Here is a 127,610-nt window from a genome sequence, read left to right on the forward strand (position 1 = left end):
AGAAGTCTGGCAAACGGACACCACCCGCCCTACCATCTGTTCTCCAGGGACAGAGACAGAGACATTGGCAATGGTGTTAGCTTCATAGCTGGTGTCTTGCAGGATGAGTTCTCCGTCCTCCTGTGAGTGGTAGCTGCCATGTTCCGACATGCAACAACGCTTCTGGCGTTTCGGTGAACGTTAGTGGAGGGATAAGGCGGGGTATTGAGGACACCATTGATATTAATTTAATTAATTAGCATATCAGTTTGGTATCAAAAGTGTCCTCATAGTCCTATTACCCCATTGCTACTTCACCATTCCCTGTGCCAAAGTTAGATTCTTTAAAGGATAATCCAGATCATTTTTCCTCCTTCTGTGGGACTTGTGAATATTTCTGCTATTCTCAAACTCATATGGATTATTGATAAGAAATTTCATAAGTCATTTGGCAATGAGACTGTGGTTCATATTATCAGGAGATTAAAGAGATACCTGCAGGATGTACAGTGAACTACAGACATAGTTCTTATTACTTTATTTTGTGCTATGAATACTTTTTTCCTAGGCGGGCAGTTGCTCAAGAATATTATCCCTTAAAGCCCCAAAGAGTGAAAATATATAACAAATGCTACCTTACTAACTTCTATAACCCCAAAGCTGTAAATACGTACGACAAAAGTAGCCAAACCAGTTTAAGTTTTCATCAGTATGCACTCTGAAGAACTTACAATTTTATACCCTGTTTCTTATTCTTGATGGTATACTATGTTATCGAGAATGAAACTAGCACGCTGGCTGTAGCCTGATGCTTTAACATATTAAAAGTATTTAGTTTCTTTGTCGAGTGATTAGAGGAACATTTTGGTACGTGTATTAGAATGATGAGGGTGATGATACACAAAAAACGTTACGATATGTTTGCGCAGGTTACTATTCCCTTCTACTACTCATACCATTCCGGTGGATGTTTTAATGTGTTTCTACTTGCAGTGTGAGTGTGCTCACCTTGTTTACGTCCTTTGGGCGACACTAATGTGGCGCCATAACGTGACTAGATCGTGGCGAATCCTTACCGAAAATCGACTCTTTTAGGCACTTTACTCGACCAAAAGCACTCGATCTCCAGCACTTTTTAATGTGCCATGACGCAGCACTGCTGACGTCCAAATTTACCAGTTTAGATTCACAGTCAGTTAATTATTGAAAGGTTACATATGAGTCACAATTTTATTGAGAGGTTAGTCACGTTATTATTGCGAGATTACGGAATGATATACTGTTGCGAGGTTACACTAAATGTGAATGTTGTAATTATTTTTACTGTTGGTAGGTTACACTGAATGTGAATGTTATAAATGAATTTTTTTCTGTTGGGAGGTCACAAGGAAGAGACATCATCATCATCCACTTTTCGATCGTAAGTAGCACGGTCTACGTGAAACATATACGACACTAAATGCAACAGGGTTCTTAGATACACTAAGCTACGACTCCACTTCTGCCATGCACACAGGAATGTAAGCAACGTTGAGTCTCACCACGTCAGACTGGGACTGTCGGCTGTATGCATATTTGAACTAGTCTTCGAACGCCCTGTGGTAGACGCCGTGGCGGCGCTCCGCACCTACAGTACAGCAGATGAACATGTGGCCGAATAGAAGGCCCAATTTAAGATGTATCCAGTCATCAATAGGAACTTTGTACCTCCTAATAAGAAGCTTCTGGGTCACAGTTATTTACGACAGACAGCCTAAAACGTGTTCCAGATGCGACAGGGAAGGTCACCTACATTACGAGTGTCTCCAACGTCGGATCAACAAATTCTACCGCACGACATGGCAACTCCTCCAACATCAACAATCCTTCCAGTAACTTAAGTGGCAGTGCTCACAACGTCTCCATTTGTCCAGACACAACAGACTGACGTTTCGGCACTGGAACCAAGCTCTGTAGACTGGAGCCTGGCCAGTCAGCGTGGCCAATTGCAGAACACCTTAGAACGCCATTGATACCACCAAGCACTACAGCCATCGCCAATAGCAAGATGGCGATGTTTTAGTCAATAGCATAATATGACACGGATACAAAAAAATTGGGTTAGTATTGGGGTAAATTAGGTACGAGGACACTTGCAATTGTGGAGTAAGGGTGAAGCCGATGCAGTTCGCTTTGTTGCCAATTCCCCCCCCCCCCCTCCCACTACCTCTCTGCGCGGCGTAGATGAGGCTATGTTTCACTGATGATGTCATTTGATGACATCATGGGCTTTTCATTCTTCCCCTCCCCCACTTGAAAATTGGCCGGAAAAATTGCTCAGTCTGTTCTAAGCTGTTGGTGTGGGAGGACATAGGATAGTTTATTTTCTTAATTATGTGTGCTATCCTGTTGGAAAATTTTCAGTGTTTCAGCATTTTTGAACATAATAATAAAAATAATAATATACTCATTATTTATAAAAATTCAATTTGCATATCGCTGGTGTAGAAGTATGTAGTGTACTGTCGTCATTTTTGGAATACTGAAGCAGTCTAACTATGACATCACGATCCAAGATGACCGACCTAGAATACTGGCACAGTCTAACTTCCCTCCTCCTATTGCCAGGAAATTCATAAATTGGGGAAATTAAATTTTTTCTTCTTCCTGTGAAAGATGGGAGTTGGAGATGGATAATTACCACTGATCAAGTGCTAGAGAGTAGCTCTAGACAGTCTCATCAATAACTGCTGGATGTAGAGGGATATTTTCGCTACTAGTGTAGCACTATAGATTTGCACCAGCCAGTCTAGTCAATAGCCTTATATGGGAAGGATGGGTAATAGTATTAATAGGACAGAAAACTATCACTGAAATGATCTACAAGTGAACAGCTGCGGGGAGGGACATAAGTATGGGTAATAATATTAGCACAGCTACCCACTCTCCTCCCCCCCCCCCCCCCCACTATAAATAGGATTACTACAACAATAGCATTGGGAAATGAAACACACTTATACCTATTTATGAGTTGCATGTCGCATCCTAGCCAACAGAAATATGGGAAATGTTTTGTACGATATTTTTTGTGATTGTAGTGTTCAATATCGTATTTGAACACAGCATCTCGAGACGCAAAAGTTGACCGGTCTCTTCCAGTTTAGTACAATGCCATCCACCACGTGTACTGTGTACCTGAAGAGCCGACAGGTCTGAACGTTTCTCCGCATCCCACAAGAGGATAGGCTGTGGCCTCTAGTCGGCCGAAGTCTAGTGACCACTCACGCCCCTGGCCGCGGCACACTGCGAGACAAGCAGGCACAGTCCGTCCCTGACAGAGACTCCCCAGCTTTTTTTTTTAAAAAAAAAAAAAAAAACAAAAACAAAACACATTACCCAAACCTAAATGGAGATGTTGTTGTTCGTATACCTCCAATTTCTCACGCAAAATGTAGATCCCCCCCTTTTATACGAATTATTTTTGAATACAGAAGAAATTTTGGCGTACATGCGTTTTACAACGTTAAAGTACTATTATTTGTTGTGAAAATCCTATACAACAGTATGGCATAGGGTATATTTCCTCTAAGTATTCTTTCATCTGGTGAAAACATCTGTTCTTATCAGCTTAATATCAGTTACGGCCTGCTGCGCAGAACAATGTTAATCTCAATTTTGGCCCATGATGGAATGCTACGAGCATGCTGTAACTCTGTCGCAGGATACCTCCTTACTTTCGAACTCTCTTAAGGAAGCTGATTGTCTCGTCACTTACGAAGTCTCACAAGGTAGCCAAGCATCAACGTACAGTAGACGTAAATATCATATTAATTCTATGTATCACTTTATAAATTCGGTGATACCGCTGATTTTGTTGCGATGGTCATCTCTCTCTGTGTAGGTGGGAGATTGAAATTTCATTAAAAAATTTCACTGCAACGAAAAAGCACTTGATTACTGATCCAACTCGTGAATCATGTCCATGATACTCGCACTCCCTTCCACCTACCTGGCCAGCATGTCATTGCTAGCAAAGTGATTGAATAATTAATGAAACTGGTCATGAGAGTCCCCTTGCAAAGTGAGCAACTTTTTTCCGGCAGTTGGACTAGAGTCACCAGGTATCCATTACAGATGCTTTTGTGCCACCACTGGGGGTTTCCCATAGTCTAGGCAGCAACTTCATCCATTTCCAAAATTGGTGGTAAGTGTCATCAGATAGCTGAATGTATCGAACGCTAATTACGTTTTGTTCGTTAGCCGCCTTGTCTTGCAGGTTGAAGTAAGTCACTTAGAACACCGGTATACTGCCGAGACTTGGTCTTCTCCCCACCAACGTCGCCTCTGCCTCTGTCCCCACTGCCGCCACTGTCACACGTGAACAGCTGCCACCGACATCACCAGGTCGCAGACCACCATCCATACTTTGGGGCCTAACTGCTCCCAGCTGAGAAGCAATTGCTCAGAGTGTTAGGAACGTGTTAATGATTTTAGACTGTCAAAACTTGTTCTACCCCTCTCAGAAGGAGTGCGCACTTAAATGTTCAAGGTGTTCAACAATATGCTTATCCTCTTGCCACCTGTGGACTCAATCATTCTGGGATGTGTTTTCGAAATATGCCAGAAACGCTGACACAGTGAAAAAATACCGAAATACGTATCTGGTGATCACCCCATTCCATACCTGTACGAGCCTGCAGACATGGGTTTCCCTGAGAATACAGAATAGTAGAAGCGTTCCTATTGGCTCCCACTAAATTAGTGTCAACTCAAATGGGAATCTATGGAGGGAAGACGAGGTTCTTTCAAGCAACATTACTGAGAAAATTTAGGGAACTGACATTCGAAGCTGCCCTCAGAAGGATTCTACTCAGCATACATTTTCTCCTTTATTATATTTCACGAAGATAAGATATTAGAAATTAGCACTGATATGCATACTTATAGATAGTGTTTTTTTTCCTCGCTCTATGTGTGAGTGAAATAGGAAAGGAAATAACTAGTAGTGGTAGAGGGTACCCTCCGCCACGCAATATATGATGGTTTGCGAAGTATGCACATACATGTAGATCTAAATTTAGAGTACATTCCATCCATTCCATCCATGTATAGGCTCACAAAAAGTATGTTGTCTTTTACTTAAAAAGTTGAAACTTCTGTTGGTGATTGTCTTTCTGTAAAATCCTTCGTATTAGCCCCTAAGTTTCTCATCTTAGAAGAAGCGGTATGGAGCTCACCTCCCTACACCCCTGTCGTCAGATTATCGCTTACCTGCCATATTCTAACGAATCTTACAGCCTTCGAAAAATATTATTTGAATCCACCTGATTTCGACCAGTAAGAGATGTCCACGGGCAAGTCACAGACCCTTGCCAATTCTCTCAAAATACCATCACATTCCAACAGCATTGTTCAATTAGTTAGAAGGCTGTCTATTCCTCCACCTGTCACGGACTAGGTAGAGAGCTATCACAACGAGAAAAATAGCACACTAACGTACAGCAGGTAAGTCACAGCCATGCAGAGTATGCGTGGATTGCACAATGAAATTCAGAAGTATAACACCTACCATTTATCCCCCTATATGCATTGTAATCCCCTTTATCGTATTCCTATACTTGACACGCTAGAAATGCGCCTTTTTAATAGTGTCAGAGACTTAGATGATATCACTGAATTGTTTACACTGGTGGAACAGGCTCACACCTCCACACATAATTCAGAACTACTGCAGGAGTATGGCGAGATTTGACACTTAATCACGGAATAGCTACATTTGTACTACCACCACCTGCTGTTTGATCGTGGACTAACAATGATACTGTATTCCTTCTAGAGCAGAATGTATCCGCATGGATATTAGATATGGCTTGCGCTCGTTATTTATTTGGATGTAAACTCGGTACGTACTCCCTTGTATTTTATGGTATTGTATTATGTTGACCTGGGGACCTAGAAACGACGGAGAGGCCTCGTCCCACTGTAGTCCCTAGTGGTTCACAAACCCACAACAGGCCACAGCAGTCCACCCACACTGTCACCTCCGATCTACACCGAAACCAGGGTTATTGTGCAGTTCGGCGATTCAGTGGGCCCGTCTCCCCCATCCCCCCCCCACCACCACCACCACCTCCCACCCCTAACGCCACGCCCCTGTAACGTCTTTCACCACATGAGTGTAATCCCAATGTTTGCATGGTAAACTAATTATGGTGTACACGTACGTGGTGACAGTGTTTGCACAGCAATCGCGGACACAGTGTAACAGAGGTGGAATTAGGGTAACCAGTCCGCATTCGCCAAGGCAGATGCAAAACCGCCCCAAAAACCTTCTACAGGCTGGCCGGCACACCGGACCTCGACATAAATCCGCCTGGCGGATTCGTGTTGGGGTCTACTTACTCACTTACTCAGCTATTGTGAGTCGATAGCCAATTAACAAAGTACAAGGTAGACCAAGTCAATGTCAACGATCCCTCCAGCAACAGCAATCATTTTAATACCTCCCACACCTTGATCCGAAATGAAAAAGATATACCTACCTGATTTTCGGTCACTCGCCAACTTGTTGTTGTGGTCTTCGCTCCTGAGACTGGTTTGATGCAGCTCTCCATGCTACTCTCTCCTGTGCAAACTTCTTCATCCCCAAGTACCTACTGCAACCTACATCCTTCTGAATCTGCTTAGCGTATTCATCTCTTGATCTCCCTCTTCGATTTTTACCCTCCACACTGCCCTCCAATACTAAATTGGTGATCACTTGATGCCACAGGACATGTCCTACCAACCGATCCCTTCGTCTAGTCAAGTCGTGCCACAAGCTCCTCTTCTCCCCAATTCTATTCAATACCTCTTCATTAGATGTGTGATCTACCCATCTAATCTTCAGCATTCTTCTGTAGCACCACATTTCGAAAGATTCTATTATCTTCTTGTCCAAACTATTTATCGTCCACGTTTCACTTCCATACATGGCTACACTCCATACAAATACTTTCAGAAATGACTTCCTGACATTTAAATCTATACTCGATGTTAACAAATGTCTCTTCTTCAGAAACGCTTTCCTTGCTATTGCCAGTTTACATTTTATATCTTCTCTACTTCCACCATCATCAGTTATTTTGCTCCCCAAATAGCAAAACTCCTTTACTGCTTTAAATGTCTCATTTCCTAATATAATGCTCTCAGCATCACCCGACTTAATTCGACTACATTCCAATATCCTCGTTTTGCTTTTGTTGATGTTCATCTTATACCCTCCTTTCAAGACTCTGTCCATTCCGTTAAACTGCTCTTCCAAGTCCTTTGCTGTCTCTAACAGAATTACAATGTCATCGGCGAACTTCAAAGTTTTGATTTCTTCTCCATGGATGTGAATACCTACTTCGAACTTTTCTTTTGTTTCCTTTACTGCTTGCTCAATATACAGATTGAATAACATCGGGGATAGGGAACAAACCTGTCTCACTCCTTTCCCAACCACTGCTTCCCTTTCATACCCCTCGACTCTTAAAACTGCAAACTGCTTTCTGTAAAAATTGTAAATAGCCTTTCGCTCCCTGTATTTTACCCCTTCCACTTTCAGAATTTGAAAGAGAGTATTCCAATCAACATTGTCAAAAGCTTTCTCTAAATCTACAAAAGCTAGAAACATAGGTTTGCCTTTCCTTAATCTTTCTCCTAAGATAAGTCGTAGGGTCAGTATCGCCACACGTGTTCCAACATTTCTACGGATTCCAAACTGATCTTCCCCAAGGTCGGCTTCTATCAGTATTTCCATTCGTCTGTAAAGAATTCGCGTTAGTATTTTGCAGCTGTGACTTATTAAACTGATAGTTCGGTGATTTTCACATCTGTCAACACCTGCTTTCTTTGGGATTGGAATTATTATATTCTTCTTGAGGTCCGAGGGTATTTCGCCTGTCTCATACATCTTCCTTACCAGATGGTAGAGTTTTGTCAGGACTGGCTCTCCCAAGGCTGTCAGTAGTTCCAATGGAATGTTGTCTACTCCGGGGGCCTTGTTTCGACTCAGGTCTTTCAGTGCTCTGTCAAACTCTTCACGCAGTGTCGTATCTCCCATTTCATCTTCATCTACATCCTCTTCCATTTCCATAATATTATCTTCAAACACAACGCCCTTGTATAGACCCTCTATATACTCCTTCCGCCTTTCTACTATTCCTTCTTTGCTTACAACTGGGTTTCCATCAAAGCTCTTGATACTCATGCAAGTTGTTCTCCTTTCTCCGAACGTCTGTTTAATGTGATTAGATGAATAGATCACATAACTAACGAGTAGGTATTGAATAGAATTGGGGGGAAGAAGAGTTTGTGGCACAACTTGACAAGAAGAAGGGACTAGTTGGTAGGACATGTTCTGAGGCATCAAGGGATCACAAATTTAGCATTGGAGGGTAACGTGGAGGCTAAAAATCGTAGAGGGAGACGAAGAGGTGAATACACTAAGCAGATTCAGAAGGATGTAGGTTGCAGTGAGATTGCGAGATGAAGAAGCTTGGACAGGATAGAGTAGCATGGAGAGCTGCATCAAACCAGTCTCAGGACTGAAGACAACAACAACAACAACGACAACAGGCACTATCTATCTTACCCCTAGTGAAATTACCCTCTACAACCTTACATTTGTCCTCTAGCCATCCCTGCTTACCATTTTGCACTTCCTGTCGATCTCATTTTTGAGACGTTTGTATTTCTTTTTACCTGCTTCATTTACTGCATTTTTATATTTACTCCTTCCATCAATTAAATTCAATATTTCTTCTCTTACCCAAGGGCTTCTACTAACCCTCGTCTTTTTACCTATTTTATCCTCTGCTACCTTCACTATTTCATCCCTCAAAGCTACCCATTCTTCTTCTACTGTATTTCGTTCCCCCATTCCTGTCAATTGTTCACTTACGTTCTCCCTGAAACTCTATTCAACCTCTGGTTCTTTCAGTTTATCCAGGTCCCATCTCCTTAAATTCACACCTTTTTGCAGTTTCTTCAGTTTTAATCTACAGTTTATAACCAATAGGATGTGGTCAGAGTCCACATCTGCCCCTCGAAATGTCTTACAATTTAAAACCTGGTTCCTAAGTATCTGTCTTACCATTATATAATCTATCTGATACCTTCTAGTATCTCCAGGGTTCTTCCATTAATACAACCTTCTTTCATGATTCTTGAAACAAGTGTTAGCTATGATTAAGTTATGCTCTGCGAAAAATTCTACCAGGCGGCTTCCTCTTTCATTTCTTAGCCCCAATTCATATTCACCTACTATGTTTCCTTCTCTCCCTTCTCCTACTCTCGAATTCCAGTCACCCATGACTATAATATTTTCATCTCTCTGCACTACCTCAATAATTTGTTTTATCTCATCATACATTTCATCAATTTCTTCGTCATCTGCACAGCTAGTTGGCATATAAACTTGTACTACTGTAGTAGGCGTGGACTTCGTGTCTATCTTGGCCATAATAATGCGTTAACAATGCTATTTGCAATAGCTTACCTGCACTCCTATTTTTTTATTCATTATTAAACCTATTCCTGCATTACCCCTATTTGATTTTGAATTTATAGCCCTGTATTCACCTGACCAAAAGTCTTGTTCCTCTTGCCACCGAACTTCACTAATTCCCGCTATATCTAACTTTAACCTATCCATTTCACTTTTTAAATTTTCTAACCTAGCTGCTCGAGTAAGGGATCTGACATTACACGCTCCAATCCGTAGAACGCTTGTTTTCTTTCCCCTGATAACGACGTCCTCTTGAGTAGTCCCAGCCTGGAGATTCTAATGGGGGACTTTTCTACCTCCGGAATATTTTACCCAAGAGGACGCCATCGTCATTTAAACATACAGTTAAGCTGCATGCCCTCGGGAAAAATTATGGCTGTTGTTTCCCCTTGTTTTCAGCCGTTTACAGTACCATAACAGCAAGGGCATTTTGGTTAGTGTTACAAGGCCCGATCGGTCAATCATCCAGACTGTTGCCCCTGCAACTACTGAAAAGGCTGCTGCCCCTCTCCAGGAACCACACGTTTGTCTGGCCTCTCAACAGATACCCCTCGGTTGTGGTTGCACCTACGGTACGGCTATCTGTGTCGTTGAGGCACGCAAGCCTCCCCACCAACGGCAAGGTGCATGGTTCATGGGGGGGACCTACACAGTCATTTCTTAGTGTGTGGATAACACCTCCTTAAAAATCCAGGCAGATGAATTTGAACCAGATATTTCCTCTTGCATACCTCATCGACATTTCAATTATTAGTGTTTGGATTGCTTCCCTTAAGATTCCAGCAAATTAATCTGACCTAACATGTGCATTCTACTTCATCTCGCTCCAGATGCTTACTTGTAGGCATTTCATGGCAGTTAACGCTTTCGCTGAAAGTGTATAGGATTTCTGGTCCTTTTAGGGAGAAATGGATTTAGTTATGTTTAAGACAAAAATGGTTCAAATGACTCTGAGCACTATGGGACTTAACATCTGAGGTCTCAGAACAACTTAAACCTAACTACCCTAAGGACATCACACACATCCATGCCCCAGGCAGGATTCGAACCTGCGACCATAGCGGTGGCGCGGTTCTAGACTGAAGCGCCTAGAACCGCTCGGCCACAAAGGCTGGCTGTTCGATACAACCACGAACTCTAGCACAGGTCTTTCAGCATGCTTACAGACAACTCCGTCACCTACAAACATCCCACACCTAAAACAAATACACTTTAAGCGGCCGTACAGTGCATGATGGAGGCTACATCACACCAGTATTATCGATTACTCTTCCGTAACAATCTCACAAGCTGATCGAGTAAAACAATATTATATACTCCGTTAACCACCCTAATCCACTACTACGTTGCCGAGAGAAATACGTCGCCTCTTAGAGAGATTTATTTTCCCATCACATATTGACTGTAGTATGCCACCCTACATGAGCCTAGCGGCATCCACATGGTTCATTCGCATAGCGGATCCGTCATGTAACACGAACAGATGTGGGCTCAGGGATTCACAAGAGCGTATCATATGGTCGCAGACTGGTCTATGTATGTTAATTTCGGGATAACGGCTGGCAATGGCCTAAAGTCTATAGTGGAAATTGAGAATGTATAGTGGGGCACAAGGGTGGAGCCCTGTGAGAAGCCCCCAGAGACATCATAGCAGCATCTGTAATGGTTACCTGACGAGTGTAGTCCGACTGCAAGAAAAAAAAGGTTTACTGACCACGCAAATGGACTCTCATGATTAATTTAAGTAATAAGTCAATCAATTTGACAGTAATGAAGTGCTGCCAGGTGGTTGGAAGCCAGGGTGTGAGTACCGAGGATATTATTCACGAGTTGTAGCGGTAATCAGGCGCTTCTATCTTGCAACAAGATCTTTCAACGAAATTTGAAGCTTCCACCTACACAGATAGAGATGCTCACCGTAATAAAATCAGCTTTATTTTCGAATTTATAAAGTGATTAGTAGTATTAACCTCGCATTTACAACTCCTCTGTGCTGCTATTTGACTACTTTAAGATACTTCGTAGGTGACGACTTCTTGGTGACCTTAAGAGGTTTCCAAAGAGAGGAGACATCTTGTGACAGAGGTACAGCATGCTTTTAGCTCTCTGTCATGAGCCAAAAATGAGTGTAATATTCTAGTCCTGTGTTACAGAACATAAAAATTATAAAGCTGATAAGAGCGGATTGTTTTTTATCTGATGAGAGCCTGCACCATTCTATTGTACAGGATTTTCGAAACAAGTAACGGGACTTTAGTGACGTGAAAATGGGTGTATGATCCAATTTCTTCTCTCTTCGAAAATAACTGGTATATAAGGGAGGAATGTGCATTTCGTGTGACGTTTTAGATTGGGTAAAGTGGATTTTTTCAACTGGGGACTCTATGTCAGTGGTGGAATTGCGATAGAGCAACCCGCACCCACTTGTCTCATGGTTGCCACGGCCAGCGGCGGGCTTGGTAATGAGGCTGCGGCTGACCAGAGGCCACTACTTAACCTCTAAAGACTGGCAGATACAAAGAAAGGCTCTGAACTGTCACTTCTTGAGGTGCACAATACACTCAATCGAGGGCGCTGCACTACACTGTCATTCTTTTCGTCTTGATGTGCTGTGTTCAAGTAAAATACAGGGCATTGCACTCACATAAAATATCGTACGATGCATTTCCCATGTGTCTGTAGGCTAGGATATGACTTGCGATTCATGAATAGGCATAAGCATTCGCCAACGCTGTTGCTACAGGAGTCCTATATATAGGAGCAAGGGTTTGAAGCCGCAATGGGACAGTGGGTAACTCTCTTGTAGATCAGCGGTAGGCTACTCGCCTGTGCTTCAGTGATAGTTTTCTGTCTTAGTAATATTAATACCCGTCCTTTCCACATATGACTATTGGCTAGATTGGCTGGTGAATTCTCTAGTGCTACTTTACTAGCGAACATATCCTCTCTACAACCAATAGCTATTGATGAGATTGGAAAGAAGTACATTCCAGCGCTTATCAATCGTAACTACGCCTCCCCAACTCCCGTGCTTGACAGCCAGAAAAAAAAATTATTTTACACCAATTGCTGGATTTTTTGCCAATAGGAGAGGGAAGTTAAAGTATCCCAGAATTGTAGGTCGGTCTTTTTTGATTATGATTTTCAACTATGAAAAATTCAGGCTGGAATGTAACAATATAATGAAAAGGATAGTTACTACTCACCATATGGCGGATAGGCAGAACAAAAAGACTGTCAGAAAATGATCTTTCAGCCAACAAGACTGTCATACAAACACAAGTGCAGCTCACACACACATTACTGCAATCTCTGGCTGCTGAGGCCACACTTCAAGCAGCAGTTGATAGGAGACGCAATCTGGTGGTGGGGGAAAGGAAGAGGCTGGGGTGGGGAAGTGGAGGGACAGCAGGGTAGGTGTGGGGGATTGTAAAGTTTTGCTTGTGGGAGCATACAGGGATGAGGTGGAGAGAGGGCAGGGCAGATAGGTGCATTCGAGAGGATAGACAGAGGGCAAAGGAGGGTTAGAGGAAAAGGAGAGAGATAAATACATGTGGGTGTGTTGGTAGAATAGAGGGGAGAGTTCCCACCTACGCAATTCAGATAAGATGGTGTTGGAAGTATTCAGATGGTTCAGGCTGTGGATCAGTCAATGAAATGAAGAGTGTTGTGTTAGGCATAATGCTCAGCGATGGGGGGGGGGGGGGGGTCCAGCTGTTTCTTGGCCACAGTTTGTCGACGGCTATTCAAGCGAACAGACAGCTTATATTGGTTGCCAAGCCCACATAACATGCAACACAATGGTTGCAGCTTTGCTTGTAGATCACATATATGGATCGAGGTGTGAGAGATACTAAGATGATATCTGTTGCTGGAGGAAACATTGACATTGACTATGTCTAGTTTGCACCTGGTTAACTGGCACTCGATGTACAATACCTGAATAATCGAGTATGTACTGGGCTTGCTTCTAAATAAATAACTAGCCCTACACTTATGTACACTACCTATGTGGACACATTCTGCTCTAAGAAGAGTACAGTATAATGGTTAGTCAACTACTGAACAGCATCTGGCAGTAAAAAAAATGAGCTATGTTGTAGTTTGCAGTAGCTCTGAATTATGTGTGGAGGTGTGAGTCTGTTGCATCAATGTAAATAGCTCAATGGATAGTGTGTTGGAAGCTCTGTGCTATGGTTAGAGTCGTATTATGGACGCATGTTTCGTTTGAAAAAAGGTGATATATTTCTCACGACACACAATGACATCATCGAAGTCTCTGATACCATTACACTGTCGTTTTTCTAGCGTAGCAATCATAGAAAAACGATAAAGGAGACTAGGATGCATATAGTGGGATAAATTGTAGCTGTTATATTTCTGAATTTCTTTGTGCAGTCCACATATACTCGCATGACTGTGACTTTCCCCTATCATCTTGATAACTCTCTACCTAGTCAGTGAGAGGTGGAGGACTAGACAGCGTTCTAACTTATTGAGCAGCGCTGTTGGCATATGATGAGTTTTCGAGACAATTAGCAAGGATCTGTGACTTGACGGTGGACACCTCTTACCGGTGGAAATCAGATGGGTTCAAATGATGTATCACGAGGTCTGAAAGATTAGTGAGAAAATGGTGTGTAAGCGATACTCTGATTAAAGGAGAGTTGAGAGGTGAGCTCTATAACACTTCTTCCAACTTTGGGGAACGTATAACTACCTGTCACATATGTCTTGCAAAGTGACTGCAATGTGAAAATTAAAGGCTAATACAATATTTTTACTGAGAGACAATCAGATACAGAAACTTCACCTTTTGTTTTCTAGATGAATAATAGAACATTCTTCTTTAAGTTTTGTGTGTCTATAAATGGATTGACTGTCATTCTAATGGGTGCACTAAATTTATATCTACATCTATATGCATACTTTGCAAGTCATCACAAGATGCGTGACGTAGGGAGTCCTGCCATCTTGAATAAATTTGGCAACAATGGACATTGCGCCATTACTCTATTAGTTGAAGTAGACAGCTATTTTTCTGAAAGTCTGCTTTTTCCTTACACATGTAAGGGACTGGTACGGTTTCTTCTCCCCCATTTAAATCCCTTGGCCGATGCTGCTAGACTCCATTGTAAAATAAATTCGTTATGCAGATCTGACACACACAGCGATTTCCACTCTTAGGTCTTTTCATAAATTGGATATGGACATCAACTATTAACTTTATCCCTTAGAGTTTTCTAGCTGTTGGAATGAAATGCGGTAAAAATCGTGTAATAATGTAGGACCTTACTGTACCAAGTTAATTAAATTGTACATCTATTCGATTGATGGTCACCACCCTATCGAGGCAAAGAAATGGTTCATTTTTAGAAAAGTAGAAGAAGTAAATCTGGCCTACTTTCCTGCTGTTCCCTAACATAACTTCACAAATAAATATAACTTTTGAGGATATGATTCTGAGACGGCCAAAGCAATCTTTTAGCTACTATACCCACATACTCATATAGCTTTGATCTAGAAAGGTGACAAATTTTTAATCATCACCATGTACTAAAAAATTTGACAAGGGGTCTTTTAAGTTTGCAATTTGTGTAACCAATAAATTAAATACTTAAATATTCTGACAGCATAACACACATTTAAATTTATTAAGTCACTTTGTTAAGAACATCAAATTCAACAGTCATCATCTGAGGCTCTGTGCAACAATTTTGAGGCAAGGTTTGCTTGAGTGTTGCCTCTTTTATTAATAACTTGAACAAACATATAAAATTACATATATAAACATTTTTCATTTCATGATCTGTGACAAAATATTATATAGTATATTATGCATTTCACATTTTTATTTACATAAGTTATGTACATACATTAGCAAAGCACTAATATCACATGTATCACACTTACCATATAGCCTTTGCATATCAAAACTATATTATGACACACTTTAAAGAAAAAATTATAAATTAGAAGACTGATTGAATAATAGCATTATATATGGTTCTGTTTCAATTAAGTGACCTAACAGGTAAGCATGACTAAAATATACATGAAAACTTTTGTTCATCAGTTCATTTACTTTCAAGCATTGTTACCATGACCTTTTCTAACTCTTATTCAAACTGTGTATATATTATACACCGAAACTCCATTATAAAATATATCATAAAATCACACTTTACCTAGAAAACTTTTACACAAATTATACTAAATTTATCATAGTATTAAAAAGTTGCTGACCCATATGGGTACTATGGCTGTTCTTTTGGTTCCTCCGCATATTGCATAAATTTCACTTTTTGGCTGCTTCTCAATAGGTTTATTAACAGTCCATTATCTGCTTTACTTAATTACACTCTGTGTAACTTTCTTTCTTGGCTACCTTTTTACCTTAACATATTTGGGCAGCCCTTTGGTGTCGAAATTATATGTTTACTATGCCCCTTAGGTTGCATTATTTAATTGAATAGTCCTCCAAGTGACACATTTGCTTCATTTATTTCACCATCGATATTATATAAACACATCTTCAGAATCCGAAACCTGACAGGTATTAGTGTAGGTATAACAATATTACATGTAACATACAGATTTGCCATGATTAAGAGTTGCTGTAATTTTTGCACTTTTCCAGCTACATATTTCTTTAGATCAATTTTATTCCTGATTCCTAATTGTTTTCTGGATTTATGATATACCAGGATATATACATTTAGGTGTCATATTCCTTGAATTTCTAGAGACAGTAGCAAATTATTTAAATTTGGATATCTCATGGTGTACCTCACTGGATTTTTCGTGAGCTTTCATAAGGACTAGTTCACCAATATTAATTTTTGTGAATTTTAATTTTTCGCCATTCCTTTTGACTCTTACTTCTACTTTTCTTCTACTTAGCTCTCCTACCAAGTCCTTTTGACTATTCAAGTCTACATCTTTGGTGGATGGGTATTCTGATATTTCATATATTAAACTCTTACTTTTTTAATCTAGCATAATTTCTTCAGGGGTGAAAACATTGGTTTCATGCTGTAATCAATTCATGATTACTTCAAATTTTGGAATGAATGTGTGCCAAGTTCTGTGATTTCGATGACAATATGTCCTACATAGTCTTCCTAACTCCCACAGGTAGTGTGCCACAGGATTACTAGATGGCTGGTAAGCTGAAATGTGTTACTTGTTCTCTCTATTCTTCCATACCTTCTAACTATAATTTAGCAATAATCTGTGGACTATTGTCAGACAGTGCTCTCTTTAGTATTTCCATTTCATTAAAGTACTCTAGTATTTTGTTGAATACTTCTTCAGCTACAGCTTTTCTGAGAAGATTACATTTAATAAATTACGAAAAATACGTCTAAAATTACTAGTATGTATGTAAAATTTGCTACAGTTCTTGGTAGGGGCCCATAATTACTTCGGTGCTAAGTTCTGAGATCTCCAGGGAATCATGTGTAGAAATACAACCTTTTACTATAAATTCTATAACAACTTCTGTCTTTTATTGGTTTACTGTTTCTCCTGCCACACTTCCATTTCTGTTTCCTTGCTCAGACATTACGACTGTACCTGGTTTGTGTTTTATGTGTTCGTAACGAGATTGAGATAAAGCACTAATCTAAGAGCCCGTGCCAAGTAATGCTGTAATTTTGTAGCCAGAACCTGTATCGGATTATGGTTTGTTTGGTTGCTTTCACCTCCCAATACTCTTGATCTTTCCACAGCAATTTTTTTATCTACGTTGCATCTGCTCATGAAGTGGCGTTCATTTCTTTAAATTCTGTGCCAGGTTGTTGTATTGGTATTATTCCTGCTTTTCATGCTTGTTCTTCTAGTGTTTTTCTTTCTTCTTGAACAACTTTTTCAAGTTTGATATATCGTTTCAGCAGCTTTTCACACGGAATGTTATCATATTCCGGCATTATTATTTCTATTAAACACAGGTTTTCAGTAAGATCAGTTTCTTATATTTCGGAATTACTTGATAGAATGATATCTTCGTTTTCAATTAAGTCAGTATCTTCAGTATCACTGTCGAGTTCCAATGTGAAAGCTCTTCTTAATTTATTTGTATTACAGGTCATTACTAGTCTCATAGTTCATGCACCTCTGATTTCATTCGATAGTAACGAGTCCCTCTTGATTATCTTCATTAGCAGTCAGACTATTTTCGTAAGTCTTAGTTTGACATCATCTTCCCTGACATAATCAGGATGCGCCTCATACATATTGTAATCTTCGTGGATTTCTGTCAATTGCAAAAGTTCATTTTCCTTTAACGCAGGCTTGTGAATGACAGAAACATTTTTCGCAGAATCGTTGTCACGTTATGACTTTTCAACAACGTGTACATTTTTACCTTCCATTTCGCGACCATTCACAACCTAATCGTTTAACCTAACATCAGCTACACGTGTCCTTTGCGTTGTGCTTTTGGATTCATTTACATTGGCCGACTGTTATTGATGTTCCCTACCATCTGTCGCAGTGGCCCTGCTGCCCAGCGTCACATTTATAGCGGTGCCTGTGTTAAGAATCCTTCTTGTGTTTGAGCCTGCTGTAACTTGTTCCCAGGTCATTCCGACCTTCCATCCTTCCGATCACTCAGTGGCACTTTTTGTGTTTTCTCACATACTCTGTTATTGATCCTGATAGTTTAAATCAAAAGGAAGTAACTTTGATTATATGTTTTAGATGAGTACTTGCTTCAGCAGTAAATGTACTAAAATTGGAGAGATACGGATATTTTTTTATGAATGACTATTTTGCTGTCGATATGTTATGATGCTACACTGTCTCATCTAGAAACATGACGTAGTTCCTCTTTTATATTCAAACTGTGTCGTTAAAAATAGTCTTTAGTTTTTACACATAGGTCAGCTTTCGATTTCCTGTTCGCCTTCGCGCGAGAATATGGTAATTAAATGAACGGGTACTTTAACCTCTTGGTAGGTTATGTGCGAGAATGCTAACCAACCAGTAACTCAGTAAGATAGTGAGTTCCAACTGTTGCACAGGTTGTTCTACGTATTGGAAGAAATAACTTGCCCATCCCCAACGTCAGACGCAGAACAACTAGCTAACAGAGTGAGAAGAAATATGTGGTGTGCTCCAGAAAAATAGTTACTCTTAGGACGAACAGTCTGAGTGATAAACTGTGATCTGATGGAAAAATGGGATAGCTGTAATGAAGTAGACAGACAAGCAATTTTTTTGCATGGCATAATTGCATTTTTGTGACACAGTTCTTACGTATTCGACGATGAAGAAAGGAATCGTTGTCATCTCAAGTGCGTACCTGGTTTCACAGGTTCACAAACAAGTTGAGAGGCACTGCAAATCGTCTTCTCGGAACCGAGAAGCACTTATGATGCGGTTTCAGGAAGCGTACTTGTAAGAGTACAGGTTACATACAATGACCAGTTTTATTGCTTTTCTCAGTAGCAGTTGGGTTACTCGTGATAACTCTGTTTTAGACAAATAAAAGAACAGAGTAGAAGTTCACAGAGCGTAGTGTCTCCCGTGTCCCCACATTTATTTTCGAAATTACTGTCATACTTTGCAAAAACAGACATAATGTCTGATGGGATACCGCAATCACTGGTTATACAATGTTACTTACAATCCGTCTTGATTGCATAAATATTTATTCACATGACCGGATAATAAGTAGCATTATTAAGGTCATAATATAATTCTTCCACGTTATGCAGAACGACTACGCTAAGCCAAATGGTTAACACAAATCCGTCAGTGTTAGCTAATCACTCTGACTTCAACCTCTAGAATTCAGTAATCTTAAGTCCTTTCGAAATTGCGAAATAAACCAGCAATAACAACTAGAATAAGACTTTGTATACCCTGAACTGTACTATTTACAATGAAATACATCGATTTGGTGTTTCAGTTCATTTAGGCTTTTTACAAAACTCCAGTTAAAGATTTTTCAGCTCTCACTAAAGAGAAATCCGTATAATGAACAGTCATGACTTTTGAACACTATTAAGGTAAATACATTGTTTATTTCTATTGAAATCTTTCATTTGCCAACTATGCCTATCAGTAGTTAGTGCCTTCAGTAGTTAGAATCTTTTACTTAGCTGGCAGTATTGGCGCTCGCTGTATTGCAGTAGTTCGAGTAACGAAGATTTTTTTTTTTTTTTTAGTCAGGCACATTCTTTTGTAGAGATTATTGAAAGTCAGATTGCGTTGCGCTAAAAATATTGTTTGTCAGTTTAGTATTGATCAGAATAAGTAAAGAGAGAAATGTAAGTGGTTTATCAGCACAGTAATTCATAAATTTTTCTAAGGGGCCGTTTCAAGTTGTTTACTCATCCTTTTCACAGCAGCGTCGCAAGCGTACAGGAGTTTATAGCTTCAGTGGTCTTTGTGCCTTTGTGTGCGTGACATCGTCGTTGCATCGTCTCATCCTTCGCTAGGTGTGTGTCTGACAGCGTCCTAGTCCTCTCCTGTTGTTTCTAATGGCGTCCGAGGCTGTTTCATGTAAACTTACTGTGAGTTTTTCATTCGATAAGTCGACGCATATGCCATTCTGGATCCCTGGAAAACCATGACTGGTTAGTTGATACTTTTCGTGTTACTTCGAACCAAATGAATACCGCCTAATTTGACAGCGAGATCTTTGCGTTCTTTGTGAAGCCCGTCTATCCTCTTCAAGTAGACAAGTTCCTATATAATCATGGTAATCAGGTTCCCTTCTGGTGCAGAGATGGTTAAAACCAGTATGGTGCTAATTCCCAATGCGGACATTGGATGTACCAATGTTCAAATATTCAGTCTTCCTACAGATGTAGAGTATATTTATCTTAAGGAAGTTTTGGAGCAATGTGATGACGTGGGACGCATTTGCCATGAATGCTGTTCGAGTCAATACAGGCTCCAATGTTATAGTGGCATACGTTCAGTGGAAATGTAAATAAAAAATAACATTTCATCTCGTTCGCAGGTTTGTGGATGTCATATTTATACTACGTACATTAGACAGGTGCACCATCTTCAAACCAACTGCCTGCAGAGAGTTTTTGCTGTATGGTCTTTCTTGGATCAGTACCATAAGTCAACAGCTGCTGTCCTTGTTCTCCCTGATAATGAACTTAGGTTCGCATGTTGTCTTGTTTCGAGTGATCCGACAGTCTTCCACAATCACTGCAGGTGATTATTCGCCAATGCAAGTTAACCGTGGCCCCGTTTCTGCTACTGCTTGGACAGCGGAGCACGCGATTCATAATAAGTGGCGCCGCCCTCAGGATGGTGATGGTTTAGTAGTTCCTTCCCTGAGCTGTATTTGTCTTTTATTCCTACAGTTAGCCCGTCACAACACAGCCCTGGCGAGGGGTAGATCGAGGAGCCAGTCGCTGGTGTTTCTACTGCTGCAGGGATGGGTCCTTGGGATCTGTTCCGGAGAGAGTGCATGTCGGAGTCGTGTCCTTTGCAGCCTCTACCACAAGTGCAATCGGTTGTACAGCAATGCCCTCCTGTCGCCTGTCCTCGACGATGGGGATCGTGATTTCCAGCCTATTGCGACTCCTGTTGTGGAAATCTGAGCCTCTGTCTTTCTCTATATATTTTACTCTCTAGAGCACCCCCCCCCCCCCCCCCCCCCAGTACCATATAAGCTCTTTCCAGATGGTTCAAAAATGGCTCTGAGCACTATGTGACTTAACATCTATGGTCATCATTCCCCTCGAACTTAGAACTATTTAAACCTAACTAACCTAAGGATATCACACAAGACCCAGTCATCGCGAGGCAGAGAAAATCCCTGACTCCGCCGGGAATCGAACCCGGGAACCCGGGCGCGGGAAGCGAGAACGCTACCGTACGGCTCTTTCCTGATGTTTTAAACATATCTTACCATCATGACTCTTCTTCTTGTCAGTGTTTTCCATATATTCCTTTCCTTTTCGATTCTGCTAAGAAACTTCTCATTCTTAATGCTATTAGTCCATCAGGCGTAAACAATGTGCACAGCTGGTCCGCACAGCGTCGTGCAAAACAAACAGGTGTAATCCAAAAAGACAAAGGCATACTGGACAGGAACAACAAAAGCAACCGAAATCACATCACGGTATTCAGCCACAGGGGTAAATAGGGCGACTAGAAAGACAGCCCTGATACTCGCCGACGGTAGCCCCAGCGAGGCAAACATCATACGACTAAAACCCCTCGCCACTGTCTTATAATTCAAATTCAGTGGTGTGAGAAAACTAAGGTGATCAACAGTATTACGACCAAAATGTTTAGGTATCAACACAATTTTCCCTCCCCTTATCGCCTCGTTGAACCTGGACGTAAATGTGGCGCCCAACAGGGACCAAAAGCGCACATAAAATTCCTTGGTAAGTCCATCCATACCTAGCGATTTGTGAGAAGAGAAAATAAGATCATAAAAACTGAGGTGGCAAAATTCTTGAGATAGCGATTTGCACATATGCAGTTTGGGGATGTGTCACATACTCAAGGAGCAAAACGACAATGGATTGCCTGAGCTGTCACTTGTACTCAGATGATTTATGTGAAACGGTTACCGACGTGGTTATGACTCCAGTACGGGAATTTATGTTATCTGAACGCGGAATGGTAGTTGCAGCTAGACGTTTCCGTTTCGGAAATCGTTAGGGAATTCAGTATTCCGAGACCCATGGTGTTAAGAGTGTGCCAAGAACATCGAATTTCAGGTATTAGGTCTCACCAAGGGCAACGCAGTGGCCGGCGGCGTTCACATAGCAACCGAGATCAGCAGCGTTTGCGGAGAGTTGTCAGAGCTAACAGACAAAAGAACACTTCCTCGTTGATCAATTATGGATCGTGGGATGACGGCTCGCATGAACTTCTCGATGCAATAATTTACCAACAGCCATACGATCTGTAGAAGTTTGTTTTATTTTATGAACTTTTATGTGCTACCAGTTTTGGCATTACATTGATGCCACCTTCAGGCCCCACTCGTCATAGTCGTAAAATCGCTATACACGCAAGTAGCCATATAACCGGATCCCTGAAGCAACCGTCCTGCAACAGTGATGCAAAAAGTGGCGAAGCTGAGCTTGACACCAAAGCCAGTGGTATAATGATGTCAATTCCTCCAACACTAGTGATCATGGTTCGAATCGCACCTGCAACCCTTCCGTCTTTTGTCGCTTCAAATGCAACAACTTTGCTTTTAATATTCTGCAATCCACAGCAGGCCGAGATCTGCACCATCATACAAGTCGCCCAAGAGACAATAATAAAATTCACGACCTAGATATTTTTCAAAAATTCTCAGATTTAAAGACCATGGTTTTGATTTTCTTGTTTACCCATTTAAAAAAAGTTTCTCAGTAGAAAACCAAGAATTTAGTTTTGTTTTTCCCAGAGTTAAAACTTTATCTATACATGAACGAAATTTCCATTTATTTAAAAAATATAAAACATAATAATTTTTTTCTTTGCGAATAAGTTCACTGAGAATATGTTTATCTCAACCAACAAACGATATTTGCACTTGCCAAAAAATCTAATATTTTTTTCCTTATAAAAAGCTATCCAGGATCATACTTATCTATGTCAGTAAACGAAAGTTTCATTTATTTAAAAAATAAAAATGTAATAAATTTTACTCTTTATAAATAAGATCTGCCAAACCTTGACTATCCATATCATAGTTTGAAATTTTCAAAGGTACATTTCAACTCTAAAAGTTTTTAGAAATTTAAAGTGAATATTTTTGTGTAAATAAAAAGCAAAAACACAATGTAGTCAAAAACTGAGCTATTTCGACACCTAAAAACTATTGTAAGGAAAATCGTCGATTGTTGGGTTATAAAGACTTAGAAAATTATTATATAGGCAAAGGTTATTCTAAAGTAACTAGACAAGATTTAGAGGAATAATTTGTTACTTTAATATGAAACAAAACGAAGAAGAGAGAATTAAGATAAAAGGATATAAAAGAACTATGATCAATTTGTAAAACAAAAAATTTGGAAGTTATTCTGTACTCAGTAAAGAAATATTTACAGATAATATTCTAAATCTTGTTGACAATTTTAATGATAATGTTAATGACATTGCTAAAATATTTTTAATGAGACTTCATAAAATCTGTAAAATGAAAAATTTAAAGACTTATCCAAAACCTAATAAACAACAATTAATCGATATAATCAAAAAATTCTGGGTCAAAATTAATAATAATGGTAACTAACTGAATAAGAAATCTTTAAAAGAACATCATAAAATCCTTAAAACAAAAATATTAAAATTTATTCTAGTATTAATAAACGAGAATTAATCGATCTTAGCAATAGATCTATGGGCAATGTTTGTAATATCGATAATGAGAATTATTTTGAAAAGACTATGGTAAATAAATATCAAGAAATTAAAAATTTATCAGAAAAAATTGTGAAGTTACATTTTTCTAGATGACAACATCTTTTGTTGAACTACTTCAACGCATTAATAGACAAGCTTCTGTTTTTGAATGTAGAACAGTAAGTTATGTAATCAATAAAAACGATAATATTGTTGAACAATTAAATTTTTTAATCAAATTAAAGAAGAAGTAATCACCAAATTAAAGAATATTTCTATACAAAGAAGGGCAATTATAACTAACATTAAATTTTGTTGCAATATTAAAAATAGACAGTAAAGACAAGAATTTAATTTTAACTCGTGGTAGCATTCTTGCTTCCCAAGCATGGGGTCCGGGGTTGCATTCCCGGCAAGGTCAGAGATTTTCCCAGCCACAAAATGATTGGGTGTTGTTGTGTTGACTTCATCATCAACATTCATCCCCATTATAATCGGTGGAAGGTAATGGCAAACCACTTCCACTAGGAACTTGATAAGAAGTCAAATACTGTAATTAATGTTTATGTATAAGAATAAAACTTTATTATATATCCCCTTAATAATAATAAAAATAAATAAGAAAAACACGTATCTCCTTTTAATATGAGAAAAAATAATTCTCATTATTGTTTGATAAAAAAATCTATATTAATCACTTCACAAACAAGTGAAGAATTTATCAGTTTGATAGGTATTTAAGATATTTTCATTCACAAGAAAAATTAAACAATGACGAAAACGATTGTAAATAACATAAAGGTATAAAAAAAGATATGTTTGTAGAATGTGAACAAATATAATTTGGAAAATATTAGCTTTCATTCGTTTAGTTATTATATCATATATCTAAAAGTCATTATGAAAAACCTATTATGAATACTTGTAAAAATGTATCAAAAAAGTTCCTTGATATCCTAAAAGAAGAATCTAGAGAAACGCTAAAATATATGCTTGAAGTATTCCAATATTACTGTCAAATGAAGATAAAATAAATTTAAAAAACTTAGAAACTTGTTTTATATCTGAAAAAGAATTTAATGTGGGTAAAAGAAAAGTAAGACTTCATTGTCATTTAACAGGAAATTATAGAGAAAGTGCTCATAAATGTTGAAATCTTAATTATGGAAACCCTTTTATTCCTGTTAATATTCATAATTTAATAAGTTAGAATGTTAATTTGTTTATTAAGGAATTAGCAATATATAATTGTGATATTGACACTACTGCAAATAATGAACAAAAGTATATTTATTTAGTAAGAGGGTTGGAGGTGGATTAACATTAAGATTTTTAGATACATTTGAATTTATGGTTTCAAGCATTGGTATTGCCTTCCAATCTTACAAAAGAACAATTTAGAGAAACAGTAAAACATTTTGTAGGTGGACTATTAGATTTAATAATAAATTATCCTTATGATTACATGGATTCTGAAGAAAATGTATGAGAAACTAAGTTTCCTAGAAACGAATGCTTTTATTTGACACTTAATAAAGTCAATATTTCTGAAGAAGTTCACAATTGTACAAAAACACTTTGTAAAAAATTCAGTATTAAAAAGGTAGATTTAATATACATGATTATATAATAAATCTGAAGGTTTAACAGCGGCAGATATTTTTGAAAATGTAGGAATACAGGCACTATGTCTTATAACTCTTCATCTTCTACAGATCCAGCTTTATCTTGTGAATATATGTTAAAAACGACAAAAATTCACTAAGATTTATTTCTCGAAAAAGGAATTTCAGATGAAATTTCTGAAAGTATTAAAATAAAAGGTAAATGCAATAATAAATACATGAAAAAGTTTAAGCCTGAAAAATGACAAACTACACTTCATATTTAGATGCAAATAATTTGTATGCTTGGGCAATGTCTCAACTTCTACAATTTAGTGATTTCAGTTGCTTACATTGAAAATCTTCTAATTCTAAAAAACCTAACAAATGGTAATATACGTAGTAACATTTTTTAAGTCAATTTAAAATACAAAAAAACCCACGATTTAAATACAGATATCCCATTAGCACTAGCATCTGGTACTTAATTATAGTTATTAAATAATAAATAAAAATATGCTGCATTTTATAGAAATGGTAACCAATATTTAAGTCTTGGGCTGAACTTCACAAAAATTCATAGAACCATATCATTTGTACAATAAGATTGGTTGAAAACATATATTGATTTTAAGACAGAAAAGAGAACTCATGGTCATTATGATTCTGAAAAAAATTTCTATAAATTGGTGAATAATTCAGTGTTTGAAAGAAAATGGTAAATATTTGAAACAGACAGAATATTAAAATTTTAACAGAAAATATATTTAAACGAAATTATGAATATACTACTGTATTTTCAGAAAATCTAGTTGCAATTCATATGAAAACAGCGATAATAACAATTAATGAACCGATTTATAGCGGCATTAGTATTCTATATAGTAAGAAAATAAACTGTATAATTTGTATTAAAATATTATGAAATCAAAGTATGGTGAATATATTGATTTATAATATATGGATAGAGATAAGAACTGAAGACTTTTACATACATATGAAATCTATGATGAACTAATTAGACACAAGTGATTATTAAAAGATGATATTTATGAATTTTCAAGAATCAGTAAGAATGTTTTAGGAAAAATGAAAGATGAAAGATATGGAAAAATATTTTAGAGCATGTTGACTTAAGATTGAAAATGTATTTTTATAAAGTCGGTGATAACGAAGTGGAAAAACCTATAAGAGTTATAAAATCTGTTGCAAAAAACGTAATTGGTTTTGATGATTTTAAAAATTTTTACATTTCAAAATAAAACACTATAAAAAATGAATATAAGTAGAAAATTTTAACATTAGTTGTATACTATTGAATGTAATAATATTGTTTTAATTTCTGATCGTGACAAACCTGTTATATTACATATAGTCGTTATAAACTAAAGCCATATAATAATACATAATAACAACGATTTCTTATGTGAATTAAACTATTGTATAATAGATATACAAAAAATAAGCAGAAAAAAATAAATGAAAAATAACTCATTTCTTACAATTTTTCGTGATATGACAATTTTTGTTGTTTTCATGTGCATTGTACAAACAAATATTCCACAAAAAGATTCAACTTTTTGATAACACCTTTCGTTACGTTTTTGATAACTGGGGATTATTTTCTCTTTTTTTGAACGATTACAGTCACAGTTATGAATATATTTAGACGAGTTTTTAAATAATTTTTTACAATTTTCACTATTAGACATTTTTATTCCAGTTATTAACAAGTTCTTTAATATAACCATATTTATTTTCCCTATGTTCTTTTTGTTTCCTTTTTATACAATGAATACTATGCATTTTGAAGATGTTTTCTAATGTGTTATTTTTATTTTTTCATGAATTGCTGTTTCTTGATTGCACAATGGAGAAATCATTTTATTTTCACTTGCTATTTATAAAGAACAATTTTGTTTTATAGCCCTTTAGATTTATGCAACTTCAATTATTGGAATGAAAATCAGTTTTCATGAAAATCAAGAATTACTTTAAAACTACTGAACAATTACTTTTGTTATAATGTATTTACAATAATATATACAGCATGTATACAATGAAAATACTACTATATCTATCAAAAAATAAATTTCTGTAAATATCTGTTTTACATAAAACCATAATCCAAATCTTCTGTCAAGGCACATTAATGCAGCTGTTCCCATAACAGCTTTTGCACATTGTTGGGCAGTGTAGGTCAGCCTTCACACATCTGCACTTTCTTCCACACCCTTGAGAGTCCGCATGAAATCAGTCGCAGTATTTTTTCTGGAGTAGGTTGTTGTTTCACATGAATCGGTGAGATGGATGAGTTTGATTCCCTCTAGTCCCAGTTTCTGGGAACCAAGTTGTTCCCCAGACATGGCTGCACTTGTACATTTGGTAAGAGTGGAGGCGTCCTGCATCAGTAGTGGGTGGCAATCAAGAGAGTATGACAGCACTGTCTGACCTACAAGTAGATTACAGCATTTGAATCGAATGGCATTTTAGTTGCCATCAGGATTCTCTACTGACTTTGGTTAGAAAGGCACTATGACTTTCTCTCCATCTTTTGCAGTGGTACCAGGACATGAAACAGGGTCGCTGAATACCTGTGGAATGTTATGAAGTTTGGGATAGTTGGTTGCAGTTTTCCTTCCCCAAACAAGGCTGAAGTGCTGTTGCAGCCACTTACTCCACGAAGAAATCATACTGAATTCTTGCATTCATGAACAAGTGAAGAGTTACGTTTATCTTTAGAGCTGTAACACCTTGTTCTCATGATACCTTTTCCTTCCTTCATCTGGATTATCTCTGTGTCGTATGGTGCAAGAGCAATAAGTAGCACAATAAGATTTACATCTTGACCCACTATAATCACTTGCTGGTTAAATTTTGTGGCATTTATTGCTTTTGCAACAATTTCAACATCTGCCTCGTCACCTGCAAACCTTGTTTCAATACCAAAACTCTCTAGGTTTTTGCACAAGCTGTGTAATAAACATTTCATTATTGCTGAGGTTAGTAAGAAAGGCAGACTGTGATTCAACTCATAATATCTCATCATTAAAGAAAATTTCACGTGAGGTCCGCTTCATCGTTCACCTTTGTTGTTCAATAGTTTTTATATTCAGAGTACTTTCTGGATATAGTCAAATACAGCAGGAAGATCATTTTTATGTCAATGAATATAGGCTATTAAGATTTTGTAAATGTCACGAAAAGTTCCATTCTTGGGTCATATGAAATGGTGGATAAGAAACGCTCTCTCTACAACAAAGATCTTCGATTCATCATTGTCAATATTTCTTACAGATACTTGACTGAAAAGACTGTACAGTGACGATTTTTTTTTGTTTTCTTCACCAAACAGAGATATTGGTACACTCGATAATTCACATGCGAATCAATCCCTTCAATCATCTGGTTAATGTAACGTGCAGTTCTTCTCTGAAATAACTGAGATATATCTACTTCAGTTACATTTTTTTCAAGCCTAACAGTTGTCTTAACCATGTTGAATCGCTTAGGTTCAGAGAACAAAATTTTGTTGACACAGTAACTATTATTCGAAGAGCTTCTTCACCAACAGACGCATATTTGTGGCAGTTTAGCTCCTGAGAAGCTACTAACCCAGAACTTAATGTGTACAATTGCTCCTTATAAGTAAATTGAGTGTGTTGTGGCACCCATAGCTGAAATCTTCTGCGAATTTTCTCGATAATTTCCATCCTCCCACTCCTTAGTTCAACATGTTGATCACTCAAAACCGAATGTAAATTGCAGACCTGTTCTGGGAATGTGATCAGCTGTTGACATTCAGCAAATACATCAGTTCAGCACACTATCGGTGAAACCAGTTCCATGTGAAACACCTCCAGCACTCTTAAGGTTCTCCATAAGTGTTTCTTCTATCGTCATGTTGGTTCATACTCCACACCAATACTTACCAGAGAGTCGAACTGTGAAAAAGCTGTCCGTGGCTAATTTATCAAACTCCGCAGGTTTCATGGTTCCTTTCACAGTTTCCATGTCCTGGAGGTACACATGACACGCCTTAGCATAAGGAAAGTGCCCAGTTGCATGGAATTTTGGGAGCATAGTTCTCACACACTCTATACAGAGCTCCCAATTCCCCATACACACTGCTTGGATGAAATTCAGTGCCAAGATAACAAGCTGAATATATTGTATCCAAAACTGGGACGTTTCCCTCTTTGCTTAATACAAATTTGTGTTGACAAATTTATTTTTCACCTTTTAAATTACTTGATCTTTTCCCAAATCGCCCAAAGATGCAACATTTCAATCATATCGGGAATACAGTCTTTAATATGTCGCTTTTCTCCTCCATGACTGCCATTTCCTCCAGTATTATGGTGGAAAGAGCACACTTGACTGCAGAGTGAGCTTGAATTGCCCTTGTGTATGCATGACCAGAAAGTATATGAGGAACAGAAGCTGCAGCATATACAGTCTCCAAAAGTTGAGAGAGTATATGCTCTCTCATTAAGAATCCTATTGCTCCTAGAAAACACATCATCAAGTGGAAGCCTCCTAATCGAATAACTGCATTAGTGAATAGCTCATGCCCTCCATTAGGATCCACTGCAACTATACCTTTAGCTTTCATACAGAGCAGTTTATCAAACGTCATGATAGATTTTTGCTGTGTGGTCTACGTACCCTCTGTGGTGGCTTAAGTTAAAGTAGTTAAAATAATGGTATAATGTGTGGGTAAGCTGTTGATGAAAAGAAACGCTACTACATTTGATTGCGTATAAGCTTCTCCAGTTGCGATTTCCTGTATAAAACTTTGCCATGCAGGAACAGAAAGCTGTAAAACTTTCCAATCATCCAAGTAAAAAAGTTATTGGTAGGCACTGTTGCTTTAGAGGATGATTGTTTGGAGTAGACATTTCGCAGAACAATTTCTTCAATTCCAACTCCATTCTGCCTTTGGAATGTTAGCTGACAAATTTTTTCGGCACTTGCTTTTTCAGTAGAGTTCGGCATGACAGAGTGTTTAGTTACTTTCTGATGTTCTATCATTGTCCCTCGAGTCACACACCTGATTCCACCCATAGCATGGAATGTATCTTTACCTGTCATAGTTGCAATACTGAAGTCTGCATTATCGAAAACAAACTGTGAGAACGAATCATGTGAAGTATTTGGTTTTCAGATCTGGATGGCAGAAGTCTCAAATAAAGCCACATTGCTATCTCAAGAGCAGAAACCCATATTCGACACAATTTCAACAAAGGTCTTTGATCCCACTTTACGAACCAAGTACACTGCTAGACCAAGTACAATGGGGACATAAATGAATAAGGTCTGGTAGCTGACACAATTGCATGGAATATTTCTGTACATTTTTTAAAAGGGGACTGTTCAGTACCTTTCTTTTTTGACAAAACCACACCTTCAAAAATTCGTGTAAAGTGGCAGAAACTGTAACTTCAACGATCTCTGTCAAGTTATTGGTATCTGGGTAATCGGTAATACTGTTAGGAGCCATTCTTATATCTTCATGGGTGACAGCTGCTGCTGCTTCTACTGTTCTCCTTCTCTCATCTTTTTCATTAACAGCTCGTTCATTGTAACACTGATTCAAAAGTTTATGGCCATTGCCACAAAAACATACAACTGCAAGATTTTTTGACATTGTGGCAAACAAGATCCCATCACTGAAGAGTTAAGTCAGTTTATTTTTCATAGTTTTTATAGTCATTGTCTCTCTTTCTGGGAGACATTCACAAACTTTCTAGAATAAATCGAGCAGTGAAAACTGACAATCCTCTGACCTATCTCAAAATTTGCATAATTCTTGAAAAGCGGCATCAGAGTTGGTATCTTGAGGGTGGCCTGTTTTATGGACATAGCAGTCTTGATGATAACGGGCTTCTGTATCTACTAAACACAAAACACTCTTGATGCGTTTGGCAACCTTTCTATCTAAATCATCATCACGTTTCTCAACTTTCTCAAGCAGCGTATGATTCACAGTTAAACACTCCACAGCGTTTGTGGAGAGGTTTTTTCCGTTTCCGCCTCTATATCACACTTTTCAGCACATATGAAAGAGTCTTTTTTTTTAAAAAAATTGAATGGCTAAGAGAAACAGGATCTCAAACTCCTATCTGCTTGTGCAGCATTCAGATCAATTAGTTTGATTATATTACGTTCCTTAATTGGCGACGACATACCTTATGGACTTTAATCAGTCCAGCGTTCTGTATAACATTATGAGCTCCATCCTTCCGTTCCTTGCAGACCCATATCAGAGTTTCCAAGCGCTTCATGTACTGTGATATCTCTTTTTCCAAAACATATTTATCACAAATAAAACAGGTAGTATAGTGCAGCTTTATTGTTTGCTCAGTCCTGACAAATGAAATGAAACTGAGAAGAATCACTTCATAACACCACAAACTGATACTGTCACAAAAACAGAACTCTCTGACACTACTTTGACAGTTAATAACATTATCTCAACTGAACTGGACAGTGGGTAGGAATAAACGGCAGCGACAATAGTGGTAGGGGAGTGCTGAGTGAACAGAAAGGGGAACTTTACGTTTCCATTGTTGACACCTACTTCTGATTTCAATAATACTGATAGGAAAAGAAATATCAACAAGTAGAATATATACGCCACGAAATTTTTCCATACACTTAATTACAATTTTCATTTAAATACTTTGCTAAGCAACAAAAACTGCGAACCATTACATTAACAGAATTCTGTTCCAATTCTTATGTCTGAAATACCATTCGTATAAATGAAAAGACGCACAAAAGGTTTTTCGTGTACAATTTTGCGAGGAATGTATTTACTAATAAGAGCCTTTTGGGGTATAAATTTAAAATATGGTACAAATTGACTTTTGGAGGGGATAGAGGGGGCACTGCACCGCGTCCGCCCGCCCCCCTCCCCCATGAAGAGTAACTTTTTTGTATTTTTCCAGAGTTTGAAAACTTTATAATTTTTTCCCCATCACCTGATTTTATTGGGGTAGATGGATATCTAGCAGGGCAGCTGGTTCCTCGAACCACGCCGGCTGCAGTGGTCTCGCGGTTCTAGGCGTGCAGTCCAGAACCGTGCGATTGCTACGGTCGCAGGTTCGAATCCTGCCTCGAGCATGGATGTGTGTGATGTCCTTAGGTTAGTAGGTTTAGGTAGTTTAAGTTCTAGTGGACTGATGACCACAGCAGTTGAGTCCCATAGTGCTCAGAGCCATTTGAACCATTTTGAACCTCGAACCACAAGAGGTTACCAAATGGGCAGTGTAATTTTGAAATCGTCACTGGCCTCTGAACAATGCCATCGGTCAAAATTCTCGTTAGTCTGATGGGAATATTATGCTGATTGGCAGAATATATAATTTCATTATCAACAAGAAAAAACTTTCTATCCATCATTTTACCATTTCAGAAGCTTTTCCACCAGGGCAAGTGATAAATATAACATTACATTACATTTTTTAAATAGCAGAAATACTATACACTACTGTTTTCGGTGACCGCCGAGATATCTACTTTTTCAGTCTGGAAGAAAAGCAAATAAAAAAGAAATACATTGGTTTCTTCTGTTGCACTTCCAATGTGAACGTGTATTGTATAAAATTCTGTGAACATTTTAGAATAACTGTCAACTGTCCCATACATAAGAACAGTTATATTTTCTCTACTTCTTCTAGACCATACACAAGAATTTTTTTGTCAGGAGTAGGCGCATCATCAGGTTTCGGAAAACATATCTTCAGCTGATTTCATGTCTTCACTGAGCTGAATCTCAGAAGTAGCACTAGGTCTCTAGTTTGTACCAATAGCTTCTCTTCATGCTTTACACAGAGAAGTATAGGCCTGTCTCTTTCACATCTTGAAATTTCTCGTTAGTTAGTTTCCTATGTCATGGGTGATAAATACGAGAAGTTGTTATGATGTGGAACGAATCAATTTATATTCACATAACAATAATTTGTAAATATTTGCTGATCATTTAATACAAGTTCTTTTTAAATGACATACCAATGTCAGTATTTCTTACCCACGACCTTTTACAAATACTGTAATAGATATCCAGGTATGGAGTAGTAGGAGCTGCCAAGAAGAAACTTTTTCATTTTATATTCAAATTTTAATTTGCTGTCTTTCAGAAATTTTCTATTACTGGGTAGCTCATCAAAATGTTTGGTTGCAGCATTGTGTTCTCCTTATTGTGATAATGTGGAAATCTGGTTGAACTAAGTTGCTTTAGGAATTCCATAACGTCCTTTTCCCAGTTTAAACTCTCATGAATAGTGACAACTAATGATTTGGAAGTTTCTACAGTATTTATTATTTCCTCACTATGTGTCACACTTATCAGTCGAGTGGTACATCTTCATGTGCAAGACTAATATGTTGTGCCCTTTTCAAATTGAAATTGCAGCCATTTGAAAAAACCCAGAACTTTGTGTACTATTTTTTTCTGTTATTGTATGTATGCTTAGAATGATTACAACGCTAGTGACATCAACAATAAACTAATCTCATTTGTTGTACATAAAACTTTAAAAATTGGGAAAACCATCACCATCTTTTCTTCATGGACTCTCTTCCTGCAGTTGTTATTAATCTGTACACCTGCTTCCTCAGGAGGTAAGAATTTTTTGTAGAGATATGATTCTGCTATTTGCAATTTTTAAATGACCTCAGCACTCCCTCTATTCGGAATTCATGAACAATTAGTTCACATACTCCATCACATTTTCTGTTCACATGCCAGCAATGACTGATCTTTGAGAAGACACAGATTTCTTTTCATTTTTGTAACTACTTCCATTACTCACAGTGTATAGAACTCTAGCAGCTCAGGTCTACGAAACTACACAGAAAATAAGGCTGTCGGCGGGGCACTGGCTGACTGATGGTGAGAACACATCCGCTGATTTCCAGGAGTAATCCTCTATATTAACAATATGATAATTAATAATTTGTCTTCCTTGTAGCTGTTCTGCAGATAATATCCTCTGTAGTTCAGGTGAGTACGTGATGAGCCAAGGTAGACGCAATGGGCCACAGCAGTGACCTGATGTTTGAGTAGATCCCCCTGGGGTCTGTGGCCTGATATTTCAGAGGAAGGCAAGGCGACCGCTAAGAGCAGGTACCAGACACCAACCTCGCTTTTGTCAGAGCTGGCGATTATCAATCGTCATGGCGATTTTTCTGGTAATAAATATGCAACCAATAGCTTCTTCAAGATTTATTCACCCATGAACATGTTTTCGAGCAACTGCAGGCTCATCATCAGATGGATATGTTACAAGAACCTTATGCTGAGGACCAAGTGTAGCTAGATACAGTGTTGGTGTTGCTGGAGGAAATGATGGAAACTAAGTAATCGGTGACAAAACATTTATGTAATTTTTTATGGTTTAGATACTTACAGTGCACTGTTTTTGTGGTCTTCATATCAGATCGCTTGCTAAAATGTACATTATTAAGCTTGATACTTACCCTTTTGTATGTAAGGAATGACAGTCCTGGAAGAACTCTTACATTATTTGATTTTAGAACAGCTGAGCAAAACTCAACGTACTCAGACAGTTTTCTTTATACTTATTCTGATCATCACTAAGTTTACACAATATTTTTAGCGCAACGCAATCTGATTCAAAAATCCCTACAGAAGAACAATAATCTATACCTTTCATGAATCACTTAGCTCACAAAAATCTTCGTTACTCGAACTACTGCAATACAGCGAGCACCAATACTAGCAGCTAAATAAAAGATTCCAACTACTGTAGGCACTAATTACTGATAGTCAAAGTTATCAAATGAAAGATTTTGATAGAGGACAAACAACATATTTACCTTAATAGTGTTCAAAAGTCATAACACATATATAATTTTGTGACATCCGATGAAACAAACTTTCTTTTTCTGACAGACACACGTCCAGATAGTGCTCCGATAGTAATCTCTCAAGACTCTGTCATCTCTCTCCCCACATCCACCACACCTGGCGGCTCACCTCCAGCTGCCCACTGGTATGCACTGTTCACTTCCAACTGTCCAACGGTATGCAAGCAAATATTCCAAAATGAGTCCAACCAGCCACTGACTACACACAATGCAGTCAGCGATTTTCATACAGAGCATTACGTGATGCTACCAACATAAAAACCTAAACAGCCTTCTTACATGGCCCCCATGCTCCCCACAAAAAATTTACAAATTGTTTTGGGCAGTGGCCAATACTTATATGCTAAAATGTTGTTTTTGTATTAATGATAACAAATATATCAAATGCACACACTTATTGATACAATGTTTGTCAAAAGCAAAAATTGTTCTTACAATCCATAAAGTTAGTCCTGATCATTTATAATGGTAGTAATTGCAGTTTTTACAAGAATGTGTGAGTAGTAAAAGAAAATGCACATGGAAGCAGTGGATTTCCATGCACTCTTGAAGAAATGGCGTTGTCCTTCCGACGGAAGGACAGTGCTGACTCTTGACAGGCAGACAGGTAAGGGGCCACAACACAGCAAACCACAGCAGAGTCAGTCGAAGTTTTGGATAATATTGGCAGGTACGTCATCACAGACCAGACACACAGTATTTCTTGTAGAGATGATAATACTGGTGGGCAACCAAAGGTGCAGATCCACTGTTGTCCTGGTAGAGATGGGCAGCAGCCATCTGTTGCGAGTGTGCGAGTGCACTATCACCATCGAAGAGTCTTGCAGATAATATAGCAAGTCTATGAACCACTACTTGTGCACTCACAAACTTTTGGAATGTCCTTAGAACCAGAAATGCTGTCAACCAGTCCCTTGCTAAATTATCAACACTCTTGTGACCACTAACAGTCTCTTTTTTTTAACTTCTCACATATTGTGAATATACTATGACCAACAGAAGTGTGTGCAGGGAAATGAAACCCAACGATATACTTAATTTGAAGAACTGGTGTCTATACAATTACAAATTTATGGCATAAGAATGGATTTATAAAGGTACAGAAAACATAATTAAAGAACATTATAATACAGATAACATTTGTAGTAATACAGGCTTTATAAAACAATAGAAGTAAACATATATATCAGTGTTACAGGAATTATGACATAAGTAAATAAATATAAAAAATGAGAATATCTTCTGAAAGATTAACGTCACACAATTGCATTAAAAACAGAACAGAATAAGTAATGTCTATACATCTTTACAAAGTAAAGAACATCATATTAATGCAAATTATATTTGAGGATAACAGTATTCCTCATCATAGTGAATGTAGCTTAGTATTAAAGAAATTCTGCAACATAACTCTTATCATCTAAACACATAAAGACAGGAAGAACACAAATACACACGGATACACAAAAACATAGCAGAATAACACAAAAGGAAAGGGCAGGGTTCGTTTTCAGTGTAACATTTGGTACTGCAGTCCAACCTAAAACTTCATTTTATAGATCTTTCCTCTTATTTCAACTTTTGTTCCTGCAAGAAAAATCCAATCTAAATACGCTTCCTGTATTTATATGTGCACACATTTCGTACCTCATTGTTTATTTTCCATTATCTTATCTCATCATTTGTTTCCAAGAAAATCCTATCTAAACCTGTTGTGCCTAAACCCTACTTCTTTGTGCATATCCTCTTTCAAAATAATTATTCTTCATTGTACAATACTATTTTGGCCAAACCTTTTTCTTATAGCTTCTCAATACATTTCTTCCCATTTATCACAACTCATTCTCTTATATAGCCTACCTCCTTTTAAGCTAACTTAAATCTACTGAGCTCATACACATAAAATAAGAGCCAAGGCAATGCTGCAGCACAAACATTAACACATGAACCAGAAAAAAATGCAATGTGACAAAGCAAGCCTCAGTATACTTAAATTAGCAAAGCAAATGCAACATTACAACTAATACGAGTCAATGTACAGCAAAGAATTCAGTAGTAAAACTGGCTTCGCAGGGCAATACAGAGTGAAATTCAGTAGAACTGTGCCTTGCAAACAGCAGTAACAACGTGACAAAGCTCAAGCAGAAAAAATATTACAGTAAAGATAGCCATTCCTAATACCTATGTCACATCTTAACACTAGAGTGATGCATCACGATACCTTACTTAACCAAAGCGTTATGAAGTCATTGAAAAGATTATGTATGCGATCCCAGTGAAGGGAAATGTCTATTTGAGCTCCCTTTTTTAAGAAAGTAGATCATAAAATTGTTATTTGATGCATCTATAGACAGAAAATATTTACATTAGTACATAAATTTTTCTTTAACCAATGCTGCAGCACATCTAGAAACTAGATATTAAACAAAATGAGCAAGTACATATGTAAAGCAACGGATGAAATACCATTCACTACTAATATGTCATCTCCTAAGGGAAAAAACCTCTCAACTAGAAAGAAACTAGTCATAATCAGATGTGTAGACGTAAAACATTTCTCATCATTTCATTAGACATTTCAGTAAATATCAGAAATGACGAGCTCCAAAGTGTACTCATATGTCTTCAAGTATGACCATGTCGTATTTGCGATTCTTTCTACAAAGAAATGTTAATAGCGAGGGTAATGGCGTCTTTTTTTCTCCACCTGTGCCTCTGAAAGGCACATTCTAATGGTTTTTTTTTCAGGCGACTGTTGCACAGCTGAGCGCCTGTAATGTATTACATCAAGATCACCTATCTTGTTTATTGAAACATTTATGACAGCAGTTTCCACTACAGTGACAGTCTCATAAAATAAAAAAAGTTCACAGGTTGGAAATTTTCGTTAGAAGAGTGTAGAAACAAAATCTCATATATAATAATGTCCAAAATTTCTGTTAGCATAGTGGTACTCGCATTCACGCATTCACACACATTTCATAACTCTTAAAGTACGATTCTTGGTTTCTAACACCCTTCTCAAAACCAGAGTCCCTAACCTCTACTCATTCTTCATATACATATGAACACGATCACATTCCTCATACAGCATCATCTTATTGATCATAAGCACACCTCAACAGCATAATACACATCGTCGTCGTAGTAACATCATCATAACAGATCAATCACATCTCAAAATCGTCATAGCTTCTTTCAGTAATTTCAAAACTTTAAAAAGAAAACTTTTCTGTTCGTTTCAATAGTGTCATCTACCTCAAACATACTTTAAAAGTCATTATCCCACACCAAATACATCATTCAAAGCTCTCATAGTATCACAATGGCTCCAAAACAATATTAACAGTTCACAAAGTACAGAAAAATACAATTTCATTAGTGTGAATTAATTTAACTGTGTAATTATGTAAATATGTGTCACTGACATAGAATAAAATGTTTGTCTCTCTGTCTTAAATGATCAGATTGCTGTGTAATTCTGTGATAGAGAAATATGGTACCGATGTGTAAAGTTGTACAAGCACATTACCATATTAGCTAGGGTTCCTAGCGCTTGCCACAAGCTTAGTGCACAAAGTAGGCGTGTACCCCCTGAGGATTAATGTAATTATACCTTCAGGTGTTACAGATAACAGCAATGGAATGAAATGTATCACCAAAAACCTTCTTTGTATCTTTGTAATTTAAAAATCTTTTAAAAAATGTTTTAAGTACAAAATTTAATGACTCCAATACGTGTCCTGTAGCGCTAAACTGTGTGTTTTGCTGTAAGATAATTTCTGTCATTACTTAACGGTAAAATGTGCCAAGTGTCATAGCTGTCGTCGTCCATAATCAAAGTTCTGCAAAGGTCAATGTACTTACCTCGTCTTAAACAAAGGTGAAAATGCTATGCGTATAGATATCGTAGCTATTACGCTCATTGCCATGATCAAGAAAGTACTGTAGTGTAATGTATTGTTGTGGTACAGAAAAGGCTGTCTCATAGTAGCTATACCACAAAAGTTACTACTAAAACATGTTTTACTTTACAGAAGAATACAGAAAAACTGTGCAGATATAAAACACATACAGCACAAAAGCAATAATATAAATTGTGTCACTCATTAATAGCGTCATGATATAATCGTGTAGCTGTCAAACAAACCAAATACTAAGTCATCTGTAATCCCTCAGAAAGTACTTTAAAAAAAGAATAGCTTTTCAAGTAAACCAAAATGTTGCATTAATGTTTGATCAACAGTATATGTTCTAAGTATGTAAGCCTTATAGTCGTTATGTAATCGTGCAACTAACAAGTAAGAACGTATACACAATAATACTGTGTCGCCTGTTCTCCATAACAATGCGTTTGTAATTACTGTCCAAATAAGTTTCCTAGTTAACTTCAAAACAAAGTTGCATATTAACAGTTTCCAAGTGTGACAAAGCATACTGGTAATGTGAAGTGAATTTTTTTTTAGCAAAGACTAAGTTAAAAAGCAGATTACCTCTCAATAAACAGCTTTAAGTGTGAAATGTGGTGTAATACTTTACTCTTCCTAGCATGTACAGTTGCAACTTCAGCGCAATTATCATATGGTATACGTCGGATTTTGCAAGGTCCATTGTAAGTCAGAAAGAATTTGTGACTCTAGTGTTTCTTCTTATGTGAGCTTTAACGAGAAATTTCTGACCAATATATAGTTTCTTTGGATTTGCTTTACTGTATAGTTTGCTCCTTTCTTCTGCAACAGAATTTATACTTTTAATAGCCAAATCAATTTATGTCTTTGTGTCGAAGTTTACGTGTATCTGGAAAAGGTACAAGCTCTCTGATCCTGTTCGGTGGTTCTTCATTCTTCAGTAGAAGAATAGGTGGTAAAGCAATGGAGTCATAAAGTATTTCATTCAGCACGTTTTGAAATAAGTGAAAATATCTATCCCAATATTGATGCTTTCGGTAACAATAAAGTCTGGAAAGCTTATTGACTTCTTTCATAATCTATTCAGATGGGTTACAATGTAGTCAGTATAATGAAATAAAAACGAGTTTGATTTTACGATGCCGAGGCATATGTGACCAAACAGCAGATCTGAATTGGGGTTTGTTATCTGAAATGATGTTAGCAACATGTCCAAGTTCACATAAGAAATATTTAACAAAGGCGTTGGATATAGACCGTCCAGTGGCTTTAAGCAACTGTGTGAAAGTAACAATTTTTGAAGTAAGTTCAACAGCGACTAAATATTACGAAAATCCGTTTGATGTTCTGACAAGGGGTCCCAAGAAATTAACAGCAGCAAATTCCTTTATTTTAGAAGGAATGATAGCAAACAATGGAGCACGATGTGAGTTGGTAGATGGTTCAGCTTTTTGACAAAGTTTACAAATAGACAAGACTCTTCGGATTGTCTTTTCCATATTGTTAAAATAATAAGTAGTCCTAAGAATATGATAACATTTTCGTGGAACAAAATGTGCATAGCTGAAATGAATGTACCAAATGAGCTTATTAATAAAATCGTCAGGATTGCAAAGTACCCATAGCTTGTCATCAGCAGTGCAACATTTAAAGAGCATGTTGTTTCTAACCAGAAAATAATGCTGTATCTGCGTGTTTGTCCTTTCATGCCATTTACATTTGATGGCTTTCCAAATCGGATCCTTATCTTGTTCATAAGCAATGTCTTTTAAGGATTTAGTGATGAAGTTTTCAAAGGCTACTTTCTGAAAGTAAAGAATACTGAAATTGTTTTCGAGGTTAGCTCCTCTGTTGTTTTTCTCAAGCCCAGGCGGTGCACCTGACAGTGCGTCCGCAACAATGTTCTTCTTGCCGGGAATGTAGGCTATTGTGAAGTGGAATTCTTGCATGATTTTATTTTGAAGACATAAGAAATCGTAGTGCACGATGATCACTGTATACTTTTACGTGCTTACCAGAAAGAAAGAAACGGAATTTGTTAAATGCTCAAACGATAGCTAAAGCTTCTAATTCAGTGACAGAATAATTCTTTTCAGATGTTGTTAGCACGTGGCTAGCAAAAGCAATGGCTTTCTGAACAAAGTGTCATTTTCTATGGCTTCTTGAAATAAGTGGGCACCAAGACCGACTTTAGAAGGATCCATGTTAAGGCAGAAATCTTGTGACAGATCTGGATGAGCTAGTATTGGCGCGTTAAGTAGCGCTTCTTTCAAAGAACTGAGTTCCAACTGTGCCTGTTCGTCCCAGTCCCAAATAGCATTGTTTCCAGTGAGAGAACAGAGTTTTGATGTAACTAGAATTTGCATATTCAGAAAACGACGGCAAAAATTCACGAGACCTGGAAAACAGCGAACTTGTGGTTTTGTGGGTGGAACTGGAATGGCTCTGATTGCTTCTAACTTTTCAGAATCCGGTTGAATGCCTTCAGAAGAAATAATGTGTCCCAAAAACTTCACCTTTGTCCTACCGAATTCAGGCTTTTCCAAGTTAACTGTAATTCCAGAGTCCGCAAAAATACGTAACACACTGTTGAGGATGCGATTATGTTGTTTCCATGAGACTTCTGCTATTAAAATATCTTCCACATATAAGGTGATGTGACGTTTTAAGAACTCAGGTTATATGGAATTTAGCCCACGAATAAATCTGCCCAAGAAATGTTCAAACCAAAAGAAAGTTTCCGAACTTGATAACAAACGCCGAAATCTGTGTATTTTCTACATTATGGATGGCGCTCGATCTGATAATAAAAGTTCGGTCTGAGATCAATAGAGGAAAACACTTTAACATCATTAAAATTTTGAAGAAATTCTTCCAACATTTGTGACCTATGTTTCAGGAATGATGATAGTGTTGATTTGTCTCAAACCTAAGACAAGCCTGACAAATCCATTTTATCTTCTCGACAACATGTAACGGATTAAATGTATGAGCTTGCTGTAGGTTCAATAATGCCCTCGTCAAGCATAGGTTGTATTTCTGTTCTAACACGGTCCATATAATGTGTCGGTCTAACACAAAATTTAGTACGCTCATCAACACGAAACTGGTATTGAAATCCCTTGATTGTTCCTGTTTTGTGAGTAAAAACTGTGTAATGTGCTTGTAAAATGTCAAAAAGGTCCTGCCTATCAGTGTCATAACAGTTTTCAATTGTTTGAATTTTATTCTGAATGAAGTCATTAGTATCAAATACGTCGTCGGTATCATCCCTGTCAATACTTGCAGAGTGATTGTTAGTGTCAAGTTGCGTCGAAAATTCCGAACTCTTGTCTAACATAAGGTAAAGCCGATTAATTTCCTCGTCATGATTTGAGAGCCAATCTTCAAATTTTAAAGCTATTGCCTTACTTTCTTTCCCTAAACTTATTTCAGTACCATGAAAGTTTATGATTGCTTTGCATTCATTCAAAAAGTCTACTCCCAACACAATTTCTGTCGACAATAATGGAGCAATAAGAAAGTTCATAGAGAATCTGTGGTTTTGACAAAAGAATTTAAAGTTGGTTTGTTTGCGTACAACTACACTTTTTCCAAAGATTGCACCTTGTAATTAAATCTTACGTAAAGGAAGTGTGGGGGAATCGTTCGATTTGTTGCATTTGCTAAAGGCTGTTTCACTAATTACTGAAATGGGTCTGCCAGAGTTAAGTACTGCTGTTAATTTTTACTTCATTTACTGTAATTTGAATTACAGGATATGCAATGTTGTTCTGTTTAACATCATGCTCCTGGAGTAAGATGTCCCTAATGTCTTCCGTTTTTACGTAATTAATAGCCACGGCAGCTACGTCGTCAGCTTCATAAGTACGTTTTGTGGCAGCCAACGTTGTGAGTCATTGTCGACTGTCTGGAGATCTAACCCTCTACAATTTCAACTTGTCGAGAGGGCCCTACTCTGTTTGAATCCCGCCAGTTCTGATTAAATTTTGGTCTATTGTTAAGATTATATCGTCTGTCGTCATGTTGGTAGTTCCTGTAATTTCCCTTGTCGGTAACTTCGTGGAGAATTACTTCCTGAGTCGTTACTGTGTGGTGGGCTGTTGCATCTGAAATTATTCTGTCTCCTTTGATAATAACAGTTCTGGTTCCCATATTGTCTGTTTCTATGACTGTCTCTGTGATAGTCATTACCACAGAGAGGTCATCTTTCCCTGTAATTATTATTACTTTGCCAACGGTTGTCATGTGGGTGGTGTCTGTTTTGGTCACGATTAACGTTGTAAGAATAGCCTTGTCGTGTCCAGTTATTTCTGTCGTCAAGGAATTGTGATGGATATGACCTCTAATTGTTGTTTTCCTGGTTTCGCTTCCCGCAATCGTTAGTGTCAATTTCCAGTTCTTGTAAAAGTTTCTAAAAAGCTTAGATGTCGTCTTTGCAACGTCCTGCCAAAATAATATGTCATAAATGTTCCGGCAACTTAATTAAGCAAATGCGAATAAGTTCTGAGGGCTGTATGGTTTTGCCAGATACTGATTCTTGTGGAACAGTCTTCAAAATATTTGACGAGACTGGAAAATTCAGATTGTTCAGTGCGTTTCATCATTATGACGCAATGTTTTATTTGGTCTTGAGTAGCTTGAGACCGATGTGCTGAGAGGAAGTCTTGATAAAATTCTCCTTCAGTGTGACAATCGCGAATGACCGATCCCATTCTTACAGCTAGTTCATTCTCTAAGTATCCACACACAAATTCTAATCTGTGCTCTAATTTCCAGTTGGGAGGAAACCAACGATGGAATTGATGAAGTCACGCTTGTGGATGAATGTCGTTGCCAGAATTCTTAAATATTTTGAATTTACGTGTAGTGATGAACAGCTTATTGTCAAAGTCATTATGACGGCGAGACGCATATCGGTCACTGTTACGTCGTGTTGGCGGTTCCATCTAAAAATTTGGTGCACCTTGCCAATTTCTTTCAAAATTTCCGAAATGCCCTGTGGTATTATTTTGTGGCTTTTCCGTATTTCTAAGTCCCTCTTCACGTATTGGAGCATGAGTGTCCTCTGAAATACGTAATTCTTGTATTACTTGTGCCAACTGATCATGTACTTCGAAGATTTCTCTTTTGTGTTGCATTCTAATTTGATTCTGATTTTGTTTGAATTTGCTAATTTGTTCGTACTCTTCTGTGTCAGTAAAGGCTACTGGTCTTTTGTCATTCAGATCATCGTCTACATTTGTAGATAAGTTAATGAACTGATCCGAAAGTTCGGCTACTTTCGCCGATAATGAACTCAGTGTGTTTTTCTGAACCAAGTTTCAGAGTGTTCATTTGTGTTGAAAGCGTATCTACCATGTCCTTTAAGTTTTCCTGAGTTTTTGCAAGTTGCGTAACCAACTCGGTAGATGCAACTGAGTCAGTTTTAGCTTCCAAGATGTCGTGATTTTCACGAAGAATAGTTTGCAGTTCTTTTATAGCTGCTTCGTGAGTCTGTAATGCATTTTCATGATGCGAAGAAATAGGTTGAAAATGCTCACAAATTTGTGTTTTTATGTCATTACAGACTTTTTGACATTTAGATTCTATGTTACGTAACTCAGCAGTTAAAACTTCACGTGTTTGTTCAAGCGTTGTGTCTAACTTTTGAGGCTGTCGTTCCATTTGTTGCATTAATTTTAATAATAATTTATATATTTAATCGTATGGCTGGGGCACCCATCAGGCTGGCCGTTCGCCGGGAGCCGGTCTTACAATGTGACGCTACTTCCGTGACCTGCAGTCTATGAGCATGTTAGGATGATGATGGCAGCACAACACCCAGTCCCCGGGCGTTGACAATTTCCCGACTCAGCCGGGAATCGAACCCTGGTTCAGAGAACTGACAATCCGTCACACTGACCATTCAGCTACCGGGGGCGGACATAATAACAATGCACTGATGTCTGAAACATGTTCCTCTGTACTTTTCGGTAGTGCATTTGCACCGGCAACATTCGCATTTTGAAAAGCAGGAAATGTGTCTTGACTTGATTGAGAGACGGGTAATGATACAAAACCTGAATCTACAGTATTTGCAAGATTGTGACCTGCCATTTTACATTCCTGGGGCGAGCTGCTGCCGACCAGTCGATCGACAATACTACACTGTTCACTAGCTGTTTCGCTATCTACACCATTATTTATTGCCTGGTCCATTTCCCTATGCACAATCATTAAATTACTATTCTGAATATTTGTTAATCCATTACATGGTGGTGCTAACACACTACTATCGTCTTCATTGTACTTTCTCAATTTACTTTGCTTCACACAATAACACAAAAAAGCACAATTTGAAGAGCAAAATAAGAAAATTCATTAAAATAGCCCTGAAAATAATATCCAATTAATTGCAAGCGCGGCTGCGATATATTTGGTGCAAATCTATATGCATGTCACAACTGTTTTACTGTACAACAATGAAGAACAACAAGTACAAAGGACATTGTCTCAACAACTGCGCACTAGCAATAAACAATAACTACACCAATTACACAAACTACAAGAAAAAGATCTGACGATTCCAGTGAGTTACCCTCGGCTAAGGGTCGATACATGAAACTTCCCGTTTTGTACGTAAGGAATGACAGTGCTGGAAGAACTCTTATATTATTTGATTTTCAAACAGCTGAGCAAAACTCAACGTACTCAGACTGTTTTCTCTTTACTTGTTCTGATCATCACTAAACCGACACACAATGTTTTAGCGCAATGCAATCTGACTTTCAACAATTCCTCCAAAAGAATGGCCCTGACTAATAATAACCTATACCTTGCATGAATCACTTACCTCACAAAAATCTTCGTTACTCGAACTACTGCAGTACAGCGAGCGCCAATACTGCCAGCTAAATAAAAGGTTCTGACTACTGAAGGCACTAATTAGTGATAGGCATAGTTAGTAAATGAAAGATTTTGATAGAGAACAAACAACGTATGTAGCTTAATAGCGTTCAAAAGTCATAATACATATATAATTTTGTGACATCCAATTAAACAAATTTTCTTTTTCTGACGGACACACGTCCAGATCGTGCTCTCATAGCAACCTCTCAAAACTCTGCCATCTCGCGCCACATCCACCAATCCTGGCGCCTCACCTCCAACTGCTCAACGCTATGCGCTGTGCACATCCAACTGCCCAACGGTACACTAGCGAATATTCCAACAATGAGTCCAACCAGCCACAGGCTGCACACAGCGCAGTCATCGATTTTCATACAGAGCACTACGTGGCGTTACCAACATAAAAACCTAAACAGCCTAGTTACAAGCTATGTGTATAGATATACACAATATTTAGCTACACTTGGTTTTACACTGATTCACAGAAATTAAACACTCCATGTTTTAGCAAAGGATGTGGATATGATAGATCTTACACTAAACTACATAATTGTCTTTCGCCAGAGATACGTTGCATTATGGTACACATATTACTGGCACAGATTTTACATTTCAATAAATGTTGCTAGCTACAGGAGTGTCTTCATATTAACAACAACATTTTTAATATGGATTAATAGTTAAACAGATGGTAAACAGATTGAGCGAAATTTTTAATACGTAACTAAAAGCTTTTTGTAAGTTACAGAATACCATGTTATGGAACATATTAAAAATTTTGTTACCAATATGACACTCCTGCAGCTAGCAACATTTATGGTAATCAGGTTACCTTCCATTCAGAAGGCTGTTGCAATTAGCGACTGTTATATTGACTTGTAAATCACAGGTTTCAGCTATCAGTCGTCCTTTTTAAGTTTCATTGTCAGATATAGATTTCAGCTAGAAATTAGCCATTCTCAATGCACAATCATTTTTGATCAATGCATGAAATGCCTGTTGGTCGGGCTTCATCCACAGTTCATTTATGGAAATGCAAAATCTGTACCAGTAATATTTGTACCATAGTATAACGTATCTCTTGCCAAAGACCATTATGTAGTAAAGTGTAATATCTACCACATCCACATTTCTTGCAAAGACATGTAGTGTTTACTTTCTGTGAATCAGTGTAAAACCCAGTGTAGCTAAGAACTGTGTATATTCGTGAACATAGCTAAATAAAGCACATTATAGGACGCGATCTGATATGAAGACGACAAGGCAGTGCACTGCAAGTATCTAAAACATAAAATACTTTCGTCACCGTTTACTAAATTTCCATTGTTTCCGCCAGCAGTACCAACACAGTATCTAGCTACATTTGGTCAACAGCATGATGTTCTTGTTACGACTCCATCTGATGATGAGCCTGCAATGGCTCGAAAACATGTTCATGGTTGAATAAATCGTAAAAAAAAGTGACTGGTTGCATATTTATTACCAGATAAATCGCCAATTTAAATCACAGTCGCAATTCGTCATCCACTATGGACATACTGAACTTCCCAATCGCCTTTATGCAGCTTTTGTATAGTTCTATACGCTTTTCTCAATTTGGGCCCGGGGCTACATTCGCAGAAATAGTTAATGTGGCGTGGCAAAGACCTTCGCTCACGGAGTCTCAGTTCCTACTAGCATGAACATTCGGGCAAAACAAACTTCAAAGGTACCCTTTCGCGCCAAGAAGTTACATTCTGGGAATGCTAGGCTTGGGACAGTCAGTAATAGATAAACGACGTTTTGTGAGTAGTGGCTGGCCTTCTTTATGAACATTAATTCGTTTCGCTTTGTCAAGCATTGAGTCGACTTTGTCACTGCTTTGCCTGAGGTGAATAATAACTGGCCTAAAACCTCGTAAGAGAGATCGTCATAAATGGTACAAATAGCACTAAGCACTATGGGACGTAACAGCTGAGGTCATCCGTCCCCTAGACTTAGAACTACTCAAACCTAACTAACCGAAGGACATCACACACATCCATACCCGAGGCAGGATTCGAACCTGCGACCGTAGCAGTAGCGCGGTTCCGGACTGAAGGGCCTAGAACCGGACTAAAGCACAGCAGAGAGATCGTCATGGGTTAACATAAACAGATAACGAGTACTGTAAATCTGGACAATAATTTCCGTGAACTGCGTGTGTGGAAGTGATCGCTTTGGCTAAAACATCGAGCTGGTTGAAGAGCAAGAGAGAAATTTACAGTAGTTTAAGATCACCTAGCACAGGCCAGTAAAGGATAGTAAATTTAGCAAAACTGTTGGATCGAGGGAAGATTATTGTCTAGCTAACAAATGGATAACTGGCCAGCAATTGTGTTTCCAATTTGGCAAGAAAGACATTTGTTCAAGGAATGACAGAAAGCACACTTTCATTGAGGTGGCAGAAGAGAACACTTGACTTAGAGAATTTATGTGGATGTCCGATTATGCTCACTTCGGATTCCAATACTGTCACGAGTGACTGAAGATTCATTTCGACTATCGGAAATGTTAGCCGCGCATGTAGTTCTTTCACTGATATGTCAAATTCAGGCAGTCACATTGCGATTACTGCGTAGTTACTTTCCGAGAATTGTTGTGTAGATAATCCTTGCTGAGGTGTTCACGTGTTCGATTAGTATTGTTAACAACTGATAACTGTCTCACTCTCTGCATTACTTCTGAACAAATTGATCCTGTAATAATTTGTAATTCGTGCATGTCAGGAGTGAATTTCGTAATAAACAGGGATCAATATGGAACACTGTTTCGTTTCATAGTTATATAAACTCTCTGTTATCTTATAAGGTACAGCACCTGTGTCTCATGTTTGCTTGGACCACACCTGTTCCGTCTGTTATCTGGTATTAATTGTATATGAGTCCAACAGAAGTACGTCATTCTAACATCTGCAAGAGTATCTCGAAGGCTCAGCCACATCACAGCACCACGATTTCCATATCCATTTTTCTCCATTCCCCATTTTACCTTGAGATCCATGTCTGTTAGCCACATCGTCGGAGGGTCATTAAAAACCTCTTCCCTTAACAATGTAAGCACCATCACTAAACAGTTTTTTCACCTTAATTCCTATCCTAAGAATGTCTTTTTTAATGTTGGAAATGACGTGGACAATTCTGAGAGTATATCATAATCTCTATAATTGACCATTGAGCTAATTCTGTTTTATTTCATTTAGCTATGGAAGTCTGGTGAGCAAAAATAAAACTTTTCGTTTCATTAATGAATAATAAACGTTTGCCATTCGCATAGATGGCAAGTTTTATTACAGCTACAAATGCTTATGATTTCTCCTGAATGAGAAGATGGTCTATTGATCAGCGGTAATTTTTGCTCAAATACTCATAAACTACATCCACAATGTAGTTATGTCAGGTGGCAGCGCCTACACTGTTTACACAGCACTGGCTTTCAGGTTATCACTTTCCCTTGAGCGGTGGGAACTGTGGAAAAAAAATTTGGAAATTTGTGGTAAATTCCTATGGGACCAAAGTGCTGAGGTAATCGGTCACTAGGTTTACGCACTACTTAATCTATGATAAACTAACGTAAACTAAAGACAACACAAACACACACACACACACACACACACACACACACACACACACACACACACACATGCTCGAGGGATAAGTCGAACCTCTAACGGGGGACAACAGAGCTACTTGGCGAGAAATCCTTAAGATCACCAATTGCCAGGCATTGCTTAGTATACGACTTGAGCTGTGAAACAAGATATATTTTAACGTGTTTGTTTATAAACTACGAGGAACCAGAAATACAATCTATAAATGATGATACAGTTTACTCCAATGATTCACACGGACAACAATAGGAATTTCAGTTTGTAAAGTAATCTTAAAACTCAGAGTGGTTTCAATGTTCAAAATCATTTTCTCTGTTTGAAAACACGTTCATAAATGCAACCACCAATCGATGAGAAAGGAAGCAAGAAGAGAATTTACGTTCTGATAAGGTAAAAAAAAACCTGTGTAAATTTTTAATAACTGTCGTAAATAAATAGCTTTTCTGATGGAAGAAGCTACAAAAACAACATCATAGCAATCCTGTTTTCCGTGATTTAAAAACTGAGTCTGCATAATTGGATTAAACACAGTTGTTTAAACTAATACGTAAAGAGGCTTGAGAAAGAAGGATAACTTAGTTATGTTGCTGTGTAGAATAGTATGTTGCGTCAGGTGATATAGCAATTGTTATTATTTATCAAGATTCTTCCTTTCAACGTGTGGTGTTTTGGTTGCCACTGATATTCTTGTTTTGCAGATATCAAAACCTTACGAGATTTTACTGTTCACAGAATGGATCTTATTAAAAAATACTCGAAATTCTTATTATCACAATCGGCTGTTCAGCCCCATTACGAATATGTAGATCACGTGACAAATGTATTTTAGTTTTCCTCCTTTAATGATACGTTGTTGTAAATGAAGTGTTTTCTAGACAGAAAACTACGACGAAGAAAAATTTAAGAATTAAATTAAAAATATCTTAAAGACGATGGTGAGAAATGGCACGAGAACAGATCCAGCTTTGACTTAAAATCTCTTAATGTGTAATATCGCTATTTTTATTGTATTAATGTGAACATTAGGGTTAGAGAGTTCATGTACTTCGTCTGGATGCATCCACTCGAATGGTGCATATGGCGATAGACCACAGTGATGTGTTGTGGATGTGGTTCGGTGTATGACAAGTAAGCGACGTTAAGGCCGAATGGTGTCGAGTATCCACGTGAGGAAGGAGGAGACACGGGTGTAGACGTCAGGGTGGCCCACCACGCCGCAATCGCGGCGACCGTACGAGTCGACCCCGATGAGATAGGCCCTGGGCGGCTGGCCCTCTAAGGCCATGAGCGCGCTGCCGCTGTTGCTAGCGCAGGAGTCATCGCCGCCCCTGCCGCCGGCGCAGATCTGCGACGACACGATGTGCCGGTCCCAGCGCGCGTACCGCTGCTGGCAGGTCTGCTCGTCCACCACCGGCACCTCAATGTACAGCTTCACTGGGGTGGAGCCACCTGCAAACCCCAAACAGGAGTTTGTTAATCAAAGCAAGTGCACGTACTAAATCTCCTTGAGACAGAGAAACTTCTTTTGACATATCCGCACGGATTTAGTAAGCATTGCTCATGGAGAAAACAGCCTGCCATTTTTTCGCATGGTATCCTGCGAACTATGGATGGAGGGCAACAGGCAGATTCCATATTCCTCAAATACAGGAAAATATTTGACAGAGTGCCCTACTGCAGACTATTAACGAGCATCTGAGCGAAATGAATAGGTTCCCAGACATATGAGTGGCTCTAAGACTTAAGTAATACAACCGAACATGTTGTCCTGGATGCGAATGTAAATCAGAGACAAGGGCACCGTCAAGAGATCAAAAATGGTTCAAATGGCTCTGAGCACTATGGGACTTAACATCTGAGGTCATCAGTCCCCTAGAACTTAGAATTACTTAAACCTAACTAACCTAAGGACATCACACACATCCACGCCCGAGGCAGGATTCGAAACTGCGACCAGACTGAAGCCCCTAGAACCGCTCGGCCACAACGGGCGCCCCCTCAAGAGCGTACCAGGGAAATATTATAGGACAGGTCTGAATGAGAGGTGAGCTGCAATATGGGACTGTTCCCAGAAGATGTAGAAGAGTAAGGAAAAGCGCTTGTATCAAGTGGCTAGGAGGTTACAGCCTGATTTAAACAAATTTCTATTTTGTGTATTGAATGGCAACTTGTTCTAAATGTTTAAAAATGTAACTTAATGTGGATGAATCGAATAAAAAATCCTGTAATGTTCGAGCGCAGTATTTTTGGTGTGCTCCTTGATACAGTTATGTCGATTAAAGTTCGAGGCGTAACGTTGCAAAGCGATATAAAATGGAAACAGCACGTAAGGTCTGTAGGTGATGTATTCAGTGAACCCTACGAAATTTTAATTCGTCTACAAAGGAGACCGGATGTAGCACATTAGTGTCACCCATTATTAAAAACTGCTGTAGTGTTTAGGATCTACACCAGGTCAAATTAAAGCAAGACATTACAGTAATTCAGAAGCGTGCTGCTAGGTTTGTTACTGGTAGGTTCGATCAACACGCGACTGTTACGTAAAAAAACCTGTCATCTCAAATGAGAATCCCTGGACGGAAGTCGATGTTCCTTTCACGAAACATTACTGAGAAAATTTAGAGTACCGGTATTTGCTGATGACTTCAGTACCATTCTACCGTCGTCAACGTACATTTCGTATAGGGACCGCGAAATGAGAATAAGAGAAATCTGGGCACGTACGAAGGCATATATATACAGCTTTTCCACTCTCTCCATTTGCGACTGGAACACGAAAGGGAATGACTTACTAGTGTCACAAGACACCCTGCACTGCATGGAGTCTTGCTGAGTACCGGAGTATGTCGTAGACGTATATTTAGATATGAGGTACAAACGAAATCTGTGACTAGACAGGTTTTCTTGGTGAAGACGACCCAGAATGTTATGTTGGATGACGAGTCATCAATAGATTAGACATAAGTTCAGAAGCTCCCGAGGCAAGTGTGCTGGGATACTTACTATACGTGTATTATTTATTTATTTATTGTTCCGTGGGACCACATTAAGGAGAAGTCTCCATGGTCATGGAACGAGTCAATACATGAAATTATAACACGATTGTAGAAACAGATAAAATGAAATATAAGAAACATATTCAGGCGACAAGTCGTTAGTTTAAATAAAGAAAATGAAGAATGTAACACTGGAATTTGCTTAATTTTTTAGCTCTTCCAGGAGCTCCTCGACAGAATAGGAGTGAGCCACGAGGAAACTCTTTAGTTTAGACTTGAAAGTGTTTGAGCTACTGCTAAGATTTTTGAGTTCTTGTGGTAGCTTATTGAAAATGGATGCAGCAGAATACTGCACTCCTTTATGCACAAGAGCCAAGGAAGTGCATTCCACATGCAGATTTGATTTCTGCCTAGTATTAACTGAGTGAAAACTGCTAACTCTTGGGAATAAGCTAATATTGCTAACAACAAACGACATTAAAGAAAATATATACTGTGAGGGCAATGTCAAAATTCCCAGACTATTGAATAGGGGTCGACAAGAGGTTTTCGAAATTACACCACACATAGCTCCAACAGCCCGTTTTTGAGCCAAAAATATCCTTTTTGAATCAGAAGAATTACCCCAAAAAATAATACCATATGACAGAAGTGTATGTAAATATGCGAAGAAGACTACTTTATGTGTTGAAATGTCACTTATTTCAGATACTGTTCCAATGGTAAATAAAGCAGGATTTTGTTTCTGAACAAGGTCCTGAACATGGGCTTTCCACAACAACTTACTATCTATCCGTACGCCTAGGAACTTGAACTGTTCCGTCTCCCTTATAATATGCCCATTCTGTCTGATTAAAATATCAGTTCTTGTTCAATTGTGAGTTAGAAACTGTAAAAACTGAGTCTTACTGTGATTTAGCATCAAATTATTTTTCCACAAGCCATGAACTTATTTCATGAACTACATTATTTGATAATGTTTCATTATTACACACAAGATCCTTCACTACCAACCTGATGTCATCAGCAAACAGAAATATTTTTGAATCACCTGTAATACTGGAAGGCATATCACTTATGTAAATAAGAAACAGCAGTGGCCCCAGCACCGACCCCTGGGGAACGCCCCACTTAACAGTGCCCCATTGAAACTGAACATCACTACCACTCTCCATATTGCGGAGAATTACCTTCTGCTTTCTGTTCTTAAAGTAAGAGGCGAACCAATTGTAAGCTACTCCCCTTATTCCATAATGGTCCAATTTCTGCAGTAATATTTTGTGGTCAACACAGTCAAAAGCCTTCGTTAGATCAAAGAAAACACCTAACGCTCGCAACCTTTTATTTAATCCGTCCAAAACCTCACAGAGAAAAGAGAATACAGCATTTTCAGTTGTTAAGCCATTTCTAAAACCAAACTGCACATTTGACAGCAAATTATGTGAATTTAAATACTCCAGTAACCTTGTATATACAACCTTCTCGATAACTTTACCAAACACCGATGGCATAGAAATAGGTCTATAATTGTCAATATTATCCCTGTTTCCCGTTTTATAAAGTGGCTTCACTACGGAGTACTTTAATCAGCCAGGAAACCGACCACTCCTAAAGGAAAAGTTACAGATATGGCTAAGTACTGGGCTAACATACATGGAACAAAACTTCAGTATTCTGCTAGATACCCCGTCATATCCATGAGAGTTCTTGGTCTTTAGTGATTTAATTATTAATTCAATCTCCCTCTTGTCAGCATCATAGAGGAGCATTTCAGGTAACAGTCTCGGAACACTTTTTTCTACGAGAGCTATATGAGTCCCTGTTGGGACTACGTTTCTATTTAGTTCACCTGCTATATTCAGAAAGTGATTATTAAATACTGTACATATATGCGACTTATCAGTAACACGGACATTCCCACTGCGCACTGATTCTATATCCTCTACTTGTCACTGCAGACCAGCCACTTCCTTTACGACTGACCATATGGTTTTAATTTTATCGTGAGACTTAGCTATTCTATCTGCATACCACATACTTTTTGCCTTCCTAATAACTTTTTTTAAGCATCTTACAATACTGTTTGTAATGGGCTGCTGCATTTAGATTGTGGCTGTTTCTAACGTTTTGATATAATTGCCACTTTGTTCTACAAGATATTCTTATCCCTCTAGTCAGCCACCAAGACTGCCTGTTTGTGCTAGTACCCTGTTTTGAAAGTTCTAACGGAAAGCAACTTTCAAAGAGCATGAGAAAAGTCTTGAGAAAAGCATTGTATTTATCGTCTACTGTATCAGCGCTATAAACATCTTGCCACTCGTGTTCCTTGATGAGGTTTACAAATGTCTCTACAGCAACTGAATCTACTTTCCTAAACAGCTGATGACTATATTTAACACGTGATGTAGCACAAAAATCTTTTAGAGTTAAAATTTGTGCATCATGATCTGAAAGGCCATTCACCTTTTTGCTAACAGACTGCCCTTCTAGTAATGAGGAATGAGCAAAAATATTGTCTATGGTTGTTCTACTGTTCCCTTGCACTCTCGTTGGAAAGAATACGGTTTGCATAATATTATATGAATTAAGGAGTTCTACCAGCATCCTCTTCCTTGCTCAATCACTTATACAATCAATATTGAAGTCCCCACATATAGCTAACTTTTTATATTTCCTATAAAGTGAACCAAGAACCTCCTCTAGCTTTAGCAAAAATGTTGTGAACTCAGAATCTGGGGATCTACAAATAACAACAGGAAGAAGTTTAGCTCCACTAAATTTAACGACACCTGCACAACATTCAAACACCTTTTCAGTGCAGTACTATGAAACATCAATTGACTCAAATGGGATACCGTTTTTCACATACATGGTTACTCCCCCACACCGCAAAGAGCTCCTAGAAAAGCTGCCAGCCAACCTGTATCCTGGTAAAGGAAGCCTCTGAATTATCTCCTTATTTAAGAAGTGCTCAGATATACCAATAATTTCAGAGTCAACATCTATAAGCAGTTCACTGACTTTATCTCTAATACCCTGCATATTTTGATGAAATATACTGATTCCCTCATTAATCGGATACCTAAGCTTTGTCGAAAGTGGTTTCTTTGTTAAAGAGACTTCCCTTAAGCACGAACACCTATCAGCTGACTTCAATCTAAAAAAGGCACAGCTCTAACTCCCACAACTACCGGAATTTTCCCATGAGTGATCCCACCACCCTCACCTATGCTGTCACCTATAAGCTTTGCCAATCTCCCCTTTCCATACCTGTTGAGGTGCAGGCCATGTCTAGTGAAACCCGTCCTGCTGATAGACTCCACCGACACCACTGAAATGTGACTCATGCCTTCTGTCATCAGCGCACCTCCAAGTCTCATGTTATTACGCCTGACGGCTGTATTAAGATGAGGCCGATCGTTCCACGAAATGCACATTCGTGTTGCCAGTCTGAGTGGCTATCTTTTCCAGGTCACCATCTATGTCATACTCCCCATCCCTATCAATACTATTACCAACCCCACTCACAATCACTATCTGATCCTCTTTAGTAAAATCCCTACATAACCCCCCTATGTTAACAGTCACCTGAGCCAATCCTGCATTAGGCTTCACAATGCTGGTGACCTGGTACTCACTCTCCAAAACTTCCTGCAACTGCTGGTCTACACCTCTACCATGAGAACTACCTAACAGCAGAACCTTCTTCTTTCTCTTAGACTTTGCTACTGTCCTAGCCACCGTAACTGCTGATGTCTGCTGCATACTTCCTACATCTACAGCTACTAGAGATTCCTCTCCACTAGACTCTGACAGTTGGTCATATTTATTACAAACACCAATAGTAAAACTATCTGAAAATCTCCTTCTCCTAGCAGATCTCTTGCCAACAGCCAGCTCCCATTAAATAACGTGGCGGACAATGCTGATAGTAACCTTAGAGAGATTTAGTCGATGACACTGTTATCTATAAAGAAATATTGTTTGTAAAAACATTACTAAACAGGCAGATATTCTGCTTGAGACTTTCCAAACCTAGTAACGGCTTGGAAGCTTATCGGGAAAAGCATCAGTTGGTGTTGTAGATACTGCACAACATTTGTTTGACGCGATACCTGATGATGACGAGCAGCTGTCTTGTAGCAATATTGTGCCTTTTCCACTAAATCATCCCATGTGCTGCAAAACAGCTTTTGATGCGCGCTTACAGATTCTTGATAAGATTTCAACGTCGTACAAAGATCAGCAACTTGTTTTAAGTCAACAAAAATGTAACATTGTGCTATGGAGGAAATGCAAAACGTTTTTATCTCTTCACAACAATATCAGTGAGTCACAAGTGCCATCAGTCAACTTATGCTTTAGTGTGATAGTTTGTGGGGACATGAAATGCATTGCACGAGCTCAGTCGTGCTTACGAAATTTGGCATACATGTGTAATGGAAATGTTGACAAATCAGAACTGGCAGATAATTTGACATAAACAACTATCCCGTCAAAGTTTACTAACGTAGTTTCAAGAACTACTATTAACTAAGGATACCGGGAATATGCTGAAAACTCCTATTTTGTGCTCCCTTAGGAACAGCAAAGACGATGTTACACGAATTACAACTCGTACATAGGCATGTAAGGAGTCATCCTTTCTGTCCTCCAAATGCGAATGGAGAGACAAGAAACACTAATAGGCGGCACAATAGGATATATGCTCTGTCATACACTTTTAAGTGTTCTCCAGCCTATAGATGTAGAAAGAGACATTACTACACTATCCAGAGATAACTTTGTCCTGTACCTGAGAGATTGCTTTTACAGTCTCGCTACTGACATTAAAGGTGAGACGTGCCATCAAAGACGCAGATATAGTTGTAATTGTGCTAGTGAAAATCTTCATTTCACTCAAGATTATGATTCAAAATGTGTAATAAATACCTCAAATTTGCTGTTCTGATCTGAGAAAAGAACATAAAGGGTGTAACAAAACGACACCAACCGACTTTGACGGGTTGTAGAGGCTGTCTTGAGAAATAAGAATAAGTACCCGAGCTCGGAACGTCTGATGCTGCCACAGAATGTACGAGTAGAAGTTTCAGAGCTGCAAGCTACCCATTATGCAGTTAAGGTGGTTTTTGTGCTGACAGACAATCGCAACTCCTCGCGAATGGGCTGCCAGTACTCAAATCGTTTGAGATCAGCGGACGTGTCCACGCCTGTCACAACACTGCAGAGTATGCAAACTCTCTTTAGTCGTCAAAAAGTGACTTTGGAGCACCCATTGGCCACTGTAGTTTGGATGCATTGTAGCGTCCTTAGATGACGTTTCAGACATGGGATTCTGTCCACAGTTTGGTTTTCAAAACACACTCAACAATCCCTCGAAGTTTGTCAGTGTCGTTATATTCCACTCTCTGCATAACTTTATATGATGTTTTAAACAGAAAAAAAAACTAAACGGAATGTGTAGCTGAAGCATTTACAAAAGATACAAGGACTACCGACAAGAGGACCAATAAGATTTGATTTGTTGTTGTTGTGGTCTTCAGTGCTGAGACTGGTTTGATGCAGCTCTCCATGCTACCCTATCCTGTGCAAGCTTCTTCATCTCCCAGTACTTACTGCAACCTACATCCTTCTGAATCTGCTTAGTTTATTCATCTCTTGGCCTGCCTCTACGATTTTTACCCTCCACGCTGCCCTCCAATGCTAAATTTGTGATCCCTTGATGCCTCAGAACATGTCCTATCAACCGGCCCCTTCTTTTTGTCAAGTTGTGCCACAAACTCCTCTTCCCCCCTATTCTATTCAATACTTCATCATTAGTTATGTGATCTACCCATCTAATCTTCTGCATTCTTCTGTAGCACCACATTTCGAAAGCTTCTATTCTCTTCTTGTCCAAACTATTTATCGTCCATGTTTCACTTCCATACATGGCTACACTCCATACAAATACTTTCAGAAACGTCTTCCTGACACTTAAATCTACACTCGATGTTAAAAAATCTGATTTAGGAAATGAATTTGCAAATGCTTTATATGGAACGTAGTTAAAAAGGGCACAGGAAATTGAACAACACAGAAAGAAGACAAGAAATATCTTGAAAGCTTTGAAATCTGGCTGTGGAGAAGAATGGAGAAAATTAAATAGATAGGAAGAGAGTCTAATGAAGGATTAAATGTTAAAAAGAAAAGAGAGGAAAACAGAAATCAAAATGGGTCGGATATAATATTGTAAGGGAAAACTACCTTTTAAAAAAAATCTAATGCTTTGAAGGAAGAGAGAACTTATCAAGAACTGCAGAAAACTGCAAGGAACTGGATTTCGTGGAAGATCAATTCCAGCTTAAATCAGTCTTTTGGTAGATTAATGTATCATGATCATTTTCAGTAGTACTACATTAAAGTGTGAGACTGATAGCGTGTTGATTTGCTTTGACTACTGAACTGACCCCACGTTCTTGTGAACGTTCGGACGCGCGAAGAACATCTGTTCTTGAAATGCAGTTATGACAGTCCGTAAAACATACGGCATTTACCAAACTTTTACGCTACGAAGTAATTAGAATAAAGCGCGTATTAATGGTTTTGTCGGAAACAGCGTTGGGTGGGCAAGCTAGTTTCTGCAGGAGAAACGATGCTTCCGAGTTGACGCTTTATTGTATTAATTAAAGGGCGTCTACACAATCAAACTACCGCGTTATTGTTTCTAAGTGAGCAAGAAACGAATCACGAAAGGTTTTACGATTCGCGGATACGTTTTAGCGGGATTACCAGTGTTAGAAGAAAAGATTCTTGGCAACTTCATAAAATATAAAAATTCTATTTAGATTTCGTCACTGTTGCCTTTACAATTATTATTCACCCTTTCATTTCGACCTTGGGTTAAAGAACCATACAGTCAACAAAGATTATAAAGTTCCAAAGAAACATAATCGCAAAAAAGTAGAATAACACAATATTATGAACTTAGTAAACAAACATAATCTTAAAGTAAAATAAAAACGCAGTTAGACAAACATTACACAGCCGGCGGCAGTGGACTCTGGAGTGAAATTACAGAAAACAGCATCATTATGTTCAAAAATGTTTAAATGTGCGTGTGAAATCTTGTGGGACGTAACTGCTAAGGTCATCAGTCCCTAAGCTTACACATTACTTAGCCTAAATTATCCTACACCCATGCCCGAGGGAGGACTCGAACCTCCGCCGAGACCAGCCGAGCATCTTTATGACGAACATGCGTACGCTCTTATAATAAAAGACAAAACATGAAAGGTTAAACACAGTACATCACACAATAAGCACAACAATAGCCGAAGAACAATAATGCAGATAACATCATACAACCATGTGAGGAGTGTAGCATGCACACAGACCTATTTAAGATAAAAGAAAAACTCAAGATGACAAACACAATACAGGCAACCGTACGTACAAATTGCCAGTAGAACGATGACATAAAATGGACAAGAGAGTAATAATGAAAATTCAATGTACAAATAGAGGTTTGTACACAAATTAAAACACTAAATTATGCACCAGATTACGAACCAGGCTGATACCACGTGACAGACCTCTATTCGTACATTAAATCTCTATTACTGCTCTGTTGTGCATTATATGGCACTGTTCTACTGGCACTACTATACGTACCGTTGCTTGTATTGTGTTTCTCACTTTCGTGGGGAGGGGGTAACTTCTCGCAATCAGTTCCTTACAAAAACTTGATAGTGCCGTCTTGTGCTTGGAACATGCCAATATGATGCGGTTAAGATTCGCTACTGTCGTTGTGTCCTTATCGCAGTGTCCAGACGTGATAAACTTCAACCGTTGTAGGAGCGCGGGGTAACACCTGCGTCCCAGCCTCATGCGAGTGGTAGAAGTCACATGACGTCTACGAAGCTGCACCGAGGCGAACCACGGTCGACAAGAGGTGTTCAGTTCCATGACCGCCAGGTCGCCGCCCTTCGAGTGCGGAGAGACATGCCATTTACAGTTCCAAGTGTTGTAAAGGAACTGAAAATATTGTGATTTAATCGCAGAGGTGCTGAAAAATTGTTCCAGTGACACACCAGAGAAATATCTGGTAAACTTTTTATCTTTGAGAGACATAGGAACAATTTCGCCCTTCGTTTTTTTTTCTTGTATGAACGACTACCTTTTTGTTCTGATGGGCTGGTGGGATGTCGTACTGTCTAATTACTAGTGTGTGTGTTTGTGGTAAATTAATGAGTTAAAAGACGCAAGATGTGTTTTACATTATTTTCATCGCACAACAAGCCTTATTCCCATGCCTATGGAGTATTTATGTCAAGCAGAGAAGGCGAGTTTTAGATGGAACCGAAGATCTTCAAAACGGCGCTGCTCAACAATAGAGGTACGTGATTGTGCTCTCTACTTTCCTTTCGTGGCCGCTAAAATTACTTCCGATTCGTTTTGCCGAGACATTCAGAACCTGCAATCTTCTTTTTCTTATAAAAATACTAGTCCGATGCAAAATAAATACTCTTAGATTTAAATAATTGCCATTCTTTTACCCAGGCCACGGGGAATGATAGAACGTACGTGCCTCTACTCTGAATGTACGTTCGCAATCTCCGAGTGTGTTACGACGAAATTATTTCACAATGAAAAGTTCTCATCAGACCGCAACCACTCGCACGCGAATGTACGTACCCTCTGAATGTATCTAGTCAGTCACGCGCGTTGTTCAAAAGCTTTACTTTTAATATTCAGTGGATTACATTTCCGAAATTAATTTTTGTTTATGCTGCAAATCGTACTTCACGCGAAGTATTTATTACGTAAGTTTCAGGCTCAATTTAATAAAAAAAAAGATTCCCAATAATAGAAATAAAGAATAACAATCAAACAAATCAAACCTAAATAAACAGAAAGAGGGAACGTTACAGTGTGATAAGCAATCATTCGTATCGTCGATGTGAGATCCGTATAAGGGATCAGCATTGGGTGTAACTGGCCTTCTGTAATACTCCTCATGGCAAGGAAGTCAACCGTTTCATTGCGAAGAATACCATGATGTTCTTTAATCCAGATTTACTGAACGGCAGTGCTGAGATCTGTGCATCTCTTACGACTGCCAAGACGTCGAGATCATACCTCTTGGTCTGTTTATGAAACGAGGGGTGTTGCAATTTCTGCAACACACTTGAGTCCGTAACTATCAGGAAGAACTTGAATGTCCACATACCATAATGAATAGCTTCCCTGACGCCCAGTAGTTCCGCCGTATACATAGAAGATTCAGGTAGAAGCGCAAACATTTGGTAGGCGCCACTAGAAGGGCAAAGGAAGGCATGCCCCACACCGGCCTTAGATTTAGAACCGTCCGTGTAGACGTGAGCACTCTGCCCCCATTGCATGCTGAGAAAATGCTCCACGTCGCGAGTGACGATGTTCTCCGTTCGGAAGTCGGACGGCTGGTATGCCACTGGGGATGGAGTGAAGAACAGACTAAACGAAAAATGAAAACAAGGGAGTAATGTGTCCTGTAGAACGAGCGGAAAGAGATGGCGCCATTTCTCTTAGTTGAAAAAAAAAAAGTTCAAATGTTTGTGAACTCCTGAGGGACCAAACTGCTGAGGTCATCGATCCATAGACTGACACACTACTTAAACTAACTTATGCTAAGAACAACAAACATACCCATGCCCGAGGGAGGACTCGAACCTCAGGCGGGAAGGGCCACGCAATCCGTGACATGATGCCTCAAACCGAGCGGCCACGCGCGCGCTCGTAGTTGCAAACTAGTAAAGGAGTTCTTGTCATTTGCCGTTCATGGGGTGACTGTATGAGTCTCTAGAATCGAACCAACGCCTTAAGAGAGGCCCAATCGGATATCGAAGTTCGCCTGAGGAGAAAAACGTCAGACAACATCTGCCGTCGTATGGACAACGGCATGACGGATACTTCCACGAACGTTGATTTCATGGCTCCGAGGACAAAACGAATCGCTCTATAATGGACTACATCAAGGTTTGAGCGAAGCTAATTGTGTTGCTGTGCCGTAGACAATTTTTCAATAGTCCAAGATAGAACGGATGAAAACCTTTCAAGAGCTTAAACGGTTCCGCTCCCCACCAGAGTCGGGCAAGCATACGCAAGATAGTCATAGCGTTGTCCACCTTGTCGATGAGCTCCGCAGCATGAAGTAGATGACAAAGAACTTAGCTTGTGCCCGAACAGGAAATGTTTACGGGCCAAGACGAAGTTGGGATGAGAAGTTATTACTCTATTTCCTTGTCAACATCACAACAACTGATTTATCAGGTGACAAAGTGACCCCATTTTTTAACTCCCATTCGACCAGAATGCCGTATGCGTCGGTAAGCCATAGGCGTGTGACCCAAAAGCAGGACGAGTGAGAGTATATATAGACGTCATCCGCATACTGCAGAACTTTGAAGGTGGGGATGAACAAAGTCTCTAGGTCGACAACATGTAGGACATACAGTAAGGGACTCAGTATCGCGCCCTGCTGGAGGCCACAAGACACATGCGTGGTCCATGCACCACTTTGTCCTGATCGGGGATATGCACGTACAACAATAAAGCCAACTGTATATAACCCGTACAATCACCGCCGGGGGATGCAACAATTGCAATTTGTTGATAAGTTCAGGTATAAGGACATTGTCGTACGCTCTCGAAAAGTGAAGAAAAATGGCCGTTAAATACCCGCTAGCGTAGAACGTGTTTTCAGTGTCCATCGTAAGCGAGGTAATATTAGCATAACTATTTCTTCCCTTACGGAAGCTGTATTGCGTCCGCAGGAGTAAGTTTTCACGTTCCAACGACCATTCTAAACTTGAGGAGACGTTCGAAAGTGATACACACGCAGGGTAGTCGGGCGACACGATGCTCCTTGACCAGGGTCTTTGCCTGGCTTCAATATGGGCACCAATAAGTAAGTCTTCCAGTCATCAGGAACGTTCCTACCCCTCCAGATGTCATTAAAGATGTTCAGAAGAACACATTTTGCATCGTCAGACATACTGAGAACAATGCAGTAGTTTATCTGGTCATACCCAGGCGATGTGTCAGGGCCATATTGTTTTCCACGAGAGAGAATGGCGCGGTTATACCATCTCGGAGATCGATAGCGGCACCTGTAGCCGCGAGATCAATGGATTCTGGTATGGTAGTTGTGGGTGCCACAATAGCGGCAAACTCGTCTGTCCAGATCTGCAACCTCTTGGGAGGTACCGGTCTCCGTTTGAGCGAGTTCACCACCGACCAAATACTTTCAACAGGAGTGTGCACAGATAGTTGTTCGCAGAACTTGCTCTTGTGTTTTGTCTTGCGGGCCTTGAGAAAGCGCTTAGGTGGACGCATCAACCCGTTTCTAGGCAGAATAGTTCTCCGTTTAAGATCACTACAAGCCAGTCTCCGCGCGCCACCCGACTCTAACATTTTGGGTCCCTCTAGGGAATCGGGCATTGGCTGGTAGCAGTCATCATCCTCTTCTGTGGAGCAAAATGCGATATGCCACGTTGATATAATTCCTAAAGCTAATGTACCTTGCTTTCGGGGACACCACGGTGAGGAATGACGATAGTTGGGCGTCCATTATTGCTCCATACCGTGACCAATCTGCCTGCATAACGTTCCATTTTTGGGATGGCCTACAGGTCTTCGATATAAGAAGAGCGTAGTGGTTAGTAAGGAAGAGTAATCCATGTAGAAAATGGAGAAAGTGATGCCTAACGCAGACTCAGATCGACAGCTGCGGGAGTGTTTGGCAACCAGATGGTCATCAGCAACGATAAATTCGCAACATTGGGGCAGCATTCATGGGAACAGTAAAGACAACCAGCTTACTTACTTGGATTGTAACAATGGCGCCACGACTGGCAAAAGCTTTGCCCATTGTCTGACATTTTGTAAGTCTGCGAGCGTCCACAAATCCAAATACACTTATAATCACAAAAAAATCTCTTTCTACGCGACTTGACTAATGACGACAATAATGTAACATGCATAAAGAAAACGCGTATTTTGCCGTAACTGCGGAGCCGGCTCTCGATACGTCTCCTGGAACAGTGGAGCGTCCTCCTCCCTGCTGTCCCGCCAAGACGACAATGACATCGTGCTAGCATTTTTCATAATTGTAGACGTTTCTGATAGTACAATACCTTCCGTCGATAGCTCCACATGAGGTCCTTACAGAACGATATCTGCCCGAATTTTACCCCTCTCATTACAGTCCGTAACTTTATCAAGATCTATTTTGCCCCTGACATTTTATGTTAATATTGACTGATCCACATGCTAGAAAAGAAGAGGTAACCGCTGCTCCATACTACACAGTATGTTTGTTTAGGACTCTTTTCGTATCTATCCGCCAGTCTTGGAATCTTCTAGAAGCTATGGCTTCGCCCACGCCCCAATGAGTGCACTTATCGGTGAACATCGCCCCAATCCGCGACCCTGGCGGAGCCCGCCTGTTTCGGTCACTCATGAATTACGATCAGTCATCTTGAATTAAAACTCGTGATCCGTTACTCGTATCAAGTTGCGGCTTTCATCTCCTTTATTCTGATAAAATGTTCTTTACAGGTAAATATGCTTATACTAGCTCCATTCTTCTTTAATTACTCACATTTACCCAAATAGGGACGAGGAGTACTGGGAGTGTGGACAGAGGACGTAGATACCACTCCCACACCTCAGCTAGAAGGCCGGCCGTTGTGGCCGAACGGTTCTAGGCGCTTCGGTCCGGAACCGCGCTGCTGCTACTGTCGCAGGTTCGAATCCTGCCTGGGACATGGATGTGTGTGAAGTTCTTAGGTTAGTTAGGTTTAAGTAGTTGTACGTCTAGGGGACTCATGACCTCTGATGTTAAGTTCCATAGTGCTCAGAGCCATCTGACCCATCAACTAGAAGTGAGAACTTTGGTCTCTTCACAATCTATACATATGTTAGTTTCTCTCTGTATTTGATGCTTTTAGGTACTCTTCATGTGCGAGAATTAGCAGTGCATGAAAGCGACTTCTTGATTCATAGAAGAGCCAGGTATATTCGTCGTGATGTTTATGAAATGACAGGAACGGTAGTGCCACGATTCCAGACGTCGACACCGTCTGCGACAGCATGACGTAACTACCGACTAATCAGAAGCCGTGTTTCGGCTATATTAGGCCACCACAGCAGTAGGTTTTGCAGTGAGTTGCTTTTGACGAAGACGATGATGGAAATCGCCGAAAGCTCAAGATTTTATCCTGAACTGACAAGGCAAGAAGTCCGAGAATGTTTTATGCAACTACCACACTTCGTGTGGTTTGTGAATAGTTTCCACTTGCACAGTTATCAGAGTAGTCTCCTGAAACGATGTATAGCGAAGTGGAAAATTTGAAACCAGTTTGTCAGGACTTGTGCACATCCTTCAATTTCTTGGCATTTCAATTTAGCAGTTTTGTAACCCCAAATGCTAATCAACCGACTCGGCAAGTGATTAAGTTCAGAACATACTTAAGCAACAGACTGCTGTGTTATCCATCAACCTGCGTTTTTACTTACACTTTGAGAAAAATGTTTCGTTTACAACACCTGTCCCGTTGTAGTATCCCATTAAGGCGGCTCTTCAGTTGTCTTTAAACGGTTGAGTGCAATCTTTTCTACTTCAGTCAGCAAGAAAAATCCTTTACGGTACCAGGAAACAAACTTTGGCATCCCAGTTAAGTCTGCTAACTACTCAACTGACTCAAGTACCCCATTTAGAAATTTCCGTATTCCTTTGATTTGTTTCAACTTTCGTTAATATAGGACTTTTTTATCTTAATATTTGTCACACACATCAGCCATACACCTTGTCACGACAGGGTATCTTCCGAGCCTCAACGATACAGATAATTGTACCCTATGTGAAACCACAATGGAAGAGTATGTAAAAGCAACAGTGATGAAATCTAAATGGAATTTTTATATTTGATGAAGTTGCCAACACCGTTAATAGTTATAGTTAATTACTGACAACATGATGTAATATATTCAAATTTTTTTTTTTTTTTTTTGTTTATTCTTTAGTAGCAAAGATGTGATGATTCTGGGAGAGCTGCTAAGTAAAGTCGATAAAAGAGTCTTAAGCAGGCCAAATGGTGTGTGTTCTTGGTGATTTAAAATTAGACTAAATATCGTCAAGCAACATCTTTTGGGACCTGCCGCAAATATTACGTAACAGCAGTAATATAATAAAAAAATCACCCCGGGCAGTGGGTGCTAGCAGGACCCGCGTGGCAGGTACAGTTTCAAACATTAGAATGAGGGCAGATTTTTAATGTGCGTCCTAGTGGAAGTAACTTGTCTTGCATACCATTAGTGTCGACCCGAGGGTAAACGTTACTTTCGTGAGTGCAATGCGACTTTTAATCAGAGCAGCTGGAGCTTAGTGCCACCGCTGTAACGAATGTAGATTCATGAAATTGGAGGACAATGGGCCTCGTCAATGTATCAGGGTATTAACAGATTTGTCTGTGCTTTATTTACGAGGGTAACCACTCCACAGGAGTATTATTTTCGTAGTACTTTCGTACTCAGAACTCGCAGGCTGGTATGCAACATTCTTTGGGCTGACCTGTGGGCACATCAGGTAAGTCTGACAGGTGTGGAAGGTGTAATTGGACTTCAGACAGGCAAAATCACATAGGCAGATCTCCTAAGCACTTGATCCACCCAGTCTTGTTAGACAACAGCGTCCTGATGCAGACAATCTACAGCTTGTATGTTGTGGCCAGAGTCTGGTCCTTCATTATTTTCTCTTGTAGGATACCGATGTGTGTTATGTTATTTGAACTGACAAAGGTAACAAGTCAAATTTACGTATAATACGAGAGGGAAGACCGACTAGGTTACTGAATTGTGTCTTTCAAGTTATGAAAAACAAGAAATTTAACGGTAGCTCGAAAAATGGTCTTCAGCGACTTCGAGACAACTGACTTATGATTCAGAACACATCTCTGATCCTCAATCCATGAAAATATGAAACAAAATATTTTTAAAGGCCGATTAAATCTTCTAGGTATCTAATTTATAGCATATAAATTCCTTAACAGCAGTAATATTACCTATGAGAAAAGATATCCTATCTGAAAAGAGGCAGAATTTAATCATGCACTATTTTAAAATAATTTATTAAACTTTTGAAGAAGTGAGAGTTATCAGGCATTTGATGTTAATATGTATGGAACACTTGAAAACATCGGTCACAGATTATTTGCATCTATTTCACCACCATAAAGTCTGTTATGTCAAACAGTGGTCGTCATAATATAAGACTGCGTTTTAAGATGGCTGCACAATAGGATTTTTCAAACCCGGATCAATAAAATTGATCAGGAACGATGCTGAATGGATAAAAGTAAGAAAAAGAGTGTCAGTGAACAACCATCCACCATCACGGCAATCTACGATCAAGCTTTACATCTTTAACACAAAATAAACTAAGAAGTAGCTTGCTGTTTGCTGTACGTTGACATAATAGCTTAGGAATGTTTACAATGCCCATTTTATTTTTAATGGCTGTATCAATGGGGAAAAGAGAGAGAAGAGAAAAATGAGAATCGTTTTAAAATTTGTGACATTTGTTACCGATCATCAAATCGGCGACACACAGTATGTGGGTTTCTTTATTCTTACAATCAAGAAATTACGTTTGTGGGTGATGATTATCTTAGCTACCCGAAAATAAGAACGTCGAGGCTCACCCAACAGACTCTACACAATAATATTGTTTTAATATTGAGAATACATTTTTGAAAGCAGTTCACACGTGGAGAGGCTTACCTTTTTCGGTTCTACCCCACCCAGCCAAAACAAGATTCTTCCCGACGAATGTTGCTTGCCTCATCTCAGGCGTAATCGGCAAGCATATTGTTCTGATGAAAGCTGGAATTTAAACAGAGGGGTCTCTTATAAAATCGATTATAACAAGATTGAGAATAAATTATTAGCAAATATGACATCCTTAATTTATACAACAATTCTAAAATTTATCAATACAGCTTAGCAAACAAAAAAAGGTGTGAGGACTGAACATGACGGCCAATTTTTACAAATTCAAAAATAAAAAGAAAGATGGAAACGAAAGCTACTGAGGCTCAGTGGATTATCGACATCATAATCATTCTTCCAACCGTAAAGAAACAAAATTAAAAGCATAGCCAGCCTTGCAAACACAAAATTGCTCACAATGAACAGTTTTGGAACTTCCTTCGCGCAAGTAACCTTCAAGGCAAGTGTAGTTATGCCTCAATTCATCTGCTCTCTTCTTTAATGGTGTAGTGAAGGAAGAAGCCTTTTTAAAATGCTTTACTCACGTTGACTGATTTGGACTGGTAATGAATTGCGAAGAAAGAATTTTACGGCGCCACTGCATCCTTGTTTATTCATTTGAATGTATGTAACCGTAGAAACTATATAAATGTACAAGGGCTGGACAATAATAGGGGAATATCACGAGAAATGCATGCTTGAACACAGGAGCAGATGCTGACCAAGCCAGCTGTTGCTTTGTTCTATTTGACCATGACGTAGATGTACATCTGGACCTGTGCAATTTTCTCAATAAGCTACAAGTGTCATCCGTCGTCAGAATAGTGTTGAATGTAGTTCTGAGTGCATTAGGTTTGACCTAAGCGAATTAGAACGTGACATATTACTGGTTCTCGTACGGTGAGTGCTTCCATTACCAAGAGCGCGGAAGTGTTTTGAGTTTGAAATTGAAGATTTACACCGCATACAGAGATCGCTTAAAAACATCATCCGTTAACTTACAAGTCGGACTAAAGTTTGTGCCGAGTGATCGAGATGGACGGCCGTTGGAGAGGTTTGTGAAGAAAAATAAGAGTGCGACAGCTGAAAATGTCACTGCAGAACAGAATGCTGCGCTCACGAATCATGTCAACATCAAAAAACACGAAGGGAGTTGCATAAGCGAGAAATTGCAAGTCGAGTTGCCATTCAACAACTGGGAATGATCTATGCAAATGCCGTTAACAGGAAACCGTGGTGCCAAATCCATAGAACCTGGACTATGGAAGAACGTCATTTGGTCGGACGAGTCTTCTTACACATCGTTTCCAGCTTCTGGCTCAGTTTACATCCCAAGAGTGAAAGATGCTGTGATTTCGATGATGATTTGGGCAGCCATACTATGGCCCAACGGGAACTGTGAAGGTTCACACTGCCAAGGACTATGTGGCCATTTTGGGTGATCAGGTTAACGCTATGGTATAATGTTTGTTTCCCAACAGAGATGATGTTTTCCAGGACTATAGGCTGCTGTTCATAAAGCTCGCTTCAGCCAGATTTTTTTATGAATACAAAGACGAAAGTCTTAGCTCTCCTGGTCACCACAGTCATCAGATCTCAATACTACTCAGCCTTTATTTTCTGCTTTGGAGAGAAGATTGCATGATCGCTGTCCACCTCCACGCAGCTTGCCAGTTTTGCAGGAAGAGTGATATGAGGTTCTCCTGAAAACCATACAGTACCTGTACTTACGCATTCGGAGACAACTGGAACCTGTTTTTAAAACCAACAGTCTTCCTACCCTGTTTTGTCATGATAATGTATTTTTGATGTTTTCTTATTTTTCTTCAGCCCCTGTATTTGTTCCGGAGATATAGGTGACACTTGCATTATATTTTAGTATGTTCTGACACTGCAAAAGTAAAATTGTATTGATACAGTTGCATGTTCTGCACATTTTGAGGTCTGGCCAATACTGTTCCCAGTGACTCATCGTCAATAGTGTGATAACACAATAGAAATACATTGTTTTGGTTATTATTGCAAACATTGAGTGGTTTGAGACGTATGTGTATTAGGCCGGTCGACTGAGTATTCTAATTTGGCACGATAGTCACTTCAGGGTTTATCTGTTTTTGCAGAAACTACTGACAAAGGGCGTGGTGCAGCTTTTATCTCTGACACACTGTACTCGTGTGATACGAAACATTGTATTCTTCTGCTCGGCAGTACAGCTACACAATTGTGGCAAAGAGCAGCAGAGAGTGGCACACTCACGAGAATTGGGGACGTTGCGGTCGAGTCTGAGCAGCGCGATGTCGTTGGAGGCGCTTCTGGAGGACAGCGGCTCGTAGCGCGGGTGCGGGACGGCCTCCTCGATGCCGAAGTCCTCGGCCGGCGGCGCGCAGAAGTCGCCGTCGCAGTCCACGTCCGTGCGCTGGTCCCACTCGCCCAGCCGCACGCTCAGTCTGGCGCGCACAACAAAACATCAGTCGCTGCCACCATTCAGAGCGAAACACCACATACGAACGTCCTCCGTTTCGTTATCTTACTGCTAGATATCAAATTCGCTTGCTGTTAATGGTGACGCCTGTATACTATTTCTCAAAAGAAACGTATTATCTTTGAGTTCTTTTCAATGTTCTCTTGTTTCTTACGAATAGCGTTTTGGTTAAAAATTTACTTGTCATGGAGACTGATTTGCTCGTATGGCACGTGCTATATAACCTACGAATTTCTTAGCAATGCCACGTAATACCTCTGTGATTACTTTGGTCATAGGAACGTAGATACTCAAATCTGGATGACCATATTGGTTTCCGTTCCCTACGCTATATTTAAACAAATTTCTGTTAGGGAAATATGCACGACAATGCTTTTGTTTACTAAGTTAAATGACAGACAAAACATCTCTTTACAAACGGACACAAACAATATGCAGTAGTAATGTGTGTGCAAATGTTGCAACACAGCGATTGCAGAATTCCTTAAAACATGTCTAAAGTTTTGGCCTTATTTGTATGTTAACCCATTAGTGGCATCGCTGAAAAAAATCTTTGTGTATTCTCATGAAGTTGTTTTAAGAGTATCTTTGTAGCTACCTTCGTCATTGGTGGTGACAAAGTTCCTTTTTTTAATGATTTACTTACTAACTTTGATGTATAATACTCACAAATTTCAGATTTATGAATCAGCAAGTTTTTTTTAAGTGTTACAAGATGATATTAAGGAATCACCCTATCACTACATGAAAGGTAATAAATGAGATTTCAATATATTATAATTATATATAATTATATATATTATTATACACTATTACATATTATTATTACATATTATGTCTTCTAAGTAGCTTTTCCTAGTTGTGTTTTTTGGACCATGTTACATGCAACTTTTGTCCGTATGATGCCTCAGCTATCAAACAAAATTACACAGATGGATTGCATACTGTTACTAGGCACACGCCCAGGGCTGGCCCAAGACCGGCATCTTAATTTCGACTGAAACAGCTCTAGGTCTAATACTGGTAGAATTACATATGGACCGGCCAGACTTGTCCTGACAGACTGTGATGGAGGCTTCAAGAGCTATCACCAACAGATGACAACGTCACTAACGTTCCAAGAAAAAACTCACAGGCAGTGGGCAATGTTTTACAGGTAATTGACACAAGCACAATTTTTTTTAATAATTATTTATTCAGTAAGCTTACAATATTTACACCCAGGATACATAAGTGTGTATTTTGTCATGGATTGGCATTTCAAGCGTTTGCAACTGACCGCCGTTTTCTGAAACCCTCAGGTCACAGTCTTCAAAGTTCTTGAACATGACAAGAGCATTCGAAAAATGCAAAATAGTGGGCTACAACTTAGAGATTTTTGCATGTATAGCTTTATTCTGTCTAGCATTACGTAGAAGTTTTTACATTAATGTGAAGAGGGTTTCATCGTGCTTGTGGGGAAGTATGGCCGCTCCCTGCCCTTAAATTAACTTGTTGATCTTCAATCCTACTGGTTAGCGACTATTGCTGGATTTGTGTCGGCCATTTATATAAAATTGATAAACAGTCAGCTATTTCACCTGGAACTGTCTTGATTGTACTTCCCTCAGGTCCAACCCTCCCACTAGAAGAATACCCATCGTTTGAAGCAGTCAGAGAATCTATATGGTGCTTATCTGATGTGCTACCATAAAGCAGATCATCCATATGACGGCTAGTCAACCATCTATCGCATACGAGGCACCATAAACTAGATGTACATCATCATGGTTAACAGTGCAAGCCCTGTATAAGATGGAAAATTGCACTCTCTCTCTCTCTCTCTCTCTCTCTCTCTCTCTCTCTCTCTCTCTCTCGCTCTCTCTGTATCTCCGTACTTCAGATAACGACATGTTGCTGGGAGTCAGTATGGAGAGAGGTGTACTCACAGCTTGTAGGAGCCGAGCGTCCTGCCATTGACGCAGTGCGAGACGGTCAGCACGTAGCGTCTGGTGATGAGCGAGCCGCCACACCGGATAACCAGGTCACTGTCCCCTGCAAAAGTTAGGCCTCACAGTTCTAACCGAGCAAAACATCTAAAAATTATTTCACTAAGAGTTTTATCTGTTCCTTATTACTACTTTATCTTCTGCGTTGCCACATTGTTAGGAGTACATTGTTTTTGTCTTAGTAATGTTCCTTTAGTTGATCAGTTATAGCCAGTCCCATAAAGATTACAAATACACTGCTTGGGATAATCGGTTAGAACAGCATGGCTTTATTCTTCTTTCCATAAGCACAATTCATCCAAACCGAGATACCATAGTAACAAACAATACTGGATTGAGATTCCATCTCACCCATTCCCTCTTTAAAATCAGTGGGTCGAATTCGGTTCCAGTCTTAAGTGGAAAGTATATCACAAGTAACTATATTTACAATATAACAACATTGTTCTGCCTGAGATTGAATAATGTTTATTGGCACACAACTGGTCGTTCTCATCTATACAACCATAGGCGTCTGCAGGTTTTCATATCAGTAGGGCAAAACATTTTCGTCATTCATATGTTTAGAATTTTGTAGAAATTGTTGTCTGCTCATCATGACAGGTAAAATGCCCTTGACATATCATTGTACCATCAGACATGCCTCAATCACTATCAGCCATGAGGTGCATTCATACCCAACTCCTCTTAATATATGATGTCAGGAATAAAGCTGCTATGCCACTCCAAAAGTTGGAAGAATGAGACCTCTCCACAGTCACCACCATATATGCCAAAGAGTCGTCCAGGGTAATGCAGAAATGCGATTCATCGATGAAAACATTGCAATGATTTTTCGTCAGTAGTCCATGCTTCTAGATCACATCATCACTCCAAATGCAGCCTTTTGTATTCTGTTGCTAATGGCAGCCTACGCGTAGGAAAGTAACTGCTTAGTCCCTCTGTTATTCGTATTACTATCCGCCAATGGTATGTACGTGTACGAAGTTACATGGACATCACACCATGTCTTTTGGAAGCTACATTATTTGGTCAGGGAAAGTAACTGTTTTTCCACCATAAAAATTTTTCGTACTTTTTTCCCCCACCGTTTACTCGTTTGAACCACTATCAACGTTTCAACATCGATTTTAAAATCGATTTATGTGAAAGTGATCTCTCGATTATGTCTCATAAATGTTGAGCAGGACACACATAACCTGTATCATATTGTTCAACATACATTGAGATGACAAAAGTCATGCGAAGCCTCCTAATATCGTGTCAGATCTCCTTTTGCCTAATGTAGTGCAAAAACTCGATGTGGCACGGACAAATCGTTTCAAGTACCCTGTACATATAATGAGCCATGCTGTGAAGAGCCTCATAGTTCCTTGCCTTATCAGTCTGCTTAATTTTCAACATTCGACAGTAACATCATATCTGAAATGCAATCCTCTTCTGCTCTGGTGTTCCTCACAGTCCATGTTTCACTATCATACAACGCTAGTAGTAGGACAACATCGGCACCAGTGTATTTTGTTAATGCAGGTTGTCTACATAAGTGGCAGGTATGCACTTAGGGGAGAACATATTGTTCCCCTTTGATTGACAGGTGATTGACAGGTCATTAACCTATTGTTCTCCTTTGATCGACAGGTCATTAACCTGTTTTTCTGCAAAGTGGATCCTCTTAGAAGGACAATAGGTGAAAGACCTGGCAGTCAAAGGAAAACAATAGGTTAATCACTTGTCAATCATAGAAGAACAATAGGTTTGCCCCTGAGTGCCTAGCTTCCCCTGATGTAGGTACTAACAAAACACACTGGGGCACCTGTTGCCCTACTACTAATCATGTGCTCAAAACTTCCATTCTCCGAAATTTCTTTGTAAGGCCCATGTTTGCTACTTGTAGGCTTCTCTTGGCCAAGAGTGCCCTTTTTTGCCGGTGCTAGCCTGCTTTTGATGTCCTCCTTGCTCCATTCATCATTGGTTATTTTGCAGACTAGCTTTCAGATTTCGATAACTTCATCTGCTTCATTTCCATCAGCCCTGATGTTAAGTTTCTTGTGTTCTCATTCCTGCTACTTCTCATTACTTCTGTCTTTCTTCATTTTACTCTCAATCCATATTCTGTACTCATTATACCATTCATTCCATTCAGCCCATCATGTATTTCTTCTTCACTTTCACTGTGGATACCAATTTCATCAGCAAATCGTGTCATTGATATCCTTTCACCTTGAATTTTAATTCCACTCCTGAATATTTTATTTGTATCGTTGCATTTTCAACGTACAGATTGAATAGTAGGGGTTAAATACTGCATCCCTGTCTCACACCCTTTTTAATCTCAGCACTTCATTCTTGGTTGTCCACTCTTATTATTCCCTCTTGACTTTTGTATGTATTGCATGCTACCCATCTTGCCCTATAGCTTACCCCTATTTTTCTCAGAATTTCGAATATCTTTCAGTATTTTACATTGTCAAACGCTTTTTCCAGATCGACAAATCCTATGAACGTGTGTTTATTTTTCTTCGCCCTTGCTTCCATTATCAACTGCAATGTTAGAATTGCCTCTCTGGTGCCTTTGCCTTTTCTAAAGCCAATCTGATAGTCATGTAGTGTATCCTTAATTTTCTTTTCCATTCTTTTGTATTTTATTCTTGTCAACAACTTATAGGCATGAGCTGTTAAGCTGATTGTGCGATAATTCTCGCACTTGTCAGCTCTTTCAGTCTACTGAAGTGTGTGTATGTTATTGTCCTGAAAGTAAAGTGGTATGTTTCTAGTTGGGCGTCTATGATTCTGCTGTGTGCGTACAAAAACTCTGAGGCTGAGATATTATTTTCGTGAGTAGTAGCAAGTGAGCAGTTGTCGAGGGGAGTCGGAAGTTATTGGATGCAGGGTGTGGCGGAGAGAAGCCATGCTACATGAGAGGTGCAGCCTGCTGTGATCGTACTAGTAATGTCAGAGGAGATTATGATACTAATTGAGCATCTATGATACTTTGTCTTTCTGTTGTATATAGTTGTTGGTTGCTTGTGTACTGAAGGGATTTTGCCAGATTTGTGTATGGATACACTCAGAGTCTTATTCGTATCACTGTAGTGGACAGAAACGTGTTTACTGAGTGTGGACATGGTGGAATAATTGAAAGTCTGTGTAAACTCTGTCAGCATTAAAATTATCAATTTTCTGAATATAGTAAATTATAACATTTTTAAAAAATTAACGCTATCACATGACTTTGGTCACTTCTGTGTGAAATGAGCAAGGAAATAATCATTTTGTGGTCGAAACTCTACCATTGGACATGTTTGCCTCCTGATACATAATAAGGAAATGTCGTTCTGCTTTGAGAAAGTAGTTGTTCTTGTTTTAACATCGATAAATACATGGAAGAAGTGAACATCACACAAACATTGAAACAGTTTCACGCCGATGTCCTGAAGAAGCACGAAAACGAGAGATCTACAAAAAAAAATGACATACTGGAAGGCAATAATTGTAACTGTGCTGCAGATACCAGACAGACTTGTGAACACCACTATGTAGTAATAAAGTAATAAAATAAAACCCACTGAATTTGGGGGAACTTCTTCAGAATATGTATGGGTAGCGAAACAATAAAAATTGTTCAGTCAAGCTAGAATCACATCTCCTTATTACGAGTGCACTAGGAGGTTGGAACTGAAAGAATAAAAACGATAATTAATTCAAAATATCATTATCTGAACATGTACGAAGATCGTTGTATAGCCACCTTAGAACTATTACACTATATGACGGCATGTAGAGATTTTCTCAAGTGAGAGAAAGTGTGTTGTGGACAATACGTGCATCTAGTTAGAAAATATTTCAACATTTGCTGAAACAACTGGAATGTACACTTCGATTTTTCTTTTAGTTTCCAAAATGAGTCAAAAACTTCGACACAAAATATCGATATTTCACAAACTGACATTATGTTTGGCACAACATAGATATTTTTGTTTCAGTACCCATACACAGTACAAGTTAAAAACATTGACTTGACTATGACATGAAGCAGATAAACGTCAATATGTATTTTCAACAAGTAAGAATTCATTGTTGAGCAATGTAGTTGTGTTTTCCCTAGAGATAATGCATTGTTCGTTCTTCCCAACATTAAAAGATGGACTCTTTTGTTATAAATAGATGTTAAACACAAACATTTAAACAACTTTATAAACCTTAAAAATGCTTTCATCCTTTACGATTAATATAGCACAGTATCTATATGACGATAGTGCCAATTTAAATATACATCTCTATACAGCTAGAATATTCGGGATTTTAGTACTTGTGAATAATGTGCAGTTTATAAGAAAAGATATGATTGTCGGAAGGACAGACACAATACACAGGAAAGTCAAAACAGCCTTAGGTGACATTAAAAGCAAGGGTGGTAACATTGGGAATGTAGCTGGAATTCCACTGTTAAATGCAGAGGAGAGAGCGAATAGGTGGAAAGAATACACCGAAAGCCTCTGTGAGGGGAGAGATTGGTCTGTGATAGAAGTGGCAACGAAATGACTATTCACTATGAGTCCGGCGACATACCTGATACTTTAGGAAAAGCATCATCCCCACGGTTCCGAAGACAGCAAGAGCTGACAAGTGTGAGCATTATCGCAGAATCTACTTAAGAGATCATGGATCCAAGATGCTTACACGAATAATATACAGAAGAATGGAAAAGAAAATTGAGAATGTGCTAGGTGACGATGAGTTTGGCTTTAGGAAAGGTAAAGGCACCATGTGGGGCGGTGTATGGAAATATTTGTTATTAATAAATGTTTTGTGGAATGTCTTTCCCAATGATGCACCATATGTGGAGTGGCATATGGAAATATTTGTTATTAAAATGTGTTCCTATGTTTTATTTAATGCTGTTGTTTGCCGTTCTCAACACTGGCTCCCTAACTACAATATTGGCAACCAGAAAGTGATTAGCAAAACGTGAAGCCTGTAATTAGAATTCCTAGTGCCCACTTCAACTGAGAAATACACTTATAGCTACAGCTTATAGCTCTGAGGAATTATGAGATTGTCTGGGATTCATAATCAAAAACGATTCTTTCAAAAATATTCACTACATTCTGAAAGTCACAAAAAATGGTTCAAATGGCTCTGAGCACTATCGGACTTAACATCTATGGTCATCAGTCCCCTAGAACTTAGAACTACTTAAACCTAACTAACCTAAGGACATCACACACATCCATGCCCGAGGCAGGATTCGAACCTGCGACCGTAGCAGTTACGCAGTGAAAGTCACAGACCAAAAAGAATCCACACAATCCAACTACCAGAGCAGTTCAGAGTCTAATGCGCTGATGCAACTATAACTGTTCAAATTAAATGCTTAATTGAATGCTCGCCATAATTTGATGATAATGTTCATCAAACGCCACGCTAAATATTGGTAGAATATCTGTCCCGCGGCGGCACGTGAAAATACGACATACGCGAACTGAAGATAGATCATCAAAGTCATCCCAGAATTGACACTTCACTCGATAACGATTTCATGGTTACGCGTATCCCGAGTAACTTATTACGGCATCCGAGGCCGTTTATAGCATTGATACCGACGCGACGCGACTCCCGCCACAGATGGTGCGCTTATCAGCGTCTGAAGAGAACTGGGGCCTTCTTTTCCTCACGCAGCGTTCTTATATAGAAAGCCGCGGTGCGGACGGCCAAGAGAACGCTTCATTAAATTCGCTGTCCCGTCTAGCCGCTGGGCTAGTAATGCATCACTTTAATTTATCAAATAAATCATTGCTTCCTTTGCCGATGGCCAATGAAGCTCTCAATTTAAATGTGCAATCAGCACACAGGTAAGAAATCATAATAAAAGTCTGACGTGGCTAAGTCAAATATTTTGGGCGAGAGAATTAATTTAATTACACTATACGCAGTAGACGAGCTCGGAACTTGCCCTTTGGAGATACACTATCGCTATAGTTTTATAGTTATTCAGTTGAAACTTCTCCTATCTTTATGATTGTAGGGTATCTCCCTTCTACTTACATTTAAACATCCTAGCTTCATTCATTCACGTACTTAATCTATCTTGCTTCCTTAATTTTTAAGACAAAAACCAGGAAATTATGAATTTCAACTAAAATTTTAATTTGTGGGATCCAGAACACTGTTTCTACTAAATTATTATGCAAACGGAATCTAAATATGAATTTTTAAGTTTCTAGCTCTTTTCTGTTGCGGCAATGATTTTTACAGAAAAACGTCCAAATTTCGAAAATGGTTAAAGTTATTGAACTGATATTCAACACATATTGATTTAGTATTACTCCTGACATTCTAGAAACGTTTCAGGTTATTTACTTGATTTTTAAAGTATTGCGCAACATTTATGATGTCAGATCTAGTCACAGCGGACTGGCTGGCACACAATGGAAAGACTGCTGTGAATTTTATATGGCGTGAGTAGGCTGCTTCCCTACAACCAGAGAGGCAATTCTAACGGTACAGTTGATAATGCAAGCAAGGGTAAAGAAAAATAAACACACCTTCATAGGATTTGTCGACCTGGGGAAAGCGTTTGGCAATGTAAAATAGTGCAAGAATTCGAAATTCTGAGAAAAATATGGGTAAGCTATAGGGCAAGACAGGTAGTATGCAATATGTACAAGAGCCAAGATGGGATAATAAGAGTGGCCGACCAAGAACGAAGTGACGAGATTAAAAAGGGTTTAAAAGAGGGATGCAGTCTTTAACCCCTACTATTCAATCTGTACGTTGAAAACGCAACGATAGAAATAAAAGATTCAGGAGTGGAATTAAAATTCAAAGTGAAACGATATCAACGATATGATTCGCTGATGAAATTGCTATCCGTAGTAAAAGTGAAAAAGAAATACATGATGGGCTGAATGGAACAAATGATCTAATGAGTACAGAATATGGATTGAGAGTAAACTGAAGAAAGGCAAAAGTAATGAGAAGTAGTAGAAATGAGAACACGAGAAACTTAACATCAGGACTGATGGACATGAAGCAGATGAAGTTAAATTCTGAAAGCTAGGCTGAAAAATAACCAATGATGAACAGAGCAAGGAGGACATCAAAGGGAGAGTAGCACTGGCAAAAATGGCACTGTTGGCCTAGAGAAGTCTACTAATATCAAATATCGGCCTTAATTAAAGGGAGAAATTTCTGAGAATGCACCTTTGGAGTACAGCATTATACACTCCTGGGAATGGAAAAAAGTACACATTGACACCGGTGTGTCAGACCCACCATACTTGCTCCGGACACTGCGAGAGGGCTGTACAAGCAATGATCACACCCACGGCACAGCGGACACACCAGGAACCACGGTGTTGGCCGTCGAATGGCGCTAGCTGCGCAGCATTTGTGCACCGCCGCCGTCAGTGTCAGCTAGTTTGCCGTGGCATACGGAGCTCCATCGCAGTCTTTAACACTGGTAGCATGCTGCGACAGCGTATACGTGAACCGTATGTGCAGTTGACGGACTTTGAGCGAGGGCGTATAGTGGGCATGTGGGAGGCCGGGTGGACGTACCGCCGAATTGCTCAACACGTGGGGCGTGAGGTCTCCACAGTACATCGATGTTGTCGCCAGTGGTCGGCGGAAGGTGCACGTGCCCGTCGACCTCGAACCGGACCGCAGCGACGCACGGATGCACGCCAAGACCTTAGGATCCTACGCAGTGCCTTAGGGGACCGCACCGCCACTTCCCAGCAAATTAGGGACACTGTTGCTCCTGGGGTATCGGCGAGGACCATTCGCAACCGTCTCCATGAAGCTGGGCTACGGTCCCGCACACCGTTAGGCCGTCTTCCGCTCACGCCCCAACATCGTGCAGCCCGCCTACAGTGGTGTCGCGACAGGCGTGAAGGGAGGGACGAATGGAGACGTGTCGTCTTCAGCGATGAGAGTCGCTTCTGCCTTGGTGCCAATGATGGTCGTATGCGTGTTTGGCGCCGTGCAGGTGAGCGCCACAATCAGGACTGCATACGACCGAGGCACACAGGGCCAACACCCGGCATCATGGTGTGGGGAGCGATCTCCTACACTGGCCGTACACCTCTGGTGATCGTCGAGGGGACACTGAATAGTGCACAGTACATCCAAACCGTCATCGAACCCATCGTTCTACCATTCCTAGGCCGGCAAGGGAACTTGCTGTTCCAACAGGACAATTCACGTCCGCATGTATCCCATGCCAGCCAACGTGCTCTAGAAGGTGTAAGTCAACTACCCTGGCCAGCAAGATCTCCGGATCTGTCCCCCATTGAGCATGTTTGGGACTGTATGAAGCGTCGTCTCACGCGGTCTGCACGTCCAGCACGAACGCTGGTCCAACTGAGGCGCCAGGTGAAAATGGCATGGCAAGCAGTTCCACAGGACTACATCCAGCATCTCTACGATCGTCTCCATTGGAGAATAGCAGCCTGCATTGCTGCGAAAGGTGGATATACACTGTACTAGTGCCGACATTGTGCATGCTCTGTTGCCTGTGTCTATGTGCCTGTGGTTCTGTCAGTGTGATCATGTGATGTATCTGACCCAAGGAATGTGTCAATAAAGTTTCCCCTTCCTGGGACAATGAATTCACGGTGTTCTTATTTCAATTTCCAAGAGTGTATGTTAATGAAACATGGACTATGGGAAAACTAGGACAGAAGAAAATCGAAGCATTTGAGATGTGGTCTATAGGCGAATACTGAAAATTATGTGGACTGATATGGTAATGAATGAGGAAGTTCTACATAGAATTGGAGAGGAAACGAATATGTGGAAAACACTGATAAGAAGATGTGACAGAGTGATGGGGACATTTGCTGAGACATGAGGCAATGATTTTGTAAGATGGCAGAATAGATGAAGGTCAGATTTGAACCTTAAATGAGAGCTTTATACATCACAATGGAAAGTGAATGTGGTACCTAACTTAATTCTGCGGTTATAAGAAAATTGCCTATCAGTATGTAATGCAAAACAGGGATAACACTCAATCGACAATAATTAACACACTGTTCCTATATAATGCATGTCTATGAGCAGAATGTGCAACAAGCAGCAAGAGGCGTTTTAGTTTGGAATTTCAGAGGGGTGAACAGAGGCAAGGCCACTCTACAAGGGGCACCACGGAAACCACTTTCCAGGCGGAAAGTCAATGACCGACCAGGTGACTCAGATGGGAAGAACGCGGATAATGGCCATCTGAGGGAGTACAGGAAAGAAAGCGTTTATAAAACTGTGTTTCGGAATCCCAAAGGGATATGAACAAGACCAGTGTCACATTTTCGATCATGTGTCCAGTGAGTGCTACACACATGAGAATCAATGTATGCATTTATCCGTCTGGAACGAGCACAAAACGTCCAATAGGCGGAAACGCGCTAGGAAGGAGAAAAGAGCCAAAGTTTCGACGCAATTTAATGGTAGGAACCTTGCAATTGGTAGAGAGAGTTTCCACAATATAAGAGGAATGCTCCTATTGGTCGAAAAAAAGCCGAGACATGAAGAATGAGAGAACCAAGATGGGGAGACAGTTCAGGTATGAGTAAGACAAGACGGAAATTTCTGGAGACTCTTCTCTGAACTGGCATCAAGTGCAAAACGGAGCGCTTAACGCTCTGTACGATGCAGAGGAGTAACTTGTGGGAACACTGCGTTCACAGCGGCTGACATACAGCTAGAAATTAGCTGTAGCATCGTTTAGCTCCAACTAAGGAGAAACAAACCAGCCATTTAGTTAATTGTTCTTGCAAGAACTGAGAGGGCATTATAATATGCACGCTGCTCCAACCATGCACGTGTATATCGCCACATTCTAAGACTAGGGATGAGTACATGTTCTCTCACCTGAAGCAAAATTCAGCAAAGACTTAATTAGTTTTATAGGAATTTCAGTGGAAGAGAGCGGCCTAGCAGTTGACGGCTCATCGCAGCTTAAGGTAAATATCGCGAGCAGGGGCGTAAAACTGTTGATTCACCAGTTTGCGTCCACTGTAAACTTGGGTAATCTTTTGCTCAATTTGTCACACAACTAACTATCCACCATAGACTTTATTGTCATCCTAAAAATCGTACCGAACTTTGAATCGGAAGATTTTTGTAATACCAAACAATAATATAATGTCAGCGTAGGAATAATGTTGTAAAGAAACTTCCAGTTTAACTTTAATATTATCGTGTTTAGGAAAATTTAACCTTCTGAGAGTTAATATTTAATATTGTTGTGTTTAGGATTATTTCACTTGCTGATGTTGATGAGATGTGTTATCCTGACAACTGTTTTTTGTTGTCACAATGAAAAGTGTGGAAAAGCGTGTATTTTTGTTCTAATATTGCGACATTAAACATGTCATTTTAAGTTACACAGTTGTCTTCAATCGCAGAATAAGTAAACCACAAAATTTTGCACCTTACAAATGGCAACCCTGCCTGGATGGCAACTGGTCTGCCTGGAAGTCGATTAGTCCGCCTGGATGGCAATTAGTCAAATTACTAAGAAAAATAAAAAGATTTTGAATTTTGAAAGAAAAAAAAAAGAACTTTGGTTTTGTTTAGTGACGAGGTTAACCAATGTATGTAAATGTATAGTGGACTGAATACAGTAAATGTGCGATCCGAAGTTTAAAAAAGTTATATTAGCAAGTAGAAGAACATTTGTCATTGTATAGAAGTAGCTTGTGCATGACCATGCTGGCGCGCGCGAAGTTATTCACGGCGTTGTTGGGTTAGGTTTGAAAATACACAAACAGTGATCAATGTAGCTCATGACGTGTACATAATCTAAGTAACTTTCCATAATATTTTGGAAACGTGTAAGATCATATAACTTTATGTTAACGAGAGCGCAAGCTCGTCAAGTCGACAAAGACAGAGGTTAGCGAAACGATCAGGCATGGCGGAAGAATGGAGAGTGTCGCATATAATTATAAACTGAAGATCTTGGCAACACAGAGATAGACATAGAACAAAAAGTATCGAGTGCGAGGCACGGAACGGTACGTTGTGATAGTGCTGAGGGAATGACAGCAGTTTCACGAGTTGTATCACAGTTGGAGAATGCACAAAAACGAAATAATGACGGATTTAGTGGGTCAGAAATAGAATCAGAGGATGAAGAACTTCGGTATGTTGAACCGAATACAGTAATTTTGAACCAAACAGGACATTTCTAATAGAAAGTATGTGTTTAACGGTTTCCGCACTTTACACGGAAGTCGGTGGGACGCCACGTGAAAGACGCGAACAGCAAAGTTTTCATAAAATCGTGACAGGTAACGATGACAAAGAGTCAGACAATGTGTTTGCAATATTGAAGCAACTCACTATGGTCGTAAAGCAAACAAATGCAGGGTTAGCAGAATTAAAAACAGAAACAGCAAATTTAAAAACCGAAACAAATGCAAGGTTAGAATACTTTAAAACCGAGACAAATGCAGGGTTAACGAATTTGAAAACAGCAACAGATGCAGGTTTAGCGGCAACCAATGCAACCTTACGTAGTCTCCCATTTGAAACTTACGCTGGATTCGAAAAAGTCCGCGAAGATCAACAAGAACTACGAACGGAGGTTAATGAACAGTTTACTGAAATCCGGAGAGAGTCGAGAGACTCGCGGGAGCCTATACAATCGTTAATGGCTGACCAGAAAAATATGCTTTCTGACGTTGATCAAGTGCAGGATGCAGTGCCTAACGTTAATCAAAGAATGGGAAGAATGGATAAGTTAGCAATTAAGACGTCTGGTAAGGCGCAGTAAATCGTGGAAGAGCTCAGTGTCAGAAAACCTGTCAAGCGAGCCGCATTAAAACGATTCGATACACTAATTGAAAACATAGTCTCGAAAAATCAGAAACAGTATGAAGACCTTCGTACAGAATTGAAACAGTGTATCGAGAATCGTACAGAAAGCAGTAGCGAAGCAACGGAATCGGTAGTAACATGCAATATAGTGATGGATAGAAATCCAGAAATAAAAAAGTCAGTTGTGCAATCTTTCGTAGCAGCAGCGGAAACACAAAAACGTCCTGAAATTCCAGTCGTATATCCACAAGAGGTTGCGTCCATAATAACGGAAGCGAAACAAAAGTAAACAGGAAAAGAGCAGTTAACACAGCTGAGCGAAGCAGGTGATGATCGGTCACAGCAGACAAGAGAGCGTGAAACGGTAAACGCTCGCATTCCAACAGAGCGGCAGCCGGTCCTCCGAACGTACGTGAGTAACGCGATAACAGAGCAACTTACGGCGACACATGTACCAATTTCACGATTTCCAAGTTACAGTACAACAGGTTATATACCCCAAGACAATATGAATATAATAGAAAGGCAAAACACTTCTCCATTAACGGGAAATGTTAACGAATCTTTCAGTCCGATACACGAGGAACGGTACGGCGTAGATAAACGCACACCAATGCGTAGATACGATGCTAGATGGGACTTAAATACGTCATATCAAGACCCAAATGTGGTATAACGAGTGCAAGAGAACATGACACAGACGAAGGAAACGAGTAATGTTATGAAAACACAAACGTCGTATGGTGAAAGAAAAAAAATTGACAATGACCACTTTTTGACAATCAGAAAATTTCAACATTACAAAGAAAGCGGAAACGGCTTACATCCACGCACATTTATAAATCAATTTCAGATCTGTTCACCAGAGCACTGGTCACTTAGCCATAAACTTGACTTCATTTGTGGACATATGGACGGCGCAATAGCGTAAACCATGCAAAGAATAGCTGTAAACTGTCAATCGTATGAGCAATTTAAATCCTCACTCTTGGAGCGATACTGGTCCGCAGAAACACCAAATAGAATAAAGTATGAGTTATTACAGAAAGAGTTGTTCGAAAATTCAGGAGAAATGAAAAACGTTAGATTTTTTGAGGAAAGACAAAAAAGAATCAGTGTTTAGATAATCCATACAGTGATGGGGAACTGATACGGATTTGCACAATGTAGTTACCGTTACGTTATCAGCAGTCATTGGTTGGTAGGACATGAGACAATATACAAGCATTTAAAGGGATGCTAAGGGAACTTGAATTCATTGTCAGTGAAGATCACGCGAAGAAACAACGAACGGCGAGAGAAAACAATAATAAGCGAAATAACAGCAACCTATCAGGTTTTAATAATAATAATTCCAATGGCAATAATAACGCAGGAAAATGTAATGGTTTTGGAAGGAGTGGTAATCGCCCATGGAATTACTATAATAATTATGGTTTTGGAAAAGCACAGAGGGCAAATAACAATTATGGTTTTGATGAGACGCGGAATTACAGTGGTGGATTCGGTCCTAGAAACTACGGTGGTAACTATGACCCGCGACACAATCCTCGTGCGAACGAAGGCGGAAGGTTTAGAAGTTTTCAGCAGCAAAAACCAAGGTTTTTCAGGTGGTAATGAAATGGCCAGAACCCAGAAAGGTTGGGAAATTAAGCTTCAGCGGGACAAATCACGCGAAATGAACCGGTAGAAGAAGACGAGTTGAGGCCACCAAACCCAGATAAAAGACAGAATTGACGATATGAAGGGCAGGAAGACGAACAGGAATACCCACGTTAGAAGTGAAGTCCTTCCAGCACCTTAAGTAAAACATCGTCATTTTATAAAATTAGCACGAAGCAATAGGAAGGTTACAGCGTTGAAAACAAATTCTTTTCGATATACAAAGACCCCATGGAAGTAAGTAAAGTAGTTGATGATAATGCAGTCGAATTGATGAAGCAAAAAACAGGAAAATCGTTAGGTTTGCACCATGTGAGTCATTTAAGAGTATATAAAGGTTAGACAAAAGAAAAAAAGAGTAACTCCATACAAAAATTTAGTTGTATTAAATGTCCAGAAATCAAAGAGTATGAGAGATAGCAAAATGAACACAGACAAAACTTTTAACTTGTAATTATCTCAGTTAAATAAATAAAATAAAGGTTGTTAGGAAAGCAACGGGAGACTCATGAAGAAATGACAGGAAAATAAGAACGAAAGTAACTCTTCCACAAACGAAATGTGTCCTGGGAAACAGTGAAAAATAAGGAGGAACATAAACATCAGCGTAGTTTGACGGAATAGTTGTAGATTCTCTCTTAAAGACGTAATGTGAAGGAGGAGAAAGTTGATTTTTGTAGATGAGAGGAAGTGAAGAAGTAGGAACGAAATAGGCATTTTTAATTTGTTCCTTTGAGGGCGGTGAACCAATAATTGAGGAGATATTTTGGGGGAATATGAGAAGCTTATATGATTTTTGTAAAGTACCAAAATCTGATATTGAACGAGAGACATGAGGGAAATAAATATTAGAATTCGTTAGGAGATAATAATTAGGAAAGAGAATTGAAGTATGCAGTTAAGCAAAACACATGTTTTTTCGTGGAAGAAGGTAAACAATGGGAAATAAGATTGACCCAGAAAAAAATTCTATACGGAAGAGTGTGATGAGAGAAGAAAGGAATATATAAGTTTACTATCGATAAAAAAGGAGAAAGGGATAAGTACAACTGAGAAAAGAAATTTTAAGCTTTAAAATAATGTGATAGATCTATAGAGAAGATTTATGAAAGGCAAAAGAAAAATAGCAGAGATAAAGTGTATTTTGACGTTCTGTTACAGCTAAGGACAAAAAGAAGGGTTTGCAGAGAAAAAGACGCTGGAGTCAAGGTGCGAAGTTTTCAAAATAACATATTATATTTGTAGTTAGAAAACTAAAAATAAGAGGTAATGGGCAGTCACTAACTTACTAACCGTCATCACCTTCAGTGTCATTCTTACTATCCATCGTGATGAAGATGAGGAAACCATGACTTTTATCTTAAGGAAGAATTAAGTAAATGGGCAAAAAGGAGGAAGACATTGATAAGAAATACGTTTTCTCTATAATACGTTTTGTAAAGTCATGAAAAGAAGGTTAATGTTTGTAAAGTTTTAGCGTAATTTAAGAGAGAAATATTGTATTATATCTAAAGTCGTAAAAATGTTCAATATCTGTAAAGTTAATAGCGTAATCTAAGGGAGTAAGGGTTAGAATAATATAAGATAAATAACTGAGGAAACAGAACGTACGTAAGGAAGTAAGGAAAGTAAGATTATCACATAAGCGACAAACTCTGTTTTAGATACGAAGTCAGCAGATAAGGTGGTTCATCATTGCGGCCAGATCGACGACAAGACTGAGGAGAGCAGTTAGGCGTGAGAGGAAGGGACACTGAGTGTGAGTGTCTGGTGCGTCTGTAAGAGATGATGAAAGAAGAGGCCTTTGTGGAACAATGTTCCTAGATGATAACTCCTATGTGGATAAGTTTGGAGAGCTATAACGCATCCTGGATACAATCAACATGTACCATTACGTGAAATTTATTCATGTGAAAGCCACACACAAGTGTTATAACAATGGTTTTGCGAAAGTGTTAGATACATGGCTCTTTTATCGCGAATTATTGAAAGCAGCATACGAAGAGATGATGGATATCCACCGAATCGGAACTGAGGCGGACATATTATGGCGGGGACGAACGGAGGCTTAGACTCACCACAAGAAGAAGAAGAAGAAGAAGAAGAAGAAGAAACGCATTTCTGTAAGTCAATGTGCAGAATAGTGGAAACTGTCATAAGATCATACGAAATTCGACAACTGCGAAACAATCCCTGAGCACCCATGGGACGGAACAAGAAACGGATGGGAGGCTGTTCAATTTATTTAGATGAACAACGGATTACAATGAAAAATACACAACAATTGCAAAGAAGACGCCATAATAACGGATTAAACTAGAACGAGGTTAAACAGGTCTTCAATCCTAATTCCCAGACCAGAGAAGAGCGAAGATACAAGTGAGAGGACATCAAGATGCACCAAGAACAGAAGTTGCAACGCAGAAGATTTGGAACAAGGAACAGCCTGGACCAGAAGAGATCAAGACACCTTTTCAAATCCCTTCCCATACAAGACCATTATTGCATTTAACTACCACCCACAATCGAATTTAACTGATCAAGCGACATAAACATCCGATATTCTTTATGGCAAATTGCAACATCTTCAGATGTCATTCCGGAAAATGGAAGAAAACAAAACGTATGGAAACCTAGAGACGAAGTGACTAACGATGAACCGGAATAAAAACTCGACGAAAGATGATGAAAAGTTTATGCTCTCAAAAAAGGGATCTCAAATACAACGTCGCCATTGGCATATCCAACATGAAACAAAGGCAACCACTCTCTCACGACATGCTCAGACCTTGAGAAACCTTTCTCCCTTGCGACCGTCATTCCATACTGAACAGAAACGCGGCGAGACGCATACCAGGCGTCGTTCCATGCTCAACACAGACACAACGAGGCACACAGCCGACCATCACTCCACGTGCGACGGAGACACATCAAAACACATGAAGAAAAAAATGACAGTTGGAATGAACCATGGTGGAGATGTAGGAAAAGAACTGTCTGTAACAGGCTACTCTCTGCACAAAAAGGAAACAATTAAAATTTTTGTTTAAAAATAATTTCAATTAGACAGCTTTTGTCATTTAGCACCAGATTTTATTAACAATGTTTTTTGTGTTGAGATATCAGTAATATATCCTAGAATTTTATATTTTTCAACGTGTTTAAGTTTAGAAAATCTAATATTAACATTTTTGAAGGGTTAAGATTCTAGTGTAATGTGCTCATTAAAATATAGGATAGATAATTGTGAAGGGATTAGCTTTTCCATGATGTCAGTTTAAATACTGTAAAGTAATTAGTAGGATTAGAAATTTAATATGTTAGTGAAAGTCAAATCTGAAAAATTTTGTAAAGTTATAATGCATAGAGTTAAGACTTTGGGGAATATAAATATGTTGATGTATAGGATTATGGCTGTGAAGCGTTGGAATGGATGAGTTATATATCATAAAGTTTTCATGTAAGAAGTTAAACTGTTGTTGTTGTTGTGGTCTTTAGTCCTGGGACTGGTTTGATGCAGCTCTCCATGCTTAAATCATAACTGATATGAAAAGAATATTATAAAAGGGGGGATCAGGTCAAATGAAGGATTCCTCAACTTCAATACATACCCATCTTCATTTAATAGAAATTAGGTAAGCAAAACAGATCAGTTTCAAAGTAGAAAAAGTATAGAGATGATACAAATTTATGTATCTACTCAAATTTATTGAATTTAAAATTACAATTAAAGTATAAGCGCGGGGTGAGTTGGTCAGTTCATAGCAGTTCCAGCCCGACGTGTGACGGAGGCCGACGAGAAAGACAGGCCGTGGTGCGTAGCACTGCTGGTCTTGCGAGGGCCAGAATTGTCTCCAGCGGGGAGGAACTTACTATTACACAAGAGCTTAATAATACCTGATTGCGTGTTTAAATGCATGCTATTTCTCGATAGCACACGACAAATTTAAGATCTTTTGTGGGTATCTTTTCAATGAAATATTGATTTCCCGTAGGCCCTGCACGGCGCTGAACGTTCGCAAAGTGGTGCCAACGAGCCGACTAGTGTTATGTCACAAGTTCGTTGCGGTTCCCGTACATCTCGTTGGCCCTTCACGGGTCCAAGTGACGTCAGGTGGAGCGAGGGGCCGGCGCCACGTTTGAAACTGCCGCTCCCGCCTCCCTGCAAGCCTTTGCTACCTTTCAGTATCCCAAGATTCTGGCATTTTCAAACTGTATTTTGTGTCCGTGTTTTACGTAATGCTCAGCTACGGGCGACTTGTCAAGCTCCCTTTGTTTTATATGTCTCCTGTGCTCGGTGCAACACTCTACAACTGAGCGAATTGTATGGCCTATACAGATACTGCCGCATTCGCGAAAGACTTTGACGACACAGTACCAGAACCATTAGGAAAGTAACGTCCGATCGGACGCGAAATGGAGACACTAGAGAAAATAAAATATCTTTTATTTGCAATAGTTTCCTACATCTTCTAGATACTTTCTGCATTATCGCCGCACCGATCTAGGCTCAGTGCAAATTGAAACGCGTATAGCCCGTGTGACGTGACACCGCGCGACGCGCACTTTTAACACGCGACGTGCGGACCTGCGCATACTGGGACGCGCATGGCGAGGGCGCCACAGCGTGGTGATGCGCACTAGCCGGGCGCCAGTTGCTGACCTACTGCTTTCCACACTAACAGTGGGTCATTCGCTACTAAAAGAGTTATTATTGGTAGACTTGAGTTTCTAAGCAGATTCAGGTATTAACGCTGAAGACGAAGTGTTGCTTTATTCGTTAATGAATAAAAAATATATACTTTGTTTCAAATGAAAAGGGTTGACAGTTTCAAACTAAGACTAACATGAGTGGTCCTGATTTTACAAATTAGTCCAGAATGACTACAAAGCAGTACATGGAAGCATACAGTACACAATTGACTGAAATAGGATGCAGTGGAAAGGATCCTTTTGCAATTGAACGAAAACTGGCAGTATTTATGAGATGGTTGTGTTGCACTTATGCCTGCCCTCTGGTGGAGGAATTTCACAGCTGCGGCCAGCTTTTAATGGTCACTTCTCCGGCGTTTTCAATCAGTCATGAGGCTGAAAATGTATGTAGGACACAACACCAGTAAGGACTGCACACTGTAGTGAATCGGCTGCCCCTTCTTGCCGTCTGAAAACATTGTGGCGGTAGAAGATATAATCCTAGTCGCTAATGACTCACTAGTTATTTAACTGTGCGTGACAAAACAAAAAACAAAACAAAAAAAACTGAATACATATAAATAACTGAAAAGTATAATGTACTAACAAGAAAGATGGAGAGCTTAAATGGTGAAAAACGAAACACTATTGAGTGACAATAAATTTCGGTATAGAGTAAAGCAGTATTTTTCGGACGGCCAGTACTATCACTGTCCATAGGTGCCATGCCGATGTGAGCACATGGCAGGACTGCTTTGCCTCGCCCCTCCCGTAGTGCTAGCACGGAGCGAGAAACTGTCTGACAAGCAGAACGCTGAGTTCCCCACCATGTCGCGTCCCAACTTACCAACTCACATTCGAACCTGTAAAGTCACAGAAATGTGCGTTGTCCTGCGCGTATCGCATGCGCTACACACGTCTCAATTTGCGCCTAGCATTAGACATCTGTCATAGCATTGTACCAACTTTCCAATATACTCTTCTAGAAGGCAGTGATTCATGTGAGCAGAGATTGATACCAGAGGGAGCTGTACGGTGGGTGCTGAAATACTTGACAGCACAAATGCTACAGGAGCGACCTCATTACCCCTGCAGTGTTCGGCCGAGAATTGTCATGAAGACAGAAAATGAATGACAGGTGCATGAAAGCAGGTCCAACATCGCAGCGGACACACGTAGTTGGCGGAGACACCATGCTCTAGGCATATTTACGCCATATAGTGTGCTCATGACTGGAGAGAGCGACGCGACGCCATTGACGGGCATACTAGGGACAGTGCCTAACACACCTGTGCAAAGCGTCATCGGATTTTCACTGTCGTTTCCATTTCGCGACCTATCGGGCCTTACTTTCAGAATGTTCTTCGTATACCACTACCTGCAGAGCGATGCGACTACCTTGTGCAGTGCACTTTATTTCTAGATCATTATAATATCAATAGAAAGAAAATTGAATTCGTTTTCTTTGAAATTACTGGCGCAGTTTCATTACGGTTATGGAGGGTCGCCGTAAGTTTTTTAAGTGGAAAAGATTCGCTTACACAAAAATGTTGAAAAGCACTGTCCTAGAGGGAAGTTCATTTTCCAGTTCAAACTACTGTGGAAATAAAATGTCCTAGCAAACAGCTGCTCTCAGCTCATCGATTCCTTTCGGTATCTGCAAATTTAAAATAAGAGAGCATTGGAACTTGCTTTTGATCACTTTGAAGCATCTGACTATTTCCTCCTATGTCATATCAGGACTTGGCTGTTTTAAGTGATGTTGTTGAGGTATTTAGTGTGCAACAGTTGACCGAATACGTCGTGATGACGCTATTTTGGTTCAAATGGCTATGAGCACTATGGGACTTAACATCTGAGGTCATCAGTCCCCTAGAATCTTGAACTACTTAAACCTAACTAACCTAAGGACATCACACACACCCATGCCCGAGGCAGGATTCGAACCTGAAACCGTAGCGGTCGCGCGGTTCCAGACTGACGCGCCTAGAACCGCTTGACCACACCGGCCGGCTGACGCTATGTGGAGTGTAAATAAATTTACACATACTGCCAGTGTCAGCCACCTCCTGACGGTGAGAACGAAGGACGTTGTCAGAAACTTTTGTTGTTATTTAATAGTAACCAGAGAGAATTTTTGCTCCCGCATGTCATCAACATGAACTACGTTTCCAGGACCCCAGAAACCGTTCGCCTTTTCAGTCGTAAGCAGAAAAGTACTGGCAACAAGAAATATGTGGCGAGTAAGAGTGAGGCTTAGAGCTTACCTGAGGCGTAGATGAGCAGCGCCGTCCACGGGTACTTGTTGATGGGAGCCACGCCGGCGGTGATGCGGTCAGAGTAGTCCTGTCCACATGTGTCCCTGCAAAAGACTGAAATGTCACAAGCCACCCGGCTAGCCTCCTTCCATTTATACGCTACATTCATCTGCTCATTGTCAAAATTCGTTCAAACGGCTCTGAGCACTATCGGACTTAACATCTGAGGTCATCAGTCCCCTAGAACTTAGAACTACTTAAACCTAACTAACCTAAGGACAGACACACATCCATGCCCGAGGCCGGATTCGAACCTGCAACCGTAGCGGTCGCGCGGTTCCAGACTGTAGCGCCTAGAACCGTTCGGCCACCGTGGCCGGCGCACATTGTCACGACTAGCTGTAGGTAGGATGCTTCAGTTTCATCATACAAAACTTCCATGACGTTATTTAATGCTGGGGAATGTATTTTATAAACCTACAGTGGTTGTCGGTCGAGGCTTGTAGTTCCATTTTAAAGAAGCGTGAGAACCGCTCAGTTCGCACAGAACACGTGAAGATAGAACTCTTAGTTTGTATATTGAAGGTGAAAGGTCCCTGGCTTCAGACGTCGAGGACAGAGTTCAACGGTGGACGGGACTTCACGGTATCCGTGTTCTGACGAGCGAGATTGTGGTTTTTCACATGCGACCACACAGTGCCGACTTGCCGCCACGGTATACTGTTGAGAGAATGCACACCACCCGCAACAGAAGGGCGTTGATGTTCGAAAACGGGACGTACCGTTGCCACAACATTGTTAATCCCGGTTCCTGTTAGAGTACCGTTTTTACTTATTATTCAATCAACCACTGGAGTAATTTAAACGTTTGGTTGGTTGCATTTGTATAAGTTAGCCCTTCCCATTTCCCATGAACCATGGACCTTGCCGTTGGTGGGGAGGCTTGCGTGCCTCAACGATACAGATAGCCGTACCGTAGGTGCAACCACAACGGAGGGGTATCTGTTAAGAGGCCAGACAAACGTATGTTTGCTGAAGAGGGGCAGCAGCCTTTTCAGTAGTTGCAGGGGCAACAGTCTGGATGACTGACTGATCTGGCCTTGTAACACTAACCAAAACGGCCTTTCTGTGCTGGTACTGCGGACGGATGAAAGCAAGGGGAAACTGCAGTCGTAATTTATCCCGAGGGCATGCAGTTTTACTGTATGGTTAAGTCAAGATGGCGTCGTCTTGGGTAAAATATTCCAGAGGTAAAATAGTCCCCCATTCGGATCTCCGGGCGAGGACTAGTCAGGAGGACGTTGTTATCAGGAGAAAGAAAACTGGCATTCTACGGATCGGAGCGTGAAATGTCAGATCCCTTAATCGAGCAGCTAGGTTAGAAAATTTAAAAAGGGAAATGGATAGGTTAAATCTTAGATATAGTGGGAATTAGTGAAGTTCGGTGGCAGGAGGAATAAGATTTCTGGTCAGGTGAATACAGTGTTATAAATACAAAATCAAATAGGGGTAATGCAGGAATAGGTTTAATAATGAATAAAAAAATAGGAGTGCGGGTAAGCTACTATAAACAGCATCGTGGACGTATTATTGTGGCCAAGATAGACACGAAGCCCATGCCTACAACAGTAGTACAAGTTTATATACCAACTAGCTCTCCAGATGACGAAGAAATTGAAGAAATGTATGATAAAATAAAAGAAATTATTCAGGTAGTGAAAGGAGACGAAAACTTAATAGTCATGGGTGACTGGAATTCGAGACTAGGAAAAGGGAGAGAAGGAAACATAGTAGGTGAATATGGATTGGGGCTAAGAAATGAAAGAGGAAACGGACTGGTAGAATTTTGCACAGAGCATAACTTAATCATAGCTAATCCTTGGTTCAAGAATCATAAAAGAAGGTTGTATACATGGAAGAATCCTGGAGATACTAAAAGGTATCAGATAGATTATGTAAAGGTAAGACAGAGATTTAGGAACCAGGTTTTAAATTGTAAGACATTTCCAGGGGCAGATGTGGACACTGACCACAATCTATTGGTTATGAACTGTAGATTAAAACTGAAGAAACTGCAAAAAGGTGTGAATTTATGGAGATGGGACCTGGATAAACTGACTAAACCAGAGGTTGTACGGAGTTTCAGGGAGAGCATAAGGAACAACTGAAAAGAATGGGGGAAAGAAATACAGTAGCAAAAGAATGGGTAGCTCTGAGGGATGAAGTAGTGAAGGCAGCAGAGGATCAAGTAGGTAAAAAGACGAGGGCTAGTAGAAATCCTTGTGTAACAGAAGAAATATTGAATGTAATTGATGAAAGGAGAAAATATAAAAATGCAGTAAATGAAGGAGGCAAAAAGGAATACAAACGTCTCAAAAATGAGATCAACATGAAGTGCAAAATGGCTAAGCAGGGATGGCTAGAGGACAAATGTAAGGATGTAGAGGCTTATCTCACTAGGGGTAAGATAGATACTGCCCACAGGAGAATTAAAGATACCTTTGGAGAAAAAAGAGCCACTTGTATGAATATCAAGAGCTCAGATGGAAACCCAGTTCTAAGCAAAGAAGGGAAAGCAAAAGGTGGAAGGAGTATATAGAGGGTCTATACAAGGGCGATGTACTTGAGGAAAATATTATGGAAATGGAAGAGGATGTAGATGAAGATGAAATGGGAGATACGATACTGCGTGAGGAGTATGACAGAGCACTGAAAGACCTGAGTCGAAACAAGGCCCCGTGAGTGCACAACATTCCACCAAAACTATTGACGGCCTAGGGAGAGACAGTCCTGACAAAGGTCTACCATCTGGTGAGCAACATGAATGAGACAGGCAAAATACCCTCAGACTTCAAGAAGAATATAATAATTCCAATCCCAAAGAAAGCAGGTGTTGACAAATGTGAAAATTACCGAACTATCAGTTTAATAAGCCACGGCTGCAAAATACTAACGCGAATTCTTTACAGACGAATGGAAAAACTTGTAGAAGCCTACCTCGGACAAGATCAGTTTGGATTCCATAGAAACGTTGGTACACGTGAGGCAATACTGACCCTACGACTTACCTTAAAAGAAAGATTAAGGAAGGGCAAACCTACGTTTCTAGCCTTTGTAGACTTAGAGAAAGCTTTTGACAATGTTGACTGGAATACACTCTTTAAAATTTTAAAGGTGGCAGGGGTAAAATACAGGGAGCGAAAGGCTATTTACAATTTTTACAGGAACCAGATGGCAGTTATAAGAGTCGAGGGGAATGAAAGGGAAGCAGTGGTTGGGAAGGGAGTGACTCAGGGTTGTAGCCTCTCCCCGATGTTATTCAATCTGTATATTGAGCAAGCAGTTAAGGAAACAAAAGAAAAATTCAGAGTAGGTATTAAAATCCATGGAGAAGAGATAAAAACTTTGAGGTTCACCGATGACGTTGTATTTCTGTCAGAGACGGCAAAGGACTTGGAAGAGCAGTTGAACGGAATGGACAGTGTCTTGAAAGGAGGATATAAGATGAACATCAACAAAAGCAAAACGAGGATAATGGAATGTAGTCGAATTAAGTCAGGTGATGCTGAGGGAATTAGATTAGGAAATGAGACACTTAAAGTAGTAAAGGAGTTTTGCTATTTGGGGAGCAAAATAGCTGATGATGATCGAAGTAGAGAGGGTATAAAATGTAGACTGGCATTGGCAAGGAAAGCGTTTCTGAGAAAGAAAAATTTGTTAACATCGAATATAGATTGAAGTGTCAGGAAGTCGTTTCTGAAAGTATTTGTATGGAATGTAGCCATGTATGGAAGTAAAACATGGACGGTAAATAGTTTGGACAAGAAGAGAACGGAAGCTTAAGAAATGTGGTGCTACAGAAGAATGTTGAAGATTAGGTGGGTAGATCACGTAACTAATGACGAGGTATTGAATAGGATTGAGGAGAAGAGTAATTTGTGGCACAACTTGACTAGAAGATGGGATCGGTTGGTAGGCCATGTCCTGAAGCATCAAAGTATCACAAATTTAGCATTGGAGGGCAGCGTGAAGGGTAAAAATCGTAGAGGGAGACGAAGAGATGGATACACTAAGCAGATTCAGAAGGATGTAGGCTGTAGTAGGTACTGGGAGATGAAGGAGCTTGCACAGGATAGAGTAGCATGGAGAGCTGCATCAAACCAGTCTCAGGACTGAAGACCACAACCACAACAACAACAACAACAAGAGCCCTTCCTAATTCGTTCATTTCTTGATTGCAAGCACCTTTAAGAGTCAAGTCACTGAGTTTTGTGCAGTGTCACTGCTCACCACCACCACTACCACCACCACCACCACACCACCACTACTACTATTACTCGATTGCGTAAACATAGTCGTTCAGTAGGGTTTTGTAGCAGTTCCCCACATTAAAATTCCTTGTTAGGGGCATTTTTGAGATGGCGATTCTATTGAACAATTAAAGTTCAACATAGAGTCTTAAGGAATCTGTGACAGTCTCGAAAATTCCATCATTTCGGTACGGCTTCACACATACACACACCGCGGGGCTTTGCAAAATGAGAACACCACCTAAGGAACAAAACTTTGCCTTCTCCTCAGAGGCGAGTAACGAGGCTTGCAGTGTCAACACACATTCTTCCATATCTGAATAGCGTAATGACGTTATTTACTTTCATGAATTTAGAAACTGACAAATAACTACCTATGACATTTCAAAAATGTTCTGCTAAGGTCACCGGTCCCTAGACTTACACACTACTTAAACTAACTTATTCTAAGAACAACACACACACCCCAGCCCGAGAGAGGACTCGAACCTCCGGCGGGAGGGGCCGCGCAGCCCGTGACATGGTGCCTCTAACCGCGCGGCCATTCCGCGCAGCAAAAACTTTCACAACTTTTGAAATTAAAGAAGAAGAAAGAAAAATAGTGCAGGTATTGAAGACGTGGTGCTATAGAGCAGACTCGGAAAGAGCCGGCGCCACTCACGTGGGCAGGAGCCGCAGGTTGGGGTGCTGCAGCAGGCTCTGCGGCCAGGCGGGACCCTCTGGTTGCGGGTGCGGCTCTGCAAAGAGTAGCAAAGGAAAAGACAAATTTAATAACAAACATCTTACAGTGAACTGTCGTATTAAAGCATTATTGTAATAATTCTCTGCACAGAATTCGTCGTGGACGCTTTTAACGGCTTCCCGTGCATTGAGCACATCTCACTGATTTTCTTGAGACGCGGATTCAGCTTTTCCAGGTGGAACAAGGAGACAACACGAATTCAATACAATGATGTAAACACGAGCAAGGTTCTAAACGTCTCTGCAAATCTACAGTGTTTGTCAAAATGAATTATCTGAGTTTGGATGGTAATAATTACGAACCATAGGACCTGTTGGAAATGAAATGTGTGTTGTTTGAATGGGCGTGACCTAGAGTTTCAGGAAATCGTCGTTAGATGCCAGCCAATTAGATGGCGCACGCTCAACAGTGTTTTACAGTTTGCATAGAATGAGTCAGTGCTCTCGGTCCGGCGTGCTTTTCGTCGGCGTTTTGGCTTTGATTTCCTGCACCCAAAAACATTCGTCGTTGGCATCGCCAGTTTGGAGAGACAGGATGTTTGTGCAAAGGTAAGAGGCCCGATCGACCTTGCACTTCCAATGACATGGTGGAAAGTATTCAGCAAACGTTTGAGCGAAGTCCGCCGCGTAATCGCAGAACTGGCATTTCCTCACACAACTCTCTGCTGAGTGTTAAGGCGTCGTTTGGTCTGTCAACCATACAGACTACAGTTAGCGCAGTCTATTCGGGTTGATGGTAAAAGTAAACGTGTTGACTTCGGCAATGCTCTGCTACAGGACATGGAAGACGATACGTGTTTCCCATGGTTAATTTTCAGAAAAAAATGGATCAAAAGGCTCTAAGCAGTATGGGATTTAACATCTGAGGTCATTAGTCCCCTAGACTTAGAACTACTTAAACCTAACTAACCTAAGGACATCACACACATCCATGTCCGACGCAGGATTCGAACCTGCGACCGTAGCGGTCGCGCGGTTCTAGACTGTAGCGCCTAGAACCGCTTGGCCACCCTGGCAGGCTAATTTTCAGAGATGAAGCAACATTTCAAGTTAACGGTTAAGTAAATAGACATAACGAGGGTTTATGGGGGCTACAGAACTCTCATAACACTATTGAGCACCACAGAAACACACCTTAAGTGAACATTTTAGTGCCATTTATAGTGAAAAGGTGTGTGGTCCTTTTTTTCGGGAATGAGCTATTTTGAAACGCTGCTGAACTTGCTTATTCCACGGTTTCAGGAGGACTCCGATGACTTAATTTTCAGACGGGATGGAGTTCCGCCATACTGGCATAAAAACGCACATCAGTTTCCCAAATACACTCTGCCTCAACGCTGGGTATGGCGCACGGGACCCGAGACACGATCTGCATTCTTGGCCGCCAAGATCGCCAGGTGTGACTCCATGCCAGTTTTTCTTGTGGGTGTATATGAAGGAAAGGTTGTTCATCTCCCCTCTAGGTCGTGACACAGAAGAAGAGAAGGACAGAATAAGGGTGCCATAACGTCTATAAAAGCAAATATATTGTGTACAGTTTATGACCATGTAGCTATCGTCTAGATGTCATTCATGCTGCTGCTGGTGGATACACAGAGCATTTGTAATAGCACAGCTAAAATGTTAAGATGAGTACTTTGCAATTCATGCCACGTTTGTAGTATGTTTTATCTATAAATATGGAGTTTTGAAATCAGGTAATTCTTTTTGAAACACCCAGTATATAAAAACACTGCACGAAAAGTATCAAAATTAACAATAAAATATGTTAATCTACACCTACCTTAGGTAATATTTTTGTAAGGTGAATTAGGAAATACACTCCTGGAAATGGAAAAAAGAACACATTGACACCGGTGTGTCAGACCCAACAAACTTTCTCCGGACACTGCGAGAGGGCTGCACAAGCAATGATCACACGCACGGCACAGCGGACACACCAGGAACCGCGATGTTGGCCGTCGAATGGCGCTGGCTGCGCAGCATTTGTGCACCGCCGCCGTCTGTGTCAGCCAGTTTGCCGTGGCATACGGAGCTGCATCGCAGTCTTTAACACTGGTAGCATGCCACGACAGCGTGGACGTGAACCGTATGTGCAGTTGACGGACTTTGAGCGAGGGCGTATAGTGGGCATGCGGGAGGCCGGGTGGACGTACCGCGATATTGCTCAACACGTGAGGCGTGAGGTCTCCACAGTATATCGATGTTGTCGCCAGTGGTCGGCGGAAGGTGCACGTGCCCGTCGACCTGGGACCGGACCGCAGCGACGCACGGATGCACGCCAAGACCGTAGGATCCTACGTAGTGCCGTAGGGGACCGCACCGCCACTTCCCAGCAAATTAGGGACACTGTTGCTCCTGGGGTATCAGCGAGGACCATTCGCAACCGTCTCCATGAAGCTGGGCTACGGTCCCGCACACCGTTAGGCCGTCTTCCGCTCACGCCCCAACATCGTGCAGCCCGCCTCCAGTGGTGTCGCGACAGGCGTGAATGGAGGGACGAATGGAGACGTGTCGTCTTCAGCGATGAGAGTCGTTTCTGCCTTGGTGCCAATGATGGTCGTATGCGTGTTTGGCGCCGTGCAGGTGAGCGCCACAATCAGGACTGCATACGACCGAGGCACACAGGGCCAACACCCGGCATCATGGTGTGGGGAGCGATCTCCTACACTGGCCGTACACCTCTGGTGACAGTCGAGGGGACACTGAATAGTGCACGGTACATCCAACCGTCATCGAACCCATGGTTCTACCATTCCTAGACCGGCAAGGGAACTTGCTGTTCCAACAGGACAATGCACGTCCGCATGTATCCCGTGCCACCCAACGTGCTCTAGAAGGTGTAAGTCAACTACCCTGGCCAGAAAGATCTCCGGATCTGTCCCCCATTGAGCATGTTTGGGACTGGATGAAGCGTCGTCTCACGCTGTCTGCACGTCCAGCACGAACGCTGGTCCAACTGAGGCGCCAGGTGGAAATGGCATGGCAAGCCGTTCCACAGGACTACATCCAGCATCTCTACGATCGTCTCCATGGGAGAATAGCAGCCTGCATTGCTGCGAAAGGTGGATATACACTGTACTAGTGCCGACATTGTGCATGCTCTGTTGCCTGTGTCTATGTGCCTGTGGTTCTGTCAGTGTGATCATGTGATGTATCTGACCCCAAGAAAGTGTCAATAAAGTTTCCCCTTCCTGGGACAATGAATTCACGGTGTTCTTATTTCAATTTCCAGGAGTGTATATATATTTTTTAAATTAACTTTCCCAATGACATGTACAATGTTTCTTAACTGATCCGTAGCTGGGTAATCAACATGCATAGTGTATGGAGCCCAGGACTAATGTCAATATAGTCATTTACCTCTCCCAGTATATGGAATGTGCCCGAGTTTAAAATCTATTAACTTACTTAGGAAACAGAATTTAAGCGGCGCTAACTTTACTAGTAATCTGGTGATGGTGCGAATAAACAGCGACGAAGGTAATGTGACATTTATAATACTCCACATGAATTCGCAGCTGCGTAAGAGGACAACCACCAGCTGTTGAATGAAAATTTGTGCCGTACTGGGACTCGAATCCGGATTTCCCACTTATCGCCGATCTTCTTCTCGAACACAAATGTAAACAGCATAAATTATCTGGACATATTTCTCGTACACAGTGCAGACATAAGATGGACAGACGAAGTGACTCATGTGTACTAGGGATCGGGAAAATTATGGCAGCGTTAACACCCAGTTGAACCAATTACTTGAAGTCGTGGATACCATGTGAAACGAAAAAAATGTTAAAAAGCTTAAAAGAATTTTATTGATACTGATGAACATAAATGAAATGGCCGACAGTCTGTCCTGCTATAAAAATTAACATTCTTATCACGGTTTCTCTTCTGGGCCTATTATTGTTTATCGGATCAACATAAGCTAGCCTACTCTGATGTGTCTTCGGTACTTCTCATTCTCCCGCAAAATGACCCAGTTGCTTTTAAAATGGTTTTCAACGTCTAAGATCATATGGAAACATGCAGATGTGAGGAGTAGAATGCATCATTCGCTCGCATCTCAAGACAGAGTGCAAGAAAAAACACTTATCAATTGCAAAAGGAATTTATGCTCCCATAAACAAGATTCCTACGAACAAAGTATTACTCATACTTAGTGACATGAATGTACGGTCGACTCTATAAGACGCAGGCAGAACAGGCAGTAGGGGACAAATAGTAGTTGATACAATAAATGAACGCAGCATCTTTGTTTTAAAGAAAGCAGGACAAACACCTACTTACTTAATGGAGGAGGATCCAGCAATGTTGATATGTCACTAGCAGATACGAAGTCCATAATATACATAACAAATGGGAAGACTATAAAATGCCACATACAGTGACCGCAACGTCATACTCACCCACACAAACACATACATGGAGACACAATCTTCACAAGAACAAAAGCAACGACTTCTTCTAAACAACACTGACTGGTAAAAATAAGGGACGTATTTGAAGAATTTTCCCTCCATCCAGTCAATGGTTGTTTGGACTATAAGGGTCACATCCTGACGGACCTGCTTCAAAAAGCACAACGATTAGTTATCCCAAAGACCGACTGTGCACCGAAACCGAAACTCCACTGGTCAACTAAGATAAAAAAGCTAAGGAATGACGCTGGAGACAAAAGGAAACATTACCAAAAAGCAAAAACAGCACGAAAGAGGGTGGTAAGATTGGATTTATACCGTGATGCAAAGCAAAACCATAAAAAGAAATTAGACAAGACCTGACAGGATCACTGGTACAGTTTTGACAAAACTCTGCTACAAAACGATACATGGGGGAACCATTTAAACTTTTAACAGATTAGGTAAAGACGCCGGCAACTCTTAGGCCCACGGAAGGCTCTACTGTAAGGGGCTGGAAATGTCCAACGCAGTACCTGCTGAACAGGCTTCTCCCTGATGACAAAAAGGCGAATGACCAGCAACATTACGCAGACGTACGAATACAAATGAAGGACACCTACACCAATGGCCCCATTAATGTCCCATTCCCTCAAGAAGAAGTAGCGTTAGCAATTAAATAATTAAAGAGTAGGAATCCCGGCCGACATGGCGTACACTCAGAAACACTAAAAAATACCGTTGCACATGTCACCCTCTTTCTAACAGAGTTATTGAATGAAGCACCGCTACAAGGTAGAGTCCTTGCCAACTCCCCAAAAAATCTGAGGTTCGCGACCCAAATGACCCAAAAACTGACAGGCCCGTCTCCCTCTTCAACGCTTTGGTTAAGGTGCAGGAGAGACTCCTGTGTAATGGACGACAGTCAGACATGACGTTCTTAGGCCTTAGTCCAATCAGAATGGTTTTAGACCAGAAGGCTCAATAGACTATGCCGTTAACAGCCTTCTGGAAATAATACAGGACACATAAGAAAAATACGCAGTAGTAAACGCAATAGATACAGCAGTCGCCTTCCACAATCTCTGGTGGCATGTCTTGTTTGCACTGCTACGAGAGATGCAGACACCAACAGTCTTATGCAATAACTTACTCGATTCTTCAAAGATCGTGTATGGCTAGCAGGAACACAAAAGGATATAAAAAAAAAAAAACATAAGAATGCCGACAAGGCTCACTCTGTGGGTCAGATTTCTGGGTATTGCCATTGAACCCCTCCTAAACAACCTACACGAAGTTGATAGGATGAAGGGTAAAGTAGCCTATGCTGATGACTTGCTGGTAGTAGAAACTGCAAACTCTAGAACGCAACTCTTAGGCAAGGCTGCACTCCTTATAAAAAAAAAAAAAGTGACTGGTTCAGCCATAAAAAACTCACAATTGCGGCAAACACGACAGTATATTTACTGATCAAAGGTGCCCTGCATAGAAACTGCACCATTAGACTGAACAACATTAGCACACATAGGAAAATAACAAGATACCTAGTCGGCCGGGGTGGCCGAGCGGTTCTAGGTACTACAGTCTGGAACCGCAAGATCGCTACGGTCGCAGGTTCGAATCCTGCCTCGTGCATAGATGTGTGTGATGTCCTAGGGTTAGTTCGGTTTAAGTAGTTCTAAGTTCTAGGGGGACTGATGACCTCAGATGTCCCATAGTGCTCAGAGCCATTTGAACCATTTTGAGCAAGATACCTAGGCATACACCTCGACGGACGACTGAAATTCAACGAGCACGTAAGACTTATAACCGAAAAACGACAAAACTAATACACAATCTCGCCAGACTAAACTCAACTCATTACAGATTGCTATTGCTGACACTGCAAATGTATCATACAGCCGTCTTTCGATCTATAATGTGTTTCGCACGTAATTGCTGAACACATCGACAGTCATTCACGGCCTGAAAAATCATTGTGAGGCGTGGACAGGCTTAAAAGGGGAAGACTGGATGAGGTATATGAGATACCAGGGAAGCATATTACAGAAAAACGCCAATTACATATTTAGAAGGCAGAGACATGGCGAAAAGAATGGGAATCATCTGACAGGGGCCGTCGGATTTTCTCCTCCTTCCTGAATATCCAGTAACGGTTGACGCTCAGACACGTTGAATCAAGTCGCGGTACACTTACCGGCAGGGGCCATGGCCCACGTGCACCGCTTTGGCCTTAGTCAAAGTGATACGTGTGAATAGGGCAACGTGGATCTCCCGAACACACAAAACTGAAATGTGCCACTCACATGTAAGGCCCCCGACGTCATAAATCGAAGACACAGGACAAGCTTTAAGAGATCCAGAGCATGCTTAACCGCATCACTGGTGGAATACTGAAAGCGCCACACACGACTTATAAGTAGCAACAACCATATACAAGATCACTACTCGAAACACTCCCTACATCGCAACATGATACGTGGGACAACAGATACCCAAACATTGGTATGGTAGCAGTTGAAAGTATAGACACAGATGACATGAAACTCCAATATCACCAGATGTACGGCATAGTAGGGGATCACACGACTGCAACAATACTGCGTGTAATACTAACATGGAATTAAATAAGTTAGCAATACAAATACAATAACGAGTTTTCTTGTTTGCACGAGTAAAACAAGTTCGTTGGATCATTATTTTCAAAAATGTATATATGTAATTCATGAAATGTATAAGACACAAACTGTAAAACATGTGAACGTTATAAAATTGTGTACAAACGTACAAATTCAGTATAATAAAACGTAAATATACAAACTCAAACGCGCGACATAGATACGAAGCGCTCTTTAGGGTGATAAGGTTCGAAGTCACCTCCTCAGGAGGTAACAAACAGTACTGTCGTACCTTGTACACAAATAATGTAGAGTTAACATCACAACACACGCACATATAGTAGTAGCTACAGAAGAACAGAATAAGCTACATTAGGTGAGACGGGCTCGAAGTGTTTACCAAAGCCCTACCACTTGTTCCAGCTAGGCAAAGGAACCTCTTTTACTATCTAAATCTTTCATTTCGTGTATTATTTTCTTCTTAAGAATATAGTAACGTTTTTCTCAATTGTACTTTATGCATCTTGCGTTTTTCTGTTTTTTCTTTTTAATTAAAAGTTTATTTATGTAAAAAACAAGTAAAGTACTAAAATTATGAAAATTGTCTAGTTTGTAGTAGCAAACGACCCACTGTAATTACCAAGGTGGACGATCACCCTGCAATTAATAAATAATAATAATAATAATTAATGTGGTAAAACTGTAAATACATCGTCCTGGTGAGTCGTCAAAATTCCAGTGTCTCTAATCCGTGGTCTTAATTTGAGGTGAAGGAACGTACTGATGTCATGTACCGCTGCAGGTTGCGTGCACAAGGCGTTGTAAAAGTAACACTACCGGCATGTTTTCACAGCCAATTTGCCCGGATTCTTCTGTCATCCTGATAAGTATAAAAAAAATTCGTTTACCTATTATTTATATTATAGTGACGTAAGGACAGGAGGAACTACACTGACATGATAAACATGAGAAATTATTGCAAGGAATGTCTCCTAGTCTTTACACATGTCGACAAGAGGTTCTTTAACTGCTGACTAATGACAGTAAATACTATAGCGATATCTAGAGATTAAGTTCTCATCGATTTAGCAAAATATTCTTAGAGATAGGATGAACACTGTGGGCCCACAGGCTGTCCTTTCTTGAGAAATGCACGACGCTTGTGCCACCCTGTACCGTAACGGTTTACTGCTGCTAGTTTTCCAGGTGGATGTCTCCGTATCTACCGCGGGAAAACTGTTACGCTTGCAGTGACGTCTACCGTTATCTGGAAACCTATGCCGTTTCAGTTACGTACAAATCTTCTGTCCCAACACACTGTTTTCCAGTATACAAGTACTTGCTGCTTTAATCATTGTCGCTAATGTACTTATACAATTAATTTGTTTATCTATGTAATATGTGGCTACTTTCACTTCTTTCAAAGTCTTGTAAGTCCGCCATGACAAGGATACTTAGGAGGAAATAGCAGGTCACCAATTTCGAGTGTGTTGCCCAGAAAATGTGCGTGTTAGATTAGGTTCACATAGAGTTTTGAAAAGCAGACTGGAAAACTCACGGATCCATTTAAAGGTCATATAACCCTGCAGCGTGAATTATCCGCCTGCGATAGTTTCCAGTTGTTGGACAATCTGCTTCATTATAACTTATAACTTTGCAGAGCGTTTATGAACAATCGAGGGCTATCACATGAAACCCTATATTGAAAAGGTAGCAGTAGGAATAAATACGTTGCTCTAAAAACTCATCAAGCATCCACCTGGCTGTTTTGGGAAACGGAAACTGCTGGTGCCACCGTGGCAGCGTCATTTATGCTGGGTGTATCATAATAAATGGCGTAGACGCATACAGTTGAAGGTACAAGTCACTAGAAGCAAAAAAGTCTCAGGAAACATAGGGTCGAAAAATGCATACCTTAAGAGCTACTAGCAATTATTCATCTTCGATACTGTGAAACAAATCTCTTCTACTGCAAGTTCTTTGCTTTCTATATTTGCCGTATATAGACTGGGAGACTCAAACGTTCATAACGGGTGGCAGGGACAAAGAATCCAGTGAAATATTTTTAAGTGCTTTATCTGAAAACTACCTTGAGCAGTTAAACAGAAAACCGACTCGTGGCGATAATATATTAGACCTTCTGGTGACAAACAGACCCGAACTATTTGAATCAGTTAATGCAGAACAGGGAATCAGCGATCATAAAGCGGTTACTGCGTCGATGATTTCAGCCGTAAATAGAAATATTAAAAAAGGTAGGAAGATTTTTCTGTTTAGCAAAAGTGACAAAAAGCAGATTACAGAGTACCTGAAGGCTCAACACAAAAGTTTTGTCTCAAGTGCAGATAGTGTTGAGGATCAGTGGACAAAGTTCAAAACCATGGTACAATATGCGTTAGATGAGTATGTGCCAAGCAAGATCGTAAGAGATGGAAAAGAGCCACCGTGGTACAACAACCGAGTTAGAAAACTGCTGCGGAAGCAAAGGGAACTTCACAGCAAACATAAACATAGCCAAAGCCTTGCAGACAAACAAAAATTACGCGAAGCGAAATGTAGTGTGAGGAGGGCTATGCGAGAGGCTTTCAATGAATTTGAAAGTAAAGTTCTATGTACTGACTTGGCAGAAAATCCTAAGAAATTTTGGTCCTATGTCAAAGCGGTAGGTGGATCAAAACAAAATGTCCAGACACTCTGTGACCAAAATGGTACTGAAACAGAGGATGACAGACTAAAGGCCGAATAACTAAATGTCTTCTTCCAAAGCTGTTTCACAGAGGAAGACTGCACTGTGCTTCCTTCTCTAGATTGTCGCACAGTTGACAAAATGGTAGATATCGAAGTAGACGACAGAGGGATAGAGAAACAATTAAAATCGCTCAAAAGAGGAAAGGCCGCTGGTCCTGATGGGATACCAGTTCGATTTTACACAGAGTACGCGAAGGAACTTGCCCCCCTTCTTGCAGCGGTGTACCGTAGGTCTCTAGAAGAGCGAAGCGTTCCAAAGGATTGGAAAAGGGCACAGGTCATCCCCGTTCTCAAGAAGGGACGTCGAACAGATGTGCAGAACTATAGACCTATATCTCTAACGTCGATCAGTTGTAGAATTTTGGAACACGTATTATGTTCGAGTATAATGTCTTTTCTGGAGACTAGAAATCTACTCTGTAGGAATCAGCATGGGTTTCGAAAAAGACGATCGTGTGAAACCCAGCTCGCGCTATTCGTCCACGAGACTCAGAGGGCCTTAGACACGGGTTCACAAGTGGATGCCGTGTTTCTTGACTTCCGCAAGGCGTTTGACACAGTTCCCCACAGTCGTTTAATGAACAAAGTAAGAGCATACGGACTATCAGATCAATTGTGTGATTGGATTGAGGAGTTCCTAGATAACAGAACGCAGCACGTCATTCTCAATGGAGAGAAGTCTTCCGAAGTAAGAGTGATTTCAGGTGTGCCGCAGGGGAGTGTCATAGGACCGTTGCTGTTCACAATATACATAAATGACCTGGTGGATGACATCGGAAGTTCACTGAGGCTTTTTGCAGATGATGCTGTGGTGTATCGAGAGGTTGCAACAATGGAAAATTGTACTGAAATGCAGGAGGATCTGCAGCGAATTGACGCATGGTGCACGGAATGGCAATTGAATCTCAATGTAGCGAAGTGTAATGTGATGCGAATACATAGAAAGATAGGTCCCTTATCATTTAGCTACAAAATAGCAGGTCAGCAACTGGAAGCAGTTAATTCCATAAATTATCTGGGAGTACGCATTAGGAGTGATTTAAAATGGAATGATCATATAAAGTTGATCGTCGGTAAAGCAGATGCCAGACTGAGATTCATTGGAAGAATCCTAAGGAAATGCAATCCGACAACAAAGGAAGTAGGTTACAGTACACTTGTTCGCCCAATGCTTGAATACTGCTCAGCAGTGTGGGATCCGCACCAGGTAGGGTTGATAGAAGAGATAGAGAAGATCCAACGGAGAGCAGCGCGCTTCGTTACAGGATCATTTAGTAATTGCGAAAGCGTTACGGAGATGATAGATAAACTCCAGTGGAAGACTCTGCAGGAGAGACGCTCAGTAGCTCGGTACGGGCTTTTGTTAAAGTTTCGAGAACATACCTTCACTGAAGAGTCAAGCAGTATATTGCTCCCTCCTACGTATATCTCGCGAAGAGACCATGAGGATAAAATCAGAGAGATTAGAGCCCACACAGAAGCATACCGACAATCCTTCTTTCCACGTACAATACGAGACTGGAATAGAAGGGAGAACCGATAGAGGTACTCAGGGTACCCTCCGCCACACACCGTCAGGTGGCTTGCGGAGTACGGATGTAGATGTAGATGTAGATATTTTGGGAAGTGGTAGTATGGACCAAAATAAGAAAAAATGACCAGCAAACATGTACTCTATAGAGTACGCCTACCTTAAAAGTTACGAGCACTTGATCATTAGAAGAGTTGTGTTTCAAAGTAGCAAAGATGAACAAGTGCTTATAGCTCTTAAGGAACGCATATTAGAGCACATGTTTACTTTACTTTTTGTCTTGTTTTGTTCCCTGCTACCAGTTCCCAAAATATGGAAAGCAAAGAAATTGCAGTAGAAGAGATTCGTATCGCAATATCAAAGACGAAAAATTGCTCGTAGCTCGTAAGAAATGCATTTTCGACCCTACGTTTACTGAGACTTTTTTGCTTCTAGTATCGTGACCATTCAACTGTATGCGTTTACGCCATTGATTATGATACATTCTGTATAAAAAGTTCAGATATTGACACCAACAAGCATGGCGACGGCATTTTTCCACTATTCGTGAACGACTGGAAAGGTTTTGTGGACGTCAAACAACATTTTGTGAGATGCTGTCACACAGAGACATCATGCAATTAGACGAGAACTAATTTCAGTATTTTAAAATTACCAATTCCTAGGTTTTCCACAAGGGTTTTCCCTGCAGCATCATTTACGAAACAGTTTCGAAATTATTTGTGCGCGTTGGTTGATTTGCCAACTTCATCATCTTTCGGCTTTCATTAGATAGCATATACGAAACTGTCCACCAATTTTATTTCAGTAGCAACCTCCTGAAAGGTGAAAGGTAAAGGATTCCTGTCGTATTCCGACGATATTTAACCTAGGAAACAGCGCTCACTCACTGGAGACAAGACGTGCGTGTAGGATGAACTGAATCTCTTTCTACGTTTACAATGCAGAAAGACTCTGTGTCTGTATCGTATTTCTCCCTGTAATATAATTCTACGTGGCAGGGAGTTTTATCTTCTAGCTTTGAACGACATGAGTTTAAAGACTGCTGCGGATAAATTTATTGTTTCCTTTCTTTTTTGCTATTTCAGGAAACTTACCTAGAGCAACTTCTTTTCTGATATTTCATCCTTTCGATGGCTAGTCCGCACCATTCGAAACGGATATACACAAAGATTGTTTGGGCCTTGCTGGGCGCAGATCGCTGTGTGTCTAGTATGTACAGCGTTTCTCGTGACCATTACAACGGATTGTGAATAAGATACTTCACGCACAGTGATCAAGGTGACATGCAGATTCTACTATTAAATTTGGGGGATAACTCTAGATGACCATTGACAGCTGCGCTGTGTACCTTTCCATTTTACGTTTTGGCCCTACGCCATAGTAAGCTAAATTTGAAAAAGATGGTCATTACACGAGTATAAACGTCGCAAGACTTTACAGACGCCAAAATGTTTGCATAAAACTATTACAGTAGTTACACAACAAAATTAAGCTTTGAAATGGTTTTCTACGTTCATTCCACCCCTCCCCCCCCCCTCCACCATGGCCATGTCCCCTGAAGCATGAAAAACTGAAAATAGTATTGGTAAGTGACTAGAATAGGGCCAATGGGTACCCACGTGTTCTTCTCAGGACTGTTGCCACCGCGTGCTGTGCGGTGTGAGGGAACAAAGTAAAGTGTGTAAGCTGTTTGTGTTACGCAGACAATGAGAGAGCAGCAAACAGACGATGTATTTTGAATACATTCGGAAGAGAAATTTAAATATTGCTGTAAACGTGATTACAAATGCGATGGAAAGACGGCGTCGCAATCCATGATGTGTTCAAAAAACACTGAAATATTTCTCTGGCCTCTTTTGCTACGCAATTGATCTGCACAAGCGCACTGAGTAAGTGGATGAATAGTTTTGAATTAAATAATGGGAGGAGATATGTGGATCAATGCTTTTTAACTAAATCGTGGGAGGACTGTCATGAAGTAGTATCAAAAAATGTAATTGCATGTTGTTTGAACGCTGCGAATAAGTATACAGAAAAAACTAAGTGCAACAAATTTTATTCATATGGATTGCAGACTAATGTATCAGCCCGCAAGGACATAAACCAACTGTGGCTCTTGTTGATTCTGCTTCCTCCACATATGCCCAAAGAGGTAGCTGCCAAAGTAAGTTTTGCACTACCTCGCGCCATGGAGGGACCCTCCAGTGGAGACCCATGTACCTTCTATCGTATTTATATGGGCACTTGTCCCGGGATCCTTGAAACAGTTTATGATTCATCTGAAGGAGTAGGAAACCTTCATTTTTCAAGCATCTGTTCTTTGAAAACCAGTCGGAATTAACTACTGTCCTGGCAAAATATTTTCTTTAATAAGTTTCGAAATAACTGCTTTTGAGTGCCTTGGCACAACTAGAGAAAAAAAACCCTCCTACATACTTCGCTGTATAGCTCCAGACATCCATCGACGTGTTTTCTTGTTTCCTCCGTCAAACTTCTTTCCGAAATGTGATTCGTCGATCTGGACAATATCTCCTTCGCCATCTAGTTTGTCATTTTGTCTGTGGCAAATCTGCACGCAAACTTCTCAAAAGAATAGTCGACAGTCGACCAGAGTTTGCTTCGCTAAATCTAATTTTCGAGATAAACATTTATATTGGCTTTCATAAACCCATAAGTACGTGAATGGCAAAAGCATGCCAATTTTTAGCCGACTACATGAAAACCCGGAATTGTTTCTAATACAACACTTCGACAAGTGGCTGCTTTTGCTACACTTCAGACTCCATCAGTACAAATTTTACACTCCTCAAGAACCATTTCACTCCCACATTTAATACGCTTCCACGTATCTGCAATTAATCCGTGACCCATACACGAACGAGCGTCGTCTCCATGTATAATTAAATCTGTTAAACCACTCCACTTCTTACCATTCGCTGTCAATCACGAAATACGACTCAACTCGCTAACGTACAAAAAAACAGCGAACAGGAGAATGGTTTCAATTTCGGTGCTATAAATACATTGCTATGTCCTCGCCTATCACTTGTTATTTGAAAGTATTATCCCACTACCTACGCGAAACTGACGCACTGCCAATTTATGAGCAGTAGATGAGCCCCGCCGTGAATGTCACTGGCCCTGATCTAGACTTTCGCCAACAATATTATTAAAAGATAAAATTCATTACGATTGAGCTGCAGTTTGGACCAGGACCTTCAGGTCCAATAACCCCCCCACCCCCACCCCCAAAGCTTAGCCAACAAGACAACTCGTAGCCACAAACAATGCTTACAACACCCATGTATTACAAAGACTCAACCAAAACAAGCAGATAGCGCAAATACCAACAAAAAAAGAAAAATTGAAAGAAAACAACAGACGCTATAGCACATACGGAAACATAAAACAGCAACACAAACAGAAAGAAATGGTGCACTTTCCTATACAAACACAAATCAACACATACTATAGCATGTGTATTAATGAAACAGGGATTACACATTGCTTACATAACAAGAAACACACACCATTCAAATTTACAAACAAAAACAACAGAGAAACTAGATAAATACCAAGGAGGACATATATACGAGTTAGAATGCCAAGAATATGAATCAATATATCTTGGGATGACAGAGAGAACTTTTATGGTGGTGGTGGTGGTTAGTGTTTAACGTCCCGTCGACAACGCGGTCATTAGAGACGGAGCGCAAGCTCGGGTTAGGGAAGGGAATCGGCCGTGCCCTTTGAAAGGAACCATCCCGGCATTTGCCTCAAACGATTTAGGGAAATCACGGAAAACCTAAATCAGGATGGCTGGAGACGGGATTGAACCGTCGACCTCCCGAATGCGAGTCCAGTGTGCTAACCACTGCGCCACCTCGCTCGGTGAGAACTTTTAAATTAGATATAAAGAACATATAAGAAGCTCGATGTATGAAAATAAGCATTCTACGTTTGCCGAACACCCGATGAAACAGGGACATGAACCATTCATCATGGAGCAAGACATAAAAATTATTTGAGTGAACGATCAAAACGAAAGACTCCTGACATTGCAAGAATACTTTCACTTAGAAAGAACCCTTCCAATAAAATCGAAAGTAATCAGTGGCCAAATCAATACAAGAAATAACTCACTGATTATGTTAGGAAATCTGAAACATAACCAGAATAAATAATTAAGGAATCTTCCTCCCCTTCTTTCCCACTCCCCCTCCCCCTCCCCTCTCTCTCTCTCTCTCTCTCTCTCTCTCTCTGTCACACACACACACACACACACACACACACACACACACACAAATGGAAAATATCGGATCACACAGAGCACAAACAAAAGATGAAACACGGGTGACGGGTCGCGCGGCTGCCCCCGTCGGAGATTCGAGTAGTCCTGTGTGTGTGTGTGTGTGTGTGTGTGTGTGTGTGTGTGTGTGTGTGTTTTGTCATTAGCGTAAGTTTAAGTTAGATTAAGTAGTGTGTAAGCCCAGGGATCGATGACGTCGGCAGTTTGGTCTCATAAGAACTTACTACAAATTTCCACAAATTTTCCAAAAAAGACGAAAGATAAACACATAGTCACTGTTGGTAACACTAAACACTGTAAACACACGCATGTTGATCACAAAATGGTAAGTTCAAGTGATGTGTTGTGATAAATGTGGGGAAAATCTGCCAGGTGGAACATGGGAACCGAATGAACACATCTCCAGGACCACATACATGGACTAACGACACTGGGAAATCTTTACACCGAACGATAATTGAAGCTCATGAAATTTGTGCTACAAAAGTTGCTTTAAATTTGAAAAACAAGAAAAAAATATGACATAATCCAAGATAGTAACTATTACATACTACATTTATTACTTATATTAAAAGAAACATGTATTACAGCCCACTGTATATGCTAAATAAATAAAAGAAGCGAAACGTGTACGGCAAAAGATAAACTGCCTTTCATTCAGCTGCAAAGACGGAATATACCTCGACGAGTTTGAAGTAAATAAGAAACAGTTTTGCAGAACAGTGGGAAGGTATAATTAAAATCATTAATCGTAGGTTCACAAGGGGTAATACAAGACTCAAAAATATTAACCGCAGTAACTACAAAGAACGCCGGCCGGTGTGGCCGAGCGGTTCTAGGCGCTTCAGTCTGGAAGCGCGCGACCGCTACGGTCGCAGGATCGACTCCTGCCTCGGGCATGGACGTATGTGACGTCTTTGGGTTCGTTAGGTTTAAGTAGTACTGAGTTCTAGGGGAATGATGACCTCAGATGTTAAGTCCCATAGTGCTCAGAGCTATTTGAACTGAAACATCGTATATGCGTCGTAGTCGTAGGTATAACAGACGCTGTTGTTTGCATTCTTACGGCTTGGACACTACATAAGAAACTTGGGCAGTTCCCGTGCGCTTTTCTACGGTTTGCTAACATCAAATTACAACTATAGAAAGCCTTTACAAACAGCAGATGGAACACACTGGGCATCGGTCAAGGGCGGCGTGGTTTCGAGCTGAAATACGAGGATCACGCCACCGTGAGTAGTCGGCGGCAGTGTACTCACGGGCACTTGCTGTGGCCACGAAAGCTGCCAAGACGGCGACGGCGACGGCGCACGCGCTGTAGGCGAGTCGTGCTCCTGGCCTGGCCATGGCTGCGCTGTGGGCTCTGCACACGCACTGCCGGCCCACGGCGCAGAGCTCCGTTATAGATGAGCGACGGTCGCAGCCCCCTGACACGCACCGCACGCGCCGCCGCCCGCGTTTCCGACACCAAACCAATAAATAGCTCCCCGGACTCCCCCAGACACCGGCCTTAAGGGTCAATCTCACGCGACGCACTGCAGACGTCGTAGACACGGTAGGCTACTGCTCCGATAAGTACACAGGCTAAAACATTATTCATGCTTTCGCAGAAAATTATTTTAAATAGGTATTTCAGGAGCCCACTCTGAATGTAACTGGCATCAAAAACAAACTTGACCTCTTACCAACAAATAATCGTGATCAGACCAATATCACAAATTATCGTAAACAGATAGGGAGCATCATAACGGATACAGGGATCACCAAACACACGGTTGCCGTAGCGAAACTGAAAACTTCAACATTCAAACCCACCAAAAATAAACGAAAAGTTTATCTGTTTAAAAAAAGAAGATAAAAAATAGGTTGATGTCTTTCTAAGGGAAAGTCTCCACTCCTTCCAATCTGACTATCTAAGCATAGAACACATGCGGCCTAATTTCAGAGAAACAGTATCGACGGCAACTGAGAAATATATACGAAACAAATTAATAAGAGACGGTACTGATCTCCCATACCACACTAAACAGTTCAGAATACTGTCGCAGAATCAACGAAAAAAACATTCCAAATTTAAAATAACGCAAAATCCCCAAAATTGGCAAAATTTTAAAGACACTCGAAATTTTGCGCGAACTTCAATGCGAGATGAATGGTTCCCACAATGAAACCTTGCCTCTAAATGTGATGCAAAACCCTAAGAGATTCTGGTCCAATGTATACTACGCAAGCGGCAAGACGCAATTACGCAAGCGGCAAGACGCAATCAGTGCCGCCACTGCTAGATAACAATGTTCATGTCATTGATGACACTGTCGCTAAACCGTAGTTATTAAACAGCCCCCACAACATCCCTGAAATTCCTTCACCAAAGAAGAGGAAGTAAATAGTCCAGAATTCGAATACAGAAGAACTGACAATATGAGTAACTTAAAAGTAGATATGCCACCGTAAATCACTTAATAAAAGCAAGTCTGCCGGGTCAGATTGGATACCAGTCAGGTTCCTTTCACAGTATGTTGGTACAGTAGCTCCACATCTAGTATTATATACAAGCGCTCGCTCGTCGAAACTACATTTATAAAGACTGAACACGGCACACAAACTCTAAGGACGGAAATAGGAGTAATCCACTAAATTACAGACCAATATCGTTAAAGCCGATTAGCAGTAGGATTTTGGACGTATACTGTGTTCGAATATTATGAATTATTTAGAAGAAAAAGATTTACTAACAAATAGACAACATAGAATAACAAAATATCATTCTTGTGAAACACAAATAGCTCTTTCTTCTCGCGAAGTAATGAGTGCTATCGACAGGGGACGCCAAATGGATTACATATTTTTAGAGATGGCTTTTGAGACCGTTCCTCACAAGCGACTTCTAATCAGATTGCGTGGCTATGTAGTATTGCCTCAGTTGTTCTACTGAATTAATGATTTCTTGCCAGAAAGATCACAGTTCGTAATAATTAACGGGAAGTCATAGAATAAAACAGAAATAACATCTGGCGATCCCAAACGAAGTGTTATGTTATAGGCCCTCTGCTGTCCCTGATCTGCATAAGGGACATAGGCGACAGTCTGTGCAGCCTCTGGGTTCATGTTGTGAGTAGGCTGTTTAGGTTTTTTTATTTGTAGCACCACCTCTGTATGAAAATCACTGGCTGCGCTGTGTGCAGTCTGTGGCTGGTTGGCTTTGTTATAATACTGGCCATTGTAGCGTTGGCCAGTTGGCTGTTAGCGGCGCGTAGCGTTGCGCAGTTGGAGGTGAGCCGCCAGCAGTGGTGATGTGGGGAGAGAGATGGCGGAGTTTTGAAATTTGTAAGACTGGATGTCATGAACTGCTATATACATTATGACGTTTGAACACTATTGAGGTAAATACATTGTTTGTTCTCTATCAAAATCTTTCATTTGCTAACTATGCCTATCAGTAGTTAGTGCCTTCCATAGTTTGAATCTTTTATTTACCTGGCAGTAGTGGCGCTCGCTGTATTGCAGTAGTTCGAGTAAACAAGATTTTTGTGAGGTAGGTGATTTGTGAAACGTATAGGTTAATGTTAGTCAGGGACATTCTCTAGTAGGGATTACTGAAAGTCAGATTGGGTTGCGCTAAAAAAATATTGTGTGTCATTTTAAGCACAGTCATGTATAATTGTTCAAAGACGACGTTTCATATGTCGACCCTTAGCCGAGGATACCTCACTGGAATCTTCTGATTTTTTTCTTGTAGTTTGTGTAATTTGTGTAGCTATCGTTTATTGCTAGCGCGTAATTGTAGAGAGAATCTCCTTTGTAGTTGCAGTCTTTCATTGTTGTACAGTAAAACAGTTGTGGCATGCATGTAGATTTGCACCAAGTATTTCGCAGCTGCGTTTGCAGTTAACTAGATATTATTTGCTATGTTAATGTGTTCTCTTATTTTTGCTCTTCAAATTGTGTTTTTCTGTGTTGTCGTGTGAAATATTGTGACAATAATGGCGTGTGAAAAACGTGACACTAGGCTCCATAGTAAACTGAGAAATAATAGTGACTACGAGTGTAGCTTATCAGCACCAATGTGTAGTGAATTAACAGACATTCGAAGTAGTAATTTGGTAATTGTGCATAGGGAACTGGAGTGGGCGGCAAATAATGGTGTAGACAATGAAACAAGTAGTGAACAGGGAACAATTATCGATCGATCGGTCGGCAACAGCTCGCCTCAGGAATCCGAAATGACAGAACACAATATTGCAAATACTGTAGACTTAGGTTTTGGGTCCTCGCCGTTTTCTCAAATGAGTCAAGACACATTTTCTGCCTGTCAAAATGTGAATGTTGCCGGTGAAAATGCACTGCCAAAAAGCGTAGAGAAACAGATTCCAGACACTAATACATTATTATTGCAATTAATGCAACAAATGGAACAGAATCAAAAACAAATGGGACAAAATCTTCAAAAGTTAGACACAATGGAACAAAATCAGAGACAAACACAGCAAAAGCTTCAAAAGTTAGACACAATGGAACAACACCAGAGACAAACACAGCAAAAGCTTCAAAAGTTAGGCACAATGGAACAAAATCTTCTAAAGTTAGACACAATGGAACAACACCATAGACAAACACAGCAACAGTTAGACACAATGGAACAAAAGCTTCAAAAGTTAGACTCAGTGGAACATACACTTGAACAAAGATTTAACTACTGAGTTACATAAAATCGTTACAGCACAGCACTTACTTCATCATGGCAATAAGCGTAATAACTAAGATATCTATACGCAAAGCAATTCACTTCGTTTATTACAAGGGAAGTACATTGACTTCAGCAGAACTTTGCTTACAGAGGACGATAACTATGACACTTCCACAGAATTATCTTACAGCAAGACGCACATTTAGCGCTACAGGACACGCATTTGAGAGATTAATTTTGTATTTAAAACATTTATTTTTAAAGATATTTGAAGTACAATGATACAAAGGTTTTCCGTGATACATTTCATTCCATTGCTTTAGTCTGTAACACCTGAGGATATAATTACATTAATCCTCAGGGGGGTACACGCTTACTTTGTGTACCATGTGTATGGCAAGCACAAGGAGCCCTAGCTAATACGGTATTTGTTTATGAAACTTTACACATCGGTACCATACGAAACGTCCCCTTAGAAAAATTGTACAATTTTTACTCGACTGTGCTTAAACTGAAACACAATATTTTTAGCGCAACGCAACGCAATCTCACTTTCAAAAATCTCTACAAAAAAAAAAAATGCCCTGACTGACATTAACCTATACGTTTCACAAATCGCTTACCTCACTAAAATCTTGGTTACTCGAACTACTACAATACAGCGAGCGCCACTACTGCCAGCTAAATAAAAGATTCAAACTACTGAAGGCACTAACTACTGACAGGCATAGTTAGCAAATGAAAGATTTTGATAGAGAACAAACAATGTATTTACCTTAATAATCATAATATATATATATATCAGTTCATGACACCAATTCTTACAAATTTCAAAACTCCGCCATCTCTCTCCCCACGTCCACCACTGCTAGCGGCTCACCTCCAACTGCGCAACGCTACGCGCTGTTAGCGTTCAGCTGCCGCTGCCCAACACTACAATGGCAGACAACAATGCAAACCAGCCACAGACTGCACACAGCACAGCCAGTGATTTTTCATACAGAGCGCTATGTGGCGTTACCAATAAGAACTCCTAAACAGCGTACTTACAACCATATTTCTCTAACACTGAATTACACAGCTATCTGATCATTTAACTGAGAGAGACAAATATTTATTTTACTGCATCAGTGACAGATGTTTACGTAATTACATGGTTGGATAACTTCACACTTATGAAATTGTATTTTGTCTGTACTTCGTGAAATTTTCATATTTTTTTGGAACCATTGTGATACTATGAGAGCTTTGAATGATGTATTTGGTATGAGATCATGATTTTTAAAGTACGTTTGAGGTAGATGACACTTTTGACATGAGCACAGAATTTTTTTAGGTTTTGAAATTATTGCAGAAAGCTACGATGATTTTGAGATTTGGCTGACGTTTTATGATGTTATGATGACGATATGTATTATGCTGTTGCGGTATGTTTATGATCAATAAGCTGATGCTATATGAGGAATTTGATTATGTTACGTATTTATTACGATGAAATGTTGCAGAAGTGTCTACAAATATGTATATGTGTAATAAAGCAAGGAATAATGTGTAGTGGTTACGGACTCTGGTTTGTGAAAAAGGATGTTAGAAACCGAGAATCGTACTTTAAGAGTTATGAAATGTGTGTATATAAGTGAATGTATTACAATGCTGACGAAAATTTTTTTGGACACTGTTATATCAATAGGATTTTGTTTCTACAGATTTGTAACGCAAATTCTTGACCTGTGAAATATTTTTATATGAGACTGCCACTGTAGCGGAAACTGGTGTCGTAAATATTTTGGTAAGAAAGTTCAGTGACCACCTGCACGTAATGCATCGTGGGCACCCAGCTGCGCGACAGACGCCTGGAAAAAAGGCATTAGTGTGTGCCTTTCAGAGGCACAGGTGGCGAAGAAAAAAAAAGAGGCCATTATCCACGCTATTGACATTCCTTTGTAGAAAGCATCGTAAATACTACACCTTCAAACTTAAAAACATGATTACACTGTAGAGTTCTTAATTTATGATATTTATTGAAATGAAATGATGAGAAACATCTCATGTCTATTGTATTGCTAGTTGGAAGATTGTTTACTGCATTATGAAATGCCTTATGGCTAGCGAATGGCGTTTCACACCTTGCTTTGCCTATTTTGTTTAATATCTAGTTTCTAGCTGCACTGTAGCATTGGTTAAAATAAAATTCTATAGATGTACTAATATAAATACTTTCTGTCTACAGATCCAGTATATAATAATAATGTGATATACTTCCAAAAAAGTGAGGGAGCACAAAAAGACATTTCCCTTCACAGGAAGTGCATACATAATTTTCTTTTCAAGTACTTGGTAATTTATTTCATAGAATAAGTTTTTGTGGTGCACCACTTTAATTATATAGACATTAAGACGTGAATATACATTTCCCTTATCTGCATTGTTGTCTTTAGTGTACTATTTTTTCTGCTTGAGCTTTGTCATGTTTAGATATAAATTATTGCATTTGCTGCTGGTGTTTGCCAGGCATAGTGTTACTGAATTTCACTTTGTATTACTCTGTTAAGCCAGTTTTACTACTGATTTATTTTTCTTGTTGCTGTTCATTGCTTCATATTAGTTGTAATGTTGCATTTGCTTTGGTAAGTACTATATTGCTGCCTTTTTTTGCCAATTTGCATTTTTTTGTCATTGCTGTTTGTATTAATTGTTTTGTGCTGCTGCATTGCGTCGTCCCTTAGTTTAGCATCTGAGCTCAGTAGGTTTAAGTTAGCTTAAGTGGGGGTAGACTATATAAGAAACTAACTATGATGAATTGGAATAAAAGCATTGAGGAGCTATAAGAAAATGGTTTGGCCAAAAAAGTAGTGTACAGTGGAGAAAAACTATTTTTGAAAGAGGATGTGAACAGAATACAGAAAGCATGCTTCGATAGGATTTTTTTTTTGGCTGGAGCAAATGTTGAAATAAGAGGGACAATCTATGGAATGAAGTTATGGGTTGGACTGCAGTACCAAATGTTACCCTGAAAACAGACCCTGTCCTTTCCTTTTGTGTTATCCCACTATGTGTTTATGTACCCTTGTTTATTTATTTTCTTCCTGTCTCTGTGTACTGTTTCATAGAATTTTTCTCTTCTAATACTAAGCTACATTCACTATGACGAGGAATGCTGTTATCCTCAAATATAATTTGCATTAATAACATGTTATTTACTTCGTAAAGATGTTTACACATTATTTATTCTGTTTTGTTCTAATGCTCATGTGTGAAGTTGATGTTTCAAAAGTTATTCTGATCTTTTATGTATGTACTTATGTTATAATTCTTATAACACTGATGTACATGTTTATTTCTATTCTTTTGTAAAGCCTGTTTTACTACAAATGTTATCTGTATTGTTATGTTCTTTAATGATGTATTTTGTACCTTTGTTATTGTATTCTTATGTTATAAAATTGTAATTGACACCAGTTTATCAAATTAAGTAACTTGTAAGTTACATTTCACTGCACACGTTTCTGTTGGTCATAGTATATGGACAATGTGTGAGAATAGGGAGTGTTAGTGTTTGCACGTGTGTTGATAATTCAGCAAGGGATTGGTTAACAGCAGTGCTGGTTCTAAGGACAATTCCAAAAACTTTGTGAGTGCACAATTGGTGGTTCATGGACTTGCTATATTCTCTGAAAGACTCTTCGATGGTGATTGTGCACCTGCACAGTCACAAGAGATGGCTGCCGGCCGTCTCTACAAGGTCTGCATCTTTGATGATCCATCAATACCACTATTTCTACAAGGACTGCGGTGGGTCTGTACCTCTGGTGGCCCACCAATACCGTAATCTCTACCAGGACTACAATGGGTCTACTCTGTGATGACCTACCTACCAATATTCTTCAAAACTTCGACTGACTCTGCTGTGGATTTGCTCTGTTGTGGTCCATTACCTGTCTGCATGTCAAGAGTCAGCACTGTCTTTCCGTTGGAAGAACAACACTACTTCAAGACTGCATGGAAATCCACTACTTCTATGTGCATTTTCTTTTACTGCTCAGACTTTGAGAAAAACACTGCTATTTTACTGTAATGAATGATCAGGACTGTCTTTATGGACTGTGAGAAAATTTTAGCTTTTGACCAACATTGTATCAATAAGTGTGTGCATTTGATTTCTTTGTTATTGTAATTATAATTATGAAAATTTTTTTCAAATCTGTATTGGCCAGTGCCCAAAACAATTTGTAAAATTTTTTGTGGGGAGCGTGGGGGCTATGTGAGTAGGCTGTTTAGGTTTTTTTATTTGTAACACCACCTCTGTATGAAAATGACTGGCTGCGCTGTGTGCAGTCTGTGGCTGGTTGGCATTGTTGTAATACTGGCCATTGTAGCATTGGCCAGTTGGCTGTTAGCGGCGCGTAGCGTTGCGCAGTTGGAGGTGAGCCGCCAGCAGTGGTAGATATGGGGAGAGAGATGGCGGAGTTTTGAAATTTGTAAGACTGGATGTCATGAACTGCTATATACATTATGACTTTTGAACACTATTGAGGTAAACACATTGTTTGTTCTCTATCAAAATCTTTCATTTGCTAACTATACCTATCAGTAGTTAGTGCCTTCCGTAGTTTGAATCTTTTATTTAGCTGGCAGTAGTGGGGCTCGCTGTATTGCAGTAGTTCGAGTAAACAAGATTTTTGTGAGGTAAGTGATTTGTCAAACGTATAGGTTAATGTTAGTCAGGGCCATTCTCTTGTTGGGATTACTGAAAGTCAGATTGCGTTGTGCTAAAAAAATATTGTGTGTCAGTTTAAGCACAGTCTTGTATAATTTTTCTAAGAGGACGTTTCAATGTTGCCTCTCGGTGGGTGCGCCGGTGGTCCTCAACCTGAAAATTTCCGTGGCAGCATTGTATCTATTAATAAATAAAAAAAGAAGTGCAGTGTTTTTTTTTCAAATGTTCACATGAAATGACTTCACATGTTTATTTGCGGAATTTAAGTCTTATCGCTAAAGACCAAGCACCTTCTTTTTTTTTTAAATTATTAGTCTTCTAACTGCTTTGATGGTGAGCACCACGAATTCCTCTCCTGTACCAACTTCTTCATCTCAGAGTAGCACACGCAACTACATCCTCAATTATTTGCTGGATGTATCCCAATCTCGGTCTTCCTCTTCAGTTTCTGTCCTCTATAGCTCGATCTGGTACTAAGGAAGTCATTCCATCATGTCATAACAGATGTATTATCATCCTGTCGCTCTTTCTTGCCAGTATTTTGCACATATTCTTTTCCTCTTGGGTTCTGCGCAGAAACCTCATCATTCCTTAGCTTACCAGTCCACCAAATTTTCAACATTCTTCTGTAGCACCACATCTCAAATGCTTCGATTCTATTCTGTTCCAGTTTTCCCACAGTCCATGTTTAACTACCACACAATTCTATGCTCTAAATGTATATCCTCAGAAATTTCTTCCTCAAATTAAGGTTTATGTTTGACACTAGTAGACTTCTCTTGACTAGTAATGCCCATTTTGCCAGTCCTACTCTGCTTTTGATGTCCTCCTTGCTTAGTCCGCCATTCGTTATTTTACTGCCTATTTATTTCGTGATTAAAGTTAAGCTACTCGCTGTTCTTATTTCTGCTACTTCTCATTGCTTTCCTCTTTCTTCCTTTTTCTCTCAATCCATAATCTGAACTCGTTAGACTGTTCTTTTCGTTCAGCAGATCATGTAATTCGTCTTCACTTTTGCCCAGGATAGCAAATGTCATCAGCGAATTGTGTCATTGATATCCTTTCACCTTGAATTTTAATTCCATTCCTGACCCTTCATTTATTTCTACCATTCCTTCTTCGATGTACAGACTGAACAGTAAGGGCGAAACACTATATCCCTGTCTTACATCCATTTTAACCTGGCACTTCGTTCTTGGTTGTCCACTCTTATGATACCCTCTTGGCTCTTGTACATATTGTCTCGCATTAACCGTCTATCCTTGCAGCTCATCCCTATTTTTCTCAGAATTTCTAAAATCTTTCCCATTTGACGGTAACGAACGGCACTCCCGTAATACCATTTTCTGCAGCTGTTGATATTACCGTATATTCATCTGACCAGAAATCTTTGTCTTCTTTCCATTTCACTTTACTGACGCCTACTATATCTAGACTGAGCATTAGAATTAGCTTTCTCAGATTTTGTAGCTTCCCTACCACGTTCAAACTTCTGACATCCCGCGCTCCGAATCCTTTCATTGACTATTGAGTTTTTTTCTCATAGTCACCTCCTCCTTCACGGTCCTCTCCAGGAGATCCAAATGCAGCACAACTCCGGAATCTTTTGCCAACGGAGAGATCATCATGACATCTTTTCAATTACATGTTACATGTCCTGTGCATACACGTTACGTGTTTTTAATGCGGTGGTATCCACTGACTTCTGTATCTTCATGCCATTGATCATTGCGGATTGTTCCGTCTTTAGGCGCAGTTACCCATCCCAAGGACAAGAGTATGTGCTGAACCCCTGTCCGCTCCTCCACTCTCCTTGATAAGGCCGTTGGCGGAATTAGGGTTACTTCTTATGCCGGAAGTCTTCAGCCGCCATTGCTGATTACTAATCATAATTTAAGTAATTGCTGGTTTCGAACCTGGGACACAGGACGGTTTGATTACTAAAATGTAATCGCCGTGTGTCAAGGGCCTCCCGTCGGGTACACCGTTCGCCTGGTGCAAGTCTTCCGAGTTCTTCGACGACTTGCGTGTCGATGAGGATGAAATCATGATAAGGACAACACAACACCCAGTCCCTCAGCGGAGAAATTCTCCGACCCAGCCGGGAATCGAACTCGGACAGTTAGGTATGACAATCCGTCACGCCGACCACTCAGCTACCAGGGCCGGACGTTCCGATTACTGATCAAAGACGCTACCCCTGCATCACAGGTATAACCTTCACGCATCATCACAGATCAAAAGTGTTTATGCAGATCTGCTTGTACTTACACTTTACGGATAACTTTGAGTTACATACCGCCAAAAGGATGACAATCATGAATTAATTGTCACACAAAATAAAGTAAAGCTGATCAACAAATTGTCTAAAAGGCACACAAAATGACGACAGCCGCTCGCTAACATGGAAGTATTAAGGAATGACGACATACGATTTAAGTTCTCTAAGGCCATAGATACAGCAATAAGGAATAGCTGAGTGGGCAGTATAGTTGAAGAGGAATGGACATCTATAAAACGGGCAATCATAGAAAGTCGCACAGAAAAACATAGGCACATAGATGTTAACTGCGTAGAAGCAATGAGTAATGGAAGAAATACTTCAGTTAATTGATGAAAGAAGGATGTTCAAAAATGTTGGGAAATTCAGGAATATAGAAATACAAGTCACGGAGGATTGAAATAAACAGGAAGTGTAGGGAAGCTAAAATGAAAAGGTGCACGTAAAATGTGAAGAAATCGAAAAAGAAATTATTGTCGGAAAGACTGACTCAGCATATAGACATCCTGTGGTGAAAGAAAAGCAAGGGTGATAACTTTAAGAGTGCAACCTAAATTCCACTGATAAATGGAGAGAAGAGAGCGAGTAGGTCGAAAGAGTGCATTGAAGGCCTGTATGAGGGGGAAGATTGGTTTGATGTGACAGAAGGAGAAACAGAAGTCGATTTAGAAGAGATAGGGGATTCAGAATTAGAATCAGAGTTTCAAAGAGCTCTTGAGGGCTTAAGGTCAAATAAGGCAGAATGGATAGATGACATTCCATCAGAATTTATAAAATCATTGGCGGAAGTAGCAACAAAAAGACTATTCACTTGGTATGTAGAACATATGAGTCTGACTTTAGGAGAAATATCATCCACACAATTCCGAAGACTGAAAGAGCTGAAAAGTGCGCGAATTGTCATACATCAGCATCCAAGTTTCTTACAAGACTAACATACAGAAGAATGAGAAACAAAATTGAGGTTGAGTTAGATGTCGATCAGCTTGGCTTTAGGAAAGGTAAAGGCACTGAAGAGGTAATTCTGACGTTCCGCTTGATCATGGAAGCAAAATAAAAGTACTGACACGTTTGTAGGATTTGTCGATCTGAAAATAGTTCAAGATGACCGAAATTCTGAGAAAAAGAGGGCCAAGCTATAGGGACAGACGGTTAATATACAACATGTATAAGAGCCAAGAGAGAATCATAACAGTGGTCAATCAAGAAAAAAGTGCTCGGACTAAAAAAGGTGTTAGAAAAGGATATAGTCTTCTGCCACTACTGTTCAATCTGTACATCGAAGGAGCAATGATGGAAATAAAAGGAAGTTTCAGGAATGGAATTAAAATTCAAGATAAAAGGATATCACTGATACGATTCGCTGATGACATTGCCATCCTGAGTGAAACTGAAGAAGAATTACATGATCTGCTGAATGGAATGAACAGTGTAATGAGTTGAGAATGACTGAGAGTAAATCGAAGAAAAACGAAAGTAATGAGAAGTAGCAGAAACGAGAGCAACGAGAAGCTTAACATCAGGATTGACGGTCACGAAGTAGATAATGTTAAAGAATTCTATTACCTAGGCAGCAAAATAGCGAGTGGCGAATGGAGCAAGGAGGACATCAACAGCAAGGTAACAGTGGCAAAACGGGCATTCCTGGTCAAGAGAAGTCTACTAGCATCAAACATAGATCTTAATTTGAGGAAGAAATTTCTGAGGATGTACGTTCGGAGCGCAGCACTATATGTTAGTGAAACATGAACTGTGGGAAAACCGAAACAGAAGAGAATCGAAGCATTTGAGATGTGGTGTTACAGACGAATGCAAAAAATTAGGTGGAT

The 127,610-nt window shown here is 39.9% G+C and overlaps 1 protein-coding gene across 1 annotated transcript; it reads right to left on the reverse strand.

The window, feature by feature from the left end:
* Positions 1 to 49,948: 49,948 nt before the first annotated feature.
* LOC126352812 (CLIP domain-containing serine protease HP8-like) lies at positions 49,949 to 115,570 on the reverse strand. The gene is made up of 7 exons (XM_050002715.1): positions 115,356 to 115,570; positions 98,408 to 98,483; positions 93,446 to 93,540; positions 72,942 to 73,047; positions 70,788 to 70,978; positions 68,544 to 68,645; positions 49,949 to 51,195 (listed from the first exon to the last, which is right to left on the reverse strand). Exons 1-7 carry the CDS (start codon positions 115,441 to 115,443, stop codon positions 50,885 to 50,887), a joined length of 969 nt encoding a protein of 322 aa, XP_049858672.1. The 5' UTR covers positions 115,444 to 115,570; the 3' UTR covers positions 49,949 to 50,884.
* Between the last annotated feature and the right edge of the window lie 12,040 nt (positions 115,571 to 127,610).

The sequence above is a fragment of the Schistocerca gregaria genome, chromosome 1 (genome assembly GCF_023897955.1).
Source record: "Schistocerca gregaria isolate iqSchGreg1 chromosome 1, iqSchGreg1.2, whole genome shotgun sequence".
Taxonomy (NCBI): Eukaryota; Metazoa; Arthropoda; class Insecta; order Orthoptera; family Acrididae; genus Schistocerca; species Schistocerca gregaria.

Bases quoted from the DNA above. Each gene is read 5' to 3' on its own strand.
- LOC126352812 (XM_050002715.1), bottom strand. From the start codon at position 115,443: ATGGCCAGGCCAGGAGCACGACTCGCCTACAGCGCGTGCGCCGTCGCC. The intron at 70,979-72,941 runs GTGAGTACACCT...TGTGCGCGCCAG, and splicing joins ACGCTCGGCTCCTACAAGCT to ACTGAGCGTGCGGCTGGGCG. The intron at 68,646-70,787 runs GTGAGTGTGCCA...TTTAAATTCCAG, and splicing joins CCGCAACGTCCCCAATTCTC to CTTTCATCAGAACAATATGC.